Source organism: Chelonoidis abingdonii, chromosome 22 (assembly GCF_003597395.2).
Source record: "Chelonoidis abingdonii isolate Lonesome George chromosome 22, CheloAbing_2.0, whole genome shotgun sequence".
Taxonomy (NCBI): domain Eukaryota; kingdom Metazoa; phylum Chordata; order Testudines; family Testudinidae; genus Chelonoidis; species Chelonoidis abingdonii.
In genome coordinates, this window is record NC_133790.1 from 16,035,536 (window position 1) to 16,145,181 (window position 109,646).

At 41.5% G+C, this 109,646-nt stretch overlaps 2 protein-coding genes across 10 annotated transcripts; one reads left to right on the forward strand and one right to left on the reverse strand.

Annotated features, from left to right (window-relative positions):
- The first annotated feature begins 12,438 nt into the window (after positions 1-12,438).
- CHFR (checkpoint with forkhead and ring finger domains) lies at positions 12,439-46,891 on the forward strand. 6 transcript variants are annotated; one of them, XR_004372410.2, is made up of 19 exons: positions 12,465-12,600; positions 13,105-13,249; positions 14,976-15,075; positions 26,906-27,015; positions 28,951-29,010; positions 29,187-29,399; positions 30,761-30,982; positions 31,722-31,878; positions 33,002-33,156; positions 33,843-34,005; positions 34,905-35,047; positions 36,084-36,203; positions 36,682-36,765; positions 37,455-37,525; positions 39,472-39,559; positions 39,750-39,857; positions 41,456-41,528; positions 44,152-44,334; positions 45,969-46,891. XR_004372410.2 is itself a non-coding variant. In XM_032771153.2 (18 exons), exons 2-18 carry the CDS (start codon positions 13,117-13,119, stop codon positions 44,192-44,194), a joined length of 2,043 nt encoding a protein of 680 aa, XP_032627044.1. In that variant the 5' UTR covers positions 12,439-12,529; positions 13,105-13,116; the 3' UTR covers positions 44,195-46,891. The 6 variants fall into 6 exon arrangements, 5 of the variants coding, with proteins under 5 accessions (XP_032627044.1, XP_074916149.1, XP_032627043.1 ...); XM_032771153.2 differs by having other exon boundaries at positions 12,439-12,529; positions 44,152-46,891; XM_075060048.1 differs by having other exon boundaries at positions 12,439-12,529; positions 30,809-30,982; positions 44,152-46,891.
- Positions 46,892-52,064: 5,173 nt separating this feature from the next.
- Positions 52,065-96,707, reverse strand: LOC116819459 (uncharacterized). 4 transcript variants are annotated; one of them, XM_032771187.2, is made up of 8 exons: positions 96,549-96,622; positions 95,148-95,251; positions 72,241-73,241; positions 61,697-61,748; positions 61,497-61,599; positions 59,736-59,896; positions 55,539-55,784; positions 52,065-54,832 (listed from the first exon to the last, which is right to left on the reverse strand). In XM_032771187.2, exons 2-8 carry the CDS (start codon positions 95,157-95,159, stop codon positions 54,095-54,097), a joined length of 2,313 nt encoding a protein of 770 aa, XP_032627078.1. In that variant the 5' UTR covers positions 95,160-95,251; positions 96,549-96,622; the 3' UTR covers positions 52,065-54,094. The 4 variants fall into 4 exon arrangements, with proteins under 4 accessions (XP_032627078.1, XP_032627076.1, XP_032627077.1 ...); XM_032771185.2 differs by lacking the exon at positions 95,148-95,251 and having other exon boundaries at positions 96,549-96,707; XM_032771186.2 differs by lacking the exons at positions 95,148-95,251; positions 96,549-96,622 and adding an exon at positions 90,779-90,819.
- Positions 96,708-109,646: the final 12,939 nt, after the last annotated feature.

Below are 109,646 nucleotides of genomic sequence, written 5' to 3' on the forward strand. Positions count from 1 at the left end.
ATAACTCAATAAAGTTGGTGATAGTAACTTCAGGAAGGAACTAATGTGTTTTTTTTAATGTTTTTAAAATTGATGGCATCCCTCTAGAAATTTTATTTATTTAGCATTTGCATAGTCGTCTAGCCAAGCGATAGCATCTTCAGTGGCATGATGCAGTTCTTCTAGGCTACCGCTGAACCTAGTCAGCAGGCATTCATTGACAAGGTGCGTCATTGTCTGTGTTGCGCCGCAGCTGCACAAAGAGCTGTCAGAAAGGCCCCAGTGATACTGGTTTGCTACACAGAGACTTTGCCCTGTCTGGAACCTGTTCAACAGGGACCATTGGCAATAGAGCAGGTCAAAACCAGGCAGGCAGATTGTGGGGTTGGCGACGAGGGACTGGTTGGGGATTATAACAAATATCCATTCCTCTTCCCAGAGTGTTTCCTCCCTAACATCCTGACGTGGTGGATGAGATCATAATGGGTGACGTGATGGCAAACGTGCAGCTGGTGGTTTAAAAAGGTCATTGTGCAGTGGTTGAAATGCCCGAGTACATTTATAAAGGGTTTGTCACCCTGGGTACAGCACACTTCAGTGTTGTGTTCAGTCACTCTGAATTATCTTTGGCTTATATATGATTGATATTTGGGCATAGACCTGTGTCTTTTCAGTTTTTTAAAATATATACATAAATTCTTATTTCTGTATTATGGTTACAAAATTGAATTTTAAGATTACATCACACACACACCCAAACACATAAAAAAGAATTATGGGAGGGAAAAATGTGCTGAAACATGGCAAGGCAGGAGTAGTTTGCCGCAACATACAGAAGATAGGGGGATGAAAGAGTTTGGAGGTTGCAGGGAGGAACTATGGGCAAATTCTGTGTGCGACATGGTAGTTGCTCCATATTGTTGCCTCCCTTTTTTGCCCCAACAGCATGGTTCCTTCCCCAATAACCCAAACATGCCAACTCTAGTGAATTTATCACAAGAGATGCAATTTCTACGTAAAATTAAGCCTCACTCATGATCTCGGGATAGAACTCTCAAATGCCACCAGGTGCTACTGCAATATAAATAATAAATATCTGATATGTGCATTGGGGTGCAAGCTGCTCCCTTCAAAGTCCTTTCCAGTTTGTCTGTGTATTGATCGACAGCAAAAAGAGAAGGGGAAGAGAAAAGCAAAGAACTAATCTTCAGCTTCCTTCACTTCAGAATTTTATATGCACATCCAACCAACAAAAGATTTAGAGATTGAAATTCAATAATATCTTGACTTCCTGCCACCGGAAGGAGCAAGAGAGTGACACAAATCCCTCAAGAGCCATTACTGACTGATTGACTAGTTCGGTGGATGAGCTCTAGAAAGAGTTCTGTCCATTTCACCATGAAGATGGCTAGATATGGGGAGTGTTGTAAATATGGGGAAGGATAAGATATCTGGGGTTCCATAAGGAACTGCTCATGGTGTGTGTGAGGGTGTGGAAGTAGCGTCAACGTACATGAAAAGCAATAATGGTAGTGTACTGTTCAAATGCACATAGTGCTGAATCAGTACATTTCTAATTATTATTTATCTGTCTGGCTACGCAGCGTAGCATTTAAAACCTAATTTGTTGTATAATTTAATTTTAATTGAATCTCCCATAAACACATGACTCACTAAGCTAGCTGTACATTTCACTTGCCATCTTTCTGCATAGATGCTGTAGAAGCTGAATGAAACCACTTGTTCTGTGCTATCATCATGGTGCAGTAATTCCTTAGTGTGATAGTAAGGGATCTCTCTGCAGGAACATTTGGAAAATGTGTTTTCTCAAAGGCACAATACAAAGAAACAACTTTCTCCCTCTACTAATGCTACTGTTTACAAAAAGATTTGGGTATAGTGCTTCTAGCTGTATCCCCCTCAGGTAGTTAACATGTACAGCATATGCTGTTTCTTCTGTTACGCAGAGATAACAAGTGTTATAGGCACGAGCCCACAGTAAGGACTATGTCCAAAGTAAGCTTGAAGTTGATGTAAGCAGAGTCAGAATGAGCATTTACTCTGACATCTGGTGGTGAGCTGTGGAAAAGGACTTCAGGGGCTGATCTCGTTTGCATGGGCACACCCACCCTGTCAAGTATGATGGACTACTCACCCAAATAGTCACTTTGGCTGCTGTGGGATCCCCAGTCTCTTTGTTATTGAGGCACGAGTAATGAAGTGTTGTTATCCTGGTTATGTGAATTGCCCTCAACTAAGTAGCACTCGCTAGGCAAGGGACATGGGTTCCAAAGCCCAGTGAATTGAGGGACAGGCTGAGAACAGGAATGTACATCTGGTAGCATGGGCCCCTTCTGAGCCCCTCCCTCTGCCCTCCGATCCCTCCTCTCTCCATGGTGTAATAATAGAACTAATTTTTACTCAGTTAGGAGCCTTGTTAGGTGCTGCAGAGCTGAAATCACTGAGTGCTGGGTTAAGTGGGGGGGGGCCCTCAAGACAAGTTGGTGAATGGATGGTGGAGAGGTGCAGCTGGTGGTGAAGACTACAGCAGAACCCCACAGAAGGCGGAGCATACAAGATGCCCCCATACCTCCCCCCACTTCCACCAGGCTGGGAGGTAAACTTTGCAATTGAACTTCTGAACTCTGGGGGCTACACTGTCCAAGGACAGAAACTGTGGGAGGAGTGACTGTTGGGTTGCTGGACTTAAGACCCTGAGGGGAAAAAGACACTGCCAAACTTACTTGGGGGTGGGTCTTTTGCTCATGGTTTGTGTTATGAATCCTGTTTGTGGTGTTTCCCCAACATAATGCTGAATTATTTGCTCCTTTATTAAAAGGCTTTTACTACACTCAGACTCTGCTTGTGAGAGGGGAGGTATTGCCTCTTAGAGGTGCCCAGGGGGGTGGTATGTAATTGTCCCAGGTCACTGGGTGGGGGCTCGAGCCGATTTTGCATTGTATTACTGAAACAGAACCTCTGGATACTGAACCCGGCCCTTGTTGCGGCCAACTCTGATGGGCAGAAGGGTTACATTTATAAACAAATCCTTTCTGAGTGATGCAAGCTGACTTTCATGAGTCAAGGCTCAGAAATACTAAGGCTACATGGTAAATGTGTGTCAATAAAGACATTGTACTCTAAATGGTGATTATGGCTTTGGTCCTGAAAACACGTATGCACCTGAATAACTTTGCCCATGTGAGTAGTCCCTCTGAAGTCCTCTTTTATCCATATAGCCAGCGGGAGTGGGAAGGTGCCAGTGAGAATTTTGCACTGAGTGGTGTATTAGGGCTCAGTCCTTCAATGTGTTGTGCCAAGAGTGATGCTGCTGTGGGTACTATGTACACTTTGATAGAGGCTGATCACCTCACAGGTTCAGGCCCTAATAAATGACAGACTGAAATCCCTCCTTGCACACCCAAAACTACCAGGATCCCCCTAAGAACCCAATTCTGTAAACACACGTGAGCAAGGGTACTCAGATGGGAGGGAGGTTTCCAAAACTGAGTCCTGTACAACAATGACTTCAAAAGAGCCCAGTATGCACCTGACCAGGGACATAGTCTGGCTTGTAAATCTGGGGCCCAGTTCTGCAATGTTTATTCACTTGAGCATCCCTGTTGAAATCAAAGAATGACTCTTGAGGGTACAGCCATCTAGCTGCCTCAGCATTGCCAACTTTCATGAGTCTTGCAATAATTGCTCTTAAAGTGTCAACTTGTGTGAATTCTGTGAATACTAGATCCAGTTAGAAGAATTCTGACTGAACATGTTTTTTGTCAGAATTTGCCAATTTATCAAAACAGAAACCTTCTGTGGGGATTGTTCTATTTTGATGAAGTTCTGACAGAACTCAGGCAGGATTCAAAACCTGTGTGGTCACCAGGGTCAGATTAAAGTTATGAGGGGCCTAAGGCTAATGGGAGGGAAGAGCCTAAGTGTGAATTACATATTGCAAAAAAAAAAAAAGTATGACGTCATCAAACATTTATCTACATATGTATTTATATATTATTTATCAGGTAAAATAACAGTTTATCTATTCTCACTTGCTCAAATTCTTCAAACAGATACTTCAAGTAAGAGGTAGCATGAGGTGCTGATTGCTGTCCTTCTCTTAGCCAGAGTCAGCTCAGGCCCCAGCACGCAAGCGTGCTTGCGCGAGCATGCCGCGGGGTGCTCTGCCGGTTGCTAGAGAATGGCAGGCAGCTCCGGTGGACCTCCCGCAAGGCGTGCCTGTGAGGGCCGCTGTCCCACGGCTCGGTGAGGCATCCACCAGCACACGCTGCGGGAGGTCCACCGCGCTCTGGTGCGAGCATCTGCAGGCACGCTCCTGCGGAGGTCCACTGGAGCCATGGACCAGCGACCCTCCGCAGGCACGCCTGCGAGAGGTTCCACCAGAGCCGCGGGACGGCGAGCGGCAGAGTGCTCCCCGCGGCATTGCCGCCGTGCTTGTGGCCGAAATGGCTAGGCCGGCCCTGTTAGGGCTCCTTCTCCTAATGTATGTGAAATGGTTCATCTGTATGAGGATGAACACTGCAACATTCCCCATCCTGCTCACCGCTTTCAGCCTTGGCTTCTACTCTCAGCTCTCCACATAGCACAGTGCAAAGCAAGCCTGCAGCTGTGTGTCTCACAAGCTATGGCCTCTACCTGTCACAGGGCTGGCTACACTGGCGCTTACAGTGCTGCAACTTTCGCGCTCAGGGTGTGAAAAAAAACCCCTGAGCACAGCAAGTTACAGCGCTGCAAGGCCAGTGTAAACACTCGCCCAGCGCTGGTGAGCTTCGTCCCGTCAGTGTAAGCTAATCCCAGTGGTTCCCCAGAACTGAAATTAGGGGAGTCGTTCGAATTTACAGGGGGAGTCAGGACAATGAGATATATAAAAGGATGATGAATAAAGTTAAATGTTTTGTTAGGATAATGCAAATTTAACATAAGATAATGCAAGTTACAACCAAAACAATCATAACAGGCAGATTCTAAAAATATAATTTTTAAAATGTATTTAATTTTAATTGACTTTTGAAAAGTAAGCCATCATGGATAAGAGGAAGGCCTCTCATGGGATTAGTAATGGTTAAAGATGGAAACAAAGGTAGGAATAAATTATCAATTTTCAGAATGGAGAGAGATACAATAGTAATATCCTGGGGGTCGTACTGGGACCATTAGCTGATTAACAACTCATAAATGATCTGGAAAAATGGGTAAACATGAGGTGGCAAAATTGTCAGATGGTACAGAACTATCAAATAGTTAAGTCCCAGGCAGACTGCGAAATTTACAAAGGATCTCACAAACTGGGTGACTGGGCAACCAAAAATGGCAGATGAAATTCAATGTTTGATAAATGCAAAATAATGCCACATTGGAAAACAATCTCAACTATACACAAAAATGAAGGAGTCTGAATTAGCTGTTAACACTCAAGAGAGAATGTCTTGAGTCATTGTGGATAGTTCTCTGAAAACATCCACTCAATGTGCAGTGGCATGTCAATGATTCCCAACATTCTGTTTGCTTGTTAAAAAGAACAGAAGTACTTTGGCACCTAGGAACAAACAAATTTATTGAGCATAAGCTTTTTGTGAGCTCCAGCCCACTTCATCGGATGTAGCCACAAAAGCTTATGCTCAAATAAATTTGTTATTCTCTAAAGTGCCACCAGTACTCCTGTTCTTTTGGCGGATACAGACTAAACGGCTGCTTACTCTGAAACTTTTCTTTTTTAAGAAAGGGAAGATAAAAAGATAGAAAAATATCATTATTGCCTCTATATAAATCCATGGTATGTGTACACCTTGAATACTTGTGGCAGATCTGGTCACCCATCCCCAAAAAATACTGTTGGAAATGGAAAAGTACAGAGATGGGCAACTACAAATGATTCTGATATGAAACAGGAGGAGAAATTAAAATTATGGAATTTTCAGCTTAGAAAGAGACAACTAAGGGGGATATGATAGAGGTCTATAAAATTTTGACTGGTGTGAAGAAAGTGAATAAGGAAATGTTATTTAATCCTTCACATAGACAGAACTAGCAGTCACTCAATGAAATTATAGGCAGTAGGTTTAAAACAATTAAAGGAAGACTTCTCCAACACCATTAAGTCACTACGTTGAACTCTTTGCCAGGGATGCTGGAAGACCAAAAACTATAAACAGGATTTAAAAAAGAACTAGATAAATTTCTGGAGATAGGTCCATCAGGGCTAATAGCCAGGATGGGAGGATGCATACACCATGCTCTGAGTGTCCCTAGCCTGTTTGCCAGAGCTGAATGGGCAACAGGGATGTATCACTTGATGTTACCTGTCTGTTCATTCCCTCTGGAGCACCTGGCCTTGACCACGTTCAGAAGACAGGATACTGGGCTATAGGACCATTGTCTGACCCAGTATGACCGTTCTTATTTAAAAATTAATTATAATAATAAAATGTTTAGTACAGAAACTCCCCAACATAATGACCTCTCAAGATAGCAACAATCGTGACGATAACACTTGGCAAATAATGGATCTTTAAAAATCTTTGGCTACCACCAGAGAACATATATATGTAAGTTTCCATTCCCAGTCACACAAATCTAGCATTCTGGAGCAAAGTCACTAAAATATAGTCCAACAAACAAATGTTTACTTAACATGCCCCATATTTAAACCGTTTAGAGGTGCTTTCACGTGAGTACACCTCCTAGGTTGGGGGCGAAGAGCACCTTACTCATTCCTCACTCACCTTCCACTCTGGCCACAGCTGTTTCATTGTGCCACCGTCACTCTCCACACTCAGTTTGCCAAGCCCTGCGCAGTCACCTTCTACTGCCACCTACCACTGTGACCTCTGCAAGTTGGTCTCTTGAGGTTCCACCCAGCTCTCAGTGATGCAGCTGAGCTCTCAGTGGAGGAACCCGCTGCTAGTGCAGTCTGGGCTTCTTTTACAACAAAAACACTATACTCAACAGAACATTGTCCCCACAGCAGGACTAAGCACTTAGACCTGATTATCAGTGATTTCGCTGCAGTGTCACTTAACAGAACAAAGGACATGTATGGAGCCTAATCACTCTGTCTTTAAACAGTGGGAGAGACAGGTCTCACTCTCTCTTTTGATGCCCTCAATCAGCACAAGCTAAGTACAGTTAACTGCCCCACTCATACAATAAAACAAACCACACTTTCATTCAACCCCACCTCTCACCCCCGCATTCAAGTGATTTTGTAAACCAACCCCAGCCAAATCATCACTTGGGCAACACAACTCTGTTTGCTGATACCTAGTAGATTAGGTGTGAAAGTAAATACAATTGTCCTGAAGCCTTTCCCCCACTCATCATTAGCTGTCAGGAGAGCTCATTTAGACTTTGCTTACAAATCATCATGTATTATTAGGTTGCCAACATCACTGAAATGAATGCACTGACATTGTCATAAAAACAACAAGCTGTGATAAGAAGCTAGTCTATGTTCATACTTTTCAAATCTATTAGACTTCAGATACACATATTTTATATATACACCGTAATGCTTTTAAAGTGTGTATTAATGTTTCATTTCAATTCAAATTTCCAAACAGTCACTAAATTGGCATGTTCAGAGTAGCAGCTGTGTTAGTCTGTAGTCGCAAAAAGAACAGGAATACTTGTGCCCTTAGAGACTAACAAATGTATTTGAGCATAAGCTTTTGTGGCCCACTTCATCAGATGCATAGAATGGAAACTTAGTGAGGATATATAATATACGTACAGAGAACAGAAAAGGTGGGAGTTGCCCAACCAACTCTAAAAGCTAATTAATTAAGATGTGCTATTGTCAGCAGGAGAAAAAAAACCTTTGTAGTGATAATCAAGATACCCCATTTAAGACAGTTTGATGAGAAGTGTGAGGATACTTAACATGAGGAAATAGATGCAATGTGTGTAAAGCTCAGCCATTCCCAGACTCTATTTAAGCCTAAATTGATTGTATCTAGTTGCATATTAATTCAAGTTCAGCAGTTCTAGTTGGAGTCTGTTTTTGGAAGCTTTCGTTTGCAAAATAGGCCACCTTTAAAATCTGTTACGAATGGCCAGAGAGTTGAAGGTTCGCCTACTGGTTTTTTAATGTTATGATTCCTGATGTCAGATTTGTGTCATTTATTCTTTTACGTAGAGACGTACGGTTTGGCAACGTACACGCAGAGGGGCAATTGCTGGTACATATGCATATAGCACGTTGGTAGATGTGCAGGGTGAACGAGCCCCTGATGGCGTGGCGATATGAATAGTCCTATTATGTGTCACTTGAATAGATATGTGGAAAGAGTTGGCATTGGCTTTGTTGCAAGGATAGGTTCCTGGGTTAGTGTTTTTGTTCTTGTGTGTGGTTGCTGGTGAGTATTTGCTTAGGTTGGGAGGCTGTCTGAAAGCAAGGACAGGCCTGTCTCCCAAATCTGGGAGAGTGAGGGATCATCTTTCAGGATAGGTGTAGAACTTTGAGGATGCGCTGGAGAGGCTTTAGTTGGGGATGAAGGTAATGGCTAGTGGATTCTGTTATTTTCTATGTTGGCCTGTCTGTTAGTAGGTGACTTGGGTACTTCTGAACTCTGTCAATCTGTTTTTCACTTCAGCAGGTGGTATTGTAGTTTTAGAATGTTTGATAGAGATCTTGTAGGTGTTTGTCTGAGGAATTGGAGCCAATGCGGTTGAATTAGAGCTTGGCTGTAGATAGTGATCGTGTGTGTGTCCTGGATGGAAGCTGAGAGGCATGTAGGTAAGTATAGAGGTCAGTGGGTTCTGGTATGAGGTAGTGTTAATGTGACCATCACTTATTAGCACAGTAGTGTCAAGGAACTGGATCTCTTGTGTGGATTGGCTAGGCTGAGGGTGATGGTGGAATGGAAAATTGTTTTGAAATCATGGTGGAATATTCCTCAAGGGCTTCTTTTCATGGTCCAGATGATAAAGATGTCATCAATGTAGCGCAAGTAGAGTAGGTGTTTAGGGAATGAGAGCTAAGGAAGCTTTGTTCAAAATCAGCCATAAAATGTTGGCATACTGTGGGCCATGGATAACCATAGCGTGCCACCTGACTTGAAGGTATATATTGTCCACAAATGTGAAATAGTTGTGGGTGAGGACAAAGTCGCAAAGTTCAGCCACCAGGTTTGGCATGTAACTAGATCACAAAACTGGGAGGGGGGGAGGTGTTAGGGAAATTCAGGGGGGGTGTAGGGAAATCACTGCTAATCCCCACGGGGAGGTGGAGTATGTGTAGTGCTGGGAGAGCTCTTTCCCAGTGCTGGCGCCGCAACTACACTCGCACTTCAAAGCGCTGCCATAGGAGCGCTCCCGCGGCAGTGCTCTACAGCTGCAAGTGTAGCCATACCCTCACTCTGCAGTCTGGGAGGCAGTCAGCTTTTATTATGTAAAAGAAAACCACTCAGGTGTAAAATCCACTGAAGAAGAGGAAAAATTACATTGGGTGGCATTGTATTTTAGGCTATCTTGCTCTGAAAGCTGCCTCCCACAGTTGCACTGGCTGAGGACAATGAATTACTGTTTTCATATTGAACCAAAATATTATTTGTGGGATGATACCCAATTTGTGTAGTTAATCTCCAGTGATTAGGCCATTCTGTCACCAAACTCTTCCACAATTAGGATAATAAAATAGAATCATAGGACTGGAAGGGACCTCGAGAGGTCATCTAGTTGGCCCCCTGCACTCATGGCAGGACTAAGTATTATCTATTCTAGAATGTGTGATAGGCAGCTCTGACATGAGGTTTTTAATGCACGAATTCTGTGTGCACCAGCCCCCTATGGTTTGCATTTGTTTGTTTTAAGTTTTCTGTAAGAAAAAGGTAACATCTAGAAGTGATACAGATCTTTAGATGGTTGTCCTGTCATAATTAGCACTTCTGTACAATGTTAGCTCTTCAGAATCACTGTACAAATATTAAACAAACTTAATCTAAAGGCTTTCAGCTTTTAAATGACTAGCAGTTGACAAAACGGACTATTCCCTGTTGTGTTCTCTTCCCCCTTAAACAAAAAGACTTAACTGAAAATCAGCATCTTGAAAGAACCATTAAGGATCTTTTAAAAGAACGGTCCAACCAAGGCTGGTGTAGTGACGCCCTTGTTACATCAGGTCTAGTGTTTGTTTAAGGCTGATGTAGAATGAAGGGAGAGCTTCCTGTTTCATTTGCATGTGTAAATCAAGCAGACCTTGCTTATTTATTTTTTTTCCTTAAAAAGCCCAGTTTAGGGGAGAAAATGAATGAGATTCTGCTATACCAGGTGTGAAAAAGCAGAAGGGACCAAAATCTATTCTTGTGCAAAAATCTGTTCTCCTCCCTGAAGTCAATAAGGCTATACAGGTGTAACTTTCAGCAGGAATTTGCCTGTGTTCTCATTTTCTTCTCAAATCACACACATTCCATGCTTACCCAACATGTTCCACTTGGGAAAGAAGTTAGTTTGAATTGGGGCAGAAAAATGAGGACTAACTTCAGGTTTATTTAGCTTTAAGCATTTGGAATGAAACTCAAAAGAAATCAAATGAGAGGTGCTTTTATGATGGATTGAACTGCTAGAGAACCAGCAAATAGACAGAACCTGGCTTTAGCTTATCCAGATAGCCTTTCTATCATAGCCTGCTAAGAAATGGATTTAAAATCCTTGAGGGAGAGGGGAGGGGCAAACGTACAACATTGTGTGTTGAACTAGGCTGAGCATAAGGAAAGAACTTGGTTGCCTGTGCATCCCAGTACAGAAAAATACATCACAGAAAAGATTGAATTTCTTTGATTTTTAGAACAGTTCACTACAGTATTGAACACAGTGCATCATCAATCTGAAGCCCCTTGATGGAAGGTACTATAAAAGTTAAAGTACTGGTATCCAAAATGGGATGTTTTGTTTTGTTTTGCCTACAAGTGTGTGGGAATTTATTACCTATACATGAGAGAAGAGTTCTGGCTGGAGCTGGACAGAATGTGTGCAGGTTCTCTGCAAGCTTCCCACCCTACTGCTCTGATACTTCCTCTTCCCTTGCCACTCCCTTGCCCTGCCACCCCCAGGCACTCACCAGTTGTCCAGAAACACGACCCAGCACACATAGAAGCTGATATGACAGGCACTAGGACCCAGGAGGCAGAGACCTGGAGCTGCCGGCCAGCTTCAGCCCACGAGAGGGACAGAGGAAGCTTCTTCCCCCCCTGACCACTAAGCAGAGCTTTGGAGAAATCAGGGGTGGAGAATAACGGGGACGATGCCTGCTCAAACTACACCCATAGCAGGGCTTCCCATGGTAACTGGACTTTTAGTGTCCGGTCACCAGTGTTAACCGGATACCTGACAGTGTGTTCTTGCAGCACGGGGAGACGCGGGCGCCCTCTGCCTGACCATACCAAAAGGCAAACAAAGAACCTTAAATGTATTATTATATTTAAAAAATATTTTAAAGCTGGTCATGACTTGGGGGTGAGGGGAAATTTGTTACCAGCCCTCCAGGATTTTCCTTGAGTCTCCAGGAATTAAAGATCAATCTTTAATTATAGATTATGTCATGTGATGAAACCTCCAGGAATACGTCCAAAACTGGCAACTGTAGTGGGGAGGAAGGAGGAACGACTGACTCATGCTTTTCTAATATTTGGAGCTGGCAGGGCCACCGAGAGCAGGTTCGGGCCCTGGTGAAAAACATTTTTCAAGCCCCCCAGCAAGGGCGGACCAGTTAAACAGGGCTGGGGAAGCGGGCCTTGGGCCCCCTTCTGGACCACCAGGCCCCGATAGTTTGTACTGGCTCCCCCCGCCATGGGCCCTGGGAGCTGGCAATATTGCCAACTATGTATTTCTAAGTCCCACCCCATCCTTGTATTTCAGTGTCTCTCAAGTATTTAAAACTAGAAAGACTGGGCCCAAAATCAATATTTAGTTTTTCCCTTTCAGGGCAGAATTATGTCTAGAGCAATTCCCTGGGAAGGCAGTGCTGCTGGTTCCTTCTGTGCCAGCTAAACTCTATTGATTGTGCTATAATCAAATTAACTGTAGCTTCATTACTCGATATTTAACAGAGATGAAGGTATCAGATAAGAGAGTTCGATGTCTGTTAATACATCATTACTACTCTTTGAGGGCAATTGTTATAGGACATTCACTTTGCCCATGACAAAGATTGGCCCCAGCGTCCTCTGTGATTAATATATTACCTCAAAAGGGAATAGCGCCCAAATCCAAGATGCCGGACACACCCTCGCCACTGGTGCCCACCTCCAAGATGGCCTCCGCGCGTCCTTCCTCCGCATCAATAGCCGGTTGCCTTCCCCAATCCAACATGGCTGCATAGCGCGGAGGAAAACGGCGCTCTAGCGTGGCCAGCTCTATGGTGGGAGCGGAAGGCTTTTCTCTCCGTGCCTCCCTGCCCTGTGGATTCTCTATGATTCCCCTGCTCTGGTCTCCAATAGGAGGCGTGGGGGAGCTCGGGGCCCCGCCCAGAGCCTGATCAGCTGATGGCTGGCAATGTCTGTTGACAGCAGTAGCCTCCGCGGCAGGACTGGGTGTAAGAGGCTGGCGCTGGGGGAGCAGGTCGCTGCGAAGCCCCCCAAGTCTCCCTGGGCTGGGGGCAGGGCGGTGAGCGGGAGGAACGTTGGAGGAGAGAACGGGAGGGAGGACGGGGCCCTGGCAGCAGCCCCAGCCTGGCTCCCGTGTGTCTCTCCCTCAGGGTTGTGAGAGGCCTTGGAGGGCCAGGCTCTGGCGGGGGGCACTGCTTGCCCTAGAGAGCGAAGGAGCGGGGAGTGGAGTGCAGGGATTTCAGCCCACACACTAGAACAATGCAGGAGAGCTGGGGCTGGTGTGTGTGCGCAGGTGACTGAGGGGCTGCTGTGGAGGAGGCGGAGGTGGGTCTGGAAATAGAGATGAGAGGAGAAGTGATGGCTTTGGACAGAGAACAGCCAAGAAGAGGGAGAGGGATGGGATGGGGAGAGAAGGCTAGGGAAAGAGAAAGATAATCGGCAGTGAAAGCTGCGAGAGGAGGAACAGATGGGGGAGAAAGGTAAGAGGGCTGGGGAGAGAAACTCTACTGTTTCCAAGTGAAACTTTTATCGTGTGTCTTGTGATTTTTTTTTTTTTAATCAGATGTGAATCCAAATGGAGCACTCTGAAGGAGGAGACCAAAACCAGCAGCAACAGCCTTGGGGGAAGCTGATCCGGTTAGGTACAGATGAAGCAGAGCCCCATGTCTTACTGCTGAAAAGAGAATGGACAATTGGGCGGAAAAAAGGTAAGCTGGCGTGTGATTTGCAAGAGTTTGGACTAGGTGATCATAGTGATCATTCTGGCCTTAAAAATATATGAAGATGGACTCTGAAACATGACAGGTGTGTTAGTATCTGGTGTGAGGATAAAGTGGAGGTAGGATAGAAGAGGCCCACCTCAATGCTTGCCACAAAATCCCTTGTTCCCTGCTCTAGCATTTCCAGAGAGACAAGTTGTGCTCTCACCCTGTCTTTGGCTTTCCTTTTTAATGGGGTTCCTGGTGATATCACAAACACCCAACCCTGTGAATTTGTCTTGATGATTTCCCTGATTGTTTCTGTGCAAATAAAAAAGCACTACATTTCAAACCAAGTTTGTCATGCCATACCTATGTCACCACTCTCTCCTTTAGCTCGTGTGATTTTTTTTTTTTTAAAAGAGGTGGGAAGAATCTGCAATACAACATTTTCACACTTTAACAGACACCTACAATCCAAAAAGCTGCCTTCTGGCTGCATGATGGTTGCTAACATATTAAGTTCATTTCTATGAGTGTTGATTTGAAATGCAAGTGATTCTGTGTTTAAAAGTGTTGACTATTTGATTTTATTTTAAGGGAAATCCATGTTTAAGGCAAATTATTCACTTAACCTTGCACTGTGCCATCTGGCACTAACTTTAGGTTGCCTGTCCATCAACTCAGTGCATATCATGCTGTAGTGCCTAGCATCAATGAAAGTATATTATAGTTTATAGACTGTATGTGGTCAGTCAAAATGGAATTCATGGACCATATTATAGGGAAAATCTAAATATTTTTTGTCTGTTAAATTTAGTACCATATATTTGTTGCCCTTTTTGATGACTGTATTGCTAAATATGCCTAATAACCAACAGGATATCCACACTAGGAAATCTTGTTGAATTTCAGTGGGCTTACGTGGCAGATAAAGACTGACTTTTGCCTGCTGAATTGCTCTCATCATCATTTAACAGTTAGATTACTAAAGTGTTCAGTTAGAAAAATACATAACCAAAATTTGCTATCTACTCCTCAGCAAAATATTGTTGGCACTATTATCCTATTAGAAAAATATGTGGGATTCTGGAAAAATTAATTTAGTCCGTGCTTTTCCCCTCTTCTTCCTGGCCCTTACACTATATTCCAAGAGCCACAAAGAGTAGAGGGGTACATCAGTGCGAAAGTGCTGAACTACTTCTGAGTGAAACTACGGCGTTCTAGTCACGTTCAGCAAGAATCACACGATCATGAAGTTGTGCAGCACAAGTTGTACTCGGTAGCTGTTGGTTGTCCCATGGACATTAGTTGTGGAAAAATAGTGGTAAACCATTATCAGGGAGGATTGAATGTATTGGGAAATAATCCAGGGCCAGGCTATGAATGGGAGGATATGAATCATGTTCCTTATTATGGCCCCTCTTACAAGGGAAGTGTTGCAAGATAGAATAGTGTCTTAGTGTGAAGCCTTGAATATGGCTGGGAAGGAGGGATTAAGGTAGTGTCAAAATGGTGAAGGTTGCTCGAACCCTAGAATCACCCCCCCAAATCATTAATATTCCTGCCTAATGACAGTGAACTGCACTAGGTTTAAAATTTTCTTTGTCTTTAATAATCTAAAGATGGTGCTTACACGTGTAAGAAAATTTTGTTTTTAAAAGAAGAGTTCTGCCTATGTAAATTCTCATGAGATATTTATAAACATATTGATCATAAACATTTTCTTTTTAAGGTTGTGACTTGTCCTTTCCTGGCAACAAACTGGTGTCTGGAGATCACTGTAAGATTACAGTGGATGAAGAATCTGGACAAGCATCATTGGAGGATACCAGGTTAGCCCTGCTTTAAACTTTTATTTCTGGTTGCTGGAGTAAAATTCTGTTTAGTGCTCATGAAGGGCATTAGCTGTACATATCAGAAAGTAGTTGGTAAGTCTCTTATTTTTAGGTGTTTATGTTTTAGGGATTGCTGGAAAAAATTATCTCCTCTTTCTCCCCCACAGAATGCCTAGCTTAGTGGATGAAAAACAGACTGATGGTGGGGAGTGCCTGGTAGTTTTGTATACTATGCATCATATTATGTGATTGCAATTATAGCATTGTGAAAAAAATTATCAGTGACTTAAGGAGTTTTTTAAAAACTGTTCATAGTGAATTAGTATATGACACACTCATTCCTTATACTCTCTTCCCTACCTCCATCCCCAGCTTCTCGGGTCGGGGAGGAAATAACATTTGCACTGATAACTTCAAAAATGTGCAATGGATATGAATAGATATTCATATTTGTTATTCCTTTTGGTGTTTAAAATATCTCTGAAGGTAGCTTATATTTCACAGAAACTTTGGGGCTTGAAGGGTTGTCTAGATTTTGGCTTTATTTATAGTTTGAACTCCCTTTTGGATCTATGGTAATGAGCACTATAAATACTTACGCCTATTGTATTATATTTTGAAATTATTTTGTCACCTCAAGCACTTCAGGTGGAGAGGAGAGAGAAGGGCCTAATAAGTAAAATTATAAGTCAATAAACTTAATTAAATAATTGAAATTGCTCAATACAACATTGTAGCTCTTGATGTTGCCATTAGTCATTTATCAGATTTTTTTTTTTTTAAGTTCTTTCCTCTAATCAGTATTTCAGGGAGTTATTATGTAGTGATATAATACTTAAAGGCCCCAATCCTGGAAAGACTCATGTATGTGCTTAACTTAGCTCACCATGAGCAGTCCCGGTGAAGTCAATGGAACTACTCCACAGTGCATAAAGTTCAGCACATAAGTTTTTGCAGGATCGGGGCCAACACACTTGCTCTTCTGTGAGAGGTTATTTCCTGCTGGGTTACAAGAATGCTGATAAGAGCTTATGCAGTGTTGTTCTAGCCATGTCGGCCCTACAGTATTAGAGAGACAAGATGAATGAGGCAATATCTTTAATTGGACCAACTTCTGTTGGTGAGAAAAAGAAGTTTTGAGATACACAATGCTCTTCAGATCTGGGAAAGGTATTCTCAGCATCACAGTTAAATGTAAGGTGGAACAGCTTGTTTAGCATAATGGCAGGTTTCAGAGTAGCAGCTGTGTTAGTCTGTATCCGCAAAAAGAACAGGAGTACTTGTGGCACCTTATGCATACCAACAGGAAGAGTCTAATCAATTGAGATGAGCTATCATCAGCAGGAGAAAAAAAACTTTTAAAGTGATAATTACGATGACCCACAGAAGGTGTGAGGAGAACTCATCTTAATTATCACTTCAAAAGTTTTTTTCTCCTGTTGATGATAGCTTATCTCAATTGATTAGATTCTTCCTGTTGGTATGCATACTTCCACCTTTTCATGTTCTCTGTATGTATAAATATCTCCTGTCGGTGTGTTCCATTCTATGCATCCGAAGAAGTGAGCTATAGCTCACGAAAGCTCATGCTGAAATAAATTTGTTAGTCTCTAAGGTGCCACAAGTACTCCTGTTCTTTTTGCAGATACAGACTAACACGGGCTGCTACTCTGAAACCTGTCACATATTGTAAGAGACTGTTTGAGGTAGAATGGCCCATTGACACCTCTATAGTCATAGAACAAAAAGAGGGGGTTAGTGCTTTACAGCTTGTTGTAATGAGCCATAAATCCAGTCTCTCTGTTCAGTCCATGATTTTTAGTGTCTAGCAGAGTAATACATTTAAGCTCCCAGGCTTGTCTTTTGAAAGTGTTATTGTGCACGTTTCTTTTGAGGAGGAGAACTGATAGGTCAGATACAAAGTCATCTCTCTGTGAAAAGTGTTCTTCACCCACAGGTGATAGGATGTTTTTGTCTTGTATCATTTTCTAATCACTACTGTAGAATGTAGTGATTTACTGTTTCACCAACATAGTTGCTGGGGCGTTGTTTAAGTTAGTTGGGATGTATAATCTTTCTTGCCTGTCGCAAGATGTATGGGGGGGCCTAGTCAGCAGTTTCCTTTGGCAAAATTTAACCAAGGCCTTTTCTACACTACCACTTCACAGTGCTGAAACTTTCTTGCTCAGCGGTGTGAAAAAGCACATCCCTGAGCCCTGCAAGTTTCAGTGCTGTGAAGTGGTTGTGTAGACAGTGCACCAGCACTGGGAACTGCATTCTCAGTGCTGGTAGCTACTACCCTCATGGGAGTGGGTTTTTTTACAGCACTGGGAGCGCCACAGCAGTGCTTTAACGTTGTTAGTGAAGAATCACAGATATCAGGGTTAGAAGGGACCTCAGGAGGTCATCTAGTCCACCCCCTGCTCAAAGCAGGACCAATCCCCAGACAGATTTTTGCCCCAGAGCCCTAAGTGCCCCCCTCCCCCAAGGATTGAACTCACAACTCTAGGTTTAGCAGGCCAATGCTCGAAACACTGAGCTATCCCTACCTTTACTTATCCAGTCCCTCCTCGTTCTCTTGATCAGAGTTGGTAGATGTGATGTTGCTAATGGGATTCTTTCCGGGGCAGAAACTGACTTCTGATATTGATTTAGACCATGTATTTTTTTTTTTTTAAGACAGGAAACACTTTTATCTTTGTGTGCAGGGAAAAGTCTTGAACTGGCAGAAGCTGCAGAGCAAAGTGCTATGCTTCCAATTTAACAGGAAGTATCATGAGCAACTGTAATGTGTCAGCCTAGTAAAGGGCTTCGGGACTTCATCTAGCAGTTTAGCTCTCCACACTTGCTAAGATTGAAAAAACAAAAAATAGACCCTGACAGTTCCAAGGGAGTTTCATTCAGAGGAGTCCTCCCTGCTGTGCTGGCAGAATTAAGCTAGATCAATGCAAAGTGCAGAGTGCAATGATCAGTGCTCCATCAGACCCTGAATGAACAGACCTGACTCTGTGGGAGCTACATTCAAGTTTAACAATGTGTGAATGGAATTCTCAAGCAGGAGTTTGAAGTGGGTCACCCCATCCCAACCACAAAATTTATCTTTGCCTTCTAAGGCTATGTCTACACTATGGACCTTATAGCTGCACCACTGTAAGGTCTTCTGTGTAGCTGCTCTGTGCGGATGGGAAAGAGCTCTCCAACCGGCATAATTAGCCACCCCCAAGAAATGGCAGTAGCTGTGTAGGCGGGAGAGTGTCTCCCACTGACATAGCGCTGCCCACAGTGGTGCTTTGTCGGTGAAACTTATGTTGGTCAGGGGGATGTTTTTTTCACACCCCAGACTGACAAAATTGCTAGTGTAGACAAAGCCTAAGTCTTCTCTTCCTACTCTCCTACTGCCATAATGTATATGTGTTTTCACCCCCCTGAGCAAGAAAGTTGCAGTGCTGTAAATTGCCGGTGTAGACAAGCCCTTAGTGTTTACTAGATGAAACAATACTGTATTAGATGACTTAAATCAGTTACATTCACGGAACAGTTGGCTTGTCCTAGAGAAAAGCAATTAATTCTTTCTTAAAAACAAAAATTCCAACGGAAAAGTCGACCTCAGTCTCATGAGTTGAAGGGCCTTTCTCTGTCTTTCTTTGGGCAGTTTTTGTTTGTGTGCCTGCATTAAATAGCCAAACTACACTCTTAAGTTTAGGATTGGCCCTTCCAGAGCCAAGAGGCACATTGACAGAATAGTATGGGATAACTTGCACCACTACACCCTACCCAAACGAGAACTGGGTCAGGATACAGAGATTTATATCTCTAGTCTTAAGAAAAGTGATGTGGGATCTTTTATGACCTGGATTGACATTTCATCCAAATTATACCTCTGATAGTACAGTTTCCTTCTCATCTCCCTCCAAAACAATATAGCAGGTTAGCATTGTTTTTGTACTGAATCACAAGGAATGTCTGTTGGACTTGGGACATATTAGACTTTCTTCTTCACTTACAGTGCAGTGATTTGTAGTGCCTCATAAATACATAAATTTAGCCATTTTGTGATAGCCTGACACTCCACAAAGTGTCTGTTAGACTTCTCTGGTTAGAGCCCTGAAACTGGATATGAGACACAAAGGAATGTTACAATTTCATATATTGTTGGCTAAGATCTAATTTTAACCACATTCAGTTTTATTTAGTGCTTAGCAAAAACTTGAGTGCATTTCTTTGAGTGATGTGATATTTTTTTTCCTTTCTATTAAACAAATGAATCTCTGGGCAGCTGGAGGGGGAAAAACTTGGTCCAAAGATTGCTCATTTGCTACCTTACCAATTTCCTCATTTGGCTTTGTTAAGGATGATGATTTGGGCCCTGATTCTCCAAATGACTGGTGTAGTCAGAGCTTTGTTCAAGTTAATGGGACTCTGCAGAAGCATAGAAATTCACCTGCATGGAAATGTGTGCGAGATTCAAGCCTGAACATTGATTTGGCAGCAGTTTTAGCAGTTTTTCCCTCCCAGTAGCAAACTTCACTGTTTGATATCCAAGAGTGCACATTTTTTCTAATAAGCATTTAGCTAAAACACATTAAAGTCCCTTATGCCCATCTTGGGATTTTGACAGTAATTGCTTAATAATTATGTTAAAGGTACTTATAAAATCCTTTGTATTGAAATTTTTTTTAAGTTCATATATTTGCCCTCATTATGGCAATAAGTCTTGAAGCCAGAAACCTCCTTAAGATCTGAAGTTCACTGAAAGACATTCTTTATTTTGTCAGATTGAGCTGTTTTTTTTCCTTCCACCTGATATTCATGTACACTTCAGAACAAGACTTGAGACTTTGTGTCTGTGGTTTTGCATCATAGCACACATAGACCACTGCTTAAACACTCAGATATGACTCTTATTTCGTTGTTTTCTTCTGTTGAAACTTGTCCAGATGGATAATGTTGCTAGCAGAGTTGTTCCCTCTGATACTTTGCATGAGTAGCTAGCCCATAATATAACTGTAATCCAAATTAGTGCAGTTGTCATTTATATAAAATAATCCCTGAAAATTCTTCTGCATTACTTAAAGGAGACATGTAAAGGTTTCTTTAAAAGATGGGGATTTCCCATTTTTTTTTGCTGTTTTACTCTTATGAAGAAGGCCCTAAAGGTTTGGGTGTTTTTGTTTGTTTGTTCTGGAGTTTTGCTGGCAGACCTCTAGCAGGTCTCAATGGTCATTGTGAGCAATAATACTTGAGTGAAGAAGTTTAGTCAGTTTTTTGAATCTTTAACAATGGTTTCCTTGTTTCAAAATATTTCTTTGTCGTTGAACATAGGTAAATCATAAATCAAAATGTTTTTTTTTAACATTTTGACTAAAATTCCCTTCCCCTCCTAATTGCTCAACTTTCATTCTCTTGACTTTGGTGATGCACTTCGCTGTTTCTCCAATCATCATAGAGTCTTCCAGCCTAGACAGGATCTGTATTTCTAATGTAAAAAGACAAGGAGAAAATATTTATTTAAATATTCTAACCTCCTTTTTTAATTTTTTTTAATAAAGGAGCAAAGAAGGAAACGAGTCCAATGTTTTTCCTCCCCTCTGTAGGGGACCTTCAAAACAGCATTTCTTCCAGTTTGCACTGTGTTGTTTGACTTTAGGGTGACCAGACAGCAAATGTGAAAAATCGGGACGAGGGTGGGGGGTAGTAGGAGCCTATATAAGAAAAACACCCCAAAATCGTGACTGTCCCTATAAAATTAGACATCTGGTCACCCTAGTTGACTTATCCATCTACACTGTAAGTGTTCATCTGATGGGGAGAAGCAATATATTTCTTGACTGAGAAATCACTTAGTGGCACCTCAAAAGTGATTTTTCCTTAGGGTGACCCAATAGCAAGTGTGAAAAATCGGGACGGGGGTGGGGGTAATAGGAGCCTATATAGGAAAAAGCCCCAAATATCGGGACTGTCCCTATAAAATTGGGACATCTGGTCACCCTATTTCTCCTAGTAGTGCCTAATAGACACTTCCTACTGTCAATCTCTCTGGATATTTAACAATTTCTTTACTTTCTCTTCTTGTGTAAATAGATGACTGGAGGCCTTTCTGCTGAGCCGTTTTTGCTTAAGATGATAAATGATGAGAAGAGAAGGATGGGATTTGTTTCTAGATAGTTAGTTAATTTTCCACCATGAAATAGAGACCATGGTATGTTTGGAAAAATCTGGGCTGAGTAACTAAATTCATCCACAAGATGGCAGTAAAAATTTATAGTACCAAAGGTTGGCATAGACAATAACAAAAAAGACCCAATGTTCTTTGGGCATCTTTATACGTATAGTATTAGTTGCTGAGGTTTCTGGATGGCAGAAATCTGAACTCCTTTAGTTCTATGAATCATTTAAAAAATGCTTATATTGCAACAGAGCTGAATTTACGTATTTCATTGTAATTTGACTTGATTTTAAAACACTGATAGCGACTGTATGAAGTGGTACATCTCAAAAAGAATGAGTGAAGATCGATATCATTAGATATTTAGTCAGTAGATGGTGGTGCTGTGCACGGATGTTTCCAAATTTAAGTCCTCAGATAAGTTTTTTGAAGTTTGTTTCCACTTCAAAATGATTCCATCTAGCTTGGCTTTTAACTCCATGTAAGCGCATGTACATGTTCTTTCCCCTATTAACTTTCTTAGGGTTGCCATGTGTCTGGTTTTTAACGGGAACACCCGGTTGAAAAGGGACCTTCCCCTGTCCGGTGAACAAGAGTGCGTGAGTGTGGGGGTGGGGGGAGAGTGAGTGATGGAAGGAGAGGGGATAAAGTAAGTGGGGTGGGGTCTCAGAAAAGGTGCAGGCCAAGAGTGTTCGGTTTTGTGTGACTGGAAAGTTGGCAACCTGAAATAGTTGAGGTAAACATCACTGGAAAAATAGATACTTCCTTCTTTCCTTCCTTCTGTTAGTAATCCACAGGTAGCAGCTTGAGAGTATGATGTTGAAAACTTATAGACCTTTAATAAAAAAAATAAAATAAAAAAGTCATTCCAGCAATTCATTTTCTAATTCAAATAAGAATAAAGTAACTGACTAGAGTCACTAATAACCAGAATCATTTCCCATCTGCAACCTTTGGTATTTTAAACTTTAAGCATCTGAAAGGAGCAGGAAGGAGAGAGAGGCCAGCATGAGGTCCCTGGTTGTACAGAAAATGGGTTCTTCCTCTTCATAAACAGTTTAAAAGAGAGTCCTTTCTATCAGTGTTAATCCCAACACTATGGCCTGGTCTACACTACGAGTTTAGGTCAAATTTAGCAGCGTTAAATTGACTTAACACTGCACCAGTCCACACAACGAAGCCATTTACTTTGACATAAAGGACTCTTAAAATCGATTTCTGTCCTCCTCCCCGACGAGGGGAGTAGCGCTGAAATCGACATTGCCTGTTCGAATTAGGGTTAGTGTGGACGCAATTCGACGGTATTGGCCTCCGGGAGCTATCCCACAGTGTACCATTGTGACTGCTCTGGACAGCAATCTGAACTCGGATGCACTGGCGAGGTAGACAGGAAAAGCCCCGCAAACTTTTGAATTTCATTTCCTGTTTGCCCTGTGTGGAGAGCTGATCAGCACAAGTGACCATGCAGTTCGAGAATCGAAAAAGAGCTCCAGCATGGACCGTATGGGAGGTACTGGATCAGATCGCTGTATGGGAGACGATTCCATGCTAGCAGAACTACGTTCCAAAAGACAAAATGCCAAAACATTTGAAAAAATCTCCCAAGGGCATGATGGAGAGAGGCCACAATAGGGACTCACTACAGTGCTGCATGAAAGTTAAGGAACTCAGACAAGTGTGCCAGAAAGCACACGGACGCTCCGAGGCAGAGCCGTAGACATGCCGCTTCTACGCTGATCTGCATGCAATTCTAGGGGGGCTGCCACCACTACCCCACCCTTGACCGTGGATTCTGAGGAGGGGGTACTCTTAGCCATGCCTGAGGATTTTGCGGACGGGGAAGATGAGGAGAAGGAGGAGGAGGAGGATGAGCTTGCAGAGAGCACACAGCACTCCGTTCTCCCCAACAGCCAGGAGCTTTTTCTCACCCTGACGGAGTTACTCTCCCAGCCCTCCCAAGCCACTAGCCCAGACAATGAAGCCATGGAAGGGACCTCTGGTGAGTGTACCTTTGTGAATATAAAACATGGTTTAAAAGCAAGCGTTTTTTATTAATTTGTCCTGAGGACTTTGGATGCATTCGCGGCCAGTTACAGTTATTGGAAAGTCTGTTAACATGTCTGGGGATGGAGCGGAAATCCTCCAGGGACATCTCCATGAAGCTCTCCTGGAGGTACTCCAAAAGCCTTTGCAGAAGGTTTCTAGGGAGGGCAGCCTTATTCCGTCCTCCATGGTAGGATGCCGTGCTAGTAGCAAGTAATCTGGTATGATTGCATGACGAAGCCTGGCAGCGTATGGTCCCAGTGTTTGCTGGCATTCAAGCAACATCTGTTTTTTGTCTCACTGTGTTATCCTCAGGAGAGTGATATCGTTCATGGTAACCTGGTTGAAATATGGGAATTTAATTAAGGGGGCATTAAGAGGTGGCCGTTCCTACTGGGCTGTTTGCCTGTGGCTGAAAAGAAATCCTCCCCGCAGTTAGCCAAGCGGTGGGGGAGTGGGGGGTATATGGCGCTGAGCTGTTCGCGTTTGGCTAGCAGGGATCTTCCCTGATACCAGCCACGCGGTGGGGGGAGGGGTAAAGTGATCATCCCAGAGAATTGGATGAGGGAGGTTAGTTTCGTTTCTGCTGCTGCACCTTAACACAAAAACTGCAGCACTCAACAGGCTTTGCTTGGTATGGGAAAGGAGGGCGCTGCTTTTATGAAGGTTGCAGAAGCCGAAAGACAATGGCTTACCATGGTTGCATGCAAGCCGAATTCCGTTGCCCAGCCCTGCGTCTGTGATCTCTAACTCCAAAGCCACAGGCATTCAATATTAAGATGGAAAATGCAACCTTGTACTGGAATCACATGTGCTATGTAATGTGAATAGTGTTGTTCACAGTGAAAGAGTATACCCATTGTTCTGTAAAATGTATCTTTTTAAATATTTCTCTCCCTTTTTTTCCCTCCTGCAGCTGCAAATTTTTCAAGTCTCCCTCCTCCATCCCGAGGGCTATCTCAGATAAGGCGGTGAAAAAAACACACGCAAGATGAAATGTTCTCTGAGATCATGCAGTCAACCTACAATGAAAGTGCTCATCTGAATGAGTGGAAGGACACAGTATCACAGTACAGGAAAGCGGCCAAGGAGCGTGAGGACAGGAGGGATGAATGTGAGGACAGGAGGGATGCTCGAGATGAGAGGTGGCGGCAGGAAGATCAGAGGGGGCAGGATGCAATGCTGGGGCTACTACAAGATCAAATGGACATGCTCCGGCATCTGGTGGAGCTTCAGGAACGGCAGCAGGATCAGAGTGCCACTGCAGCCCCTGTTTAACTGCCCTCCCCAAGTTCCATAGCCTCCTCACCCAGACGCCCAAGAACACAGCAGGGGGAAGGCTCCGTGCACCCTGCCACTCCACCCCAGTGGACAGTCCAAGCAACAAAAGGCTGTCGTTCAACAAGTTTTGAAGTGGCCTTTTCTTTCCCTCCTCCCACAACCGACTTGAGCTACCTTGTCAGTTCTCTCCGTATTTTTATAATCAATTAATAAAGAATACATGATTTTTAAATGATAGTGACTTTATTTCCTTTGCAAGCAAGCTGTGATCGAAGGGGGGGACGGTGGGTGGCTTACAGGGAATGAGTCAATCAAGGGGGCGGGTTCCATCCATCTAGGGATATGGGTTGTATCTATTGCCTCACCACAGTTAGGGAGTCCCATTGCAGCAAAGACATCTACTTTGACCTGCACATGTCCCAGAGTCACTACCTTTAGTAGCAGCAGCTCAGTGATTGCTTTGGCTGCTTGCATCATAGCAGCCCCCACAGTAGATTTTCCCACTCCAAATTGATTCCTGACTGATGGATAGCTATCTGGCATTGCAAGCTTTCAGAGGGCTATCACCACTTGCTTCTCAGCTGTGAGGGCTGCTCTCATCTTGGTATTCTGGTGCTTCAAGGCAGGGGAAAGCAAGTCGCAAAGTTCCATAAAAGTGCCCTTACGCACGTGAACATTTTGCAGCCACTGGAAATCGTTCCACACCTGCAGCACTATGTGGTCCCACCAGCCTGTGCTTGTTTCCTGGGCCCAGAATCGGCATTCCACGGCATGAACCTGCCCCATTAACACCATGATCTCCAAAGCACCAGGGCCCGTGGTTTGAGAGAATTCTGTGTCCATGTCCTCATCACTCTCGTCGCTGCGCTGTCGTCGCCTCCTCTTCGCTTGGTTTTCCAGGTTCTGGTTCAGCATAAACTGCACAATAATGCGCAAGGTGTTTACAATGTTCATGACTGCTGTGTTGAGCTGAGCAGGCTCCAGGCTCCGTGATATGACGTCTGCACTGAAAAAAGGTGCAAAACGATTGTCTGTCGTTGTTCTGATGGACAGAGGGGCGACTGACGACATGGCTTACAGGGAATTAAAATCCACAAAAGTGGATCAAGGAGAAACACAAACAACTGTCACACAGAATGGCCCCCTCAAGGATTGAACTCAGAAGCCTGGGTTTAGCAGGCTGTTGATTTCATGGAGGGAGGGGGGAGCAAATGAATACGAAACAGATCTGGTCTATTTCTTGTTTTGATCCACTCCATCTATCTTTTACATCTTAGGCTGGCAGCAGACGGTGCAGTATGACTGCTAGCCATTGTCATCTCCTGGGTGCTTAGCAGAAGATGCTGCATTATAACTGCTAGCCCTCATCTCCTGGGTGCTCAGCAGAAAATGGGAAATGACCCGGCTGAGTCACTCCCATCTCTGTATGATGACGATGGCTTTCAGTCCTAATGCAGCATCTGCTGCCAAAAGGAAATGAGCTGCTGCTATGTAGCAATGCAGTCCCATGTCTGCCAGCACCCAGGAGACTTACGGTGACGGTCAGCTGTGCGGGATCCATGCTTGCCGTGGTATGGCATCTGCACAGGTAACCCAGGAAAAAAGGCACGAATCGGTTGTCTGCCGTTGGTTTCACAGAGGGAGAGAGGGAAGGAGGGAGAGCGGGGCCTGATGATATGTACCCAGAACCACCCGCGACAATGTTTTTTGCCCCATCAGGCATTGGGATCTCAACCCAGAATTCCAATGGGCGAGGGAGACTGCGGGAACTATGGGATATCTACCCACAGTGCAACACTCCGGAAGTTGATGCTAGCCTCGGTACTATGGACGCACACCGCTGAATTAATGTGCTTAGTGTGGCCGCATGCACTTGACTTTATACAATCAGTTGCCAGAAATTGAATTCTGTAAAATCGGAGTAATCCCGTAGTGTAGACATACCCGTAGCACTTTCAGATAGATGCATGAGATATTCTACTTCTGTCCATTTCTGTCTTCCATTTATCTTAGCTGAGCTCATTCCGTAGGGAGCAATTCTCTAATTATTTCGAGCCATTCTCCAAATGTAAGGGATCATTGTCTGTCTATTAGCCACATGTTTCCTTACCAGGAGCTGCAAACTAGCAATGAAGTCCTCAGCAACTCTGCAGAACAGCCCTGCATGGCAGATTTTTCCCATTCAGTTATCTGGCTTCTCTTAATCTTGGCTACATTTTTTGGGGGTACCAACGATTTTCTGTGCTAATATATCTTCCCCCCCCCCCACCTTCTCTCTCAATCAACATGATAATTAATGAAAGCATTTGGGCTAAATAATGATCTTTCTTTTCGCAGCACTAATGGAACAGTAATTAATAAACTGAAAGTGGTTAAGAAGCAGACATGCCCTTTGCAGACTGGGGATGTGATCTATGTTGTTTACAGGAAGAATGAGCCAGAAAACAGTAAGCAGATATCTTTGTTTTTTTTTAAAATGGCATTGGCTAGTCATAAGAGATACAAGGGAATGTCAGATGGTGAGAACAGAGCTACTCAGTGAATGGTAAACAAAGTCACTTAATATTAAAACCAAACTTTTTTATGTTTCTGGGGGCCTTCTCTAGTCATCATCGTCATCCTCTCTTATTTCTGTTATGGTAGAGCCTATAGCCCTCGGTTGAAACTGGGGCCTCATTTTGCAAGATACTCTATAAACACATAGTAGGAAATAGCCCTTGCCCTACGAAACTTACAGTCTAATTAGACAAGATAGGTGAAGGCTTGGAGGAGAAATGGAGGCACAGAGAGGTGGCGAGACAAGCTGAAGGTCATGCAGTATGTCATTAGCAGAGCCAGAAATATAAGCCCCGTCTCCTGGGCCCATCCCACTGCCATGAAATTAGTGTTTAGCATTTGTTACTTTAGTAGAAAATGTTCAGTTTTCGGAAGTTTCCTTTATGATAGATTAGTGGTATAGGTATTTTAAATACTACATCCTAGCTACTATGTCCAAAACAGGAATGTAAATTTATAATGGGCAGATTGGGAGTGTAACAAGTTATTACACTGTCGTATGCTCAGGAATTATTAGAAGAGAGAAATACTACTGTGATGGGTGTGGTATTAAAACCCCAGATAAAACTTAAGCCTCAGATGAATTTGGTGCCTCAGACTTGTCTAAAGTGTAAGAAAGTCTAAATGTCTTAGAATTGGTTTGCAACTATGCCACAACAGGAAAATGTATACGCTGTTTGTCCGCAGTTTATTTTAGATGCATATAACTGTTGGAACCTGAATTCCCTTTGGTAACCTCACCATCAGTTTTTTGAATCTGGATTTATCAATTTGTGATGTCAGTTTTACAGGAAAGCAGTGACACGTGCACACACTCTAAATCTATATCTTTATATCCACTATCTCTTTTATTGATCCTCTTTTGGGGATTTCACTGTAGCAGTCAATACTAGTTGAGGAATTCGTTTACCCCGTTGTTCCAAGATAGATTGAGATGTTCTGAGGTATTAATTTTCTTTTAGTTAAAATGTATTTGAACAGGGCTGCTTAGTGCCTTAGTACCTATCATTCAGTTAATGTTCTGAGTCCTGGTGTTTTTAATCCCCTGTGCCTTGAAGAACTGAGAGGGAGCTTAGCTTTGGCACGTATAGTTGTCTTATTTAAGCAATTCTGAAGCAGTCTAAAAAGAATCCTGCATAGTTCTTTGCTAGTAAGATTGATCACAGTGCAGATTTAGAGGGTGTTGGAAGGACCTGAATGTTGAGGATAAAAAGCAGGGGGACACAATGGGATCTCTGGGGTTCTGTCAGGAAGCTGGAGGGTTCCCATAGGCTGGGGAAGAAAAGAATTTGCTCTGATTTGCTTTGTAAGTAGGTTTTGGGTTAGCCAGTGAATAGCATTTGGGTAGTGGCTTAAACTGTTGTATGGAATTTGATTGTTAACTTTAAACTTTTTACAATAAACTCTAAGGAAAATTTATACAAAAAATTGAACTTATGAAGAGTTAGAGCTCACCTCTCACCCTTCTGCAGAGAACATCCAGTACAGTTGTATTAGTAAGAGTAGTCACAGCTTATCTTGATACACACCAGAATTTATAGCTAGTAAGTGTTTAAGCCTCAATTTCTATGGTTGGCACAAAATAAATTTCACACACAGCCATTCTGCTTGGTCTGAGAAGAATAGATCTATCTGTTCTGTTCCTAATTACCTCCTAAGTAGCAGTATTAACATTGGCTATAACAGCAATCTCCTGTTTGCCCTCTCCATTGTAGAAAACGTATGAGAAGCAGCCACCTGTGGGTAGGAGTTTGAGAGTAAGAGGGAGAGAAATAAAAACACTTTTAAAATTATAATAAAATTTCTGCCATTTTCTCTCCTTTCAGATGTTGCTTATCTCTATGAATCCTTCAATGCAAAACAAGATGTAACTCAAGAACCAGTAGGTAAGTAAAACTATTAGTTCAAGACTAAAGAAAAGGAGATGAGTGGTTGTGACTAATTGTAGCCATTTTAAGAGAGATTGATTCCTTCAAATCCTGTTAATTGACCCTGATGAAGCCATGACCTTTTGAGGTTGTCTATCAGAGAGAGATTCTTTCCACTCCCGTTTCTGTTACAGAAGCTAATGTAGAATATACGTGCCATCTGACCAAAGATACCTCACATATAGGAAGAAGTGATGATGGAACCCAGATTACCTCATCACCGCCAGCCACTCAGTCTTGCTATGAGGAACCACAGCCATCTACTTCTACATCTAACCTCTTTAATGCTTCTTCTACCTCTCTTATCGAGCGGGCATCTGCTGAGCAGGATACTCCTTCAACATCTGGTAAGGTGTTGTGTGCAGTGTTTGTAAGCTTGGTGCCTCAGAAATTATGACTTTTCTGTTGAATCCTAAGAAACGAATCTCTTACTGTAGAGGATAAAATGATTATGATCAAAATCTCTGCAAAAGTTCAAATCAAAGCTCCTGATAGGTAGTTAATTTAATAATTTGTTCCATAAGAAAATCATAGGCTTAATCCTAGTGGCTCGGAGGACTGGGAGAATTGTGTGTATTCAAGGACACAGACAATGCATTTCAATCATTAAGTGTTTTAATTTTGCAGCCTTCACCATCTTGGAACTTAGGTGCAGCTGTTGGGGATTTTTTTCCCTCACCAAGCTGGAGTGTAAACTTACTGGAACTATACAGATCACATCACAAAGCTAACTACAACTGAATATTTGCACGCATGGAGTCGCTCTCTGAGGAACCATTCTAATCCTCACTGTTGCTGCTGCTATTCACTAGTCCATTTTCTCCCATTCAGAGATTTTTAAGGTTAGAAGGGACCACGTTGATCATTTAATCTGACAAATAGAACAAAAGACAATTATTTAGAAGATGTAAATGATGTTCCCAGAAATGATCCCTAGTTCTTATGGGGATCCTTTCCAGCTACGCACCTGCCACCCAGTTTAACCAAGTGAAAATCTACTCATGCTGTCATTCCAATTTACATGATCACTGCAGGCTGCCTCCTGACCTTCAGTGTGTCCTCAATCTTCTGTGCACTTATACTGCACTCTGTCTCATGACCTCGCTCCATCCCCAAATTGCTAAATGCTTCAAATACTGCAGCATTTTATTATAAATCTGGCCCTGCCTGCTCATACTGGCTCCTTCCTAAGTATTGTTCAAAATGTGTCTTAGCCTTGATGTACTCTGCATATTATTTGTGCTCCCCCCAGACTCTTCAACCACTTCTGTGGTAGGCTGCATATGTGGAAGGAGGTGGGGGGGCTGTGTGTGTGTGTGTGTGTGTGTGTGTGTGTGTGTGTGTGTGTGTGTGTGCATGTGAGAGAGAGAGAATAAAATCACTCCAAGACCAAATCTTTATTACTAAGTACTGGCCTGGAGCATATTTTTATGAATGAATTGTAAGCACTTCCATTTAGATGGGGAGTGTTTACAGATTCTGTACCAGTTTCTTTACACATCCTCCAAATAATCAGGTATATTGGGAAAACTAGGTCAGATGATATACCATATAATCGTCCAAACAATGCCAGTACACTTGTTGTTTGACATGGCCTTTTCTCATTCAGATGTTTGAATTGGGATGGGCATGTGTCACGGGAAATGTAGTTTTTCTTCAGCGTTCCCTCTTTGCACATCTGTTAATAATCTGTGCTTTCATTTTACAGGATCACAGTCCTCTATTTTCATTCCTGTGCCTACTTTCCCCCCTCTAGAACCTAGGTATCCTGGAGCATCACATGAAGAACAAGGACAGCTGTATGCAGATAGTGAAACTTCTACTATCACTTCAAATATCATTGATAAAGAGAGAAATGGAAGTTCTACATCAGGGCCTCAAAGGGAAAAGGAGGAGGACTTGGAGCCTGCAAAGAAGAAAATAAAAGGAGGTTAGTATATTATAGTATTTATGTGACATATGATGTAGTCTTCTATTTAATCTTTTGTTTAAATGATTTGAAAGAAGACTGACACTCTGTAATGTAATCAGAAGCTTCTAATTACGTACATGGGTGGCTTGTTAATTTTTCACAGAATTCCATTTGGGTTAACTGAAACACAGGGATCTGAAATGACTTACCAAGGCTCCGTAGGCAGTTCAGTGGTTCAGTCTAGATTAGAATCCAAGACTCCAACTATATCTTATGAAAGTTTAAGAGTATTATTCCTTTTTTCTCTGTGAAATGAGTCCAAAATGCACCCCTATAACCTAGAAGAGCTTTAAAGGATTTGTTTAAATGGTATATAAAACCTTATTCAGAACATAATAGGTATTGCAATCTGGTTTTTAAAAACCCATGCCCTCAGGCTTCTATTACATGAGGGCAAATATGTTTACTTTTCACAAAGTATGCCTTAAAGAGACCAAATATTGCTGATTTTTAGACCTGTTCCGGGCTTCCTGCTATTCTGTTGCTGGCTCAGTGAAAATAATGGCCGTGACCGTAAGACTGTGCAGAGATCAGTCTGTAAAGCAAGGACATCAGCTTTGTGACAACACTAGTGATGGAAGCAGATATGAATCATAATGCTTAGCTTTTTGGCTTAATTAACATTAAATAGGAAGGCTCTGACATCCATGGTCAATTTCATGTATTGTTATAACGCTGAGATATGTCTTCTCTGCAGATGAGAATGCTAGTCCATATCTTCAGATGACAGCTCCAAATCAATGTATAATTAAAGCTGGATCTGAAGGTGCAAAAACAACAAATGTGAAACCAGACAAAATGGAAGAAACACTCACTTGCATTATCTGCCAGGAATTGCTGCATGACTGTGTCAGGTACCTATAGTTAAAAAGAAGCTTCTGTAATTACATGGGACTTAATACAGAGAATGCAATAACTGCTGTTTAGGATAGTGGGGGTTTGTTTGTCTTTTGTAAACTATTATTTTCTCTTGAGGATTGGTAAGATTTTCTCTTTTCATGCAGTGTATATACCAGGGTTTCAAGTACACTTCCCCCACCGTACAGTATTGAACAATTAGCTAGCTGCTTTAGGCTGGGACTTTCAAAGAAGCTTAAATGGTAGAAGTGTTCACCATCCTACAAAGCCTTGGACATAGACCACAGTCAGAGGCATGATACAGGATTTAATGGACCATTGAGTCAATCTGGTATAGCAAATCTTGTGATGAATTCTAGTTCACTTGGCCAGTGGACGGTGAAACAAGGCTCTGACTCTTTTTTAATCAACATTACCATTTTCTCCCACTGGACTGAAGTGAAGTGGAGTATATCAGGTAGCTTAGCAAGAAAAGCAGATCAAACTGAATATGAGATGCCAGTTGAAGTGTATGATTTTAATGGATGCTTTCCCATCGTCATATGGGAAAGGTGAGCATCTTTGCCTCAAGCATATATTTGGAAAAGGCTAAAATTATAGGGGATTATAAGTAATTGAACTATTTTATTAAAATTTAATTTTTAAAATGAATCAGTGTCCATCTTCAATAATCAAAGGTGCTAGATTAATAGCACAGCAGTCTGGGAAGTGTGGATGAAGAGAGTAGAGTGATTCCAGCTCCAGTCTATATTAAATCCTTAGTCTCTGACAAGACTTACAGTAACATGACTCTAATTGTGAATGTGGGTTACTTTATATTGTAGACATGCTTTCTACAATCTACTAAATCCTGTAGACTGCTAAACATCCATCATCTGATTGGCAACGGAAATGTGGTCACCAGTTCAACTCTCCTGTGTAGTCCTGGCCCCTTGTGAAACAGATCTTCACTGTAGAAAAACTAGTGGAAAAACAGACTTCCATTTCTTGATTATCTAAATAGATATCAAAGGACCATGCTTTTTAAATACTTCTGTATTTAAAGCTTATGTAAAAGGCCTGTTTTGAGTCTTGGGATTTCTCTTTGTCCCTGTGATGTAAACCTGTTTGTGTTTCCAGCTTGCAGCCCTGCATGCACACCTTCTGTGCTGCCTGCTACTCAGGGTGGATGGAACGGTCTTCTCTCTGTCCAACTTGCCGTTGTCCAGTTGAACGTATCTGTAAGAACCATATACTGAATAACTTGGTTGAAGCCTATCTAATCCAGCATCCAGGCAAGTTGGAAGTGTATTTAATATACTTACATCTACAGCATGTTTCAGATATTAAGTGTGAAATAGGTGTATAAACAGAGAAAAAGATCTTTATCCATAAAACCTTCTGTGCCTATCTTACTGTTTTGCCTGTTGCTCTCACATTGCCATAAGAAAAAAAGAACCAACAGCCAGTTAGTATGTCAGAATAAAGTGTAATCCTCAAATACCTGAGAATTGAAAGCAATTTATTACAGGAGCCTTTTTATAATACTAGACCTGAAGGCACTTAACAAATGTTAAGCGTGTTGTGAAGCTAAATTCATTATTGTCAAAGAGAGGCACTGACAAATGAGGCTTCCTGAAATTAGATTTTTTTGAAAAAACAAGATTTGAATTTAATTGTCTAACTTTAAGCACCCACTCCTGAAAATTTCATCCTGACTTACCCAAGGTCATAGACTGCTATTGGCAGAGCTGGAACTAGAATTATGAATTCCAGGCTTCAGTCTTGTGCTTGTAACTTTATAAAATGTCAGATACATGAGCATTACATAGCTACAAATACTGTAGTCACATATTCATAAATACTGGGTACATTGTTTAAAAACTTGCAAGGTGATGGAGATGATTTTACTCTGGAGTAGTCGATTTGATGATTTATAGCTATCTCTTTCTTCACGTTCATATTTGTGTTTGTTTTGCAGATAAGTGTCGTAATGAAGAGGATGTACGTAGTATGGATGCCAGAAACAAAATCACTCAAGACATGCTGCAGCCTAAGGTGCGACGGTCATTTTCAGATGAAGAAGGAAGTTCTGAGGATCTGCTGGAACTGTCAGATGTAGATAGTGAATCCTCAGATATCAGGTATGTGCATTGACTTAGCTTTGTTTGGGTCTGAGTGCTGGCAGTCTCAAACTAAGCTAGAGAGCTGCAGCCATTTGCAAAACTGGGGTTTAATCTTTATTGCATCCCCCATTTTTGAAGCCCTGTCAGTATATTTTCATGATCGTTGTCAGGGTTCGGTTTTGATTTAACTTTGTTTTCAAGTTCAGTTTTGGAACCTCTGTAATAATCTCAAAACCGATAGATAAAATGCTATTCATAAAGGAAACAGGGAGCTGATCCAGATCTTGGCACAAGCTAAAGTAGCCCAAGATCCCCAGTGTACAGCTCCAGCCGTGCTGCCTTCTGCCCCTGGCATTCCCTCTCCACCAGAGGTCCAGTAGTGGGTGATGTTGAGCAGCAAGCGCTTTCCTGAAGGTTTGCCAGATACGAGGAGGATTCCCAGCTGGTTGGCTAAGCCAAGTTTCTGGTGCCAAGGGGATGGAGTGGAACAAAATGGCGGATCTGGCCCTAAATCACATACTGTTGTAACTTTTTGTCCTCCTTTTCCCCCCCATCCTATGCCTTCTTGGATTGGAAGCCAAGACAAGCATTGTGTCATTTGTAGATCTTGGAAAGCATCCAGCTCACTTGTGGGCTCAGTGTAAATAACAACAATCTAGGGCTACTTGCACTCATTTCTGGAACTAAAAAACTTCAAATACTTCTGAAATAATTGTCTTTTTATTTAAAGGAACTAGGAGTTCAGTACTTAGCTTCACGTGATTTGTGTTGCTGAACTCGTAAGCTTCCATATCCAGATTTTATCTACTGGGCTTAGGCTAACACTTTTTATAAAACCAGAAACAAATAGCTAGTTGAATCCACTCTGGAAACTATACATATAAAATCCAGTAACCTGATTGTGTCTGTCCTTTCAGTCAGCCTTATATAGTGTGCAGACAGTGCCCAGGATATCGGCGACACTCCATTCCGCAACTTCCTTGCCCAGGCCAAGAGGGGGAAGCAGAAGGATTACAAGCATTGGGAGATGCACCATCGACGTCTGCCAACTTTCCTGCAAGTCAGTGTGATGAAAAGCTTATTGTTAACATGGTAATGGGACGCTAAGAAACACATGTCACTTATGAGGAAAGGACACTTTCTTGAGGTGTTGTGAAAGTCAGCATCTTCCCTAGAGTCTTGAGATGTGAAGATGACTTTCCTGGGTTACTGAGGGACAAGTCATGCCTTTCCTATTTATTTAACAAATACTATGTGCTCTATATTTAAATAGCTATACATTATAGCTGAGTGGAACCATTTTCTGTCACCCTTGTGGGAGTATAGAATAATCTATGTCTTTGTGAATTTCAGTAAAGGGCAAACCCCTACTACAAAAGCAGATTTACAACACTCCATTTTGGAGTTATCGGTGGCGTAGGTTCAAAAGCTTACAGGATTTGTAGTGCTTATAGGGTGAGTGTAGATGATTCTACTCAGGGTAGTAAGTAATCCACTAACTACTAGGGTTTAGTTGGATTTCCCAGGGAGGGGAATAAGCTGTAGAACATCAACTGATGAGGGTCATCTGAAATAATTGTTCTCCATTCTTCAGCTTGTGGGTTGACAGCCTTGATTTTGCTGCTGGTGGATAAAATTGAAGGTTCATCAAAAGGTTGTTAAGCTTTTTCTCCTGGTGTTTCAGAGCTGATTGAAAAAATCATTAATTGGCTTTGACTTGTCAACTCTAGAGTCTGCATGTATATGTATGATGAGAGAGATATGTACTCAAATGTACAAGCAGAACACTAGAGAGAGAACTTAACAGCTGTATTGCCCAAAATACACTGTTTAGGAGCAATTGGTTCTTTTATTTTCTTAAGCTATTTCCCTGTATTAATAAAAGTCTTGTAGTTTAATAGTGTAAAAAGGTATATTGTTTAGAAGCCTTAACACCAATTTCCCTATTTTTCTGTATAGCCTTCTAAAAACTTCAGTGATATTGCTTAAGTATCAAGTTCCTCTGCTCTTTGGATGCTGATGTGTGTGTCTAATACTCATTGGTACTGTGGTTCCATATTATATAATTCTTTGGGGTTTTATTTCTTTCAATCTAGCTGTCCAGGAGTATGTTTGTCCTTCTCAAGGAAGTCATGTAATATGCACGTGCTGTTTTCAACCAATGCCAGACCGAAGAGCAGAGCGTGAACAGAATCCCAATATTGCCCCTCAGCAATGTGAGTAGACTTTAATATCCTAAAAACAAATTTAATTCTTAATGCTAATCCTAGGTCTATCTGAAAGACATTTTAACTATATTAGATCATGTGCTGTTACAAGAGAGGGTCTTTCTGCTTCTGTGGGGTTTAATTAAGGGAGGGATGTTGTTCTCCTATATTTCTACTTTAAGTACAATTAATGCAAATTGTTTTGAAATATATTAGCATTTTTCAACAATAGTGTGGATGGAAAGACTTGTATCTTCATTGTTATAGTGATACAACAAAATGCATTAGTTGACTGGTTTTTTTTTTTTTTTGTGTGTATTGTAACATTTCTCATATAGCCCCCATTTGTGTCAGGTTAGTTGTACAGTGGAGCAGTGTTTTGTGTAAAGCCCTGTGAGCTTTGGTTGTTACTCTGCTTTGTAAGACCAATATACCCAGACAGTGGTGACTCCCTTGGGTTGATCGTGGCTTTTCTTTGTGTTCACAGGCACAGTTTGTCTACAGCCGTTCTGTCACTTGTACTGGGGCTGCACTCGGATGGCATGTTTTGGCTGCTTGGCACCATTCTGTGGTATGGCAGGAGAATCGCTGTATCAGCTATAGTCACTTTGCAGACAGTAGTGTCTCGGTTACTTGGATTTTACCAAGCTTAATTTTCTAATATAAATGTAATGTTGTAGTTCAGATTAGGCTTTACCTCAGTCACAGTCATGGCCCGGAAAAAGAGAGGGGATCTATGTATGTTGTCATCTTCCAAATACGTGTAACTCTTTAAATGTATAATCCTTAGCTTTGACATGCTTTAACGCTTTAATATCAGATCAAGCTAGCAAATTACTTTTGCGACTATAACTAGCACCTTGGATATTAAAGAAAATCTTGCAGCATTTCAGACTAAAGAAAAACATACAAATCAACATAAGAACATTGAGAGCTAGATCTTAAAATGTTAGAGAAGACACCCACTTCAAAAACTTTTAGACTATACCTTTAAAATGGGTAGTAGACGTCACAATTAATGGGTTATTGTATTGTTAATTGGTACTGAACAACAGTGGCTCCTGTGGACTGTAATGAGTAGCGAGCTGCTTAGTATCTAATCTTGGATCCGTTCCTAAAGTTGGGATGTTACATGATATGATTCAATATGTGTTTGCATAAACTCATATACTGTGTTCATAAAAGTCCATCTTTGTTACAGAATAAGAAAAACTTATTTAGAAATTTCAAAACAAAGATAATTTCTCCTCTTCTTAACAGAAATAAATCTTGGTGACAAGTGTTTAGATGGAATCCTAAACAACAACCATTATGAGTCGGATATTCTAAAGGTATGTTTAAAAATCACTATATGTTGGATATGAGCAAGAGAACATGTAACACTGGGACTGTGACATACCAGGTGTTTAAAGCAAGAAATCCAGAAAGAGACATTCTTCTCCTTTATCCATCCCATTGTGTGTAGGTCCAGCAGCAATTGAGTGATGTTTGTTCATTCACTGTCTGGAGATGCAGGTAGTGTCTAGGCACAACTAACATTATCTTTAACTCAAATTCCATGAGTTATATTTTGTCTTGCATTTAATCACTCCATCCTCACCCCCAAACTCAGTGTCACTTTAACACCATTAGCCCTAATCCATTAACTCTCACTCAGGCAAATATTCTTTTCAAAGACAAAGTGAGTTTAGAAGAATGAATAAAGACATCGGGAATGTGTTCAGTCTTTCATGTTGGTACATGTCTTTGAGAAGAGTGCAGGAGAAGACACAATGGACAGTAACTGCTCTGAGCTGTTAATTAGTCAGGCTTCTACTGTATATGATAATACCTTGCTCTGATGTAGTGTGATAGTTTCCTCATCTGTGAAATGGGAATACTAAGATGAAGTGGCTTTCCCAAAGTCACCCGGCAGGCCAGTGGCATGAAATAGTATGCATGCTGAGATTGTGTGTAAATACATATTTAAGGATTTAGACATAGTGTTCACCCAGTAGAGTGTAATTACTCTATAGTGTGTGTTTATGTATACGTACATGTGTGTGTACACACACACACACACACACACACACACACACAGATTTTATATTGTGGTCTGTCAAGCCTAAAGTGCACTCAGTTCCTGGATGATGAATTGTAATGGATTTTGGCTCAGTGTGTCACCTGTGGGATCTGCTCTGCAACAGCACTAAACTGATGTTACTAAACATCCTTTCTCTAAGCGTGGGGGAAAGGTGTTCACTAGCAATGTTGCATGTGGTAATCTTTACAATAAGGCTGTGTCCTGGGTGGCAGTTTTAGGTGTGCCTCTGAAAGGCAAACTAAATAGTTCTTCAGCTTTCAACAGAGCCAACCAAGTGTAAAACTTAACTCACTGAGCAAATGGCCAGCTGGAAGTATTGTATTTATTTCTGGGTCATCTTTTAGCCATTTCAATTTCTGTGCAAGAGGAAATGTAGAGATTTGAACTAGAATTCCCTCTAAGCTCTCCTAAGCACTCCCCTCCCCCTGCTCTTTCTCCCCAAAATAAGCTGAAAAATCACTTTTCCATAATCATGGAGATTTGTTTCTCCAACTTGCACTTCTGGTGCAGGTGTGGCAATGATTAAACACCAGAGAAATCACATTGGAATTAAATGACTAAAAGACACCTTCTGGAATTCAGATGCACCTAGCAAACAGGTGTTACAGCTTTATACATATCAATGATGACTTGCTAAGAAAACTGGTTCCCAAGGTCTATAAAAAGTGTAATGTCCAAAAGATTAATAATGGAAAAAAATCTGCAAAGAAAATTAGACTTATTAAAATTTTTTCCTCCATTCGAGTTAATTTTAACTTGAAGTATATGCCAAATATTATGTACCTGAGCATGATCCATGTTGTCTTTAGTTAAGGACACTGGGTAAAATCCTGGCCCCATTGAAGTCAATGGAAGTTTTGCCATTGATTCTAATGGACCAGGACCTCGCCTAGCATGATTAGGCTTCAATCCTGTGAAGTCTTACACACATGGTTACTTGCAGTGGGACTACTTGAATGCTTAAAGCTAAATACCTACATTAGTATTTGCAGGAGAAGGGAACAAAGAATATTGACTTTAACTATCGGTGATCTGACAGTGATAATATTGTTAGTCAGGTTAAAGAAATATCAATAACTTGGATTAAAAATATAAAATGAAATGCATTTTGAAAACCTATTTAGACTTGCATTTTTGTTACATTGATATCTCTTAGCCTCTTCTAAATACACATTTTTAAATTCCATGTTTCAGGATTACCTGGCATCCAGGGGTTTTACATGGAAAAACATGTTAAATGAAAGTCTCTTAGCTCTTCAAAGAGAAGTTTTTATGCTGTCAGGTAAGTCTCTTCGTTCTTATGTTTATTTTGAGTGGCATGCATTTCAATAAGTAATAGTGGATTGTGCTAAACCTGTCCTGCTTTCCTAAGCTGTCTGTGTACATGCTCAGAGCGGTCACTGCATTTTTTTGAGACGTTAGATTAAATGAGACTTAAGCTAATGCTGTGTACAAACTGGCTTGTTCTCCAGATTACAGAATTACTGGGAACACAGTGCTTTGTTACTGTTGTGGCCTCCGCAGCTTCCGAGAGCTCGCCTACCAGTACAGGCAGAATATTCCTGCTGCTGAATTGCCAGGTGAGGAATGGGGAAAAATTAATTTGGTCCATGACTGTGCAGGCCTGGGAACTCAGGGTATGTCTACGCTACCCGCCGGATTGGCGGGTAGTGATCGCTCTATCGGGGATCGATTTATTGCATCTAGTGTAGACATGGATAAATCGATCCCCGATCGCTCTGTCGTCAACTCCGGAACTCCACCACGGCGAGAGGTGGAAGCGGAGTCGATGGGAGAGAGGCGGCCATCAATCCTGTGCCGCGAGGAAGTGAAGTAAGTAATTCTAAGTCAATCTAAGATACGTCGACTTCAGGTACGTTATTCTTGTAGCTGAAGTTGGATATCTTAGATCGATTTTTTTCCCCTCTCCCCCCACAGTGTAGACCAGGCCACAGAGTCAAACCTCTTTCAGTTAAATAGATCCTTCCATGCAGGTCCTTACACCTAGGTGTAGTCCTGTTGCAGGCAGTCAGTGGTTCCCTTTGCAAGAGTGAGGTCTTACGTTGGTTGCCTTACTCATGAGCTGTTGTAAAGCTTGTGTGTTACAGTTCAAAGAGCGGCTAGTGCCAAAACCTTCATAGGCAATTCTTTGCTTCCAATATGGCCTGTTATTTTTTAAAATTTTAAATATTTGAGAACAAAAGTGCATACTAAAACACTTCAGAAGTAAAGCATAATATATAAGAACAATTAGCTGTTGACTTCAATTTAGCTATCATAAATTCTTTGCACGTTTAAATGCAAATCAGGTGCTCATATTTTCTGAATGATATCTGACTATATTGGCTCCATGTCATTAGTTGGTTACAAGAATTCATCCCAACATGCATTCTAAAACTGCTGAGCAGTATAGAGCTTCATTAGAAGATAGTAAGGGCAATTGTATCTCCTTCAATTCCAATGACTCCACAGTCCGTTGGGGGCAGATGAGCCCTTCCATTAATCTACTTTTAACTCAGTTATGCACTGCAACTCTTTTTTTTTTTTTTTTTCCCAAACAGTCCTTGTTGTTAGCAACAGCTTCTCCACTCAATTACCTGCTAAGTATGCTGCTGCGAGTTTCAACACAGCATGGGGCAGACGGGCCAGCCTAGTATGTTTTAATTTTTATAAGTAACATTTTATCTGCTTAGGGAGGCATGTTTGACTACTCAGTTTTACATTCATTATAACTGTGCCAAAACTACAGAAACAAAAATAATCACGACATATTTTTCTCAAATTCTGTTTTGAAGTATATCTAAACTGTAACTGGTGCATGATGTCTTATGTATTTAAGGCCCAATCCTGTTTCCACTGAAGTCAGTGGCAAAACTCCAAGTGGCTTCAGTGGTGCAGGATCAAGTCATTATGCAGAGGGCTGGTCCATGTTTGTCTCCAGTGCATGATGGGTTTTTCTGTGCTTCAATATGTATTTTGTAAAAATGACAGGAAACTGATATTACTTAAAGCAGTTTCTTGCAAGAGGAGGTCTTCTCTGTCCTCAGCAAGACCTAAGCAAAGCCATTTACTGCTGTGGATCCTAATGTATTTCAGCTACATTGACGTTTGTCATCTGCTACATCTTTATTCATTACTTTATGCAATAAATGTGATATTATGGTGGTTTATTTTATAGTGACTGTCACATCACGTCCTGATTGTTACTGGGGGCGCAATTGCCGGACTCAGGTTAAAGCACACCATGCTATGTGAGTTGGTGGTTTTTTTGTTTTTGTTTTTAAGCTTGAACTTAAAACTATCAAAAAATCAGGCATAAGGAAACAGGTCACACAAGCACCTGTGATCTGAAGTAGCCAAGTTTGGCACACTTTTGATCCTGACTCCCCAAGCCTAGTCATCACTTCCCACTGAATCAGACTTTCTAAGTTCCTTGTGCCTGGGCTCTCCTCAGATGCACTGCATAAACCCTGTTCTGGTCTCTATTTTGAAGTGTCATGGGTTTCCAAGGATACTGGGATGCATCTGAGAACAAGATTACCCTTGTTGAAAGTGGTTATCTGACATCTACCTGTTTGAAACTGGTTGAGAACTGTAGCTTTAGGAGTCTGATGTGGCCTGCCATTCCTTGTCGCCAGTGTGGTTCCAAGAGTTTCTTTCTCTGGATTTGTTCAGCTTGGGCTCCTGCTGAAAATAAAGAATTAAGCTTGAAGAGAGGAGGAAGATCCTTCGCTTTTGAAGTGTATATCAATTCTAGGGAGTATAGACTCCAAATCCACATGTGAAAGACAGACTTATGCAGCTGCCAGTGGGCAAGGGCGGCTCTAGGTATTTTGCTGCCCCAAGCATGGCAGGCAGGCTGCCTTTGGCGGCTTGCCTGCGGGAGGTCCCTGGTCCCGCAGATTTGGCGGCAGCCTGCGGGTGGTCTGCTGAAGCCGCGGGACCAGCGGACCCTCCGCAGGCATGCCACTAAAGGCGACCGGCAGAGCGCCCCCTGTGGCTTGCCGCCCCAGGCACGCGCTTGGCATGCTGGTGCCTGGAGCCGCCCCTGCCAGTGGGTGATTTGCATAAGGCTGCATGTGTGATATATTTAAAAAGAAAGGTTTGATTCCTTTAAATCCTAGTCAACTGGGTGGGAATTTCTTGGTTATATCTTCTTTTTGTTAGAAAAAGAGACTTCAGTTAGTTACTGGAGGACAGTCTCAGGCTTCTCAAGGTGCGTGATCATGCACGAGAACTAACTAGAAGTTCTATCTATAGAATTAAAAAGATCTTTTTTTCCCCACAAAGGGCTGGATTCAGACCTAGCGTAAACCCATCTAACTTCACTATATTCAGAGGAGTTGCACTTACTCCAAGCCTAAATTTGGCCAAAAGTTAAAGGATTTAACAGCTTGCTTAGTTCAGAATTGATTTACTCCATTAAGCAGGGTGAGGGTAGGCAGAAATACTTTTCCTCACTTTATGAATAATGATCCATGTTCTCAGTTCCTAAAGAGGAGCTGTCACTTTCCCTGTATTGAGAGATTGCTTTAATGAGCAGAAGGTCCTGCTCTATCTACCTAATTCTCTGAGAAGACTGTGCAGTTATCATTATTTTCCTTTAATTCAGACTACTGTGGTCTGAAAATCATCCATCTGTGCAGCTTATACAGCCAGATCATTAGAAAGATATTAAAAATATTCATCTACCAATGTCTTCCAAACGTAAAGATTTTGCAGAATAAACCCACAAACTAATTTTCTTTCTCTTTCTCATAGATTTAGTTTAGGTGCTTTGGTGCACATCTGCGAGAGTTATCTGTAGCACTGGGCTGCATTGTTGTTGCTAGGGGACATTTTGATGCACTTGGGAGCTGATTCAATGTCAAAACAACGTCCAAACTTTCCTATTCAGATTGAAGTTGGGTTTTTTGGAATTGAAGGAAGCTTTAGTGATAATTCAGTGCTCTTTCTTCAAGCATTAGCTGTACACAGAACTTTGGACAAGCTTCTAGTTCCAGAAACCCATGAAACAAAACAGTCCTGACACATCACTTTTACATCATACATCACCTTCTGCATGAGGCAGAGCTAGTCTGCTAACTGGTGTGGGCTTAAGACTAGATTCTTATTAAATAAGAGGGTTGAGAGCCTCAGGCCTTCTACACCATCTCCTGCAAACATCTACACGCTCAACTCTCAACTTGTGCCTTTAAATACGTGTTGGGGCACTGAACCCATCAGAGAGAACACAAAACAGACAAGAACTTGACACTAAGAAAGTAGTACATTTCTAGAATTCTGTGTTACCTGTCTAATCCAGGATGATCAGTATGCCACTTCCATGGAACCCAAGTCACTTGGGAAGAGGCATCCTTCCTCCCTAAAGTGGGAAAGTTTTCCACTCTCCTTTATTTCCAGCAAGAGATTCCAAACTCATCTTGGATCTCAGAAATCAAAGAATGGGTATGTTGACATTTATTTATTAGCCAGGTTAATATGTCCTGAAGATTGTCTAACAACTTCAGATCCCAGTGAGAGTCCTAATGCTGACTGCTGAAAATGACCACTGTCTGTCAGGGCAAGATTACTTCTGCTAATGTGTCCTGTCTTACTTTAAATCCAGGAGTCAATTATGCGGTGGTATAGAGGAATGTAGTTAACAGTTGTTGGGTAGTAGAAATACTGAGAAATCTATTATGAAAAACTTTATGGAGGATAGGATTCAGCCTAAAATAACAGGCCTCAATGACTTCAGGTTCTGATAACATTAACATGTATATGTGCTGCTCTAAACTTTTGTTTGACTTTAAAATATTCTAAAGCAGGTTTGACTCTTTCATAGTGTTGTACTTCTGAGAGCAATTTTAAACGTTTTTGTTTTTATTTCAGGAAATTTAATCACATTTGTGAACAAACACGTTTCAAGAACTGAACTTTCTGAAACTGAAGCTGTCTGAATATTTGTAGTCTTTAGAAAGAGGATGGAAGCCCGAAATACTGATCACATAGGAAATGTTTTCAGGGGATTTTCATTATTCCCTCACAGCAGGGAGTCAATAACTTTTTCATCAGGTACTCTGGTGTGACCTTTTTAATTTGTAGAGTTTAACAGTTATATAGGAGTAAGTGAGAACCTTTTGAAAGAAAATCTGACAAGCATTGCATTCCGTCCTCATTATTACAGTGTTACTATTTCACTATACTTAAATCACGTAATAGCAGCCATACATTGGAGGACCTAACAATAATCAGTAAGGAGTGTATTTGCACTAAATGTGTCTGAAAATAAGAGAAACCTTTAGATTAAAATGGAAATGCTCTGTACTGGTAACTTAATATCAAAGGAGGAAGCTCAACACATGTTCAGACTTGTCCACTGCTATCTTGTCATTAGAATTGCAGTTGGGTTGGAAATCTATTAAAGTTCACTTTCACAAAACAGGAAGGTGATCTGGTATATGTTCATCAGAATGGTTTTTTGTTAATTTTTTTCCCTATTCATTAAACAAAGAACAGCTTCAGCTTACAGCTCCAGATCAGAACAGTGCTTTCCAGGAACTCTATAAAGGAAAACATTTTTTTTAACTTAGTAATATTGATTTTTTTTTTTACCATTAGAATTAAATAACTCAAACAGTTGCACAAATATTTACAAATCAGACTCAAATTTGAGATAGTAATTGCTTATGAACAAGCTTCTGCTTTTAATAACTGTTTAGCAATTTTATATTAAACTAAACCATTATTGACATAGAGCAGACAGTAAGACAAGTTGGTGCAATTTTTTAAATGTATTTTTTGGTGTGATGTACGTTAGCTAGACATGTAGTTTTTATCTTGCAGCTGTGCTCTAGTGTGTGCACATCAGTAAAACCGTAGAAAAGCTGCCACTTCAACAGAATATAACAGATTTACAAGAAAGAACAGATGTTACCTACGAAAAGGTCCACCACAGATGAACTTTAGCAATATGGAGAAATTCTTTTGATATAGGGGAGATTTTAAGGGGGACATTGGTGTCTCTAACATTTTGAGTATGTAGACTTAATTTTTCACTCATCTATTTTTTGCTTAATTATGTTCAGAACATTTCCTGAACATCATAAAAATGTGATGTATCATAAATATTTCCTAGTCGTCTGGCAACTAATGTTCAGATACTTGACTTGGACCAGCTTTTCATAAGTATCATACCCAAGAGAGCAAAGTAGAATGGGAAGAAAGAGTACAAAGTTACCTCTGTATATATCATGTTTTAGGTATGCCTTATTTTGCAAGCAAGATTTATACTTCAACATAAAAAAATACACTCTGTGCTGTGTTATAGTGCAGCACAGGATGATGTAGCACATTTTATCTGTTAGTTAATTAATAAAAAAAGTACAATACTGCACATGTTAATATAAATGCTAATTAAAAGTAATGGATTTCTGTTCATATTTTAATTTTAAAAGTAGATGCAACAGTGATGGGTCTGTTGGTAATATCCATAATGCTGTTAAAAGTACACTTGGGTGTGGACTTCTCTTCCTAATATCTGGGCATTTCCTCCTATGAGTAGGGTTGAAATCAGATCTGGAATAATACTTGAATCTTGTTAACAAAACTTTCTGTCTACCTTTTACTAACAGTGTTCTGTTGCATCTGTATTCATATTTTATGTTTAGAAAGATTGATTTTTTTTAATGGTTATTATATCTTCTCAGGACAGCCATTCCCAGCTGTTTGGTCTCAGTTTCAACACTGGCTGTGCATGTAAGCAAATTGCATGTATTTGTGGAAAGAGAGCCTTTGCACATTACATGTAGAAATGTGCTTTGCATTCTCACTCACTACTTTCCATGCCCCACATTGGCTTTTAGCATAGACTTGTCACTATGCTAATGTTCAAGTCCCAAATGTGCTGAATTTTTTGTGGATTAAGAATAACGTCTACAACCCTATGTACAACTTCTTTTTCACCTGCACAAGCTGTTGGGACGTATGTGACATATTAAAAATCTGCAACAATCTCAAGTACTTGACATCCAAACTACCTGTATAGTAGAGGTTCCTTATATACCTTTTATGTACCCCTCTCATCCCCCCTCCCCAATAGAGAATAAATATGCCTTTCTATGCATAGGGGGTTGAAGTAGTGCAATGGAATGAGAAGTTTTTTGTGATTATATTGTACTTGGAAGAGCTGAGAGATTAACTTGCAAATGGGGAAGGTGAATGAATCCTGATCTTTATATGCTCTTAAGTAACTAAGAGCATCTGTCATGGGTATTACATACTCTTAGTCCTTTTGAAATGTATGGTTGCCAGGTGATATTTAGATAATGTGATAACTGTATAAACTATACTCGGTGTAATTGTTTAAATACTGTAAAGGTGCACCATATTTTTAACCTGTCTAAAGCATACCCCCACCCTCTTTATAAGAGACATTTGGGAGCTGAGCATGGAACCTTGTAGAATAGATGCTGTTAAAACAAGAGTGATTATGATAGGGCTTAATGTAGCGGTGAATAAGATACAGTCTCCTTCTGAGAAGGTTCTTTTATAAAGAAGGTGGAATGCAGTTCTTCCAGTTCTTTTTGTGATTACCTGGACTAAAAAGTTATTAAAAAAATTACCCACTGAAGCTGTCTATTTCCATTTCATCTGTGCTATTCAATCTCTCCTCACCACAATCTGTGCATAGATGATATTGCACACATCACCTTCTAATGTTCAGTCATATTGCTCATCATTTGAAAGTTATTGAGTTTTTACAGCAAAATACCAGACTTAAACTCTTGATAACTGAGATGAAGGTATTACCTGGAGAGAATCCTTGTCTTTGGCATGTGAAAGATCTGGCTTAGCCTCCCTTACATACCTGTCAAGATAAATTTGCAAAGGATCTCCAATCTCTCTGCAGGATTTATAACAAATGAGCTGCACTTCAACTGAGCTCCATTGTACTTGAAAGTAACCACGCAGACATAACTCTTGTTTTAAATAAGAAAAATTCTATACAAGGGACAGGAGCAAAGAGTTTTACTTCCTTTTGTAGAACTGGATTTTCTTCTAACTTTGTGCAAGAGTATCTAGATACTGTGATCACTGTCATTCTAAAACTGCTGACAGTACTAGAATAAGATTAAACAGTGTACACATGAAAAGATTCTGAATGGCTACTACAGATGGAGAAGTTAAGTCTGCTGTAGAATTTGCATACTTGCCAACTTGGAAGAACTTTTATTCACACCAGACTTCATTTGACTATTTGATGAAAATAGTAAAGCCAGTCAAAATTGTTATAGTTTCAAGTTTTTATGAGTCAGGATCTTAGCATTTCTGAATTCTTACAGTTCTCACACTAAGATGGAAATTGAAATCCTTTAATATTGTAGCTAATCCTTACTGCTGTTTTTTAAGCCAGCTGTCATTCATTCTTCAGACTAAATTGAAAAAACATTAAAACCCAAACTTTAAGCAATATACACTGAAAATATAATCCTGCTCCGTAAGCTGTAAGAACAAGAGCCTTGTAGACATTCAGACCTGTAACTGCTTTGGATATTCTACCAGCATTGGTGGGTTTAAGTACTGTGTACTCTATTTTAGCATGGACTGTCTTGTATTTAACACAATTTAAAAGGAAGCAGTCAATTTTTGATCTTGCCAGAGTGAAGTCCTGTCACTTGAACAGCTGTTGCATCATGCAAGCAGCTGTGCTTTACCCTGCTTATCCATTGTGGAAGGAGTACCTTATGAAGTGGAGTGAAAGAAAAGAGCAACATTTAATTTTAGGTTTTAGAGTGTTCACATCTGTCCACGAAGCACTTGTTACTCTTGGTCATCCTTACTGTGGATTGGATTTCAGTCAGTGAGTGGGTAGTTTCCATTACAGTTCTCTGAGCCATCTAGGCCTCCTTAATTTACACCTATGGTGAGATTGTGCTCCCCTTAAAGTCAATGAGGTTGGTCTTTGGCTATGAGTAATAAACAGATGGCTGTACTAGTAAAAACACACACTGTAATTGTTAATGCCGTAGTTTTCAACTTTTAAATGGAGGCTTTAGTTTAGGTGGCTTAAACTAGTCCTTTTGGATTTTTTTTCTTTTTGAAGTGGGAATTGAGGGAGTTCGCTCTGTGAGAAGAGGATCACCAGCAAACCACAATCAAACCTTTTATGCTTCCTGACAAAACTTTTTTCTGGAAACAGGTGTTGTTTCATGCTGTCTATCCTCTTGGGGAAAAAAAATTTGCAGCACAAGGACTGTTTGCTTATTCCCCTGCTTTCAGTATCATTGCATTTGAGCAGTTCAGAGAATGTGCCTGGGTAGTTTTCCCGCCTTTTTTTCCTGAGTTATTTTCCCGCCTTTCTGTATCAAGTTTGGGAACAGAGGCCCCAATTATAATGTCAGGAACCAGCTTCTGAAGAAAACTAACAAGTTATTTCCTTTGGCAATGTCTAATATGCAAAGATTGTTTCTAAATCTATATTTCAGATCATCTTGCTTTTTTTTTTATGGTTGGCTGTTCTGACTTTCAATGAGGTAATTTCATCTCTAAGCTCATTAGTTGCTATAGCATTTTTTGCAATTCATTTTCTAAGGGCGCCGTATGAGATTTAACATCGTACATTTCCAGAAAGGCCATGAATGTTTTTTGAAATTTTAATCTCCCAGTCAGCTATTCCTTTCAATGCTGATGTTACAACTACTTGAATTAGTTAAGTGACTCCATTGGCTTGGGTCTTGTCACCTTTCTTTCCCCTTTAGTTGTTTACATTTTAGCCAAACAATTCATTCTAGCTTTTTAACAAACTGTGTGAATTTATTAGTGAAATCAAGCCAAACAAAAAATCTTGCTGCAAACTGTTTTTCTACTTCGGGGGAAAAATCAAATATAAGCAACAAAATTAACATTGGTTAATTGACTGGATTTTATAAAATGACTGAAAGGAAAGTAGGTTTCTGCTAACAAACTGACTGCATCTTCCTGCCCAACCAGCTCCCTGTATTAAAAATTCTACATACTAAGTGTAGTGGATATAACTATTAAATGCTTGTTTAAAACACAGATCTAAATCTTCAAGTTTAGTACAACAATAACTGCATATTTGACCCTGCTAGGTGTTTAATTCCCTTAAACTTCTTGCCATTTTAGCTACCTATGAGTAGTTGATTGCTTCTGAAGAAAATTAGTACCCTGCAACCTTGTTCTGCTATATAGTGGTAGGATCGCTTCAGAGAACTGCTACTATCTTGCTCTTGCTACCAATGAGCAAAACCAGGCCCATGCCTTCTTTTGAAATCCTGTTACTGCCAATTAGCTAACATTGTGGGTGAGGGGGAAAGGTGGAAGGAATACCTCAGTCCCATTATGAACTACCGTCTTACTGCGTTTCTGATACGGACACTGTAGCTATAACACAGCCCAAAGATATTTTTAATCAAATATAAAGTGAAATATAGAAAGGCTTTCATATCAGTTTTACACACTACAGTAGAATCCCCAAGTTATGAAATCCGTGTTATGAACTGACCAGTCAACTACACACCTCATTTTGAACTGGAAGCATGCATTCAGGCAGCAGCAGAGACACCCCCCCACCCCCGAAAAAAGAATGCAGTACAGTACTCTGTTAAATGAAAACTACTACAAACAAGGGGGAAGGGATTGACAAGGGAAGGAAACTTTTGGTGCTTGTTTCATTTAAATTAAGATGGTTAAAAGCAGCATTTTTCTTTGCATAGTAAAATTTCAAAGCTGTATTAAGTCAATGTTCAGTTGTAAACTTTTAAAAGCATAATCATAATGTTTCATTCAGAGTTATGAACATTCTCAGTTCCGAACACCTCAGGAATGGAGGTTCTGTTGTGCTTTTCTAGGTTTTAGATTCATAATCTCTTGATACTTTTTTCCACGTAATTGCTAAATTACTTCCCTCTTCCTGTTAGCGGTTTTTAACCTACTGTACTTAAGAAGAGTTCTGTATAAATAAGAACATTAATTACAACTGCAAACTGATGAGCTTGTTTTAAAAGTAAAATGGGTCACAAGGGACAGGTTTAAATACTCACGATAGTTGAGTGCGTTTTTGAACCCTGGCCCTTTTTTTAAAGTATAGGACTTCAATGCACTTTTAAAAGAATTTCTTACAAAAGCATTACTAATTTGCTCTTTTTTCTGTCTTGCCTAGCTGCGCTGTATGCTGTTAGTTTGCTCAGCTGAGTGAGAATTTGGATGAGTCTGGTGTTTTGTGTCTAGTCTGATACACTTTCAGATACAATGCTGATGGGTGCAGCATAAGAATATGAATAGAACAGGCAGCTTTGCAAAGCAGGCATATGTGCTTTTGGAATAGGCTAGCTGTAGCTATGTCAGAGGTAATCTACCATAATGGTCTGGAAGCCAGTTTTTGGGGCAGGCACCTTTGTTAAAGCCCGCCTCTGCCATTTCCTTGTCCTTGCTGTGCCTCGGTTTCCTCATTTACAAAGTGGAGTAACATCTGTCTAAGTGAGGTGTCGAAGAATAATTTTTTTTTAGAGTTGGTAAGAGGAAGGGCCAAGTTATGTATGTTGTACACAAACTCTTCAGTCTGTGTACCATGGTGACTTTTGTCTTTTACTAATCCTAGCTTATGAGTACCACAGAGAACACTGTACAACTTTCCTACACCAGCAGCCTTCATACTTTTCTAGTTAAATGCTACCCCTGTGATGTTCAAACAGCTTTTCAACAGAAACATGTGGGAATGTTGCCTGGGAAAAATCCTACAGTCCAATAACAGTGGGCTTGGCTTTTAGTAGGAAAGCAAAGATGCAGCCATACTTTTGAAACCAAGTTTATTATAAGAATCTGTATATTGTGGAACTGTTTCCGATTCTAGCTTTTTTTCCTATATCCCACTGTAACAGGGTATCTGGCACTTCTAAAGTTTGCAGCAGCAGCTACAGCTAGTCTGAAAATAAATATATATTGAAGATTGTGATACAAGTTTGAAGAAAGGGAAAGTCTCTAGTATGTATACTATCCATGCTGGAGACCTGCCCTGCATCCCACCCGAGTTTGTTCCGCGGCGGTTAGTGGCTGTGTACTATTGTAGTAGGTATTATGGAGGTAGCACATGCTGTCAATGAACACGAGGGGTATATTTTATACAGCAAGATGCAAGTGTGAGACTTTCCCTCCTTTGCTAGCTGTGGTGAAAGTCTTAGGAGAAGGCAGACTGTCTATTCTTTGGCTACAAGGATAGCTAGGACAGGAAGTCAATGTGGAGAAACCTCATCTTAAGTAATGTAACTGGATAAACAAGATGTAAGGATATAAATCCTTTTGCTTCAGGGCATTAACTCAAGGGGGCTGGGGAAAAGCTTCTGTGATGAGCACATTATGCAAGAACTATTCATTATAATATTTCTTGATTTCTCTACAGGCTCTGGTCCTGTTGAAGACAAGTTACTAGCATAGATGTTCATAGATTCCAAGGCCAGAAGGGACCATTCTGATCATCTGGTCTGACCTCCTGTATCACACAGGCTATAGAACTTCCCCAAAATAATTCCTAGATCATTATTTTTAGTAAAAACATTCAGTCTTGCTTAAAAATTGCCAGAGATGGAAAATCTACCATGACTCTTGATAAACTGTTCCAACGGTTAATTGCCCTCGCTGTCTAAATTAAGCCTTATTTCCAGTCTGAATTTGTTCAGCTCCCATTTCTAGCCGTATTCCCTCTGTCTGAGGCAGTATAGTAGTTACCAATTACTCAGGGGAGCACAAGTCATTCAGTTCAGTCTTACAACACAAAAAGCAAGCAATACTGCCAAGGCAGTTTATTCAACTAAAGAAATTCATACATTAACAAACACTCATTGGAAAAAAAACAACTTTCATTCTCCTCTCTCCACCCAAGCAATTATCAAAGGTAACTGGTCACAAGTGTTTTCCAAAAGTATTTTTTTTAATACTTTCATATTTATTTTGCAAGTTGAAGTCTAAAAACAACAAAGCATAATGATGCTGCATTACAATGCAAGTGTTACGTGTGATACTCAATACAGAGGGAGAGAATTCATTAAAATATATAGAGCACTGCAGATTTCTAAGTATATTAGCTCTTCCCTTTAGTTCTTGTAACATTAATTAAAAAAAGCTGAAACCAGAATTTTATGCTTTAAAATTCAGCTCAATGCAGGCTGGCAGTAATAAGAATTAACAGAAACCTGCTTGTGTAGTTCTGTTTAAAAAAATAAGTTACTATGGGATACTCTTTTCCTCCTCAACCAGTACCATATGCAATGCTTCTATTTCTACACATAAAACATGCTAGGCAAAACTAAGACCATGTGTTGTACAGCTCGGACATTAATAGGTGGTAGATGGAAGCTGGAATAGCAGGTGAGATCTTAAATAAATCGGCCAAACGGGTTAAATATTTCAAGAGGCAGGCTTAGATCTCTGGGCATAGAAATATTAAGATCACTCATTTGACTCCTAGTGTTGCGGACACAGGGTAGACTACATGAAGATTTTTCCCACCTTTTGGCATCTGTTTATCACATATTTGGAGACCTCTATCCATTTTTAGAACAGCTTAAACCAGCTGCAGTCACATAGCTCTATGTGACACAATCCTTTCAATTAGGAAAGTGAAATGCTTTTAGTTGCAGGGTAAGTATGCAGACATTTCTTGCTAAGACAGGAAAATAACAGTGGGAGGCAATTAAAATACGGATTGGGTTATTAAAGGCAATCGAATTACCAGACTTCCCTTTGGTTCAGTCTTCCATTTCATGCGCTGGATTTGTAATCAGGGTGGCATAGCTACTAAGGAGTTCATTTCAAAAGAGAGCTATGAAGTCTGCCCAACTTAGTTTGCTTGTTGTTGTTGTTTTAAGGCTTGCCTGCTAAAGGAAGTAATTCTGCAGTCAGTGTGCATTACCAGCAATAGCTGGCTGTTACAGTATTAAAACAATAGCAGCTGCAAGCATCAGGATGCTGAAGACTTTATTGCTAGTGAATAGTATTTTTTGTATACACCCTCCTATTGCCATGAGGGGTGCTCCCTTAATTCTTCAGACCTACACAGTGCTAGCCAACAGTGTAGAAATTTTAACAGGGTTAATATTGGAAATTAGTATTAATTACTTTGATAGCATCAGACTGACTGCGCTCTTGTATTGTGCTTTTACCACTCTAAACTGTTAGACTAAGGTCTACACGTGCCCTTTAATGCTAAGGAAACAGCAAAGACTGATATGAACAAGACTTTGTAGTAAATTGGAGAGGTTACCAACTATTTAAAACATTTTACTTTATATATAGTATACATAAACATGCAAGTCCAAATTCTACTCTTGGATAGCTGAAGGCAACTTCAGTTGACATCAGTAGGGATTATGCAAGTGTACCTGAGAGCAGAATTTGGTAGCAAAGAACAAGGTGACACCACAGTGACCCTGAGGACTGGTCTACATTCCCCACCATGTGCCATAAAGTAATCACTCAGATCATTTGTTTTCCTGTAGTGTACCAGACCACAGTTACTCAGTATTAGACACCTTTTTAGAGGAGTCACTTTATCACTCTCTTCCACTGAGAACAAGATCATGTCGTGCACATTATTAGGCCCAGCTGATCATGAGAAAAGATGACTTTATTTTGTGCTTTGCTAGGTTACCTTTTCCCATAACTCCAATCTGCTGATGGGAAGGAAAAAAAGTTGTCTCTGTCCACACTTGCTACCCTCCATAGGCACAGGAGCTTCTTCTCCAGCAGAAAAGTGAACAGCTATGGTCCTTATTGCATCTGTTCTCACAGACAGATTCCTTTAGTCGCTCTGGAAGCCTCATTGAACCGATGTTTGACAGAGTGTTTGAGCAGTTAAGGAATCAAAATTCCATGGTGACTCAATTGTATTGGTATCTGCACTAGGCAAGCTGCACTGGCCCCTGGAAGAGCTATCAGTCGTCATGTGATTGCCATATAAATTGGGAAACTTTTCCCAAATGGGGAGATCCAACGTGAAATTGGGAGGCCTGCCTGAGCTGTCTCCCTGAACAGTCAAGACCATGGGTGGCTTATCAGGCATAGCCTTCACTGAAGCATATACAACATTTTGCTCAGACAGAGTATCTCTACACTGACTAAAATGTTCTGCGAGGACCAGAGGCTGCTGGTCATCCCCTTCCTCAGAAATAACAAAAGCTGGTTTGGATTTGTCCATTTCTATTGAGAGCTCCTTGGTTTTTGAACAGTTGATTAAGTTGCTTTTGAGGCCAGGGAGGCCATGGCTTTTGTTACCAAGTGGAGGTGTCACCCCCACGTGTCTCGAGGGATCCAAGGGCCTCACCTCTTTGCAATCAGGGGAGCTGGTTAAAAACCCAAAGTAAGGGTTCCCAAACCTGGATTTCTTCAAGCTGGAGGAGCTCAGTTTCCCTTGCCTTTGCGCAGATTGGGTTTGTGGGTATGATGTGGTGCAGGTGGACGAGTCAGAATAAACAATATCTGAGATTCCCTCTATCTCAGTGGCTGAAATTACTTTTCTGGTTGTTACACTCTGGTTTCTTGTGGATGTAGAAAGACCCTACCAAAATAATAATAAAGTTAATAAACATACTTTGAAAAGTAGCAGTCTAGAAAACTTTTAACCTTAGGGAATTTAGAATTGAAATTTCATAGTGCACTTATGACCAAGAGGCTACATGCTTCCTTCCCTTCTCAAAAAGCAGTACTTTGTGCATGGGAAGATATGGAAGCATCATGTTAACTTTATAACAAACACTCTTGGTTTGACATCTGCAGAGTCAATCAGAGAGACAGCTAGTCCTCATGAGTCTATGGATTCTTTGCAATACAATACTAATATGTCAATTAAAAGAAACCTAAGATATAACCCTAAAAATTATGCAGAATGACTCAAGATGGTCCATTCTGAAGAAATAATTTGTAAGTTTAAGGGAAAATAATCTTTTATCCAGACACTTAGCCCTGGGAGTTGCAGCTTCTCAGTGCTGCAGGATCAAGCTCCAGATGATGTATATTATGGTAATATGAACTAACAATCTCCATCTCTCTCGCATGTGTGTGCACACACATTCAGGGCCTTGGACCTTTTCAGCTGACATACTCAACACATGCACAAGGGAAAGGCAGAAGAGCGGGAAGAGGAGTTCACATCAAAAAGTAGGTGGGTCTTTATATTGCACAAAGTGCCCCTTTGGAAGTAGTCTTTAATGTTGTTAGGAGCACAATACCTGAATCCCACACCTTCCCTTCTTGTGGATACTTACACTGCTGTCTACCAGTTTAGTGAAGGGGCTGTTAGTGGTCCAGCTATACCATTTTTTCTGTAACTGAGGTAACGGAGTCAGTAAGTCATGAAATGTGCGGGCACTCCATGTCCGTTGCCTTGGATGATGGTTCTCTGCCTGTGTATTCCCTTTATCCACAGTACCTGCTCCTGGAGCCATATGATCAGAAGTCAGCCAGTCTGACACAGAAGCTGGACTTGTGACACTTCTCTTTAGGTTTTTGTCCTGAAAAATAGAGAAATTTTTCGACACCTTCAGCCAAAGGTCTCAAAAGTACTTTACATGCAAAGGCCCTAGTGGCACTTAGAAACATTGAGCTATCTGTCAAAGTGACCCTGGTTCTTTAAACACATCTTTTCTTGGGACAAGATAGGTCAGTAGGGCAGCTTGTACAGCATCTGCCTAACGTATGCCAGAACAGAAAGCATTAAACCCACCAGGTTCACCATTGCCTCGCCCTGCCCACACAAGAAAAGTTTTACCTTTATTAGCCAGTTTCAAAATACCCCCCACTCAGCTAGAAAACCCTTACATGTCAGAGAGACTCCCACAGTCCTCTCAAGCAAACACATTAGGGCTTGTTTACATCTCTCCATGGCGATATTTACCAAATAGCCACCTTCTCAGAATCCTTCTTATAATATTTAAGGACTAATTATTTCTATAACAATTAATTTTGATTATTTAAATCCAATCCAGTGTGGAGACTAATTTGTTGATTTTTAAGCTTGATTTGGTAGTTGCATTACTTTATTTTCATTTTAATATGAGTAATATCAGCTTCGCTTTGGCGCTGTGTTTCATTGACGTCATTATTAAGAGTTTTAATAAGATGTATACAAAAACTATGGAGTTGGATTTCTTTCATTAAGCAGTGTGAGTCCAGAACCTTTGAGGATCTGATGGATATCAACTAGTCAACCTAAAGGCCTGACCAGCTCCCCTCAGTCAGTCTTTGGTTCTCACAGGTCTCTTGCTCTAAAACCATGAACCTTAATGACCTGTGCTAAAAGTCTTAAGTTTTATGACAAAGGCTTCTGTAGTCTTCCCCAGTGTTTGGCACTGGTCTCTGAGATATCCCCACCCTGACACATTTTAGGAAGGCAGCAAGCCAGTCCCTGCTATCAAAAAGATTGAGAAACACGGGTCTAGCCGATAGAGGGAGACAGATCCACATTGTAGGATCTACTCAGTTTATAGGCAGAATTAAATAAGATCAATAGAGAGTACAATGCATGAGAAGGGATGGTGGAGTGAAGGCAATAGACGTAAGGCTAAAAGTGGTTATATAAATAAAGCAGTCACATGGTTTCCATTTTCTATAGAAGTTGTCTACATGCCCTATATTTTCCCCTGGAACACATGTTCAGGATTCATTTTCTCCACTCTTTATCAGTTTTCTCCCTCAGGGCCTGCAGAGTAGTTCCTCTACCCTCCCTTCATCTTAACAAATGTACTGAGACACTGCAGAGAAGTTTGTTTGCTCCCCCAGCACATTGCCTGGATGTACCCTTGACTCCCAACAGTGGATTAGTTTCTGGGGTGTGTGTTTAAATCCAACCTATCATTGCCCCCTCACCAGCAAATCTCAGGTTCACACTCAGTGGGAGGCTTGGGAGCTGCTGGCCAACTACTATTTCTCAGTAAAAGGATTTAGATAATCTTTGTGTAAAGCTTCTTATGATTCGCTTTGTCTAGACAAGCATTTCGGTTGAGGTGAGTGAGTCTGGAATCCTTGTCTACTATAAAGGCTCAAGCTTTCACACCTCCATAAACATTAGGATAATGTCAGAGTAAGAGCCAAGAAAGTAGTTGCATGCCAGTGGATAACAACATGCACCATTTGCTGAGGCTGTCCTACAGAAGCTAGCACATACGAACCATATTATAGAGGGGAAGACAGAGTTGGAGTCCCCCTATTCAGAGCAATATAAATGAAGATTAGAGAGGACATTTTTCAGGACCGCCTCCTTTCTGCAGATGCAATTTGTGCCCCCAACAATGCGCATCGGCTGCATTTCAATCGTGTGCAAACCTGAGTAGCTGCACTTCTGACTCCTAGAATAAGGGTGCAAATCAGCTTGTTTGAAGTACCACTGTTTAGATACGGGCCTGCTGCAAGCCATTTTGTACATACATTTTTCTTCCAAAACAGGGAGGGTGGGTCTAAAACATGCTGAAAATCTAGCATTTAGAAAGATTTCTTAGCCTCTTCCTATCCAGGCCTACCACCATTATCAGGCAACAAATATGGATCCATAAAGCCCTAATCCAGATTCTTTAGCTACCTAGCTAACAACATGCTGTGGGAAGCACTACTTAGCAGTAATATCAGATCGCTCCTTCTAAGCTTTTTGTCCAAGACCAAGCATAATAATATTACTTTTGCATTTTATATATCTTCTAGCCGGGGGGGGCGGGGGGGGGGTTGGAAAGGAGAGGAAAAAATAGCCTGTTTTTGAAAGGTGAGCTTTCACAGCTCAATGATTTCTATGAGATTTGTGGATGCTCAACGTTATTTTTAAATGGGAGGAAAGAGAATATGGATTTTCCATCTATCCACAACAAACTGAGGTTTCATTTCATCAGCACCTGATAGAGCTCTGACCAATAGAGTCATACTTGGCGAGAAAGCACAAATCTTGCCAATTTCTACTCTATCTTCCTATCCACCTCTGTGAAATTGTGCCACAGATGATGATGCAGGTGGAAAGGAGATGTTAGATAATGTAAGAATTTTAAAGCTATGCACAAGTTTTAAAAAATTTGACTTCTGCCTATGCAAACTATTTCTTCTCTTTTACACCTTAAATATTTCAAGATTTAATGCAGCTACAGACTGGTAGATTAGAGTGGTGTTTCCAGGGGTGAAAGTAACTTAAGGGACTTCCTGGTATGCAGGGCCGGAGTCCTGAGCAAGGCGGGGGCTTGACCAGAAGGGGTGGGGCCTCTGGCAGAAGGGGCAGGGCCTTTAAATCCTCTGGCCCTTTAAATTGCCACTGGAGTCCGCTGCTGCTACCCCAGGGCTCTGGTAGTGGAGTTCTGGTGGCAATTTAAAGGGCCAGGGGCTCCAGGCACTGCCGGAAGCCCAGGGCCCTTTTAAATTGCTGGATTGGGGAAGCTGTCCCCTGCCGGTACAGTTGGCTGTGTACTGGCTTTTTCCAGTATGCCGTACTAGACTGTACCGGCTTACTTTCACCTCTAGGTGTTTCTCAACGAGTGCTCTGTGGACCAGGGTTTGTCCCTGAGGTCTTCCTGACACAGTTTTTAGGGAGGCAGGAAGCTGGTCCCTGATATTAAAAAGGTTAAGAAACACTGAATTAGAGCATTAAAACACTTTTAATGGGTCTTAGATAATAAGTCACTACCCATCATATAGAAGGCTAGTTTAAGAAAAATAGCAGTGGCCCATATTCATTTAAGTTTTCACTGGCTATTTTTCATTACTGGACATAATTCTATAGAGGTCTGTGTACATTAAGACTCTAGGAAAATCCTAATCGATACTGTGTCCTAGGAGACCTCACTGACCTCTAATCAAGGCCAGGAATGCAGACACCCAATACTTTGTACACCAGGGATAAAGTCACATGAGCTACATGAAAGAATGGTAGGCTTCTGCACTATTCCATGCTTCTACACTTAGATAGCAAGCGTTGACCCCAGAACGATTACGAAAACGTATGTTAATCACCACCCTGGGTGCTCAAGGGAAATGCAAGCAAAAGGATTTTTGAACCACATGTGTTTCTAAAGAAACATCAGTAAGAGCTTCAAGGGAGCAAGCTAAAATACCCCCCAATTCCTCCCCTTCAAAACAAAACAAAAAAAACTAGGGAAGCCACATTACAGTATTTAAATTTTAAAAATAAAATTAAAAAATAAACATTTGTAAAGAGCTCTGACACACAAAGCATCCAATTTATTGGCAAACATTTATTAAGCTTCACAACCTAGGAGCTACAGTAACACAAATCAACCACAACAACAACAGCGCTGCAAGGTAGGTAATAATATTACTCACTGATTGAGGAACTGTATGGTTATATGACTTGCCCACAGCAAGTTAGGAAGAGAGCCAGGAATGGAATCTGGGAGTTTTGACTCTCAGTTCCTTCCTCCAACTACTAGAAATCTTTTTCTGTGATACTCCCACGTGTGTCTATGACAGTCTACCTGTATTCTGTATGTGGTAAAACTCAACCCGCTGGCACCAGGGCCGGCTGAAATAATAAATACTTCTTCGCTCCCCGTTTCAGTGGTCACTGCAGACATAGAGGGCATATCTGGGTCAGTATGCCAAGAAGAGTGTTCTGTGCAGCCTCCAGAGGAAGTGACTAAGGGAAGGAAAGACACATAAAGATTTTTTTTAAGTGACAATCTCCTTTTGTTTAGGCTGGGCAAATAGCCCACCTTCCTCTTCCCATTCTAACCCAGCCTAAAAAAAATCAGCCCTTGGCTGCCACACAGATCTGAAAAAAATGCAATCATTCAACCACTTGCCTTGTCCTAATAGGCTGAAATTTGGCTAGGAAACCAGAAGGACTTAAAACCAAAGCCCTTTAGAGATGGGCCCAAATCAAAGTTGTAAATCCAGCCACCCTTGGGAAAAGTTCAGCTCTGGATCAAAACTTTGAATGCTGGCTCAACCCATCTCATTTTTATATACATATAAACATTTTGGGGTGGCAAGTAGGATTTGATATGGCGATAAGAAGGCAGTTGTGGTCTCCACCCCATATAACCTGCCCTCCCCCAACTCAAATCCTAAACTTTGAAGATCCCCCAAAGTTGTGTTCATGTTATACCTCACTGATCAGAGTCAAAGAGCTTTGGGGACTCAGACTGCCAGAGCTATCTGGCCACGATCCTCTCAGTGACTTTTCCCAGCAAAGGGAGATTGGAAACTGTTAGCAAGATTGTCAGCACAGAGTTGGGATTTTGAGCTGGGATCTCACAAGAACTTCTGTGACACACAGGGGGCTTGGTGCCAGCTGGCAAAGGGTTCACTGGTCTGTAACAGCAGCTCCTAACAGGTCTGACAAACTCAACTCAGCACAAGTAGTTAACACATATTTCAAGGAACCATTAGTGGGCTATTTCACATTGAATGGTATCTTGAAATATGTGTTAACTACTTATGCTAAACAATCTATCTCACTTTGTATTTAGCTCTGACACTTGGAGTATGTTTCCCAGACCTGAAGAAGAGCTGTGTGTGAGCTCGAAAGCTTGTCTCTCTCACCAACAGAAGTTGGTCCCATAAACAGTATTACCTCAGCCACTTTGTCTTTCTGGAGGGAAACATTGATGGACAATCTCCACCAACATTAGACCCAGTACATCTGTATTGGCTTTTACCAGCCATGAAGGACCTATAAGTTGTAGTCAAAGCATCCCAGCACTTACTACTGTCACTCACTGGGGTTCTGTAGATGGCTCACTCTGGATCAAAGCAATTTTATCCACAACATTAATATGAAAAAACTTTGGACCTGTGGCTGCTCCAGGGAATCTGAGTGTTCGAAACCCGGTGCTTAGACAGCCATGCTTGCCAGGAGACACAAAAGGGAGGATGATAGGGAGAAAAAACACAATTCTTGAAGATTTTACAGGTGTTTTTAAGCCAGCAATATGACAGAATGAACCAAAACCACATTTGCCCTGCTAACCACATATATGCACTGTGCCACTGGATATAACAGTTTCTGTTGGCAGAGTTCAGAAATGACACTTATCAGTATTCCTTGACAGGGAATTACTCTACCAGCAAGAGGGAGGGCAAAAGGAGGTAATTCCACATCAAACACTTTTAATATGTGACAGCTTGCACTTCGTCAACACACACACAGCTGAAGAGGAAGATTCAGGGAGAGAGACTGACTTGACTTAATGGGCAAAGAGCTATGGGTTGAAACAATATACTCTCCAGCTTACCAGCTTGGTCCCGGCTGACAGTGTGATTGTTGTTTTCATTCTCTCGAGTTGGCACCACAAGTTGGAGCTCATTGATATCTATGGCGGAGTTCTGGATCCCATTCTACAACTCAGAACACGCCCCAGTAAACACCTACAGACAAACAGCGTAACAGCCAATATGCAAGAGACACAAAATCACCAAAAACATTAGCACTAACCTCCTGGTCACTGTTTGCACTGGAAGGGTTCCTTTTAGGGCACGTTTTCTGCCTGAGGAAAAGACAGCAACAAGCCCATGGATTAGTTTTCCATAGGAGGAAAGTCCTCGTCCATGTTCATAAAACACAACAGAACAACTGTGCACTAGCACTTCCACCCATGACACTTTACAGCTTTCTTTGTATCAATGCCTGTGTGCTAGGGAGCAATTGTTACCCCCATCTTATCAGGAAGTCAGCTAAGGCAGAAGACATTAAATTTCTTTCTTAGAGAATCTGCAACGTGTCTGCCGCAGAATCAGGAGTTTATGCCAGATATCCCAAGTCTCAACACTTATTCTCCTTAGAGGGGTGGAACTTTGATTTCTGTAAGTAGAGCACACTACAAAATATGTAGTCCCCTGGGTCTCAAGCTGTGATACAGTTCGTTGGCTTCACCATGCCAGACATTTTATTATATAGAACAAAGCATTCTGGGATATTTTTAGTGAGCCAAGAAGTTTTGGGGCCTGCAAGTTTAAAGATTTCAGCTAGTATATTATCTTTGCCAGGGATTTACCTGACTTCATTTGTTTGATAGCTTATCGCACTTCCTCAGTGGTAGGTGGCTGTGCAATTTCTTCATCTATGGAGTGCTGGGTCAGTTCCTTTAGCACCTGTAGCTTGATAGTAGAGGGATGGTTGATGTCAGGATATAGATATTCAAGCCTGTCTGCAAAAGCCTATACTTTAAGAATTTAGGTGTATTCTCATCACTAAGCTTTGTAAGGGCTTTCTCTTACTGTGACAGTCTGACCCCTGTTCTTAGGCTAAGGCCTTCGGCTAAGTAGCAGAGGCCAGCCATAAACTGGGAAGTGTATGGTCATATTCTTACATTCCAAACTAGTCACGTTGAAATAAGGTGCTATTGGACTGTTAGGATTACAACCCTGTCCTGATATTCCTATCACCTTCAGAGAAAGGGAAGAGCCTAGAAGATGTAAAAGAAACTTAGTTTGATAGCATTCTGTCTGGCAAGAACTCACTTATTAATAGCTGGGATGCGAAATCCTAATTTCTGTATTGTTCTATCACTGTAGTCTCCACTTCCCTATTGTTTGTCTGTACAATCTCTGTCTGGTTCTGTGATTGTTTCTGTCTGCTGTATAATTAATTTTGTTGGGTGTAAACCAATTAAAGTGGTCGGATATAATTGGTTAAATCATGTTACAATATGTTAGTGTAAGCTGAGTCAGGATGAGCTCTACCTGACATTTGGTGGTGAATTGTGGTGAGTTGTGGAAAAGAACTTCAGTGGCTGGTCTTGTTTGCATAGGCACACCCACCTCACCTAGCATGAGCCCACAGCTGCCCAAATGGTCACTTTGGCTGCTGTGGGATCCCCAGTTTCTCTGTTATTGGGGCAGGAAGAATAAAGTGTTGTTACCCTGATTATGTGACTCAAGGCCAGCGAAGCTGTTTTATGATAGAGGGACTCACCATCAATTAAGTAGCACTTGCTAGACAAGGGACATGGGTGCCAAAACCCAGTGAATTGAGACAGTTTAGGGACAACCATTTGTACCTGATGGTATGGGCCCCTTTTGAGGGCCACCAACACCAATGAATAGCAAAGCTAATTTTGATTCTGTTAAGAGTCTAGTTAGAGGCTGCTGTGCTGAATTCACTTTGGGACAATGGTGCACCAGCACTGGGGCTCCCCTATTACAAGCTAAAATCACTAAAGAGCTAAAATTACTAAAAGCTGAGATTAGTGAGTGCTGTGTTAATTAGTGGGGGAGCCTGAAGATATATTGCTAAGTGGCTGGCACAGCAGTGCAGTTTGTGGGATGGTTGGAGCAGCCAGCGGAGCGGAGCAGTTTGCGGGATGGTTGGAGCGGCCCACGGGATGGCAAGTGGAGTGAAGTGGGCAGAGCGGAGCAGTTCATGGGATGGCTGGAGTGGCTCACGGGATGGCTGGTGGAGTGGAGCAGCTTGTGGTGAAGGCTGCAGCAGAACCCCACAGAGAGGCTGGGCAGTTGGCCTCGGACCACGTAAGGTGCCCCTTAACACCCCACATGTCCCTTTCTTCCCCCCCTCCATTTCCACCCAGCTGGAGGGGATAAAACTCTGCAGATAAACTTTTGAACTCTGGGGCTGCACCGACCAGGGACAGAGACTTTTGGGTTATTGGATTTTTGGGTGATTTTGGGGTCGCTGGACTCAAGATACTTTGGGCTGTTGGACTTTTGGGACTTTGGGATGATCTTTTGGGTGGTTGGACTCAAGACCCTGACAGGAAAAGGATACTGCCAAACTTACTTAGGGGTGGGTCTTTTGCTCATGGTTTGTGTTTGTGGTGTTTCCCCAATATAATGTTGCATTGTTTCTCTCTGTTCATGCGAGAAGGACCAAGGAAGTGAAAGGGTAAAGGAATAAGCCCCCTAGCAGTTGAGTAGCTCAGTAAAGTGCTACACCCATCTCTCAGAGAAATCTCTTTTGTCCTTGATTAAGGTAGATCCATTTGAACTTGTTAGTGGAGCTGTTCCTGGTTTTTGATGATTCAAATTTGATTCCTTCAGGGAATCAAAACATTTTTGTGTTGTTAGTATCCACATATCACAGTATTTCTTCTGCTTTCTTTTCCAATCATTTATCGTTTAGGACACAAAGACATCCTTGAGCCATCTCTTGCAAATAGTTGAATTTATTTTCCTTTGATGTTGATTCTTTGTTATTTTGCCAAGACACAAACCCAGCGTTTTTTTCCTTAAGGATCTTTTTGATTTCATTGTCATTTTCATCAAACCAATCTTAGGGCCAACTTTCATTTTTACCTAGAGTTTCTTCTGGGGCTTGCAGAATGGCTAATTTGAATATATTCCATATGTCAAGTGCAATCTTGGGTGACGATGCAATGCTATCCATTTTTTCCTCTAAGTTTTCCCTCAGCTTTTCTTGGAGAAATGGCTTTGCTATGTTCAATTTTGGTTTAATCTGTTCAGCATTATTTCACTGAGGGGCAACAGCATGTAAATTAAAAATGGCTCTAATCATCCTGTGGTCAGTCCAACAGTTTGCCCCTTGCATTGCTCTGGTGATCTTAATGTCCATTCGCTGTATAGTAACATAGTCAGTCAGGTGCCAGAGCTTTCATCTTGCATGCACCAAAACAGTTTTGTATTTGCTAGCTTGCCTGAAGGTTGGGTTGGTGACAACGAGCTCATGAGTAGCACACTTGAAGCATAGGAGGAGACCATTTTTCTGACTCCATTGGTCTTTACACTGCTCCAAGCCCCCTTTTCCAACTCTCACATTAAAGCCTCCCAGATGAATGAACTTGTCTTCACTGGGTATTGATTAGAATCTCTCTCTCTAGACAGGCTGGAAATTGGGATGAAGGGAGAGTGTGCAGCATCATTCACCTTCAAAAATCAAAACCTGGGACACCCTTCTATAACCATGAACACGGGCCAGTGCAATGGGTGTTCACGCCACACCATGTGATGAAAGGGATAATGTGGGACTGACAGGCCAATCAACCAACCAGGTCATTCCTGGAGGGTGAGGTGGGCGAGGCCCAATTAAAGATGAGTACCAGCTGGGTAAGGAGATGGGTGATTTGTATAAAGAAAGAAGCCTGAGCACATAGGGCTTTAGGGAGACAGAGTGAGAACTCTGCAGTTGCTTTCTAACTGCTGGAGAGTAAAGGAAGCAACTAGAGAGAAGCAGATGTACTGTAAACCCAGGGAAGAGATGACGGAAAGGGTCTGAAGGAAGGCCAAGGTAGCAAGAAGTCCAGGGAGACAGTGAAGTCTAAGAGAGCAGATTTTACCTGCTGATCACAGGGTTCCTGGACTAGAACTCAGAGTAGAAGGAAAGCATGGGTTTCCCTACCAACCACTGAGAAAGGTGATGCAGAAAGGGAGACAGGTAGTAGAATTTGGAGAGAGGCCATCAGAGAAAAAGCCCTGAGCAGTATTTGTCTGCCACTCTAATGCAGACCACGTTACAGAACCTGGGGAAGGGGTGATGACCCAGCTGAGGTGTGAGCTCAGACAGGGGTGGAGAATTTAGTTTATTGGACTTCTTATTTACCCTGGATGGGGTAGGACTAAATGTTACTTGAGTGGAGGGCCAAGTCATAAGAAGACTCAGACCACTGCAACTACTGGCAAAAGTCACTCAACAGGAGAGAGATACTGCGCCAAACCCAGCCATAAGGAGATGCTCTAGCAGTGAGTCCACCCTTCTACAACCATGAACAACATATCTTGTTAGCGTTATCAGAATTACATTACTTGGAGTGTTTTTGAACATCCACCATGATTTTAAAACAATTCTTCCTCCTCCCTCCCCCACCAAAACCCTCCAAGATCCAAAGAAAGTCACCTATATGGGTCTCTTGAGTTATGGCCTCTTAAAATTTATATATATAATAATATTCAGTGGGATGCAAATGCATATAAGTAAGTTTAGAACAACTCACAGTTTATTAGTATTCTCTTGCATAATATTGAATAAAAGGCATATATTAATAGTGAACACAAAAATCTCAGTTACTTGGCTGGTGTGAAATTCTATACCTTGGGGGGAGTGTCCTGAAACCCCCATAGTCCTCACTTTTTATCTAATCATGATTATACATAATGCTTGTTTGTAAGGTATCAGGGGAAAGGTTATGATCTGCTGAAAGTCATTTCTCTATCTATATACGTAGTGTTGTGTGTGTGTGTGTGTCTGTGTCTGTGTATAAAGTTATGAGAATTATGTGGTATGGTTGTCACTAAAACATGTTGTAAATTGAGGCATCAGCCAGACATTAGCTTCTCATAGGCAGTAGCAAAGAAGTAACCAACACCTGGGCGGGGTGTCAGTCAACCCATCAACATCCATTGTCCAGCAAGGGAACTACAATGCAATGACTCACCCTCATGAAGCTATGCCAGGGGAATTGTTCAGCCTTGCCTGGAAACTCAGCAATGCCCCCAGACATATCTGGACTTGTTTTCCAAGCACATGGACTGAGGGTATAAAACAGACAGTGGACACATACTGGGCCCTTTCTTCTGCCCCCACCTATGATGCAAGCAACAAAGATACTGAGAAGAAGACAAGATTCCAACAAAGGAGACAGGCCCAGGTTTCAAATTTGTGTATTATGAATTGCAATATCCTGTGGGGTGAGAAACTGCTTAATCTAGAAGTTGCCCAGTCTAATAGGATTGAGAGTTTAGATGGGGTAGTTATATTTTCTTTTCTTTTGGTAACTAACTCTGATTTTTTGAATATCACTTAATCTTCCTTTTATAGTCAATAAATATGTTTAATTGTTTATTTTTACCAGTGAGTTTGTATGAAGTGTGGGACAAATCTGCTCAGGGTACAAAGGCCAGTGTATCTCCACTTTCCATTGTTGAAGTGGTGAACCAATTAATAAATTTGCACTGCTCATCTTGAGCAGTGCAAGATGGTATATTCCTGAGGTACAAGGCTGGGAGCTGGGTATCTAGCAGGTAACTAAGAAAATGAGCGCCACTGTGCTTCCCAAGACTTAAAGTACTTATGTATCACGGGCAAAATACTAACTAGAGCTGGCTGAAGTGTTTCTGTGCAAACTCTTTTTTTTTTTTTTTAAGTGGAGAATAAAATAAAATGAACACCTGAAAAAAGTCATCTTTTGACCAAAAGTCAAAAACTTCCAGAAGAAAATGGAATTTTTTCAGTTCAGAAATGCTGCCACAGATTCTTATACCCCCATTCTTCTTTTTGGGCCTGGGTATCCAGTGAAATTACGACTCCCATGATGCACTACAGCAGCTCAGCATACAGGGAAACCATGGTGTATCATGGGAGATTTAGTCTCGCCAAGCAGCCCCATCCACAGAGGAGAATGCCTCATGCCCCCAGACTTCAGCTCACGTGAGGCACCACAATGACATTTCTGAATCGAAGTTTTTAGCTGAACAACTGGGGGTGGGGGTTTTGTTTCCTGAAAAATTCAAATTTTCTGTAGAAGCTTTTGACAAAGGCAACTTTTTTCCAGCACAGCAAGACTTTGCTGAAGTAGCAATAGCTCCATTTACATGGCAAGAACTAATGTGCAGAGCTATAGGCTAAACAAAGATGGAGGGCATTGAGGCATGCAGGCAAGGAGCGAGGGGCTTCTTGGATTCTGTACAGTACTCAGTACAGAGCTGCAGCAATTAGCAGATAACCGTTCTGTTTTTAGCATACTCTCAGACGTCAATCAGATTCCCCAGAAATGTATTACAGCAGTAAGAATTGCCACCTGGCAACCAGTTGGTCAATCCTGCTCTATATCCTGCCCAGTCACTATTATTTGGGTCTTATGTTGGATGAAACATTACTACATCATTTCTGCCCACCAAGTGGAAATACAGGGAGGGTATTAACTTTTAAATTAATTTATATGGGAGGGAGGTGTTTGGAAATAAGAGGATTCCCTTCATCTGAAATGCTTGTAAACTGAGGGGTTGTAATAAGAATCAGTTCTTTGGCAGGGTGCGCAGATGTAAAATGTCTCTTCCCCATGAATTGCAACCATCAAGCAAAAGTCTGATTGCACTGGGCATGATTAAAATTAAATAAGGTGAACGTGTCTCTTGTTCTTGGGGGCTTGGGAAAGAAAATAAAAACCCCTGTTACTCAAGCCAGGCCTCATGGCCAAAAGTAATTAGAATTATTGGCCATCTAACAACTGATGCTTTCATTCCCTCCCCAAACACTAAACAAAAGCAACAGTGTGGCAGAAACTTGGAGTCTCCCCAGATAGCTTCACTTTGGTTCAATGGAATAAACCTGGGCAGGCATTGCTGATGACTCCATTTATTAGATGGTGCTGGGTGCCAAGCCTGTCCTATGCCATTTCTACCACTGGCGAGGCACAGCTTGCTACTTCTAGCTGAGCAACAGTGGCAGCTTTAAAAAAAAAAAAAAGGAGCGGGTGGGGAAGGAAGCATAGCACAGCTAAGCTTCAACTTGCTCAGATACCAGAGGAGCAGGTGGAGTGGAGAGAAAGGGAGGTGGAGGACAAGTTTAGCAAACAGGTTATTATTAGCCTCTTCTGTTGAGGTTTCCTCTGTAACAGCACATTCCAGTCATAGCAAGTGTTATTCCTCAGAAAACTGGACCCGTTGCTGAATGCACTGCCTCATTAGAGTATCTTCATTCCTCCTAGAGTACTCTCTGACTGACAGGATGTTCTCAGGGGACAGGACCTGCAGTCATGGGCTCCACTGAACATTGTTGTCATTTCAGCAAGTGCCCCCTTTGTCCTTAATTTTGAAGTTCTTATGCTCTACGTACTACATAAGTGCTGGAACTAGGGGTTCTGGCTTGTAGTGGTCTCCATCGTATACAGGGTTTACAGTTGGGTTCAATGGCTCTTAGTATCCCCACTATTTAGATTGTTCCAGGACCCCTGATGTAATGCTGTAGCCAGCTTCATTATAGAAGATAGGTCTAGGGTGACCAGATGTCCTGATTTTATAAGGACAGTCCCAATATTTGGGGCTTTTTGTTATATAGGCTTCTCTTATCCCCCACCTCCGTCCTGATTTTTCATACTTGTTATATGGTTACCCTAGATAAGCCTGAACTGAAATCCCAGATCAAATCCCTATAACCCATATCTGTACTTCAAAGCAGGCTCTTCTCCCTGTAATGGGCCCAGGTAGACTCTGAATTTCAAAGCCTCCTTTGTAATGGATCCAGATCTGACCTTTCCTTAAACTTTACAGTGTGGGCATTCTCCTTCCTTATTCTCCCATTCTTGATCTGAAGTCAGCTCCTCTCTTATAGATTTGACTAATTAACGTTTCCTGCAAGGAGGACAAGAGGGGGCTAATGCATCTCTGAATTCAAATCCTTACTTAGGCCACACAAAATTAGAAGTGAGTTTGATGGTCTCATTCAGAGGCAAATTTTTGATGTACTTAATGGATATCACATAATTTTACTCCTAGTTTGCATAAGCCAAAACAGTTGAGTAACATTGGCAAGCTCTAATCAGAAGAGGTCCCAGACTAAAAGCCTGGAGGTGCATAGACAGAACAGCAAGAAAAAAAACCTAACGCAGCATCTGCCAGTACTATATAAACTGGCTTACTCAGCACGGTGAGGCCTTCACTTTCACAAGCATCACATTTCACTCATGCATACAAGTTTGGCAAGAAATCAACATATGCCCAAAATAACCTCTCCCTGGAAAGACAGGGAGGCTTGCACATGAGTATACGCAAGCAGAATAGGAAATGGCCTTTAAAAACAAAACAAAAACACAATACAAAAATGCAGTCTAACTTAAAGCAGGTAATTTTCCCTGAAACCACACCAATCCAAAGATCCAGGAGTCAAGCTACCAGGGACAATCATTTCCTGCAATTCTAGTCCATGTGTTAACACTCAACTAGTTCCCCATTTTAAAAACATCCTGGTTGAAAAAGCCAATTAAAACAAATCCTGCCTCTCATCAGCAAAACAATATCCGTAGCAATTGAACCTTTAAAAGTAAAGTTGCCTTTCAAAATGGGCTTGGTGTTTTTAAGGGGGCTGGAAGCCAAACTGATGGCTTGCAACATCCCCATTTGTGTTGAGTATTACTTTGTGCCATGAGAAGTTCCACTGAAATTACTGGAAGTATTTGAGAAGTAACGTGGTACTCAACAAGAGAGAGTATTAGAATCTGGCCCAATATGAGCAGGATTAGGCCATAACTATTACTATAGCAGGGGAAGCATTTACAAAAAAAAAAATTGGCAAGAGCTTAAATATAAAAAATATTTAGAATCTAGTAGATATTTTCCATCAGATTTGAACCATTTTAGAGCAGGCAAAACTTTGTAGTCTAAATTATGTATTTATCAGGGTCCGTCAAGAAGGACAATGGTTAGGTATAAACACATGTGTCTAACTCTTAAAGTTTTGCAAGGTTTAGTTTGCTAAGCAATACAAAATAACAGCTGGATTCTGAAGTCAGGAACTTCCATGTATAGCAGAGAAAATGATGTTTAAACCTAACCACCTTGTCTATATCCCTTTAAACTTAGTGTGGTTATAGAATATACTTTGTATCTATTCAGCATGTCCAGGGATTTACCTTCCAACAGGACCACAAGAAAAATAAGTCTTATCAAAATATTCTTGAATATTACCAAGAGCTCTTTGAAAATTTTGCAACCTCAAAGAGACATTACACAGACACAAAAGGTTAAAAGAACATTAAAATGTTGTGAAGTCAAGCCCTCAAAAGTTAGGAAATGCCAGAATTAAGAAAGCCTGTATAGCTGTAATTTTGCTCCCTTTGTCATATGCCTGATGTTACAATTTTTAATTACATGAGTTCATAACTGTTTTTTACTGCTGCATCAGTCAGTGCTCAGGATGGATTTGCTCTGGTGATGATTCAGGCGTGTTCAGTAAAGGAGGCTGTTGTCTGTAGCACCCCTGCTTCATTTGTTGCAGACATTGGAAGATGTATTCTCATGAATCAGTGACGGGATTGCAAGGGAAGGGGAAAAAAGACTGTCTCTTAGTTAAGACAGTTGAATGCTGCCCTGGAAAACTGGATTCTGTTGCTGCAGAGGATCTGTACATGCAGCACAGTTTGTTGAAAGTTTTTCTGTCACAATCAAAATGTCTGGCAAAACCAGCTAGGTTTCAGCTAAGTTTGATGCGGGGAGGAATCATATAGAAATATTGTTTCATTTTCAATTTAAGAAAAAACGGTTTTGAACGAAGACATTTTGTGGAAAAGCAGAAATAGGATTTGATTTTTCAACTTCGATATGCAGCAAAGGAAGAAACATTATCCTGCAGGGCATGGAACAACATTAGACCCAGTCCAGGAAGAATATGCTGCTTGTTCTAGGGCAACACTAGTGTCTCGCCCGCTTGATGGAGGAGGGATGGGTAAAAGGTTTGAAGGACACATATAAAGCAGGGGTTCTCAAATGTCATTGCTCCACAACCCACTTCTGACAACAAAAATTACTACACAATCCCAGGAGGGGAGACTGAAGCTAGAGCCCATCCAAGCCTCACCAAAGCCCAAGCCCCATCACCTTTCCAGGGGGACAAAGACAAAGCCCAAGGGCTTCAGCCCCCAGTAGGGGGCCTGTCATTTGAGCCCTGCCACCCAGGGCTAAAGCCCTGGGGCTTCGGCTTCAGCTCTGGACAGGGGGGCTCTGGCTTCAGCTTCCGCCCCAGCAAGTCTAATGCCACTCCTGGTAACCCCATTAAAACATATCAAAATGGACACTGCAAGACAGCTGCCAAAAAATCCAAAGCCAAGACCATCATTTTTTTGAGACATACCATACTACCAAATAATAATAGTAAATTACACATAGTATTAACAAATACATTAGAGTGGAATTTAGCCAGATTTTATTCTGGTGGACAATTTATCTTATCAGGTTTGATTCTGAATTAAATAAAGTGGAAAAAAAACCCTCACTGTCCTTTTCACCATGTCATCAGTTATATCCCAGATTTCATGGCAGGCTTAGTTTCAGGAGCTTAGATCATTACAAATATCTTACCTGAAAGTTATGCAGAGGGTAGACAGAAGAACAAGTGCAAAGAGGACAATTCCAGTTATTATTGCCAGCATCATTGTGTCTTCCTTTCCATCCTGCCTCACCACATCCATGACATTAGGTTCTGTGATGTTCTTGTATTCAAAGAGCATCGCAAAGCCCCTCCCACGATCCGTGGTCGTGATCAGCTCCATAATAACCTCCACCATCTCCAGAGATGAACTGAAGACCATGGTCTTGTTTAAAGGCAAGTTTGTCCCACAGAAGCGAGAGGAAAATGTGATGAGGTCAGAAACATACAAGACATCATGGGGACACACATCCGCTGAAGGCTGCTGGGTGGTGGAGTTTCCTCTTGGTAAGGCTGTGGTGGAGAGAGTCTGATTCTCTCCCATGACCTCATCTCTCCTTCTAGCAGTGAGGTGAGCAAGCAGGACTTTCCCTTTCAAATCTCTGTTCATCTCTAGGCCACTGATATTTTGCTGCTGCGTAGCAGTATTGCCAGCCACAGTGAATGGCAGTTCGTCTGGCTGAGCCTTAGCTATTTCTTTGGGTTCTTCCATCTGTCTGAACTGTTTTTCTTCAGATGTTTGTTTGTATTCTTCTTTTTTGGAGGTAGTTACTGGGAATCCATCGTAGTGGCCAGCAAGACCCTTTGACTGAGCTCCTGGGCTGCTATGTTTCTGGGTCGCCTTTGACATCCCAGCCAGATCAGAGGATTTTGTAGTAGCAAAAGTGATGGGAAGGTCAGAGTTTTCTTCAGTAGGAAACATCTCCTTATTTTTTCTTTTAGAAGAAGTAAAAAAGCCATCCCAAGGGTCTGGAGTTTCATTTGAGCTCTCAAATACATCAAAGTCAAGAATTTCCAGGATAAGATGGGTTCTAACAGGAATGAAAAACTGCCAAACACAATGTGTCCCTGCATAGTAGTTATTTGGAAAGCCTGGTGATAAAATAAGACCTCTTTCCATGGATTCCAAATCTGCACCACAGGAATAATATACCTGGAGGGACACAGACAGACAAATAAAAATCACCATTTTTATAATGGATGTATATTAGTGCTATAAACTAAAGAGAGAGTATTCAGAGGTCTAGGCCTTTTACACCTACTATCTTAAAAGTATCCATCTTCAGTTGGTTGACATAGAACATCCCTTAGGAAATGAAAATTCATAAAGCTTCTAAAAAGCCGATCTTCTACATTCACCATTTGGAGCATTAATATTTAAAACAGATGATCACTTTTTGGACGTGTATGTTGCAAGCCCAGTCTCCCTTTCGTTACGTGACACAAGCCTCAGATGGCAAAAGCTTTCATAGCAACAGTGCTTGCGATTGAGAGAAGGTGAAGAGAGACTTCTCTCTCACAGAACTTTCATGCACGGGAAAGTAAATCTCACCTCTGCCTTGGGCAATATTCTTTAAAGGAAGAAAGTCCATAAATAATTAGATCACCAGCCCCTGTCTAGGAGCCATGTGTTTACCAGTGTTAGTTGGAGAAAAGGGAATTTTGTTTATTTAAAATGATTAGTCATCTTGGTCTGTTATCTGTTAAAACACAAAAGAAGCTTGGCAGAACAACAAACAAGTCTGTATATAGCCATGAGATCAAAACAGTCCAGATTTTTATTCTCTTTCTTCCTCCCTTGGTTGATTAAAATTAAAAAAAGAATTCCTTTGAAACTCAAAGAATTATTAAATGTCCTCAAACAGTGGCCAGATTTCCTCTCTTTTGCAGATTTCCAGGACATGACTAAGTGATTTTCTGCAGATGCTTTCCATTTTTTTGGCAGAGGGGAGTAGGAGTGGCAGGTGGGGACGAGAGAGAGAGACTATTTTATGCCGGAATTAAAATACTCCATGGCCAGATTTAAATATCGGTCAAAAACTGTTGTTATCCTAAATTAATGAAATAAGCAACAGGCCGTTTTGGGGGCATGAGTTAGGATAAAGCATCAAGTCTCAAGTACCGGTAATTAGTTTATCTATGGAAGTTAAATTCTTCACATCTCCATGTTATCAGGAGACTAATTCACTGTCAAACACTGTGTTTCATACTCAAGTGGTAAAGAAACTACAATTCCTGCATACACATGCAGGCCTTGTCTTCACTTGAGAGATGCATTCTTAACCTAAGTTAGCTAACTTGAGGTAAAATCCTGCTGAGGACAGGGCAGTTCACATGCAGGTTATCAGGTAGAGTTAGAAACTATGGGAAAGCCTAGTAGAGTTAAAGCCTATGCTCTGATAGTCTCTAATTCAGTGGTGGGCAATCTGTGGCCCATCAGGGTAATCTGATTGCTGGGCGTGAGACATTTTGCTGATGTTGACCATCTGCAGGCACTGCCCCCCACAGATCACAGTGGCCATGGTTCATCGTTCCCAGCCAATGGGAGCTGCGGGAAACGGAAGCCAGAATGTCAAAATGTCTTGCGGCCCAGACTCAGATTACCCTGATGGGCCGCAGGTTGCCCATCACTGCTCTAATTTTACCTGATAACCTGTTTGAGAGCTACAAACTGCCTTGTCTTCACTATGAGTTTAACTCAATTTAGCTAATTCAAGTTAAGAACACATCTTTTTACTTAGTGAAGACAAGGCAACAGAGTGTATAGTATGGTTTCCTTGGCTGGGGAATGGAAGAGGGCTTCTATATTCTACATTAGAAGGAAGTCACATTCATGCAGATTTATCTCTTCAGGCCTGGTCTTTTATTCAAACTTTTATTACTGTAAAGTTGTTTACATGGGAAAAGTCATGTGTTGATTTGGAAAAAAAAATCATTCTTCTTACATGCCAATCACTAGAGTGTTCTACACATGTCACTTGAGTTGGACATTCTTTAGTAGAGCCCTGACATGAATTTATCTTTTATTTAAATGTATATGAAACCTGTATGAAAATTGCTAGCGGCAAATAGTATTTACCTTGGATGTGATGGGCGGTAAGAGCACTGGCCTAATTCTCCTCAAGCTCACAGTGACTGGAAATTGCTGTGTGTCTATGTGAAGTGAGCTAATGGTCTCCGTCCAGGTTCTGCTGAACAACTTGGTCATCACCAGAACCATCATTACCAGATGGCCTGGCTCACAGGTGTCTTCTGACCCCAAAAAGGTGGCAGGGGAAGCCCTGCACACTATTACTTATGCTATAACAGTTCAACAGATCCAGGACTTTCAGTCCAGCACTTTTGACAAGTTCATCCCTTTTTCTGTCCTTAGTTTTGGCTTGCATGTGCCATTCTGGGTGGATTATGTATCTCCTTAGTAGAAACCGCCATCAGTGAAATCTCAGATTCAAAAGCAGATGTCCAAACAGATTCCTTTTGATTCCCAGAACCACCAGAGGATTGCCAGTTGGCTCCAATATCTAGCTGGAAGACTGCTGAATGCCAGCAGGTAAAATGCTTCTCTCAAAGAGAGCAAGGGTGAGTGAATTGTATACTGCAAATTGCAAAATTAGGCTAGAACAGTGACCTCAAGGGTGCAATCATTTATTTATTATAGCTTGAGAGTTTGGATTCAAAACTTTATCCCAGAGGAAGGTCAACAAGAGGCAGAATATGCAAGACAGAGCTGAGAAAAAAAAGATTCCTGAAGAAGAGACAGGACTGATAAATTTATAATCCACAATTGAATGATTGACAAACGAGCCAGTGAATTTGAGTCATCTGTTACAAAGGCTGAATATCATCTATTAAGATGTTCACCACATTTACCAATGTATAGAGTCATAGACTTGCAGAAACATGCATTTAGGCAGAGAATTTGTTTGACACATTTTATTTTTAATCTTTCCAAATTATAGGAATTTTTTTAAAGTGGTAAAATATGCCAATATCACTCAGATAAATCATGGGGAAGACTAATTTTTGCATCTCATATGAAGATTTTAACAGATGGTCAGAGATTGGGCAGGGGGCTCTCACATCAGTCTTCTGAGTTCTCATGAAGAATCTTATGCAGGAGTGCTATTGCAACAATGTGCCATCAAAAGATACCTTAACACAATGAGAATGTAAAGGTCACAATTAGGAGTGCTTATCCCCACCAGCACATGAAACTGAAAGACCTGCTCAGACAGATGAAGGTTCCAAGGGATGAGATGAGGAGAAGAGAAGGCATCAGGGGTCAGTGAATGATTTGATGGTTTCTAGGCTCCAGTTACTGGAGATCCTGTAAACAGAGAAATGAAAAGAGGAGAGAGAAAAGGAGAAGGTGAAGATACCCTATATCATAGTAGGGGTGTAGAGCATCACTGAACACAATCATAGAGAAGGCTACCAGAGTGTCCTGGGTTGTTCACTGCTTGTAAGTTTGCCTAGGACTCAGTGTTTTTAAAAACTCCATTGAACGGCCAATTCCCAGTTCACTGCGGTCAGGTATTACCCTGCTTATCTCCCAAACTCAGACTGCTATCCCACACAGGTGATGAAAGTATAAATGCGGGGTGGAGAAGCTAATTAACCCATCTGGGTGCACCTGGAGGGTCTGCCATGCCTAATTAATGATGAAACTCAGCCGGGCAGGGTCTTCATGGTGCTATAAGCAGAGGAAGTTTAGTGCAAAAGGGGCTTTCCTGGTAGTAGCAAGTGAAGAGCCCTGTAGGGAACAAAGAAGTCCCTTGAAGGGTGAGGCGAAAGCGCAAGGAAAGGCTAGGTAGGAAAGTGGCAGCAAGGAGTCTGGTGAAGTAAACCCTGATGGTCTTTCCTGGAGTCCTTAGACCAGAACTTAATGCAGAGGGCAGGCCTCAGTTCTCCTACCTGCCACCCAGAGAAGGTGGTGTGAAACCCTTGACATAAGGGGGTAAAGACTTTTGATAGCTCTCAAGGAGCGTACAGACCACTGGGCCTATAACTGAGGGCAGCAGACCAGATGGAGGGATCTGATGTTTCTGTTGGACTTTCTGTTCCTCTGGAAGGGGTGGCACTGAACATGTCCTGGGCAAAGGGCTGAGTCATGAGAAAAGAGACATAGCACTGCAGGGCTGGAACAGCTGTTGGTAGAGGGTGCTAAAAAGGGAGAACCTACTATGCCACACCCAGCTGTGAGGAGGCAATCCAGTGCTGAGAGCAGTCTTCTACAAATGATATTATCAGGACTCAAAAAGGAGTTTTGTCCATGTTTTTTTGGATAGAAGTATGGTGGTTGTGATGGCAGTGTCCTAAGACTCCATAATGATGTATTTCCCTATTTCACTTTATAGAGACCACTTGGAAGCAGAAATCAATTCCCTTACTAAACAAAAAAAACAGAAAAAAAAAAGGTAAGCTATTAGCTCATTTCTAGCAAGAACCATGTTTGAGCACAATTAAAAAGAAAGGTGCCAACATTTTTTCCTTATCTACATTAGACACAGGGGGCTGCTGTCTGCAGCAGCCTAGCTGCACAGTTGTCCCAGCATTGCAGGCAGGATCCAAAAATATTTATTTTAAAGGCGGGGGGAGGAAGAAACAAGAAAGTCCCCTCATCCTGTCATCTTGAGGTTTGTGTAACTCCTTACATTCAGAATTTCAGATTCACCAGCTTGGGACCTATCCAATGTAGTTTGTTTTCTTTTATATTTACTCACCCAGGAAATATCAGCTCCCTTGGAAAAGCACCAAGAATCAGAATGAAATTCCCTATAGAGAAAACAAGACACACAATCTACTACAGTTTTAAACAAACATATATGAGGCAATCCAAGCCGTTGATAATGATAATCAAAAACCTGGAAGTCCCAAAAAACTATTTTATCCTCTAGGCCATAGAAGTGCTAGCATGTACATTCTAGCTTTACAGCAAAGGTCTCACTTTTCTGTTGTTTGTTCCCAGTTTCAGACTGAGCAAATAGACTGAAAGTCACTCTCGGTTATGGCCCTGAACAGGCCAAATAAATGAAACTCCTTCTCAAACCTCCACCCATCTAAATTTCATAGGGGGAGGAATATAGCTCTAACACTGATCACTCCCTCTAATGTTTCATAATGGTGTGTTATTACTTCCCCTTCAAGGCAATGATTTTCATTGCTTTGCTTTGAACAGCTTACAAAGAAGACTGAACATCAGGAGTAGGAAGGGGCAAAGAGAAGATACACATGCACAGACTGAGGTACACAATATTCTTAAGATCCAACTCAGAAAGTCAACTATTACCCTGTGTTGTCCTATCCTTTTCTGGAGGAGGCATCACTTCTTTGAAATTTTGGTAATTTTTCCACAGTGAAGGTAGGGAATATTGCATGCGTTTTTTTCCCCCATTTGTTTTTAAAAGTGCCTATTCGAGAAACAGCAGCATGATCCTATCTCAATATGATACCATTTGAGAGATCTATTGGAGCCTTACTCATACTGCAGCTAGCTGAAGATATGCCATAGGAGAGTGCAATTAAGATCTACTGCTGTCAGAAAAACCTATCTTGGGGGCCAAGGTTTTCATGCTTCGATGCCTAACTTTAGGCAGCTCACTTGAGGTATGGGAACCTCCAGCTCCCATGTAAGTCACTAGAAGCTGCCAATGCTCAGCACACTGTCTTAAACATGTCCCCCTCTCCCCACCCCACAATTTTCTTTAAATGTCCAATTTTAAAATCACAAGTTTGAAAGTGTTGGCAGGACTTAAGACCAGCTCCCTTTCCTTTCATTCTCCCTCAGGGACCTCTTTACAAATCTCAGTTCTACCAATAAATTCTGGGATGACTCAAACTGTGCAGAGCAGGTGCAGTGTCTTGGTTAGAGATCCCTCCCTCTTGGAGCAGAGGAAGTTCATTCTGAATGAAGGATCTCTGGAACTCACTGGGCTATTAGAGCAAAACCAACCAATTGGAATGAAATGAGGTGTGGCCTGAACCTTCAGCCAAAACTGGAAGCAAACACAGAACTTTGACATTTACCAAAAAGAATTTTTTTTGTTCATTGTTTGCAGAGATCTTTCTTGCTGACCTGGCATTAGCTGCAACACTCCCAAAAGTATAGTGTGGTTCCCAGCTGAAACCCAATGTCCTTTTCTCATCGGGATTTCTAGGCTGAAAAAGTCTGAGCTTTAGGATACTTTTCAGAATAGAATCTTCCAAGGATTGCCCATTCCAGGCATGAAAGACATTTAAAAACTGACTAAGAGCTCTATAGAACATTCATTTCACTAACTGACTGATCCAGAGACCATGGAATTCAATGAGAGTCTTTCAAACTAGAGCACAAAGTCAATGGGAGGATTCATATCTAGTGCTTTGCCAATTTTTTTTTTTTGTGTGTGTATTTGTTTTCAGAAGTTTCAGCTCATCATTCACACATCTATTTTTCACGTCTCCATTCTAATATCTAAAGCTGTTTTTATATTGGTGACTCAGTTCTTTGTGATGTTGCATCACCAACTGAAGACTCCAGTTGAACTTTCATTGTTGCCCTTGATGTTGTCTCCTCCAGACCCCAGACTGTGTCAGCATTAGCAGAAGATACTACACTATTACATAATAGGATGAGAACTTTTGCAGTCCCCTTCCAGAGTAGGGTTAGACATAAAGTGAAAGAGTACAGTGCTAGAACTACTTAGTGGGAAGAAAGCATTTTACAGTTTTACAGATGGAAATACAGGGCACATAAAGATTGTGCTACACCAAGACCAAAACACAAAGTCTCTAGCATGTCTTGCCTTCTCTTCCCACCAGGTTGGTCTTCTATGTCTTTAAACCCCAATCTAGTGACCTATACCTACACCAAGAAGTTAGTGTAGAAACACAGCTGGAGAGTCTCGGACCATGTCTACACAGAAAATTAGGTTGGCATAACTACGTTTCTCAGAGGTGTGAAAAATCTATACTCTTGCGTGATATAGTTAAGACAACGTAAGTACCTGCGTATACCGTCCTAGATCGATGGAAGAATTCTTCCTTTGACCTACCTACCACTTTTCAGAGAGGGGGATTACCTATGCCAATGGGAAGTGTTTACATTGCAGTGGCTTGAAGTTTTAAGTGTGGACAAGCTCCCTCTGGTTTCTGGAGCCACGCACAAGTTCAAATGTCTTTCAGAAAGGAAGGAGGATTGAGAATTGACCTATGTGGATCCTCTCTAATTACCAGATCAAATTGCCTATATATAATCCAAACTTTGATCAGTAAAAGCTTAGTTCCACACAGAATTCAAAAATAAGTGTATTCTTCTGATCAATGTGGAGATATTTTTAAAAAAAATTAACTGTAAGTTATTCTTAAGCATGTGAAAAGAGAACTAAGTAAAAATGTTGCAGTGAGACCTAGGAAGGAAAATCCTTTTGTTTTTATGACACTCTGCCAGCTGGTTAACAGCGGCAAAAAGTGCCAGATTCAATATATCAAAGGCAGTGTTTCCCAAACTTGGGACGCCGCTTGTGTAGGGAAATCCCGGTTTGTTTACCAGGTCCGGCCGATTGCAGCTCCCACTGGCTGTGGTTCACTGCTCCAGGCCAATGGGAGCTACTGGAAGCGGTGCAGGCCGAGGGACATTCTGTCACTTCCAGCAGCCCCCATTGGCCTGGAGCAGCGAGCTGCAGCCACTGGGAGCCACGATCGGACAGACCTGCGGATGCGGCAGGTAAACAAACCGACCTGGCCCACCAGGGGCTTTCCCTACACAAGCAGCATCCCAAGTTTGGGAAACACTGATCTAAAGTCTTTCTTGATAAATAACTAAGCCAGCTCAAGCCCCCCCCAGAAATCTGGGAAAACTAAACACCCTCCTGGGTGCTCTTAACAGGTAGAACTTCCCCACTGGCAAGTATTTAGGGTCTGTGTAGAGTCAAACAAACAAAATCTTTATTGGGGAAAGGGAACAGTCATAAAATTGGGAAAACACAAAATATATATGCAAATAAAGAGTAAAACCTACTCCCTTTCCCAGTAACTTTGACAATTATTCATTTAACTGCCTTCCCACTTGCTCATGACAATGTCCCACAGGTACTATCTCACCCATCTACTAAATCCCACTCATGGTTTGGATCAGTGAGTCACAATAACCCATATGTCTCTTTGTAGGCCTCTCTCCAGTACCAAGGAAGCAGCTTGCTAGTCTCACGCAGAAGTGCCATCACTTAGTTTAGTGATTCAGCTTTATGTAAGGTGCCGGATGAGCAGAGCCCTGCCAGAATCCACTCAGCTCTGCTGCTGTGCTCTGTTGTCCCTCACTGTGGAGTCCCCACCGGAGAGGAGCCAAGAGCACCTGAGACTTTTGAGCAGAATCCTGGATGCCTGGGAATGAGCTCTTTCCTCTCTTTAGGAGCCCACTACCCCCCTTCAAAATCCATGTTCACATATTATTATGGCCACTAACCAGTGTCATTAGGAGAACTGTGAGTAACTGGCCTATGCAAGTGAAGCTCTGTTCAGCAGCACTTGCCATAGAGGAAGTGGAGAGCTTTTTTCCCTCTGGAGCATCGAGCCATGGGCCTTATATTTATTATTTTTAAAAAGGTGACTGCTCATGGGTGTAGGACATTTGATGTTAGCTGTATTACAGGCAAAGTTAATACAGACTAGATCCTAAAAAAGCAGGTTTCAGGGGAGTCCACTAAGCAGGGCCAATGTCAGACTTGCTGGAGCCCGGGGCAAAAAGCCAAAGTGCCCTGTGCAGGGCTGACTCCTGGGGCCCTGAGCCCTGTCACCTGAGTCTGAAGCCGAAGCCTGAGCAACTTAGTTTTGTGGGGCCCCCGGTGGTGTGGGGCCTGGACAGTTGTCCCGCTTGCTACCCTCTAATGCTGGCCCTGGCTCTTATATGCAGAAAAACAGTTGTTGTGGCACCAGTGGGCTGTGGAGTTTTTATAGCATGTTGGGAGGGGAAGGGGCTCAGAAAGAAAAAGGCTGAGACTCCCTGGGGTAAGAGACAGATTAATAGACATGTGCATGCCTATCCACAGATGTTTGTCAGGCTATGCGACTATCTGGCTATAAATAAAGAATGAATTGCTGCTCTGGTAGAGGCAGGGAAAGAGGTCTCATTCCTTTTCAGATTCTCAACTAGGATTTAGTTGGACTGGCCTTGAAAAAATTCTTGTCAATTACAAACCACAGCACTCCGCATTTTATTTGATCAAGGACATACACATAATTCTTCTTCCAGCTACATTAGTAAATTCACCCACACTGCTGCTTAAGGATTCAATCTTGGGTTTCTGAAGCAGAGATGAACAGACTTTAGTACTGTCTACAGACTGCAGTTAAAGCTATTTCCGTCTCCCATTCATCTGTGCCTATTGCAGACATGTGTTTTCAGCAATAGGTAACATTTTCCTTTGGGATTTGAGGAAAAACCAACACTGCATTTTTGAACAGATGCTCTTGTTATTGTGGTAGGGAACAGCAGTTCCACTACAAGAAAGTGATTATGGGATGTGACATTTCCACTCTGCAAATCCCATTTCTAGGAAAGGGTCCAAGTCTCTTCATAATCCTTCCTGGCACACACCTGACAGCTTTACAGGACCCTGTTTTCTTGTGGATCACTAAACTTTCTACTATATTTTCTCTAGTTTACAGGAGAATGAAAAATGCAGACAGGACTCCTAAGTAAGGGAAGACTATAAAAGCCTATTGCTGCCAAAGTCAAGGAGGGCAATAAGATTATTAGAGTAAAGGAAGGGAAGGACTAAAGTCTAGTGAGAAGAGCAAAGAACTAAATGTCTGTACTCCTGGGGTCTAGCCTAAAACCTGCTACTAATTTGCTGTGTAAGTTTAGGCAGGCACTTAACCTCTCTGTGCCTTAATCTTTCCATCTATAAAATAGGGATACTATTTACTCAGCTCACAGGGAGATTGTGAAGCTGAATTTATAATTCTGGAGGGTTTAGGAGACACTTACATTTTACTGCATAAGCCTGCGTGTACTCTCAGTCAGGGGAGACATCCACAAACTAAAGGCCCTTCTGATACCAGGCTGCATTTTGGACTCTTGTTTCAAAGCATACAAATAAATTAGATAATAAACCTTCTTGCTGCAAGGTTGTAACATGATACTACTTTATTGCCTAGAATACAGAATACACAAGAACCCCAAAACAGGAGTTCAGTTCTCTGCTGGGAGCCCAGGGAGGAAGGATGTGTCTCTGGAGGGCTGAGAGAACTGTCAGCACCCTGGATAGAGCAGTGCTGCTAGCAGGGACTGGGGGAGCAAGAGACAGCTCCTGGCTGGCTGCTGGGGTTTGCAGGTGGTGGCCCTGAGGCAAGGGCAAAGAGGATGCTGGGGCCAGGAGGAAGTGGCCTGACGATTCGCTGCAGTAGCCACTAAGGGAAGTGGCTGAACAGCAGACTGCAGGTCCCCTGGAATGGGGGAGTACAGTGTGTGGCATGGCCAGAGGGCTGTGCCACTGAAGAGGACGCTGCGGTCCTTGGAGAGATGTGGGTCCTAGAGCAGGAGTGATGGCAGCAAGTCATGACCCAAAGAGGGCGCACTAACATGCAAAGCGAATTCCCAAGACAGCCAGCAGGAGGTACCAGAGTGGTGGGTGAGCCCCATTACAGAAGGTCTGCACAACTGGCTGTAGAAGTGGAAGCAATCACATGTTCTCCTCCAGACTGCTGGACTGTTAGGTAGACCATCCCCCAAGTATGCATCAATCAAAGAAGCTGCAGAAGAGGCAAGATAAGGTCAGCAGTCTCATTACAGAGGTCTTTGGTATCCCCCCACCACCTGGCCAGCTTCACCACTGCAGATTAATGTATTTTGATACCTAGTCTCAAGGAGATTGCATAATTGTACCATGAAGTCACTGTCCCTCCTCTCCCCCACATTCGATTTTTTCTGGAGGAAGAAATTACAGCATAAACATGGGCACTCCGACAACCATCAGGCAGAACAACAAGGCTCTCCGGCTTCTACAGAGAACAACAGAACTGGTTCTCATTTATCTGCAAGCGTTTTCCAGCTTACAAACAAATGCTTGTTCCCAGACGCACAAACAGAGGCTATTTTCGAACAGTTACCCACTGAACACTACAGCTGTCCATGATATAATCAGCAGCTCTTTAACAGCAACATAATCAGCATCTGTACAACATTTCAAATCACAATTTGTATTTGTGTACAGTGCAGATACACCAAACCAAAATCCCAGAGCTGAACATCTATGTTATTTGGAGAAGCTCAGATGAGGAACCAAAACTTCAGCATCTCTAGTATAATTTAGAGATGGGCTTTGACTGTAAACTACTATGTAAGCATGCTCTTTGGGCAGAATTTTCAGGAATAGTCACAGATTTTGGCTGCCAAATTTGAGGCACCTTGGGCCTGATTTTTAGAGAGAGTGAGCACCTGTAGGTCTTATTTACTTTAGTAGGACATATAGATTCTCATTGCTTTGAATATAAGAACCAAGGTATCATGATGGGCTCCGAAAAATGGAGGCACCCTGAATCTTTCATAAAAGCAACTTAAGCAACCATAGCAAAATGCAACAATATTTTACTTCTTTGGGATTGTCCTATATATATAGACCTTTTCATATGCATCTAACAAAACTCCTGTTCTTCACCAAGACAGCTCAACAATATAGTAGCTTTCACTTTACTATACAGCCTTTACCCTCTAGCTAAGAGCAAGAGCAGAAAGGAGAAGACCCAACAAATAAAGGGAGATTTACTGACCTATTTTTACTGCCATACATCACATAAACACACCTGTTCCAGTGTAAGAATGCCTTTTCCGGGTTTACCTTAAACCCCTTCCAAAAATGATGTGAACTAAACCAAGAAAAGGCATTCTTAGTCCAGAATAAGAGAGTCCTTACAGGGAGTTATAGCAGTATAATTATACCAGTATAGTTATGCTGGCAGATTTCCCTATGTAGACAAATCTGAAGCACCCTAGAGGGGGGAATAATAGACCTGTTGGTGAGACCATGCCTGGAATAGTGGTCATTTCTGGATCCCTTTGTCATAGGGGAGAAACTGACAAATTGGAAATAGTTCTGAGAAGAGCAACAAAAAGTGAGATGGATGGGAGATTAAATACATATAGTTTTGCTAAGCAAAAAGACAAGGGGATGGGGAAACATTCTACCATTTTGTTTTATTGGCCTTTGTGACAGGGACCAAAGTTTTCCCTCTGCGTTTGGAAAGATCCTAGTTCATTATGTGCACTACTGAAATCTATATAAATACTTGATGGTACAACAGGTAGTAATGGGATGAAGTTAAGAGACAAAGTTTAGACTGGATTTTAGCAGAATATTCCTGCAGTGAGAGCTGTTAAACTGTTGAATGGTCACCCAAGGGAACTGTGGAAGCCACAATCCTGGAAACATTTATAAACTAGAGAGAACATTAGTAGAAGTGTACAATATAGATAAAGAGTTCTGCACTGGCAGAGAAGTGGACTAGATCTGTGGTTCTCAACTTTTTCTGCATACTGCAACCCCATGTTACAATCTGAAGTTTCAGAATCCATTCCTCTTCCTAAATCTATTCATGAAGAAAAAGGATGTTGAGAACCCTTGGTTCAGTGGGTCTTTCCCACTTCTGAATTAATGTATTACATTAGAAGCAGAATTTCCAGATCCATTCTTAGGGGGTGGGGGAGGACAGGACTTTTAACTAGCAAACAAGATCCATATTAAAAGCAAAAATCTGTCTCTCATTAATAGTTCACCCAAACTAGGGTTACCATATGGTGTAAACTTCCAGGGTCATACAATAAGTTCAATGCAGATACAAGTAGTCTTTGCTCACTGTTTTTTCCTCTCATCTTTACACAAACTTTTGACAGCTATAAAGAAGCATACAACATATGTAAGATAACAGACACCATGGAGTGGTGGTGTTCGTGGAGTACACAAAAACAACTGGTGTCTTCTCATAGACTTTTTCTAAGCCCAAAAATTCATCGCTGATCCTTGGGAAAACTAGTTCTAGTGTGACCGTAAATGCAATAGATTCAAACCCTGTTCAGTCTGGGAATTGCTGAAGTGTGTATTGCTTTCTTTAGAGAGGTTCTGTGATTTGGAGGCAAAATGCCATATCAAACAAGATCCTACCTTCATACAAAGCCGCCATCCTGTTTTGCCCCACTTTTTGATACAAATGCAATGCCAAGTGCTCTCATTCCAAAAAATAAAATAAAATTAATGCCTCAGAAAGAGAAACAAAGGCATCATTTAGAGAGTCTCCTCAGGCAAATAATCATGAATTTGATGGGAGCACCATAAATAACAGAAGTAAACTGTTGTAATGAAGAGTTCAAGACGCCATGATCATTTGCTTCAGGGCTTTAATAGGTCAATATAGGTCCTTTTCCTACAAGACTGAGCTCCAATTAACAAAATTTACACAACACACCATAGAAAAATGTAATAGTAAACGATATGGCTGGTGGAAATCGGTGGGGGTGGAGAAGGAACTCTCAGAAGGTCAATCTGGTTTTCATTTTCTAGAAATTGAACAGGCCAAAGCAGCTCAAATTAAAGAGCAAGGGAACATGGTCAGAATGTGTTCAAACTTCTCAGCAACAAAGAAAAATGTACACCAACCAAAACCTATAGAGTTGCAGTAAAAGAATCTTGTTTGTAGTCCAGTATAGGTCAATATATGCTGTGTATGTCTGTGAAGATACATTTGGATAGGTTGTTTGTTTTTTAAAAAGCAGTCTTTTGTTATGGAAGTTGTTTCTTAAAAGAAAATTCAAATGACTAATCCACATACAGCTCCATTGTCCAAAATTTAAAATAATAAAAAAATATCAAAGCAGAAAAAGACTACCTGGGTAAGTCTCTTTCAAGCCTTTACCACGTAGTCAACAAAACACCCACTCACTCTTTCATGGACAAAAAGGGTTTTGAGCTTTAAAAAAAAATCCACAGCTATACACAATAAAAGTGCCTTGCAAATCAACAAAGGCTAGTTTGAGCCTGGATTTCTTTTTCAACCACATGAAGCGATTGTTCCTCATCACGGCACTTTGGAAGTTTCACATGTTGAGTGTTTATGTTATAAAACCATATGGAGAAGAAAACATTCCACATGTGAAAGCTCATCTGCAAACATTCCATCTCACCACTTGCACCACAGAATCATTACTGTGCCGCCTCAGATACTCTTCCTGTCATTCAAGGAAACAAGTTCAAGGTAAGGAACTAGGGATGAGGGAGCCTTACAGAGAGGACATTTATAATGATTCTTAATACTAACATACACAATTTTGGAAATAATATTTTGTTTATAACTACACTTTAAAATTCACTAGGTATCCAAAAATCTGTTATAGTTCAGATGGTGGGAGTATAAATGGCAACTCTTTTCCCCATCTCACTGTGCCTGCGCTTATCTCTTCTTGTGCCTGCTGTAAAGGGAAATTTACAAGACTCCTGCTCTGCCAGGACTTCAGAGAGCAGGATGCTTGTAAATTTCACTTTACAGCCTACACACAAGGACAGACTGTTTTGGGCAGGGAGAGAGGTGGAAAAGGAGGAAGCCTCAGGGACACTGCAGCCAGAGGAAAAACTGACATTGAATTTGTTATTATAAGGTCCCAACCAGAAAGCAGTTTATTTTTCCTAATAAATCTGCTTTGCAGATGCCCTTTCTTCTCTCTCTTTCAAGTTACCAGGAAACTTGGAATAAGTTACTGTTACTTTTAGAAGCAAGTCAAAACCTTCAGCCTACCAGACTTGACATTGTCAAGGCCAACCTTAAAAACAAACAGCTACATGGGGCCCTGAAACTCAAACAGACAGGTCTTAACTGCATTTGAAAACACAACTCGCAGTCAGTCAGACACCCCCTCCCCACCACACATAGGCACAGACCTATGCTGTTGGCAGCGGACCAGAGGACTAGCAACTCATGGCTTGATCCTCAGTTCCAGCAGCTTGAGGTCCCACATATTATGCAAACCCTGAAAATTATCCCTTTAAAAGGGCCTGAACTATCACTCTGGGCTGAAGAATGTTTGGTAACCAAGGCAGCTCGGAGCCCTGCTAAGTGGAACATGTACAGGCAATTAACCCAGGAGGGTTCCTGCCCATCAGGTAAACTGAAGATAAGCAGTGAACTGGTGAGCAGTCCACTTTAGAAAGACACCCTTAACTCTGCAATAGCTCTCAATGGAGACCCATGTTCCCTTGTGGTTTGATGTTGCAATCTGGCAGCTAATAAAAAAGAATAAGAAGAAAATTGGATGAAAATGCAGACAGAGTAACAAGTTATGGCTGATTCATCAATTGCTTGCATCTAATTAACTTGCCTTTGTTTGGAGCTTTAATTCCCACCCATCCCTTATACTTAAGAAGTAATGGTGATCCACATGCTCCTCAGAACTATGAGTTTCCCTTAGTTTACTTAAATGTTTGTAAAGCTCTTTGAAATCCTAAAATAAAGGTGCCGTGAAAGCAAAGTATTAATGACTGTTCTGCCATTAAAGGTTTCCACCCAACACTGAGTACAGATGAAGGGCTGAGTGGCCCACTTCTTCAGTGTCTCACTACTACTAATAGTCAGCAGCACCTACAGCCTGATCCCAACTCACTGAAATCCAGGAAAAGACTGTAATTGACTTCAGTGGTCTTTGGAGCTGGCTCCTAGAAAGAAAAGAAGCACACAAAGGAAACACGGCTTTTTCTTCTCATACTACTTCTTCTTAGCGTATGTGCAATGTGCCTCAGGTGGCACATGACCAGGATTCATCACCAACTTTGGTCTGTTGGTTGGATCATTAGCTTCTCTGGCTTGGGCAGGGTACTAATGGGGAGTGCAACATGAATGCTGATCCATGCACCCCCACCACACACACCCACACCACTTGGATCACTTCTCACTATGTTTCATGTATGTTTTATTGGGGATGGAATGAGTAGGGATGCACCTTACTGCAGAATGCAATACTGGACAATTCACTACTACAAGCTGTAACAAGGATTAAGGTGTTCTCAGATGGAGTCTAAGTGATTTTAAGAGATGAAGGTGCTAGTAAATAATTTGACAGGATAACTTTTGTATAACTAGTCTACACATAACTCAAGATTCTATAGACCCACCAGTAATATTCAAGGACTTGTCCAAGCAGAAAATAATTTAGTTCTATTAGCACCTTTCATACTCAAGGCACAGCCTAACCCCTTCCTCCCATCTAAATAAGACTCAAGTGCTAATGATAGGCAACAATATCAGTAAATTTGGCATTTAATGTTTAGTGTGCATAGTCCTAAGGAGCCAATGCAGAGCCATGTACTACTGCAGCATTTTAGCTGTGAAAAAAAAAACCCACAGGGTTTCAAAAATTCACAAGTTAAACCATAGTAGCAGAGCAATCATGTAGGCAAATGAGGTATGCTCAACACAGAAAAGGACATAGGAGGGGGGATCTGGTAACAGTCTTCAGATATGTTAAGGGATATTATAAAAAGGACGGTGATCAACTGGTCTTCGTGGCCACTGAAAGTAGTAATTGACTTAATCTGTAGCAAGAGACATTTAGATTAGATTGGAAAGTTTTTCCTAACTTTAAGGATAATTAAGTACTGGAATAGGTCACCAACGGAGGTTGTGGGATCCCGGTCATTGGAAGCTTTTCAGAACAGATTTGATAAATACCTTTCAGGGATGGTGGAGGTACATTGTCCTGCCTCAGCATGGGAGGGGTGGGGTGGGATGGACTAGAGGATTTCTCGAGGTCCCCACAGCCTTACATTCTGTGATTCTAGGAGGTGCTATGCTAGACCTAGTCATTGTTCCACTTAGACCAGTGTTTGGTATCCATCCTCTCATAGTATTTGGCACCCAATATTTTAAAGGCAAAGCAAAAACCTTAATGCCCCCATGTCTGTCATGTGAAAGAAGAAAAAACAAACCACCCTCTACTATTACAGTATTTCTTGGTTACAACAGGAGAGGAGACAGAGTCCCCTTCTCTTTTCAGATAGTGCTATGGGATCATTTGCTTCAAGCTGGACAACTATCAGAGAGTTAGAAGGGACTTGGTTACAGTTTTCATCCCAAGGACAGTTTGTATCTCTAGTGGTGCAGGACCCTATTAACTTCTATAATGTAAGTGATTCCATATAATTTCATGATTCCTCCACTGCTGAGTTACATCCCTTGGCCTCTTAATCTACATCACGGTCTTGGTGGGGAAAAAAAATCATAGTCCAACTCTAAAGAGAGTCCCATGTGATATGCGAGACTTTAAGTCTACCTTACAAGTCTTTTCCATTTTCAGCCTCTTCAATGCTTAAGTAATTAGAGTCATCAGGGCTAAAACATCTTTGGATCACATTGTTGATCAGTGAGATGTTAAAAAAAAAGAACTAGACTCAAAATATTCTCTCACACATAAAATTGCCTGGAACTAGGCAAGCAAACTCCAGGATTTTATTTCTTCAGAACCTCCACATGAACTTTATCCTCTAAGAGAAAACCTTCCTACATTATTCTAATTGAAATACCAGTCAGACCCGTGGCAAGATGCAGACTAACATGAATAAAAAATAATAATTCAATGACCTAAATAAATTATGTTTTAAGGGAACCGATTTGGACTCAGTAGGAAATATTTGAGACAGGAAAAAAGAACTAAATGGAATCATTCATTGAACTGACCTGGAAATGAAGCAGAAATTTTGTAAATAAGAAGTTCATTGCAAATCAGTTGGAGTTGGTTAAAAAAAGCAGAGATTTCTTATATAACAAATGAAATAATGGTCCAAATTTGAGGTGTACTGAAGTGAACAGTATAGTAAAAGTTACCACTGCTACTACAAAACAAGTGTTATACATTCCATTCCTGAAGGTGGACAGTATAGAAAAACTGACTTCCAAATATACACAAGTTGTTTATAGGGATTTGAAACCATACATTTTGATTAATCAAGACAACCCACATTCCTTGTGTATATGCAAAAATAAGTGATATAATTTACAAGGAGTTGAGAGGAAAATTTAAAATTTAAGAAGCAACTGCAGGAGATCAGAATCGAACACTGTAGCTAGAATATTTTATTAAATTAATTATATGTACACACTAAGATTGGGGTAATCAAGTTTCTGGCTTCAGGATGTTAGGGAATTCCCCCTGTGGATTTGAGAAGCAGGACAATACTCTAGACCTGTATATTAGCTACCATGATAGGCTGGGTATCCCAATACTCCATACAGCAAATTCGAGTCAATGCAATGCTAGCAGATATGAGAGTATTGTAAACAAAGAGGAAAGCTAAAAGAGGAGAATAAACAAAGAGGAAAGTAAAAATATTACCAGTTTTATTTAAACTTTATAATATTCTATTCCTACTGCACAGTTGCACAGATAATGGAGAGATTAATAGTCCTTAAGCTAATTGCTAGGGAAATCTTCAGCCTCTTTGAAGACGTCTTGTCTCAGCTGGCAACCTGTCTTTTATGTATTTCTAAAGTTCTGTGTACTCATGCAGTGACTAATAAAGTAATAATTATATGAAACTGAAAAGCCAGTTAAAGTGTCACTAAAATAACTCAGCATACACCTAGAAAGACAAGGTGGGTGAAGTAATATCTTTTCTTGGAACAACTTGTGTCGGTGAGAGAGCTCACAGAGCTCTTCTCAGGTCTGGGAAATGTACTCAGGATCACAGCTAAATACAAGGCAGAACACAACACACCTGGCTGAAAACCAGATTAGTACTAGTAGCCCTATTCTTTATCACTTCTACTATCCAATAGTTAGCTGTTATTTTAGCTAGGGGAATTCTTTAAGTACAGGACACATCGGGAGATACTTGAATGAGCTACCTATTTTTTCTACTGTTGTGCTGAATTGCAATAGACTTTAACTATCGTGCATTCTTTTAAGTGTTTCAGATTTCACATACTCTATTGTCTAAGGTGAATATTTTGCTGCTCCAGCTGCACAATTTACTAATTCAGATGCATGCTTGGTTGATCTGGCAGAATGCTGTAGTTCAGTAGTTGAGATTCCGGATACATTGCCAATTGTCCAGCATGCTTTGTTGATCAGTTGCAGACTTTAGCAGCTGAAATTTCACACACTTTACTAATCAGGCCACATTCTTTGCTAATTGATGTGCATATTTTAGTAGTTGAACTTTTTAATACTTGACTGGTCTTGGGAAGGATTCTGCACCCACTGAAGACTATGGCAAAATTCCCACTGGTTTCAATGGGGCGGGATGAAGTCCCTAGCTAGACAGTCTGGGATAGCAGAAGACCGCTTTCATCTTTTTTTTTTTTAACTTATACACTCTTTCTGAATGCAGCAAGTGAATAGCAGTATATCATAGGAGGGTTTATGTTTGGATAAAAAGAGATCTTCTCTTTTAGGATTTTATTAACAGAACTGTACTTCACACAGAATAGGAATTTTGACTGCCCTGCTATCTGTTTGACTTCAAAGTTATATTTTCTCCAGGATAAACAATCCATTGATCTTCAGATCTTGTTCCACTTGCTGTAAATAAACAGGAACAACAGTCTCCACCACTTCTTGAGTTTCTCCTTCATTTGATTTTTAACTTTTTTTTTTCTTGTTAATGTAGTGCTTGGTTCACATTCCTGGAGATAGAATTCTATTTATCCACAAACCAGATACAAGCTTCAAACAGTCCAAGTTTCTCCACATGGGTTTGCCAATGCGCCTCAACTTTGACCTGGACAGAACATCTCCAAGGGTGAAAGGGCAGTTCAGTCTCTCTGGCCCACACAATCCTTGACCTCTGTACTGAAACCAACATGGGGACCAGTTAGCATCAATTTTGGTCATAATTTTTAATGGTGTGAACTGGACACCACCTAACAATTCATTTCTTGCAGGACATTATACAGTTTCCAGATAGAAAGAGTTTCTCTCTCTGCTAACCTGAATTGGATTTGAACCATCAGCCTAGAGGAAAACTACAAGTCCCACTCTTTAAGAATCCAAATCCAACCAAAAAGGATAAAAAACAACGAGACTTCCTGTTTGAGGACCATAACACAATCCTTGATAATACCAAGCAAGTTCAGCTGTCTCACATACACACATGCTGCAAGACAGTTTTCAAAGGCCTGTGCTGAGATTCCATTACAGGATGCCGGCTGAGGTTAGTGAGACTTGAATAGATGCATAGCTATCACTCTGAAGAAAATTATCCTGTACTGTCATGCAAATTTACAGATATATGCGATCAAAAAAGGTAAACTGACTTCACAAGATGTAATGTCTATGTGGGAAGCTGCAACTGGACTCAGTGTGCTACCATTAAAGGGGCGCTTCTTTAAAAATCAGTACATAGCTAGGTTAAACACCTTAAAGGAAATCAAACTACTAGATTTAAAAGTGTGTGAACAATGGAAGTTGATCAGCAAAGCTGTTTTACATCTACCAAAATATACAGCTTGTGCAAACATTCTTCTATGCCCCACCCACATGCAGAAGCATGTAACTCAGCTAACACTAATTCCATCTAATATATGGAAGAAATTACAGTGACAAACTAGTTCAGAAGTATGCAAAAAAAAAAAAAAAAAATCACACAACTAGTGAATTATGCAGCTTGATAAGAGAAGCATGCAGTTGGACCAGAGAGGTATGCATCCACATTAACAAAACAGATAAGAAGCTATTACCTTGTTTAGTAAATAATGCAATTCCATATGAGTATCCAATTAATTTGTACAGAACGATAACTACCATACATTAGTTATCTTGCTATAAAATCCTGTTAGAGAGCGTAGAGACAAAGCATCTGTTAGGTGAGTCAATGCTATACCCTCACACCCATGGTTAACCAGGCAAGGTCAATCCTGTGGTAACATTACAGGGCCTTATCTCTACTGGGATTTTACAGCAGACTAGCTAACGTGTTAGTTATCCTAAATTTAAAAAGCAGAATTTTTTGAAGTAGTGTAGAGAGAGCTTTACATGCAACTTTTCTTATAACAAGTTGGTTGGGACAGAGGATGAAGATTCCACACTATTCCTGCTCCTACTAAAGTCAATGGCAAAAGTCTTGTTGACTTCAGTGGGACCAGGATTGCCTATTATTTCCTCAAAATGGTTAGGACCATTTCTTGTGCAAATGACTGTACATTGCAAAAGGATATGCACATATTCAAGCTCCCCAAAGGAACCAGAGAGCTGATGCTTTTCTGGCCCTACCTATTTATTATATCCCATTTTATACCTGTGTCCCTTTAGGGGAGGTGCCACACATAGCCAGTCACATTGTTTAAACCCTGTTCATATTCTGGATTACATGCACACAATTAGGGAAGTAATAATAGATAGCAAGGCAAGTGATTACACCAGGCTACCCATATGTCTCAAGGGCTTTATAAAGCACTAAATCAAAGGGTAGGTTAATTCTACTGGTTAGGTTCTGTTATTTCTATTGTAAACTTCATTTCATGTTATTGCTTTTATATGTTTGGGGCTATTTTTTTGGTAACGTACGTGTGTGTGTGTGTGTGTGTGTGTGTGTGTAAAATACCCTCACAATCCAGAGTCTGTATTAGCCAAATTATTTTTTCTAGCCCATTTTATACACAATATATTATCATAAACTAGAAATCCTTATCCTCAAGTCATGTCCAAAGTACAGATAAGGGGAAACTGTATGAAATATCTGAATCCTCAGCCTTAAGGCTTGTGTACCTGGGAGATTTTTCTAGTTATACTTACTATTATTCTAGTTATAATGAAACCACTATAATTTCTGTATGTGAACACACTTATTCCAAAATACAAGTGGCTTTTTGCAGTTCACCTTAAACCCATCCAAAGTGACAAACTAAACTGGAAAGAGGCACTCTTATTTTAGAATAACTCCTCATGGGGAATTATACAGGTGTAACTATAGCAGTTTAAATTCATACCCTACCTTATGTAAACAAACCCTTACTGTTTCCTGCACACTGTTTAGCCTGCTAAGGCACAAATATGGGATGTAAATACAAAAATGAGTACAAGATACGTTACAATAAGGGATTACATTACCTCTGTATACATTGTGCTCTCTACAATCTCAAATTTCACCACTCTGCATTTCTGAGGTCAATAATTCAGACATGAAAGCAAGATATTACAAGCTAGCTGTGGGCCTGGGCAAATCTGAACATAAAACAATGAATTGTTGAGAATGATAGTATTCACAGTAGAGAATACATAGTTTGAAAAGCAAGCCACATAATAGGTAAAATCTTTGGGACAAGGACTTTTGCTTTCTATTTTTCTATACAGCACCAAGCATATTTTGGGCACTTCAATAACACAAGCAAACAGAGACATCAAAATATTTTTAAAATTAACTGGAAAAAGAGGTACAGTAGTGTAGTACAGTGGTTGAAACAAGTCTTTAGGCTCAATGCTGAGCCCTGCTATGAACCCTTTGTACTGCACTGGCAATCCCTGGTTAGTAGATTGGCTCCTAGGGTAGTTTAGAGGTGATCTAGTCCCCTGCTGCTCTGAGCTTCAGAAAGCCACAAATGACTCTCCTGTGTGGCACCCCCACCTCAGCAGCATGAGCTCTGGGAGTCAGAACACTAGTGTTTTAGTTCTGGCTCTGTCACCCTCCTGTGACCAGGACACCTCAGGGCTCCCATCTCTATAATGGGGACAGCAACACTTGACGCCATTCCAAAGTATTAGGGTGAGTAGTACAGCTCTTGGAAAACAGACAGTATTTTATATATAGTCTGATCATTAGCTTGAGAGCCCCGGGAACTTGTAGGTGGCATGACTTTTGTCTCCCAGGGGCTCTCAAGACACAGCCAAGAGCCAGGAGCTCTCGGTCAGTTTCAGAACTAATTAATTGGCTCCAGCAGTTCACTGTCATCTTACCAGTCCCTCCTGCTGAACACTAATCGGGCTTTCCAACGACTGCCCTGGCTGCAAGGTGTGAAAAGACTATTAGGTCTGAGATGTGGTCAAGCACTTGCAACTTAATTAAAAGAAAAAAGGAACTTTGCGCACATCCCAGGGCAGTTTAGTACAGAGGCGAGGCAGTGAGATGGGGTGGGCTAGGGGAAGAGGCTGGTGTTATTACATTAGAAAGGGAATAGGTTAAATATCGCCCAGCGGTGACAAAGCCTTGACAAAGCGGCAGCAGCTCCCCCCGCTCCTCCCCCCACCATGGGCAGTATTTACACATCAAACATTTCCCTCTCCTCAGAGCCACCACTAACCCATCCAGTCCCTTTAAAAACAAAATCAGCCAGACATGCCCGGGCAACTGCACCCACCCAAACCTGCCCCTTTCAGCGAAATCAGCCCCTGCTCCAACCCCAGACCCGCTCCCCCCCCCCAGCGGCGACAGAGCAGCAGCTGAACCCCCAAAGCCTGGGGGAGCAGGGAGCAGAGCAGGCCCCTAGGGGAGACAGGAGAACCAGCCCCGTTTACCTTGCCTTTGGCACCCCATAAGCAGAGCGCCACAGCTGTCAGGAAGAGCCACCCGGAGCTGTACTGGGCGAAAGTTTTATCCATGCTAGCTGGATCCTGATGCTCTGTGCGCTGTTGCTGCCTGTTGTGCGTTGGCTGCAGCAAGCGGAGGCTGGAGCAGCTGTTCCTAATTCCTACCCCCCGGCCCCGCCAGCCCCAGTCTGGACCTCCCTCCTTTTCCTCTCTGCCTCTGTCCGACTCCTAAACAACCTCCCTCCTCCTGCGCTGTATTTCTCCCCCTCCCCCTCTCCTCCAGGGAGTCACCTGCAGCAGAGGAGGTGGAGTGGAGAAGGCTGGAAGGGGGTGGTGTATGGGGCAAGAGAGCGCGGTCTTGCATTTTCCTCCCCACACATTGCCCTGTGCCCCACAAAGCAGCAGGTTGGAAAGGAAGCCGAATTTCAGCCGGTGAGAAACCGAGCTTGATTTTTCCAGCTCTGGGGGAGACTCACAGGGGGCTACTAGGGTTGAAAGCCGGGAGGAGGGTGTCGAGTGTGTGTGAGAGGGAGAGAGAAAGAGAGAGAGATGCACGGATGTCCCCGTCCCCCCCCTTGGTACACAGCGGTTCTTTGGGGGTAATTTAACTGATTGACAGTTCAGGGGTGGGGGAGCTAGGATAATCAGATAGCAAGTGTGAAAACTGCAGATGGGGTAGGGGGTAATAGGCACCTATCTAAGACAAAGCCCCTACAATTGAGACTGTCCCTATAAAATCAGAATATCTGGTCACCCAAGGGAGAACACTAACAAATTCTGGATTTATCAATAAGAGACACGTAAGAGTAGGTAAAGCCACCCCAAATCCTGGTGCGGTGAGTACCTGTTAGGGGAGGGGGTGTCTGTGGACCCTGGGGCTTAGCAGGGAAAGATATTTTTCTGGTAGGTCCTTGTTGCTGTTGAGCAGAGACTCCTCTGGCCCTACAAGAGCTGCCAAATTTCTTTATATGGGAATAATCTACTAACAAGGTGGTTGTGTAGATCTGGGATTGCTGAAGCTCCGCTCTTTCCCTGCTCTCTTAAGTGAAATAGGATGGCAAGCTCTTTGAGGGATAGAAGAATCAAGCAAGCACAGACTTTTTCATCACACCACCACACCCCTGTTTTCTTAAAAAAAGAGAATATAAACTAGTCTTCCACCAAACACATAGCAGCAGTAGTAACATTGCACAAGGATCTAGGGATCCGGATGATAGACAAGAATCCCATTGTGCTAGGTGCTACACAAAATAAGAAGTCAGTCTCTGCCTCCAGAAGTTTACAGTCTAGTGTAAAATAAGAGGCAACAGGCGGATACAACAGAATAGATATGTGGAGCACAAGGAATCAATAAGATAAAACTGCATGAAAAGCAGTGTTACCACACACCAGCTGCATAACCATTGTCAAATTTGTTGTAGGCATCACAGCAGAGGAGAGTTTTAAAACATATAGTGGTTTTATGTTTGATGTAATTATTTTCTGTTTTCCACTGTATTTTCTCCCTGGCCCCATAATGCAGACACGGTACATAAGAGCCACTAATCTAGCTAGCACAAGTGGCAGTAGCAGTGTAGACATGGTGCCATGGACTTCAGCACTGGCTAGCAACCACAGTACATACCTAAAATTTCTGGCAGGCTTATACTCTGGTTGCTTGGCCATGCTGAAGCCCATGCCATCTACACTGCTATTATTACCTGTGATATATCAATTAAAGTTAGTACAAGTAAGCCTAACAGTACTATAATCACCCCTTCATTTACAGTGTAGAAATCTCTATAGAGCCAAAGAGTCTCCACCCCCTAGGAGAGAGTCTCTATGCAAAAGAATATATGGACACAAATGTGACATCAGGAATCATAACATTCAAAAACCAGTAGAAGAACACGTCAATCTCTCTGGTCACTCAATAACAGACCTAAAGGGGCAATTCTTCAACAAAAAAACTTCAAAAACAGACTCCAATGTGAAACTGCAGAACTGGAATTAATTTGCAAACTGGACACCATCAAATTAGGCCTGAATAAAGACTGGGAGTGGTTGGGTCATTACAAAACCTAAACCTATTTTCCCCAATACTAATTTCCCCTTACTGTTACTCACACCTTCTTGTCAACTGTCTGAAATGGACCACTCTCATTACCACTTCAAAAGTTACCTTTCCTCCCTTGGTATCTTGCTGTTAAGTGAATTGTCACACTTGGAAAGGCAACTCCCATCCTTTCACGTATTTATACCTGCTCCTGTATTTTCCACTTCATGCATCTGATGAAGTGGATTCTAGCCCATGAAAGCTTATGCCCAAATAAATTTGTTAGTCTCTAAGGTGCCACAAGGACTCCTTGTTGTTTTTCCTGATAGCTAGAGTTAATGGTAATTGTCTCTAGAAAGAATTAAAACACATTTCTTTAGAAATTAAAGTCTTTGGTGAAGGAGTAAGGTTCCTTAGAAGAATTTGTGGGTTGTGGTTGATGCTGGTGGGTTTTTTTGTTTTTTGTTTGTTTTTTGGTATGTTGAATTACCTTCTTATAAGAAACAGCATGTGGGGACTTCAGAGGTCCAGGCACTAAATAGCGGGTTTTAGGGGAAAAGCTTCCACTCATAGGAACATTATTCCATAATTGTCCAATAGGCAGTTTCTTGGACTTTCCCCTGAAAGCTCTAGTATTGGTCAATATTAGACTAAGTGGACCATTGGTCTCATCTGGTATAGCAATTCCTATGTTCCCTGAAGAACAAGAATAAACACGTTCCTCAGTCCTGGTGTCAGAAGATGTGGGTTCTAATCCTACCTTGGACTCTGACTTGCTGTGTCACCTAGGACAAGTTGCTTAACACCTCTGTGCTTGAGATGTGCCATCAGTTAAAAAAAAATAAATTAGCACTTAGCACTGACATATTCCAAAAGCTGTACAGACACCATCTAATTAAGCTTCACAACATCTCTGAGATGTAGATGTGTTATTCCCTCACCCTGTTTTGCAGATGAGGGAATTTGGGAAGAACAATGACATGAGCTGCCCAAAGCCATGGAGAGTGTCAGTGGCAGAGCCATAGTTATGAATCAGAACTCTGACTGTTTAATCTGTGCTCATTCTTCTACTAGATTGTATTGCCCCCCTGAGGAGGAGTGCGGATTTGCATTTGTTGATACTCAGATATCCTGGTGATGGAACATTAGAAACACCTTGATAGATAAGTTGGTTTGCCTGCCTGCCTTAAGATTGGCAATTGCAAGACTTCTATGTGCAGAGAATTATTATTTCACTGTTTTATTTTTAGAAAGATTCTGTGAAACTGATATTTTGGTTCCTGAGCTAAGATGTTGTCAGTCATTTGTTCCAGATCCATGTTGGTTTACCTTTGAATTTTAGATCTTCCTCCTTCTGTGTAATGTTCCCATGAGTTGCCTGTCAGTTACAATGTATTGTGTTACTATATAGGACCTATTCTGGATAAATACACTCCCTGTCAATTGGCAGTCTTGCAGCATATTTTTTACAACGGAGCTCTCCTGCTCAAAGCATAGTCTGTTGTTTATAGCATAGGACTGAGATGCATTGCTTTTCTAACACAGTTAAGTCTCAGCTGTCAATGTAAATACATGTTAAGCTTTCAAAAATTCCTCAAACAAAGAATATATTATTTTCCACATGAGACTCAGTGTGGCAGAAGTAAATAAAGAGATTCTATCTAGTGCTTGCTTATGCTTAGGTGCAGTTGCTGAGCATGTAAGTCAAGGGCTAGCAAAAAGGGGTATCAGAAGAGTGATTTTTCTTCATTTTAACAGGACTGGAATAATATTACAAAAAGTATCTGAAGGAAAGAGAGAACATGTCCAACTCTAGCTCTTTTTTAAGGATCTTACTTCCCTGTTAGTTGGATTCCTTTCCAAGGATTATCTGAGTGCAGGCACCCATAATCCTTTCAAGGCGAATAGGCTGGCATGTGGATTGTGTTGTAGTTTCAGAAAGTAGACCTCTAACATATACCACACAGACAAACGTGTTGCTTTCTCATTTCTTGCTTAAGCTGTATTCAGACCCATCTATTCCTCCATTCCCTTCAGTATTTCTTTGCTCTTTCCACCATCCCTCTGCAGCACAGATCTGTCTCCACTGCACTTTGTACCGTAACTTTCTAATTACTAAATACTCAGAATTACAAATCTGAAGTTAGTAGTTTCATCTAGGTAGGACTGATGAATCTCTGAAGATTTTCTTTTTATGTTTAAGTTTATAAACTCCCCCTATGCAACTGAGTCAATTTTTTTTTCTAGCCAAAGAGAATCCTTGGCATGCCCAATGTCCACACTTGAACACCCTTCTTAGCACTCCTACTGCAAGTGATCCCATTTGAGTAAAGTCAGTACTCCTCCAGATGTGCAGTGGGACCCCAGAGTGCCTTCCATGCAGAATAGTTTATAAGATTAAGTCCTAAAATTCTTCTCCTATCTACAGTAGCCCTCTGCACCTAGTAACAAAAGTACTCTGCTATCTGCACTGGCTCCCCATTAACTACTGTGTCTTAATGGGGGCTTCCATGTTCATTGTGAAACCCCTTCACAGGACTGGCCTGAATTACCTAAGGAACCACCTTCCTAGGAGGATCATGAGCTCCCATGGCAGCTATGTTTGCCTGGAACAATGGTACTGTCAGTCTCAACAAGTGGCTCACAACTGTGAAATTCACTTTTAAAAGAGATTGGAATGATTATGAACAGTAGACTAGTACTCACAGAACTAAATGTAAAAACTCTTTATTGTTAGAAGGATAAGCCAAATAATGGTTTTAAAAAATGATTCCTATGACCTGAGGAATGGAAAAAGAACCTTGCGAGTATACTTCTTTAGATATGAAAGCACTCATAAGAATGGCCATAATGATTGATGATTGATCATTGATGATGATTGATTGATGATGACATTCCTAAAGATTTTAATGAATTGGTTTTTATTTTCCACATTTAGTACAAAATAAATATTTCCCCCTCACTGAGATGTGATGGGGAACTGGATGCCTGAGGCTGAATACAGTGTGCCAGGCTGGTTAGTTACTTAACCATTTGCGCTTTGTGGCTGTGTGTGTGGTCAGGGCAGGTTTTTCTTTCCAATACATAATGAGGGGAAAGGGTCTTGGAGACTGAATAGAAGCAAATAAGAGGAATATCTAAGGGGAAAATAAATCTAATAAGCTCAGGGGACTAAAGCATGCACATAGTGTTGGCGGTGGTTAGAGAACAAGATCTGTGTTAAGAAAATAATTACGAAAACAAATCCACTTCTGTAACTGGACAATACACACAATGTCTGTTGGACTGTACACAGAGAGAGTCACCTACTGGCTCTGAGGGGTATGTAGGTTTTCCAATGCATTTGACTTCGCTTTTTTTGATGAGGAGCTGGGCGGAAAATGATATATTTATGATCTTTTGTCCTGTGAGAATCATGACTGTGGCCAAATACAAACTGTTTATCATCCAGGGCCTATCACTTGCAAGATCTCACATTCCTTTCTTTACTGGTGCAATTCTGAGTATAAATACAAAATAAAGATATGATGCAAATATGTTCAAACAGATTGTATCTTAAAATGCTTTACATGGTTTTAATAACATGTTTACAGATCTAGACTGCAATCCTGCAAAGACTAACACATATGAATAATCCTACTGAACTTAATAGGACTGCTCACCTCCCTAGTTCTTTGCAGGGTCAGTTCCTGAATAATAGGGAAAAGGGCAAATAGTAGTAAGTAAAGAAGAGAGGTTTTCAACTGAGATTATTGCAGTGAGTTACAGCCCACCCACCCCTCGACATTTAAGTCAAGAAATGTCACAAAGAAGTTATCAGTTTACTCTGCACAAAGAAGAGACATTTATTCACTTTGGATGCACTTTACTAGTTCTATTCAGTTAAATGTGAGGGATTTTTTTAAGGCTAGAAGGTTTCTTTCCGAAATAAAGTAATCAAGCTTTACAAAGTAACATATAAGCACTTCGAATAGGTTTCGGGAAGAGACTGCCCTCCACTGGAATTCTGGTGATATTTCTACAGTTCAGAAGACTATTGTACGGCTATAGTGCATGTCCCACAAGGGGCCACACATCATCCCTGTATGTTATGGATTCAGAGTTTCCTCCATATGTTGTTCCAAATTTTGGAACTGTAATTTATTTTTCTGCAGAGGGTAAAACCACTGAATGGCAGCTAGAGAAACAATTTCCTAGGAAACAATTTCCTACTCTTATATCTTACAATAGGAATACTTCAGAGTTTTGTGAATAGGTCAATACCTTTTACTAAGGATAGATATTATCTGGAGTGTCGTGCTCCTCTAGCTTTATATGCACATTCCTAATTTTTGTAATCTGTAATTTCTCTAAATGGGTTACTGTCCCACACCCCTATTATGTTCAATGGATTAATCTAGGAATAATTGCATATATTACTATTGTAAATTTACAAGAATTTGACCTGTGCACCATGTTTTGTCCAATAACTGGGTTGAAATTTTATTTACCCTATATTAATGATTGACACACATCATTAATGAAATAAGTAGTTAGACTGTACTAACATTTTAACTTGCCAAGGTATTTCAAGAATTTTCTTCCTATCCTGTTCCTGGTGAGTTGCACTTATATATATATTATATTGTTACCTTATGTCTCATAAAGTATTTTTCTATAAAAAGCAACCCCAAACACTTACATAAAATATGTATGCAGGATTGGGAAACTATAGATTCCTTCCCCACTACAGAGTTGACCAGAAATTCCTTTTAAAGTTATTTATTGTGGTTCTATAGACCAAGGATCTCTACCATACCAGATGGCGGAAAAACAGAACTAGAGTGCCTGAATTTGTTCTAGAAAATATGAAGAGGAAACCTGCAGACCCATACCTGCTCAAAGAACAAAAATGATCCACAAATATGCTGCAAATCAAATGGTTATGTAAAAGGATAATCTGATTTTTAACAAACGCATCTAACCTGCAACAATCTATTGCACCACATAGATACATGTAATCTGAAGGTAGGTGTGACGCTTCCAGGGGTACCCATGGCTCTCAGGCATCTCGCTACCACTGCCCTTTGCGTGAGGAAGCCTTTTTTGTGCCTGCTAGGGGTCAGCTCCTCAACTCCACTGCCACAGGCAACGTAAGTTCTTTCCTGTGTGCCTCACAGGCCCACAGGCTCTCTACACAGGTTAGCTATAGGCACACTCCAACTCTCAAGCCCATCAAGCATCTCTGTAGAGTGTCTCACCCTTCTTCCACTGGACACTTGTAGTATTAGCAGATTTGCTGTTGCCAAAGAAACAGTACACCCCTGCTTACCAGTTCCCCCTCAGATCACTGCTCCACTTAACACACAGCACTTAGATATGTTTATAGTGAAATCAAGTATAAATTTATTTAACAAAGCACAGGATTTCAAGAAATAGCAAGAAGTAGTATTGGAAAAAAATGATTACCTATAAAACAAAATTATAACATGCATCCTAGAGCCTAGACATCATTAACATGATACTTTCATGTGTTGTAGAATATTGCTCACCCAAAACCATTGCAGTGTGTAACAGCCAGGCTGTCTGAGTGCATCCTTTCATAAGACAAACACACTTTTAGCTTGCCTCCTTAGTGTAGGACCCAGTGTGTTCCTTTGGCCCCCAAGATATACAAGTTCCATTATTTGTCTTTTTCATAAATAAGACTCCACCCTGCTGTTTTGTTTCTTCATGAAGATTTTTTTTCTGGCAGATTTTGCAGTCTCTTGACTGGCACCTGGCACTGTCTGCAGATAGGTCTCCATTGTGAGGCAAACAGCGCATAACACACACATGACCAGACAGAGACATAAGTGTCTGTTACCTCCCTCCTTGAAAAGAACATATCCGAGATATGTCACCTCCTGGTGATCTGCCTTAATTCCAAGACCGTAGGAACATAATTTTTAGTATGGACACATCCCTCCTTAAATATTGTGTTTACATACATTTCACAATAATTATGATGACCAGTGGGCTACTGTCTCTCGGTAGAACCCTCACATGCCACCCTTTGGTAAACTATTTTGCATATATCTGACCCAGGGGATCCCTGTAAAACCCTATGAACCCCCTGCACTCTCTGCCAGTTGCCACTAACAGCTTCCTGAGTCACAGTAGGAATCTAGGCCTTTTATTCCCCCTTGTTCATTCACTTGGACATAGAAATATATACAAAGGGTCCCATTGACTTTCCAAAGTCTTATCTAACATATTGGGAATTGCAGGTGCCTAGCATCCTGCAGACCGCTCTTGGCACCTTGCAGTATGAGGCTCAGACTCCGAGTTATCTGATTAAAGAATACATTTGCAATTTTGAACAGATAGAATGAACCACTGGGATAGTTAACTACCTGATTAGAGTGCTCTGAAGATTAATCCATTTGTGATTAAAATACTATGAATGTTACATATACAAAACAATTTGACCTTTGGGAGTGCTGGAGGAAGATGCAGCTGTGTACCATTGGCATTTTAATGAGGGAGCAAGTGTTTCTCCATTTATTGGGGCTGCTAAGGGGAGCTATTTCAAGTACCCCAAAACCACTGCATTGCTTGTATGGAAGCATCATACCAGTTGCCTGGTAACTGCCTAATCATTATAAGAGTGAGCTATTGCACGCAGTCTATGTTCTTTAGTAGTGGGACTCCTGCAGAATCTCTGTTTTCCGTCTGTCACCCTCATAGGCTCTGCAGCATGACTGTCTCTGTCTGAGGATAGCTGAATGCAATCCATAGAGTAGCCTGTCAATATCACATTAAAGTTTGCCCATTCAGGTTCATTTGAAAATGATTTGAAATGTTCCCTTGTTCAGGAACTAAATATCTGGTCTCTAGAGGATACCAGCCTCTGTCAGCACTGGGAGCTCAGGCCTCGAATTTGATGTCACAAGAAGACATGCTGCAGTAGCACGAAGAGATTAACGAAGTGGCTCAACAAGTCTTTTTCGCTTCTGATTTTGAGGAATCTCTGCACTTCGACTCTTGTTTTGTACTAGCCCTGGACTTCCCCTTGCTTTTTAAACAGCTAACTTGTCAGAGTGTGTCAGTACAACCTATATTACTAATAAATATTTTTTCATGTGAAAAATTCTCTTCCTGTTTTAATAGACTGTTAAGTTCATTACAGCTACATGCTACTGTGTACTGTTTAATTGTGACAATATGTGTTGTCTCCAAGCAAATGGTTATATTTGTCACTAGGGTTCTCAGTGCCACATGCAGGGCTGGTGCAACCATTTAGGCAAACTAGGCGGCTGCCTAGAGCGCCTGGTGGTTGGGGGCACCTAAAAGCCCGCTCAGGTGAAGAGGTGGAGTGGAGGTGAGCTGGAGCAGTGGGTGCAGGGACAGCCGCCCGCAGTAACGGGGGGGGGGGCGCACAGGGGAACCGCTCCCCGCCCCAGATCACCTCCACTCTGCCTCCTCCGCTGAGCAGTCCCCCACTTGCTAAGTCTCCTCCAATCAGCGCCTGCAAGCCTGGGAGGGGCAGAGAATTAAGCGATGCCGGCCACCGTGCTCAGGGGAAGGGGTTGGGTTACTGGACCCGTGAACGAGATACTACGGCTGAGGGCAGGTATGGTCTGTGGATTGCGGTTTAGGGTTGTTATCTGCATCCGTGACCGAGTGAAGCCGAGCCGAGGTGAGTTGGAGCGGAGTCCCCAGGCAGGGTTAGCTGCCATGGGGGGATTTCCCCAGGTGGGGTTAGCTGACATGGGGGGGGGGGGATTCCAGGCAGGGTTAGCTGCCGTGGCAGGGTCTCCTCAGGTGGGGTTAGCTGCACGGTGGGGGGGAGGTCCCCAGGCGGGGTTACTTCCATGGGGGGGGGCTCCCCAGGCAGGGTTAGCTGCATGCCACAGAAGGGGAGTCTCCCCAGGTGGGTTTAGCTGCCACAGGGGGGAGGGAGGAGCTCCCCAGGCGGGGTTAGCTGCCTTGGTGGGGGGGCTCCACGAGTAGAGTTAGCTTCCGCAGGGGTTGGGAAGTCTCCCCGGGCAGGGTAAGCTGCTGCGGGGGCGGGCTTCCCGGGCGGGGTTAGCTGCCGTGGGGGGGTGGCGGGCTCCCTGGGTAGGGGGCTGAGTTAGCTGCCACAGGGGGCGGGGTTAGCTGGGGCGGAGGGGTGCAAGGCGGAAGTTTTGCCTAGGGCACGAAACTTCCTTGCACCGGCCCTGGCCACATGACAGACCAAAAAGTAAAATCTGAATTAGTCAGAGCTTTACTCAAGCAATTAACTGTCTCAGAGAAGATTGCTCAAAGCCAATAGGAAGACATTGGTAAATACTGAAACTGGAATGCTACCTTAGTGACTACTTCCAGGTCTTAATTTTTGTTACTTTGAGTTCTCTAGAGAAAGACAACAATTTTTTTACATTCTTTCAAAAATAGATAAATCAAAGAACCAGACATCTGAGTTTTTCCCACCATAGGTTCTTTGATATCTTTTGTGGACAGACATCCATCAGAGATCACTCCCAAAGAATTTAAAACAATTTCCCATATATTCAGTTTCTCAAAGGCTCTTCTCAAATTCATCAAGAATTTATTTGTTAATCCAGGCACAATTTTGCTGAGCATTTTCTTATTCAAGCATTTAAGCCCACTTTTATGGTTTACAAATTGTTTGTTAGATGTTTGCACACAGACAGACTGCAGTTCCTACTTGGTGGACATACCTAACAAAGGGAATTAGATTACAGGGCTTATAAACAGCTGGGTCAGAGCACTGAGAATTGTAGTTCTGCTGATTTTATATAAAATTGGTCCGTCACATGTGTGTTAGATATCTCCAGAATAAAATGATCTACTGGTAAGAAAGCAGAAAACCAATTAATCTGAAATGGAACAATTTCTATATATATTAGGTCTTTTCCATCTTACTACCCATCTACTCTAGAAAAAGTTATGAGAATTGGATGAAACTGCTATTCCTTGGACTTAAGTCTAGTTTATTTAGGTCCTCTTAGGTACTGTATTTGTTACCTTGTCCACAACAGAGGATATCGCTGGATCACTTTCCTGAACTAGTCTGAAGACAACTACTCTACCCTCCTTCAAATTCTTCTTCAGGACCCAGTTTACTGTGTTGCTTAGAAGAGATCATCCAGCCACCATAGGTAGGTGTGTGTCAGTCAGTAATACCTCATTTAGGATTTTTTTTATGATTTGGAACCAAGTGTGCAATTTCTTAACTATCCAACCATATGATCCTCTTTTTCTACTCTCATCCTCCCTTCTCTTCTTTTCTTTGTTAAACTCACTTGTTGCATCTTGTTTCAAATCAGACAGCAAGTTCTTCAGGACAGAGACTGTCCATTATTTTGCATGTATATAGCTCCCAATCTAATGTGGACCCAAGTGGAAATTGTAGGCACTGCTGCAGCACAAAAATAGGAAGGATGAAAGCAATTTTATATGTAATTTGAAGTCAACAGATCTCTTTTTACTAGAAGTAATGGGATGAAATTAAGAAAGAAAATGGAGGCCAACTATCCAGGAAAGCTTTGTGACAGAGATTGACATTAGGCTAAGGAACAACTTATTAGGAATGTAATGGAATCCCAGTGCCTGGGACATTTACAACTGGATAAGACTCTGGAAAGTGTACTATGAGGAATAATCTTGCATTGGCAGAAAGATGTGGTTGATAAGAGGGTAGATTTTTTTCACCATCAGTCTTCCATGATAATCAGTGACAGCAGTTGATAACCCTAATAACAGGGTTCAAAAAAGAACCAGATAAATTCATGGAAGATAGGCCCATCAATAGCTATTAGCCAGGATGGTGTCCCTAGCCTATGTTTGCTAGAAGGTGGGAATGGGCAACAGGGAATGGATCACTTGATGATTACCTGTTCTGTTCATTCCTGATGAAGCACCTGGCATTGGCTACTGTGAGAAAACAAGATACTGGGCTAGATGGACCTTTGGTCTGACCCAGTATGGCAGTTCTTATGCTCTTATGCAACCCAGCATTCAAATGAAATCCTACATTAACAAAGAAAATTACTGCAAGGAGTGAAAGAGCCCAAATCTACCTTGTCTAGGGGTGATTAATTGTCAGGCAGAGTGAAAGCTGATGTGTGCCTTAGGGAGTTGCTAAAATTAATGTTGTGGCCTGAAAGGAAACAGGCAGCAACCACATTGCCTGATCTATTCTGCTCAGTGGTCCTGCAACTGAGCTCAAGAACAACAGACAGAAGTGTGTTCCATCAAGGGGACAGAGATGCTGGGAAAGGCCTTCTGAAGGGGTGGGGGAGAGAAGAGATGCTCCTTCCCACCTCATGGGAGGTAATGGTTTAAAGAATGGAGCCACCTCATTATTACGCACTAAGAAAGCGAGGTGCTTTCATCACCTATCTGTAGCTAGGTTGGAGAGTCTTTTCTAATGACAAGCATGCCAACTTTCCTATTCTCTGTTGCTTTACTAAAATACCGATAAACAAAGACATTTTTTATTGCAAACTAGCTGTACTTTAATTCTGCTAATGCTCATGATTAACTTTCTGAATGCAGGTAGTCAAACTGTGCCCACTGGAACTGCTCACGTGTGTAAAGTACAGATGTGTTTGCAGGATTGGGGCCTAAAATATCTTATCTATTAATATTATGTATATACGGGGTTGGGTGAAACCTCATTGAAGTTGAGGGGGCGCAATAGTGGCCCTTCATTCAGGATAAACGTACAAAACAATTCCCCTGTTTCTAGAGTAAGATAGCTGAAACAATAGTAGATACTGCCTAAAAGCCAAATGCAAGGCTGGTCAGAAACAGTTATGTGCGAAGAGGAGTTCTGCTGGTTATTTTTTATGTGGAGTGGTGTATATGTATGAGAAGAGACACAGCCAGAAGAGGGAGCAGAAAGTGAGAAACAGACAGAGAAGCACTTTGTAATGTGAAAAAGAGAAAGCTGAGAGTGAGCTTTTTGGGTAGAGTGCAGGCTTGAAAAAGAGGCTAGGGATACTGAGCTAGGAAACTGTCTGAATGTTATTTCATTCCTACAGTGTTAAAAAACAAACAAACAGGACTTTGTATGTTCT

Coding starts and splice junctions, on each gene's coding strand:
- CHFR (XM_032771153.2), top strand. CDS start 13,117: ATGGAGCACTCTGAAGGAGGAGACCAAAACCAGCAGCAACAGCCTTGG. Junction 15,076..26,905: donor GCATCATTGGAGGATACCAG/GTTAGCCCTGCT, acceptor TTCTTTTCGCAG/CACTAATGGAACAGTAATTA. Junction 37,526..39,471: donor ATGAGTCGGATATTCTAAAG/GTATGTTTAAAA, acceptor TCCATGTTTCAG/GATTACCTGGCATCCAGGGG.
- LOC116819459 (XM_032771183.2), bottom strand. CDS start 75,311: ATGATGGTTCTGGTGATGACCAAGTTGTTCAGCAGAACCTGGACGGAG. Junction 59,897..61,496: donor TGTCAGCCGGGACCAAGCTG/GTAAGCTGGAGA, acceptor TCCTTCCCTTAG/TCACTTCCTCTGGAGGCTGC. Junction 55,785..59,735: donor TTACCACATACAGAATACAG/GTAGACTGTCAT, acceptor TCTATTTTTCAG/GACAAAAACCTAAAGAGAAG.